General features: G+C 46.7%; 1 long non-coding RNA gene across 2 annotated transcripts; it reads right to left on the reverse strand.

Moving 5' to 3' along the window:
* Positions 1–26354: 26354 nt before the first annotated feature.
* LOC142574111 (uncharacterized) lies at positions 26355–111038 on the reverse strand. 2 transcript variants are annotated; one of them, XR_012826425.1, is made up of 6 exons: positions 110855–111038; positions 101627–101787; positions 90314–90407; positions 68748–68863; positions 31040–31105; positions 26355–26533 (listed from the first exon to the last, which is right to left on the reverse strand). It is a non-coding gene; the product is annotated as an uncharacterized LOC142574111 (long non-coding RNA). The 2 variants fall into 2 exon arrangements; XR_012826424.1 differs by lacking the exon at positions 101627–101787 and having other exon boundaries at positions 110855–111009.
* Positions 111039–144179: the final 33141 nt, after the last annotated feature.

Consider the following 144179-nt stretch of genomic DNA (forward strand, 5'->3'; position numbering starts at 1 on the left):
TTTGTGTCCTAGACTACGCTGATCATTTTTCTCCTTACTGACGTTGTCGCATCTACTATCTCACTGCAATGGACCCCTACCGCCAACGAGGCGTTCATAGCAGCCAAGAATGCTCTGGTCGACGCAGCGCTCCTCCTACAGCCTCCGTTTCAATCTCTGGGGTATCTCACAACCTGACGTTTCGCTCGTCAAACGCTCTCCCGCTTCAAGACATCACTGTAGCTACCGTGCCATCAGCATTTGTCAGCGGCTCGATTTCGCTGTTCTGGCTGACGAAGCATCGTCACCATTGACAGTGGAAGTTAATTCAAATTCGACTGGCTCCACCAGCTCGCACACCTGCTTCGTGTTCGGCAGATATACAGGACGGTCCATCACCTATCCGCCAATGGTATGGTGGAGCGCCTGTATTGTCTGTTCAAAGCTCCCCTCATAGCCCGCGATAGCTGTGGCCACTGAGCCGACGAGCTTCCACACGCCTTCCTCAGCATCGCCTTTGCATTTAAGGAGGACCTCGGGTGCAGGGCAGCTGAGATGGTTTACGGCACGAGTCTGCAGCTACCCGGTGCATTTTCCCCCCTACGGTTTTCGGCACCGCTTAGCCCTCAGGACAATGTGGAACAGCCGAGGCATCAAAGCAGAAGAAGCTGGTTTCCACGCCAGCAGGATTTGGCAGGCAAACTGTGTCGGAGAATGCTATTTTGTCCGCAATTCAACAGTGTACAGTAGCATCAATATCTGCAAGGGCTGCTCCGAATTACTTGAATATCACCCGACTAGACGCAGTGCTTTCAGGAAAGCATTCTGTTAGTCTATATGTGCATCCCTTGTTCCTGTCCTCATCATAGTATTTCATTACCCTTTTCAGTCTTGTTTCCTTTTTCTCTGTGCAGAGTAGAAGGCCACAGCATCCTAGGTCAGGTCAACCTTCCCTCCTTTCTAATAAAATATCTCTTTCTCTCTCTCCTTCTTAGGCTACTTTTTCAGCGACGGCGACGGACCTTTTTACGGGCGCCTTACACTCAAGGCGTCTTAGTGAGCTGGGACCTTGCCACGTCGACCAACGTTGTCGTCCGCCGGGAAGGAGTTCAACCATCCTTCGGGTCACGTTATGACACTCCACTCGTCGTTGTCTACCAGGATCAGAAGCCGCTGTACATCAGTGTTAATGATTGTGGTGGGGTTGTGGTACTCCATTGCGTTTACATCGAACGCAGCGCCACAAGAAGCTATGACCTTGACTGTGATGCCAAGTCAATCTTCGCAAAAATGGTTCAGCTGGGCACCCTCGGCCGATGTCAGTAGTGGTAGACCTCTGTTTTATTGCGGTGTCAATTACATGAAGACTCCGGGCGCATTCGTGCCGTCGACGTCGACATGAGATCCATAGAAAGTCTAAGATTCACAAAATCGTTGCCGCGCGCCATAACTCAGTGCGAGTAAAAGCACGCCGGTGATCGCGGCTCAATCTCGCCCACGCAACGAAGGAAAGCGGGCAGGAAGCACGCCGCCTGCGGTCGCCCGCAAGGATTGGGAAGGAGGGTAGGGAGTGGGAGCGCGTTCTACTCCAGGCGGCCGCACGTCCAGCCGACCCCCTGCTTCTTGAGAGCCATCTGAGATGGGTACATATTCCATGCTGCGCAGTGTTCTCGAGGCTTAGCTCGCGTTGATGCGAGCGGCAGCACATATGCCAATTCACTCGTAGCTGCTGTCGCGTTTCCTCACTGCCCCGTTTTGACAGCGAGTTTCCGCGGTCATCTAGTGACATGTGTTCATCTCTCTTTGTGCGCGCATGACAACAGGCTTGTTAATTTAGTGTGCCTATGTTTACGAGGTAATACGGGCGATCAAATTACTGTTGTTAGATTGTGCAGCTCCCACTAATTTTCAGTCACAACCGATGCTTTGCCTTTCGGGTTAAACTGCGACATTTAAAAGATACATGCGATGTGTATGAGAGGATGGCATCAAGCCTGAAGTCCGCTGTTTCTTCTCTGTTCGGCTGACCGTACTTTATAGAATTTTCTGGCTGAAGAAAAAGGGAATAGCAAGTTACAGTACGCAGCAAAGTTCGCCGGCCATGACGGAGACAGGGAAGATGAACGTTAGCGGGATAAAACATATATATATATATAGCGATGGCGTAGAAGTAGCGCATCCACCTCGCGTGCAAGAGGACAGTGGTTCGAATCCCGGTGCCACGCAACTATCCAACGGATTAAAGCAAATCCGCGTTATGATAAAATTGCATAAACTGGCCTGGAGTGCCGCCTCGTCCCGGTAACCAGAACCGCTAACGCACTCTCACCAGAGCAGGATTGGCCATCCTGGTGCAATACTTGGCCACAACCGCCTATGTGAATACAACAATGAAACACCGGCCCTCAGTCCCCAGCAGCTGCGAAGCAACTGACCACGGCGGTGGTCAGACCTTCGACGGAGCCGAGGGTGCAAAGAATACCTGTGTCCGAACAGGCCGCCATTGGAATCAGAACCTGGCAAAGTTTAACGTTAGAATGTTATGAAGTGAGGTGGGTCTAGCAGTTCTCATGGAAGAATTAGAGGGCAGTAAATGGGATATAATACGCCTCAGTCAAGTTAGCAGGACAAAAGAAGCATATACAGTGCTTAAGAGCGGGCACGTCCTGCGCCACCGAGGCTCAGCGCAGAAAGGAGAACTAGGAGTCGGATTCCTGATTAATAAGGATATAGCTGCTAACATACAGGAATCTTATAGCATTAACGAGAGGGTGGCAGGTCTGGTTGTGAAACGTAATGAGAGGTACAAATTGGAGGTCGTACAGGTCTAGGCCCCTACATCCAGACATGATGACCAGGAAGCCGAAAGCTTCTATGAAGACGTGGAATCGGCGATAGTTGAAGTCAAAACAATATACACTATACCTATGGGCGACTTCTATGCCAAGGTGGGCAAGAAGCAGGCTGTAGACAAGTCAGTGGGGGGGGGAGGGGGGAGTATGGCATGGACTCTAGGAATAGCAGGGAAGAGTTATTAGTAGAGTTTCCAGAACAGAATTATATGCGGATAATGAATGCCGTCTACCGTAAGGTGATAGCCGAAAGTGGAAGTAAAGGAGCACGAATGGCGAGGCAAGAAATGAAATAGACCTTATAATCTGCGCTAACCCTGGCATCATACAAGATGTGGACGAGCTCGGCAAGGTGAGCTGCAGTGACCATAACATGACAAAAACTCGAATTAGCGTAGACTTGAGGAGGGAACAGAAGAAACAGATACATAAGAAGCCAATCAGTGAGTTCGCAGTAAGAGGCAAAATAGAGGAATTCCGGATCAAGCTACAGAACAGATATTCGGCTTTAACTCAGGAAAAGGACCTTAGTGTCGAAGCAATGAAGGACAATCTTACGGGCATCATTAAGGGGTGTACAATAGAATTCGGTGTTAACTCGCTTAGACAGGATACCAGTAAGCTATCGCAGGAGACGAAAGATCTGATCAAGAAACGCCAATGTATGAAAGCACCTAACCCTACAGCTAGAATAGAACTTGCAGAACTTTCGAAGTTAATCAACAAGCGTAAGAAAGCTGCCATAAAGAAGTATAATATGGATAGAATTAAACATGCTCTCAGGAAAGGAGGAAGCCTAAAAGCAGTGAAGAAACTAGACATAGGCAAGAATCAGATGTATGCATTAAAAGACAAAGCCGGAAATATCATTACTAACACAGATGAAATAGTTCAAGAGACTGAGGAGTTCTATAGAGATTTATACAGTGGCAGTGGCACCCACAACGATAATTGGAAAGAAAATAGTCTAGAGGAATTCGAAATCCAAGAGGTAACGCCGGAAGAAGTAAAGAAAGCCTTGGGAGCTATGCAAAGGGAGAAGGCAGTTGGGGAGGATCAGGTAACAGCAGATTTGTTGAAGGATTGTGAGCAGATTGTTCTAGAAAAACTGGCCACCCTGTATACGCAATGCCTCATGGCCTCGAGCGTACCGGTATCTTGGAAGAACGCTAACATAATCCTAATCCATAAGAAAGGAGACGCCAAAGACTTGAAAAATTATAGACCGATCAGCTTACTGTCCGTTGCCTACAAAGTACTTACTAAGGTAATCGCAAACAGAATCAGGAACACCTTAAACTTCTGTCAAGCAAAGGACCAGGCAGGATTCCGTAAAGGCTACTCAACAATAAACCATATTCACACTATCAATCAAATGATAGAGAAATGTGTCGAATATAACCAACCCTAATATGCAGCTTTCATTGATTACGAGACAGCGTTTGATTCATTCGAAACCTCAGCAGTCATGGAGGCATTACGGAATCAGCGTGTAAGCGAGCTGTATGTAAAAATACTGAAAGATATCTATAGCGGCTCCACAGGCACCTCAGTCCTCCATAAAGAAAGCAACCAAGTCCCAATAAAGAAAGGCGTCAGGCAGGGAGATACGATCTCACCTATGCTATTCTCAGCGTGTTCAGAGGAGGCATTCAGAGACCTGGATTGGGAAGAATTGGGGATAAGAGTTAATGGAGAATACCTTAGAAACTTGAGATTCGCTGATTATATTGCCTTGCTTAGTAACTCTAGGGACATGTTGCAAGGCATGCTCACTCACCTGGAGAGGCAAAGCAGAAGGATGGGTCTAAAAATTATTCTGCAGAAAACTGAAGTAATGTTTAACAGTCTCGGAAGAGAACAGCAGCTTACGATAGGTAGCGAAGCACTGGAAGTGCTAAGGGAATACATCTACTTAGGGCAGCTATTGACCGCGGATCCGGATCATGAGACTGAAATAACCATTAGAATAAGAATGGGCTGGGGTGCGTTTGGGAGGCATTCTGAGATCATGAACAGCAAGTTGTCATTATCCCACACGAGAAAAGTGTATAACAGCTGTGTGTTACCAGTACTCACGTACAGGGCAGAAACCTGGAGGCTTACGAAGAGGGTTCTACTTAAATTGAGGGCGACGCAACGTGCTATGGAAAGAAGAATTATGGGTGTCACGTTAAGGGATAAGAAACGAGCAGATTGGGTGAGGGAACAAACGCGAGTGAATGACATCTTAGTTGAAATCAAGAAAAAGAAATGGGGTGGGGGGGCAGGACATGTAATGCGGAGGGAATATGGCTGACGGTCATTAAGGGTTACGGACTAAGGGTTAAGGATTACGGACTAAGGACTAAGGGTTACGGACTAAGGATGAGGGGTCCCAAGGGAAGGGAAGCGTAGCATGGGGTGGCAGAAAGTTTCGTGGACGGATGAGATTAAGAAGTATGCAGGGGCAACATGGCCACAATTAATAAATGACCTGTGTAGTTGGAGAAGTATTGGAGAGGCCTTTGCCCTGCAGTGGGCGTAACCAGGCTCATTATATATATATATATATATATATATATATATATATATATATATATATATATATATATATATATATATATATATATATATATATATATATATATATTGTGTGTTGATGTGTATGTTCCAAAGCGCGAATAAAGATGTCACATGAAGTTGCAACTGGCGCATGGTTGGTCACACCACAACATTTTTAAGCAAAGAGTTTTCTAATATGAATATACAACAGTTACTTGGAACTCGCTTGTGCGTCAAGCTAGCGCCATCTACCATACATTATATGCAAGCTTAGACAAGTTCGTAACGAAGTCAAGGTCACGGATACTTCCCCAAGCAATATTCTGCCACACTTTGCCGCAGAATATAAATACTACGGCTGAGTAAATATCTGCACTTCTTCTTATTTCCAAAAAAATTTCTAAAAGGCGCTAACTGTTCGCCTTGGCAGTGTAATTGTTCGGTATGGACCCAAAATTCTACCCAGTGAGTTTGGCATTTAGTAAGAGCACGAATTGATTCCTAATATTTTTCTAAGATGATCATAAATGCTTCAGCATGCCAAAGGTGTTCAATATCTTCTTCTCATTCCTAACAAAAGCACACTGCACAAAGCGTATGTAAACTGTTGCGTACATCGCTATATGAGAGAGGTAAGAGATGAGTTATCTTGCGGTATGAACCTCTGTGTTGCCTGGGACGCCCCGGTGACCAGAAATCACCTGATGTAATGTTTCATCTGGCAAGTCTACGGTCTTTGCATATATCTTTTGTAAGTCATATAGTCTAGCATGTTCCGAGGCCAGAATCTTAAGGAAACATTTCTTTATATTCGTGCAAGTGCGGCCTACAGCGACGCCGATAGCATCGCTTTCACGACAAAAAGGCAGCGGGTAGCACTTTTCTAGTTGAGAGCATCCCCTCTTCAAAACTCGTTTCACCCACTCCTCTAGTTCGATGCGCAAAATATTGGTCGGACAGGTATCCACAGGCAAGCCAATAAAATTACGTCACTTTCATTCTTGAAATCCGTTAACCCGTACTTTAATCCACAGTCGTTATATATTTTCATGACATTTGTTTGTTGGCTGCCATGCTAACAACTCTGAAGAATTCGTTATGCATAAAAGTGGTGACCTGCGCAGACAGGACACATGAGTACAGAAGTGGACAACACCAACGCCGTTCATGTTGTCCTGGTCGGCACGCCTCACCTCTTTTTTGCATTAGGAATCCTTATCAGCTAGCTCAGCTTTCTCTTGTTCTGAAGGTATTCTGAAGGTATGAATAACTTTGTGAAGTTTTATGACCTGTTGCGAGCAACTTGACCAATCGATTGGTTTAGAAATATAGGCCAGTTACCGCATGTCATATTGCAATGCATGTCAATACCTAATACGGAAGTATCAGCGGAACGTTTTTATATTTCCAGAAGCGACTAGAGCCTGACCAGTTTTATACACCACGAAGGAGGTGTATTACACGTCGGGCTGATATGACGGGTAGACTGCTTCGCTGAGCACCGTCTCTAAGCTCGAGCATCTGTGCCACTTGATGCTGTTGGCAATCCTCCTGCGAACGTTCAGGCGTTATACTTAATTACGATGGCGCAATCGGAAAAAGGAACCATCCTAGCGAATTGGTCTCAATGTGAGTCCGCCGAATCATAATAGTGCTTGAGCCGCTTGGCGTGGTCGACTTCGCGGTTACGACGACGCATGTCAGGTGGTGGTGCGATTGGCTCTATGAGGTAGTTGACGGGTAAGGTTCGCTGTAGAACTCGGTTTAGGTCCATCGTATTTAGGAAGCAGTTTTGAAGCTAGTCATTGTTTGCGGGTCCGTACGGACAAACAAATGAGCGTTCCCGGTTTAAAAGTTGGAGTCGAGTTGCAAGCATCGTCTTCTGATTTTTGGCGATTCTGATTATCCAAAGTGAAGTGGCGGGCCAACTGATCATATTCTTCAGCTTGTCTTGCGGCGTCCAAGAATGGCAGGGATTCTGATGGGTCTGAGTGGTAGGGCAGAATGGCATCGATTGTATGAGAAGGATGGTGGCCATAAAGATGACAGAAGGGGTAGAAACCGGTAGTGGCTTGTGTTGCGGTATTCTAGGCGTAGGCGACGAATGGAAGAACTAGGTCCCAAATGGAGTTGTTGGATGCGATGTACATAGTGACCATGTCACCAAGGCTGTGATTAAACCGTTCCTTGGCACCAACAGGCAGTCCATGCAAGCCGAACAATACGCATTGAATAAGCAATTTTTCAACTACTTCCGACAGGAAGGCACGGTATCGACCACTGAGGAGTTCACGAGGGCCTCCATGACGAAGCACAAAATGGCGCAGTATAAAATTGACGACTTGTTGCGCTTTAACAACTAGACTCCGCCGTAGAAACAGTAATCCACCGGTTTGCGGACGTAGACAAAGGAAGTGGACCATATAGATCAACACCGACACAATCAAAAGGATGAGATGGGCACGACAGGGTAGGTATGTTGCAGTTCACCGGCTGGGACGTGCCGCGGAGGTTTGCTTTGCTGACATTCATGGCAGGAGCTGACGAAGTTCCGAATGAAGGTGTACATCCCCCGTCTGTAGTATATATGCCGAAGTCGCTCATACGTCTTCAAAACACCGGCGTGGCCACACTGGGGTCCGAGTGGAAAGAGGAACATATCTCTGATCTGAAGCCTTTCGGGATGACGAGCAACCGCGTACGTCCCTCTGTTGCGTAGCTGCATCTGTACAGGAGCTGATCATTGATCGCAAAATGAGGAACTTGGGAGCCGAAATGTTTCAGAAGCCGGAACTGTTGAGGTATCCGAGAGAAAGTCCACAAGGGATGCAACTTAGAGATCATTGTATTGTTCGGCCGCTAGAGTGTCAACATAAAGAGAGAACAATGTGCGCTCGCAGGGGGACTCCGAGTGACCTCTAGCGAGAGTGGTGAGCTGGAAAGAGCGTCAGCGTCGGAATGCTTGCACCCGGAGCGATTCACCATGCGTATATCGCACTCCTGGATTCGCAGGGCCCAGCGAGCCAGGCGGCCAAGGTCTCTTAAATTTGAAAGCCAACAGAGCGCATGGTGGTCGCTCACTACGTCAAAAAAGCGACCATATGAATAAGGGCGAAACTTGCCAAGCACCAAGACGATGGGCAAGCCCTCCTTTTCCGTGACGATGTAATTGCGTTCCGCCTTGGTCAACGTGCGGCTCGCATAAGCCACAACGTATTCTGCCTTACCAGAATGACGCTGTGCTAAAGCAGCACCTAGGCCTACAGCACTTGCATCAGTATTGCCGCTAGGTGTCACAAGCCAGCGCTGAGAAAGAAGTTGTGACTGGAAGAGACGGGGGGGGGTGAAGAAAAAGAAATAGAGCCTCAGGACGCCGGTTTGAGTTTTTGGCACGCCATCTTGTACAACTGTCTGTCTCGCCAGCGGCAGGCACATCTTCAATTGTTTTTTGTGACAAAACTGTTGGAGGTGCGGGGTACGGTTCATCCGATGTCGCGAACCCCTCCTGGTAACAGGAGTACCTGTCTTATACTAGCGAACACACCAGTTCGCAAGGCCAGCAAGAGACTCCGAGGATTGCCTCTGGAGCTTGATCATCTCTCCGCAACAACATCGACGCCCCCACGGACCGGTGGGCTCGGTGGCTGTGCTTCAGCGCAGACCACTAATCCGCTGTATTTCGCCATGCAGGTGCACGGTTTTATCACCGGACTTCTTCTATTGCCCGCAATTCTGGCCTTTCCCCAAGCCACAGCCATCCCAGAAATCCGGCCCAGCACACCCGGCGCGGGCCCCTTGCCTGCTCCCGCCACGACCGATTCATCATGCAAAACAGCGCCATCGCTACCTTCTTTGGATCCTCATTCACCATGGAACGCACCATCGTCAGCAACATCGTCCCCTACGTCAGCTATAAAGCCGGCCCTGTCATCCCCCGCGCTCTGTCGGCTCGGTGGCTGTGCTTCAGCGCAGACCACTAATCCGCTGTATTTCGCCATGCAGGTGCACGGTTTCATCACGGGACTTCTTCTATCGCCCGCAATTCTGGCCTTTCCCCAAGCCACAGCCATCCCAGAAATCCGGCCCAGCACACCCGGCGCGGGCCCCTTGCCTGCTCCTGCCACGACCGATTCATCATGCAAAACAGCGCCATCGCTACCTTCTTTGGATCCTCATTCACCATGGAACGCACCATCGTCAGCAACATCGTCCCCTACGTCAGCTATAAAGCCGGCCCTGTCATCCCCCGCGCTCTGTCGGCTCGGTGGCTGTGCTTCAGCGCAGACCACTAATCCGCTGTATTTCGCCATGCAGGTCAGTAGGACGTATCATTCTTTCGGGAAAAAATCCAGTAACTACTTCCTAATACAGCTACCGAGCCCATGGTGCTGCGCTACAATTGTTATTGAATGTGTTCATGTTATACGGTCTTTGTTGCTTTTGTCGGGTGATGTTGAAACTAACCCTGGCCCTCCCGGTATTGAAGACGTAATGTCTGAATTAGGAAAGCTAGCTTCTGGCCAGTCAAAACTTATTACCGAAGTACTAGACCTAAAAACAAGTTACTAACAACAAACAAAACCCTATCGGATTTAAGTAAACGCATGACTGACTTAGAAAGGCATTACAAAGCCATTTCAACACTACGAAGTGACCTTGATACCATAAGAATAGATGCCACCCAAATGGCAGGTCAGATCGCACGCCTTGCTACCCAGATGGATGATAACGAAAACAGGTCACGCCGTAATAATCTAATATTTTATAACATCTCCGATCCTAACCCGAAAGAAACATTTGCAGAATCTGAAAAAATCGTCATCCGCCTCTGCACTGAACACTTGAACTTCGTCATTGATCCCAACCAAATTGACCGTGCGCATCGCCTTGGACGCCATACAGAAGGCCGCGCTCGGCCACTTATCGTAAAATTTAATCATTTCAAAACTAAAGAGTCTCTACTTTCTAATGGCCCTAAATTTAAGGGAAGCAATTTCAGCGTCGGAGAAGATTTCCCTCAACCCATCAGAATTGCTCGTAAAAACCTTATTGCTTTCGCTAAATCGAAATCCACGTCCTACTATCTCCGCTTCAAAACATTACATATAGGTACCAAACGATACGTGTTTGACCATTCCACAGAATCTGTTAAGGAAATACCGTAGCAATTGCCCAGTCATCAACACCCATCCTGGGCCCGCCCCGCGATCAAACTTGTTCCTTTCCGCTATTTTCACTAACATACGGAGCTTCATGCCAAAACGTGACATTATTTCTAATCTGGTTTCGTCATCTTGCAGTAACCTTCTAATATTAACGGAAACATGGCTTACAGGAGACGTAACGGACAGCGAAGTGCTCGCTGAACTACCGAATTTTCAACACTTCCGAAACGATCGCAAGGGCACGAGGGGGGAGGGGTACTCGTCGCCGTAGACCAAAATATATCATGTACATCTGTTAACACTATGTCCGATCTTGAAATCCTATGGCTTAAATGCCATGCCGCACCCTATTCAATTTTACTTGGCGTTTGCTATAGGCCCCCTCATAGTACTCCAGACTTCTCTTTCAAACTGAATAACATCTTAAGTGAAATAACCACCAAACACCCCAACATGCATGTAATTCTATTTGGAGACTTTAATTTTCCTAATATCGATTGGTCAAGCCGGCCTGCACCAACGGCTACATCAAGGGAATCGAACGAGTTCCTTGAGGTATGCCTCAATTTTAACTTATCGCAAGTGCTCACAGAACCAACCCGTGTCACCAATAACTGCCAAAATATTCTAGACCTTGTCTTAACAAGTAATCCTGAGAGCGTGTCATCCATCGCGTATCTTCCCGAAATCAGTGACCATAATGTCATTCATGTCGACTTCGTAATTAAATCCGTTTTCACCCCGACTGTTAAAAAGACTATTCGCTTGTATGAAAAGGGCAATTATGAAGCAATTAATCATGAACTAACGCAATTTTACCCCAGTTTTGCAAGTGCCTTTCCTTGTCATACCATGGGTGAAAATTGGCAAATTTTCAAAGAAAAACCAAACAATTTAGTTGCCAAATACATTCCCCAAATTAGCATTCATTCCAATTCAGCACAACCCTGGTTCAATAAAGCACTGAAGCGATTAGAAAACAAGAAAAAACGTCTCTTCCGAGCAGCTAAGTCCCGTAACACCCCTGACGCATGGAAAAAATACAAAGCCGCTGAAACTGCCTATCTGGAAGCCATACTTCATGCCAAACGCTCATTCTTCTATTCTGATGTGCCAAACATGCTTAAGAACGACCCAAAAAAATTCTGGCAAGTCTTAAGCCCACACGACACGCGAACTATTACCTTATCAAATGAATCAGGTGATTCCCTAACCGACGCTGAATGCGTTCACTTGTTTAACACAACCTTTGCATCAGTGTTTACACAAGAAACTGAAATGTCATTTTCTATTCATCATGTGAACTTTCAATGTACCATGCCACCTATTACATTTTTTCCATCAGGCATTACATCCCTCATAGACAATATCAAACTTTCATCGGCAGCTGGTGTGGACGACATTACGTCTAAACTTCTAAAAAACACTAAACATATTTGTGCAGCATATCTCTGTCTTCTATTTTCACAGTCAGTTTCAACAGGCGTGCTGCCTCCAGACTGGAAGCACGGAAAGGTCGTTCCAGTTCACAAATCGGGCAACAAACACTCTCCATTAAATTATCGCCCCATCTCATTAACCAGTGTACCCTGCAAAATCCTTGAACATATCATCTACACACATATCATGGACTTCCTTGATGCCAACCATTTTTTTCATCCTGCGCAGCATGGCGTCAGGAAAGGTTTTTCCTGCGAAACGCAACTAGCTATGTTCGTTCACGACCTGCATGTAAACCTTGACTCTAACTTCCAGACTGACGCCATCTTCCTAGATTTCGCCAAAGCTTTTGACAAAGTTCCTCATGAGCGTCTACTACTAAAACTTGCCGCATTACATCTGAATACCAATATCTTAGCATGGATTAAAGAATTCTTAAGTAACCGTTCACAATCAGTCTTTGTCAACAATCAAGCATCTAACTCTACCCCTGTAACCTCAGGCGTACCCCAAGGGTCAGTCCTTGGTCCACTACTATTTCTAATTTACATTAATGACCTACCAATGCATGTATCTTCTAACATCCGCATGTTTGCAGACGATTGTGTAATTCATCATAAAATTAGCAGCGTTTCCGATAACACGTCCCTTCAAAACGACCTGCGAAGTGTACAGGAATGGTGTAACCTTTGGCTAATGGAACTAAACCCTAACAAATGTAAGACTGTCTCCTTCCACCGCAGCAGAAATCCACTTGTTTTCTCGTACCAAATTGCTGACGTCAACCTTGAATTAGTTCCTTCCTGCAGATATCTCGGAGTAACCCTGTGTAGTGATTTAACCTGGGAAACGCACATTAGGAACAACATTTCATCTGCTAACAAAACACTCGGGTTTTTAAAACGCCACTTGCGTTACGCCCCCCAACATGTAAAATTACTAGCCTATCAGTCTCTCGTCAGGGCGAAATTAGAATATGCATCCCCCATTTGGAACCCTCATCAAGTATATCTCATCAATCAACTGGAATCGCTTCAAAATCGAGCTGCAAGATTTATTCATTCTAAGTACTCCTACAACATCAGTATATCCGCACTAAAAACAGAATCTGGCTTATCATTGCTTGCATCTCGCCGCCGCATTGCTAGTCTTTGTCTTTTTCACAAGTTCTTTTACAGCTCACTTGGCAAAGCACCATACATTCTCCCCCCAGCACGCATATCCAGCCGCACCGGTCACCCGCAACAAGTCGCGCGCCCACGTACACGCACTGTCACTTTTTCGTCTTCTTTCTTTTTTCGTGCAGCAACTGACTGGAACGGCCTTTCCAACGACATCACAGTCATAACCTGTCCTAGCACATTTTTAAACACCGTAACAAATTACCTTACCCTGTAATAAAAATATGGCCTTCAATTTTTTTATGTATGTATGTACCCACCCCTTATGTAATACCCCTTCAATGGGGCCTTTAAGGAAATAAAATGAAATGAAATGAAATGGAAGGAACGCCGACGTTTCTACAAACAATTCTGCAAGGTAAAGCCACAACCGCAACTCAGTACCTGCTGCAGAATCTCCGAGTACCGAAAGTGTTCCACGAGGATATCTTCGAGGATGTAGAAGACTCGTTAGCTCAGTTTCAGCGCGTTGCCGAGATAAACTAACGGAGCGGCGCGGCAAAGTTGAGAAACGTCTACTTCAGCTTGGAGGACTGGGCTCGCACTTGGTACGAGTGAAGAGGAAGGGCAGACACATAATGATGATAATAAACAGATGATGAAGAAGTGCACAATAAATGCCCACACTAATTTCCCCCACGCGAGAGTGGCCATACGGCCGCAGCCTAAAGGAACAGGAAATGCCGCGTGAAGGGCTTTAACGAGAAACGTGGACAACTTCTGTAGAGCAGCAACGGCGGTGAGTTCATCGAACAGGGGCCATACGATAATTGACGGGAGAAGTCATTTCCAGGACCGTGTATTTGCCAATAGGGAGGGACTGAAAAAAATACAGATTAGAATTTATTGATAGGAAAGACAGAGAGGTCGAGCTGAGCTAGTGCGCTCTAGTCTGCTACTCTACACTGGGGAAGAGGGAAGGGGAGTGAAAGTAATGGGATGGATGATGATGATAAGAGAAGTGGTGAGTGCTTATTTACATGAGACAGTTGCCTCGCTAGAGCCGCTCGTCGAGCTTGGTGTCCTGCAGGAACTTTAACAATACTTTTGTTGCACGCATTGAAATTGCAGTCAGGCCATGGGCCGAGGATAGCTTCCTCCGACAGTAGTTGTCTGCCAACGCTGGCTAGGAAACTGTCTAACGTTTGCGTCAAACTTGTCACACAAACCAGTAGTGTGAACTGGTGTCCAGAGCAGCACTTCATCGCTGGGCTGGCAGAAAACTACTCGATGAAATGCGTCATAATGATCCTTGCGATCCTGTTGTCCGGCTTCGGTGTCTAAGCGGGCACGCTGGCGACAATGGACAAGGCGGTAAACATATTCTCCGCAGGAAGATGGAGATAGACTGACAGGAGCAGAGAAGAAAGAAACGTCAAGAAAGGAACTGGCCGAACGGCCATAAACGAAATAGAATGGCGAGTAACCGGCTGTGCGCTCAAAGGCGGTGTTATACGCAAAGCTGAGGAATGACAAAATTGTGTCCCAATTTAGGTGGTCTGGTTGAATATAGGCAGCTATCATGTCAGACAGCGTACGTTGAAACCGCTCAGTCAGGCCGTTGGTCAGAGGATGGTAACTAGAAGTAGTCTTGTGAATTACGCTACAAGCTCTGAGCACTTCGCCTACCAGTTCTCAAAGAAATGTCTTTCCGCGGTCACTCAAAAGGACACTAGGGGCGTCGTGACGCAGGACTATGGCTTGAAGAATGAAGGTGGCAACTTCGGAAGCTTATGCACAACGGACGCAAGTTGTTTCGCCATAGCGCGTGAGGTGGTCGGCTGCTGTAACTATCCATCGACTACCGGCGAGAGTCATGGGAAGTGGCTCATAGAGATCAATGCCAACATTCTAGAACGGTTCCGCAGGCCGCGATACCGTTAGTAGCTGCCCAGCAGGAGCTGACGTTGGCAGCTTTCGACACTGACAAATGTCGCCAGACGAGACGTATCTCACCACACTGGTTGACAGGCCGGGCCAGTAGAAGCGTTTTCTTATGCGGTCGTAAATCTTCCGGATACCAAGGCGGCCAGCATTCAAATTGCCGTGAAAGAAATGAAGGACACGAGCACGAAGGCAGCGAGGTAGTACGGACACCCAACGTTGTCAGTCAAGATGATGGATATGCCGCTACAGTACAGAGTTTTGTAGCTTGAATTTTGTGAGCTCCTGACAGAGCCTGGCGGGTGGCGGGCGCGAAGCTCTACCAAGTCGGTCGATAATAGTTGACTACGAATCGGCGACTTGTTTAGACGAAAATATATGGTCATCCGAAGTGCGATGGTCAAGAGCGGCAAAGGACAAAATCGCCGTTGAAGAGACGTCAGTGATTGCGCCCCTGGAGGTGGTTGCGGAGTCATTGTTCAGTGCGGCTGTAGGAAGCGGGAAGCGAGAATGAGCGTCTGCGTCTTGGTGCTTTTGCCAGACTTGTACATGATGTCAAAGTCATATTCTTGGGGACGACGAATCCATCAACCAAGACGTCTTGTCAAGTTGTTGAGCGTGGAGAGCAAACATAAGGTGTGAGGGTCCGTAACGATGGTAAAATGGCGGCCATGCAGATAGGGGCCAAACGGACGGACGGACCAAATGACAGCTGGGTATTCCTGTTCGGTGATGGTATAGTTCATCTTGGCAGGTGTGAGTACGTGGCTTGCATATGGAACAACTCTCACGCGCAAAGACGTGCATCGCTGGAGGAGGAAAGCACCAATTCCATGGCCGCCAGCGTCCGTGTGCAAGATTGTGGGTGCAGTCTCATCGAAATGACACAGGAAAACTTCAGATGTGAGGGCGCCCTTCAACTAGTCAAAGGCTGATTCACATTCCGCTGACCACACGAAGGGAGCAACAGAACGAAGATGTGTAAAGTAGCAGCTAGAGAGGCAAAGTCGCGTATAAATCGTGGAAAATACGAAGCGATGCCAAGGAAACGGCGTAGTTATTTGGTCTTTTCTAGTCGAGGAAAGCAAAGCGCCGCCGAAATTGTCAGGATCAGGTCAAATACTATCCATGCTCACAATGTGACCGAACAGAATGTTACCTAGCACAAGCATGTTTTCCACTTCAAGCCGCGCAGAACAGTGTCAATCATGAGGTCAAAAGTTGCGGGAGCACTGCAGACGCCGAAGGGCATGACGTTGAACTTGTAAAGTGCATCTGAGGTTGCAAACACTGTCATTTCTTTTTCATCTTCGTGCATCTGTATTTGCCAGTAATTTGAACGCAGATCAAGGCTGGAAAAGTACTGGGCACGTTGCAGAGAATCGAGGGCATTGTCGATGCGAGGCATAGGGTGTACATTCTTGCGCGTAATCTTGTTGAGCACTCGGTAATCGACACAAAATCGCACAGAGCCATCCTTCTTTCGGACCAAAACTATGGGAGACGACCAAGGGCTAGAAGAGAGGCGGAATATCTCATGTTGCAGCATGTCGGGGCCGTTTTCCTCACTAATGTTGCGCTCGGCTAGATACGCGCGATCTGTCTGAATGCGATGTGTTGTGACGCAAGACTGACCTAATGTCGAAGAATGGGCGTCCAATGAAGTTTGATGCTTTCTCAACAAACTAAGTATCTGTTGCCCCTGCGAAGGGTTAAAGTGAGCAGTTGCTTACGGCTGCAAGAGCCGAGGCAGAGGGAGAATGTCCAGCATAAGTGGTTTCAGGGGGAGCCGCCTTAAGGGGAATGACACAGAGGTGCTGGGAATCAACAACGCAAGCCAAAGTGGCGCTATTATAAAGGAGAATTCTCTCGAGTGTTGTGTTCTTTTCGGCGAGAAGCGCCGACCCATTGCCAAATCTAACTAGGCCTGGTACAATGGCTATCGCCTCTGTGAAACAACGCGCAGACAGTAACACGAACGCCCCTCCATGGTTGATTACATCGGACATGATGGTCAGAATTTGCTGACAGCGTGGAGGTAGCTCGGTATTTTCCGCAGCGAGCAGACTAAATGGCTTGTGCTTTTCATGACTAAGCGAATAATCGGTGTCGGTCACATGTACGATACGCTGCCCACAACATATAGCAGCAGAAGCCGAGTGAAGGAAATCCCATCCCGAAGTGAGCTGGTGGGAGTATGACGACAATACAGCACACTGGATGTGGTGGATAATGCCGTTGATCATTACGCGCACAGTAGAAAACGCGGAAGGACGGACAGAGCCCCTTGAGCTGCAACAAGCAGTGGTCCATCGTAAGGCGTTGCAACTTTCCTCAGACGCTTACACAAATCAGCATAGATAACAGATAAAGTGGCACCAGTGTCCGCCAAAGCTTCAACTTGCACACCGTCAACGAACACAGACATCATATTACAAGGGCACGCTGGAGAAATTGTAGTCCTGTCGGTAAATGCAGTTTTTCTGCGAAAACTGCATTACTTAGGTTTCCGGGCGACAGTCAGAGGTGAACGTGGCAGGTCAGAGCGGTGACGAGCAGCGGCGCAAATGCGAAAGTGAATGGCGTCTGGCGCAGCGGTAACCGTTCAATGCCTCAGTCATTGCTGACGGAATTGTGAAACGGCGCGGAGGGGACGCGTAACGCCGGTTTTGAAAAGTGGCCCCACCAGAATGCGCCATCGCGTTCATTCATGTCGTACCCGCGACGCTCATCTTGTTGGCGCTTGCGGCGAAACGTGATATGTGGCAGCGATAACCGCAGAAATTGCATATAGGACGAGATGGTCGCCAAGGCCGATAGTAGGGGCCGCTCGTTACGATAGGAGATAGTGCGATCAGATGGGGCGATGAAGGCTCAAGTGGTAATGAGGGTACATTGACCGGAGGAGGGACACCAACCTGCGCTTATGTGGGCAGAGGCAACATTTAATGGACGCCAGGTGGAGACGCGGTAGCAACCTGGGCGTATGTTGGTAGGGGGCGAGGAGCAGGAGAGTCACCATGCACAGAGCAAGTCATGGACACGAGCTCCTCCTTCATGGCGTCGAGCAATGCTGCACCAGAAGGCTGACGAGGAAGAACCAACAGATATGAAAAGCCAAGTGATTGATGTTCGTCGCGGATAATCGCCCGCATCATTACACTCCGGTCAGGGTCCACCGTAGAGCGGTGTTCGCAGTTCGGCTGCAAGCGTATGGTCTAGAGCTCGTCGAGGCGCTGGCACGTCCAGACGACGTCAGCGACGGTAGCCGGGTTCTTCAAGGCGAGCGAGTTGAAGGCCACAGTCCCAATAACTTTAAGAATATGACGTACCCTGTCTGACTCAGCCGTAGCATCATTGACACGGCGAAAGTGTGCAAGCACATCCTTGATGTACGATGTGTAGGACTCACCGGTGGGTTGCTTGCGAGCATCAACAGTTTTCTTCCAAAGGGCAGAGCGAACCACCGGCGTTCCAAATACTTGTCCAAGCTGCCGCTTGAAGGTGGTCCAATCGGATAAATCAATCTCATGGTTGAAAAACCAGGTCTTCGCCATATCCGTTAGATAGAACGAGACATGGCGGAGCTTGACTATAGGTCATCCCACCGATTAGCAGAGCTGACGAGCTCGTAATCGCCAAGCCAGTCCTCAACATCACCCCGAACGCCAGCGAACAGAAGGGGATCCCGCTGGTGACCACTGATGATTAGAGACTGTGCTGCTTGCGGTGTCGACAGGGTTACGGTAGAAGCGCGGATTGCTCGTACTGCGACATGCTGGCGGACAGTCGGCACAAGTGGCAACTCGAAGGAAGCTCCAGGGAGTAGGCCAGGCGTGCAGAGGACGGGGGACCAAAAAGCTCCTTCACCATTACTGACGTCCCAGTAAGGGCCGACTTTTATCGAGCCGCATGGACACGGCGTAGGACACTCGGCACAGTCCACTATGATGATCCGACTACCCGCAGGATGAAGAAGGGCACACACATAATGATTATATTATACATATAATGAAGAAGTGCACAATAAATGCCTACATTATATATATATATATATATATATATATATATATATATATATATATATATATATATATATATAGCCATAACATAAGAAACAAACAAGGACACCAGGGACAGCATACAGGAAATTACGTGAACCTATTATCTGAATTAAACAAATGATAAGTTATTTGAAATGAAATTGGAAGAAAAACCACTCGCCGCCGTTGGGAGGACATGGACCTGCGTCTTCGCATTACGTGTACGAAGATCATACAAATTGGGCTACAGCGGCGCTGTTTCCCCATCCACGTTCTGGGGTATCTAGATTTATCTAGCAGAACTAAACGTGAGAATGGACCCGCCATGGTTGCTCAGTGGCTATGGTATTGGGCTGCTGAGCACGAGGTCGCGGGGATAGAATCACGGCCACGGCGGCCGCATTTCAATGTGGGCGAAATCCGAAAACACCCGTGTACTTTGATTAAGGTGCACGTAAAGAACCCCAGGTGGTCGAAATTTCCGGAGTCCTCCACTACGGTGTGCCTCATATTCAGAAATTGGTTTTCGCACGTCAAACCCCATAATTTATTATAACGTTAGAATGTTAGCCAGTGTCGGACCTCATGGCTTTGACAGGGGAAGAGAACCTCCGGACGAGCTCCTCTTTTTAAGAAGAAACGTATAATAACAATAGAAAATTTTATAAAGAGACTGCGATTGTAATACTTCAAGATATCAGGTCTAAACAAAATGTGATTTTGATGAAATACCTCCCTAAAGAACACAAATATAACATGAGGCACATAAGGTACAACAACAGCGAGGTACAACCGCATTACTACATGCAAAAGGAAACATTGATAGTTGCCGATTTTCTCAATCATCTTACCCTACACACTTATGTAAGCGAACCGCTAGTTTTAGGAATATTTAAACGACAGATGGAATGTGTATTTTTTGTCGAATCAAAAATGATTGTTTCCTTTAGAACTGCAAATAGCATTCAACATTTCTGTCATATATTGCACGTACCCTAAGTATACAATATATGCATTCACTTTATGTAGTTTTTTTATCGTGTGCGCTTGGGAGTTTTGTATGATGTGAAAGGAACTGTCACTTAGCAGGTATTCATGATATTCTTCTTCAGCCACATAGACAGAGCTTCTTTTGTATTTTCTGTCGAATAAACATTCATTCAAACATTATTTCATGACACGATATATGTGACATTATATGAGTTCTGTGGTCCGCGCGCCTACATTATGCCTACAATTGTTATGGCTGCAGTACACAACATGCTGTTTGTCAAGCGCAAGGGCAGAAGGCGAGAACTACGTTGGCAAGATAGTCTGAGGACCGTTCCCACGCAGTGCTGGGCGCTGCTAATTTTCCTGTAGCGAGCTCCCCTCGTCAGAAAATAAGCGCCACAAAAGGAAGAGAGGGTTGCCGCGGCGGGAGATGCAGAGACGGCGCGAAGGGCTCAGGACGTTTGGCGGAAGAAAGTCGCCACCAACTGGCGCCCGCGCTCTACTGAGAAGCAGTGGAGAAGACCAGTTGCAAGTAAAAAATGTCTCTCGTTCCCACGACGAGACCCTCTCTCCGCCTTTGTGACAGCTGGAACTGGGTGGCGTCGCCGAACCAATATTCCGTTTTCGACAGTGTTTGTAGTTCTTGATTGGCTGTCTTCCTCGTGGGTCATGACCTGTGTGCGATTGGCTAACGCCAGGAGGTAGGGTTTGAAAAGACGTGTTATTATGAGGTTGCGGAAGAGGAAAAAATTACCTCACCTTCCAGCCAGTGAAGATGGTTGAACAGCGAAACTGTGTTATTACACCGAGTGTTACTCTATGCAAGTAAAACTTCGGAAGTATTCGATATTGTAAATCTTCTGTGTCACCATTCTTTCACCTCATTTTCTTTTTGGCGACCTTAGCGTGGTGAGCACGCTTTAGGAGTGTTTCATTTGGGATTCTCCCTGTGGTGTTATTTCTTTGCGTGTGAGGCATGCCTACGATGACGAGCCCGTTCACGGGCCAACTCTCGCTGATGCTCGCGGTAGTCAGCTTCTTCCTCAGGAATACGCACTAGGTGGTGGTGGTGGGGTTGCAGCAGGCGGAGTTAGCCTGGCATGTATAGCCGGCCATTCTTGAGTGCCCACTACTAGTCGTTTTCCCGTAGTTGTAGCTGGGAAGAAATGTGTGGATCCACTAATCCAAAGCTACTTATATTGTGCGGATGGCCCCACCACTGGAGATGCCAGCGCTGCAGTTGTTTTGGCAATTTGTTCGATGGCTTTGACGATTGGCGTCTCTTTGTTTCTTATTAGGGTTACACACACGTTCGGCTGTGCCGGAGAGAACGACCTCACTGGTGGTATACCTGCAGTCCATCGTTGTCGCTTGGGATCGATGTCTCGAGTTTGCTCGGTGGCGTGGTTAGTACAGCCGCCCACCATAGCCGCTTGAGATTCTGACAAGTTAGTCAAACGGTTGGTTTGCAATCTTGTTCCTTCAGCACAGTAGCCCGATGCTGTGCCCATTAGACCACGGCCTACCCATCGACCCACGTCCATGGAAAGGTGATTAGGTAGCCAAATACTCCCCTTAAAGTTCCTGAAGTTCTCAAAGGTGCTAATTGAATGAAAAACAAGTATAATCAAGCTTGTGTTTCACGCTTGTGCACTCGCTCTTTGTTCGACGATTTGCAATGCGTAGCTTACGCAAGTCGGGACGGCGCCCGCAACAATTCGACCATTGAACGGGGACACGGAGCACAGTTGAAAGTAGGTTTTAGAAGTTCATATACATGCCACATGCAAGATGCGCACGTGCATCATACAAGATGTGGACGTGCTCGGCAAGGTGCGCTGCAGTGACCATAGGATGTTAAGAACTCGAATTAGCCTAAACTTGAGGAGGGAACGGAAGCAACTGGTACATAAGAAGCCAATCAATGAGTTAGCGGTAAGAGGCAAACTAGAGGAATTCCGGATGAAGCTGCAGAACAGCTATTCGGCATTAACTCAGGAAGAGGTCCTTAGTGTTGAAGCAAAGAACGACAATCTTATGGGCATCATTAAGGAGTGTGCAATAGAAGTCGGTGGTTACTCCGTTAGACAGGATTCCAGTTAGCTATCGCAGAAGACGAAAGATCTGATCAAGAAACGCCAATCTATGAAAGCATCTATACCTACAGCTAGAATAGAACTCGCACAACTTTCTAAGTTATTCAACAAGTGTAAGACAGCTGACATAAGGAACTATAATATGGATAGAGTTGAACATGTTCTCAGGAACGAAGGAAGCCTAAAAGCAGTGAAGAAGAAAATAGCAATAGGCATAAATCAGATGTGCGCGTTCAGAGACAAAGCCGGCAATATCATTACTAATATGGATGAGATAGTTCAAGTGGCTAAGGAGTTCTGTAGGGATTTGTACAGTACCAGTAGCACCCACGACGATAATGTGAGACTAGTCCAGAGGAATTTGAAATCCCACAAATAGCGCCGGAAGAAGTAAAGAATGCCTTGGGAGCTATGCAAAGGGCGAAGGAAGTGAGGGAGCATCAGGTAACAGCATATTTATTGAAGGATGGTGGGCACATTGTTCTAGAAAAACTGGCCATCCTGTATACACATGCCTCATGACCTCGAGCGTACCGGAATCTTGGAAGAACGCTAACATAATCCTAATCCATAAGAAAGGGGACGCCAAAGACTCGAAAATTTATAGACCGATCAGCTTACTGGCTGTTGCCTACAAACTATTTACTAGGGTAATCGCAAATAGAATCTGGAACACCTTAGACTTCTGTCAACCAAATGACCAGGCAGGATTCTGTAAAGGCTACTTAACAATAGACCACATTCACACTGTCAATCGGGTGATAGAGAAATGTGCGGATATAACCAACTCATATATATATAGCTTTCATCGAATACGAGAAAGCGCTTGATTCAGTCGAAACCTCAGCAGTCATGGAGGCATTACGGAATCTGGGTGTAGACGAGCTGTATGTAAATATACTGAACGATATCTATAGCGGCTCCACACCTACCGTAGGCCTCTGTAAAGAAAGCACCGAATCCCAATAGAGAAGGGAGTCGGGCAGGGAGATACGATCTCTCCAATACTATTCACAGGGTGTTTGCAAGAGGTATTCAGAGACCTGGAGCGGGAAGAATTGGGGATAAGAGCTAATGGAGAATACCTTAGTAAGTTTAGATTCGCTGATGATATCGCCTTGCTTAGTAACTCAGGGGACCAATTGCAATGCATGCTCACTGACCTGGAGAGGCAAAGCAGAAGGGTGGGTCTAAAGATTAATCTGCGGAAAACTAAAGTAATGTTTAACAGTCTCGGAAGAGAACAGCAGTTCACGATAGGTAGCGAAGCACTGGAAGTGGTAAGCGAATACATCTGTTTAGGGCAGGTAGTGACCACGGAACCGGATGATGAGGCTGAAATAATCAGAAGAATAAGAATGGGCTGGGGTGCGTTTGGCAGGCATTCTCGAATCATGAACAGCAGGTTGCCACTATCCCTCAAGACAAAAGTATATAATAGCTATGTCTTACCAGTACTCACATATGGGGCAGAAACCTGGAGGATTACGAAAAGGGTTCTGCCTAAATTGAGGACGGCGCAACGAGCTATGGAAAGAAGAATGATGGGTGTAACGTTAAGGGATAAGAAAAGAGCAGATTGGGTGAGGGAACAAACGCGAGTTAATGACATCGTAGTTGAAATCAAGAAAAAGAAATGGGGTGGGGGGGAGGGGCATGGGCAGGAGGGAGGAGGGAGGATAACCGATGGTCATAAGGGTTACGGACTGGATTACAAGGGAAGGGAAGCGTAGCAGGGGGCGACAGAAACTTAGGTGGGTGGATGAGATTAAGAAGTTTGCAGGGACAACATGGCCACAATTAGTACATGACCGGGGTAGTTGTAGAAGTATGGGAGAGGCCTTTGCCCTGCAGTGGGCGTAACCAGGCTGATGATGATGATGATGATGATGATACTTGCCACTACTTATGAGTTTTTACCTACAAAACGCTCAACTCACAGACTTTCTCCTAACCAGGATCGCCAGCGTTGATCGTCTTGTCGTAACTAGAGGATTGCAATTTTACCACGCTCGGCACCTTTACAGCCACCAACTTTGCACCGACGTCGCAGTTTCATGCTCATATAGAGCAAACGGGTAGTGAAGCGTGTCTCAGACAAATTAAAGAATTACGATGAAGGCTGATGTCACTTTCTCGCTACATGTCTACTTCCGGTTAAGTTAGGCTGTGTGTAGGCAACTTGTATACAAAGAGCGAAAAGCACCCTGGAACACACCAATGCGTACTGTAATTGTATTATGCTTTGAAACTTCGAGGTAGAACTCGGAGAAAACTCAGAGACAACAGCAAACATAGAACGGAAAGCATGCCGAAAATTTCTTGCCAGAGACATCATGTGGTGCAGCGCGATTGTAGCGCGACTCGTAGAGATTACGACAAACACTGAAATAAAATACGCCTCAGCAGAAAAAAAATTGAAGATGTTTGAGGTGAGAACTGCCAAGTATAACAACCAATCGCTTCGAATTATTGTTGGTGTCATAACAAAAGGAAGCGAATATTTTTTTTCATTTTAGAATATGAAAGGCAGGTCTCCGCTACACCCAAAGAATGGTGCTTCTGGCACAAAATTTATTCTGCCTGTGCAAGCCTCTGCATAGCTTTCCTGTCGTACGGAATGGCGCTGCTCAAATGAGTGGCGGCTGCTTGGTATGAAACGTCTTTTTTTTTATTTCTTTATGCGTTTGTGCATGTCATGCCACACTCTTTACTTCACATTAACCGGAACTAGCACATGGAATTTACTGGCATAGGACGATGTCACTGCAGGATCTGCAGTATCGTGCGTCTTCACGTTGCTGCATCCGACCTGTTTTCTCCCACCGTAATGAAGATAGCGGAGGGCTACGCGAGGAGATGGATTGGAGTTTCTCTTAGCTCTTCCCAATACAAGATCTGAGTGCACTACAGGCAGCAGTACTGGCAAGTCGAAATGGTTTTTAAGTGATAATATGCGGAGACGCTGTCATGTCTGGTAGCTGTCTTATATTTACGCTGCAACGGCGTTTTCACTCCACGATATGTCACTGTTGTAGAGGGGTGCAGCACAATGTCGATCATGCGACAGCCGCCGCATACCAGAAGTAAAAATCTGAATTTTTATGCCGACGCCTGGAACGCAGTGGCATTTTTCTTTATTTTATAGCGAAACTTTATATGGGCTAAGATCCGGGGTTTCCTAGCTTCTGTGCGCAGAAACTGTCATCGTATGGGCCGATACTGGTGGCAGTGCATTAATGGTGAAAGCTCAATCTCACGTAGCTCTGTGGGCTCGGCGACCTGTAAAGCACCGCCAAGCGCGCGAATGCGCTGCTGCCATTGCTAGTGCGTTCGTGGTCGTCGTCGTCTTTTCCCACAGCTGCCTCGCTGGCGCCCCTCGGCGCGAACGCTCGAACAGGCTCGTACCATTGCTCACGCGTTCGTCGTCGCCGTCTTTTTCTTCCACAGCTGGCTACATTGTGCTCATCATTCCAGCGTGGAATTTTACTGCTTTCGTGATATGAATGCGGAGTTCACGGGGGTATGAGTCATTGCTTAAGGGGCTATGAGCTATTCATTGTCCTACGTTACGGACACATTTAAGAACATAGGTGGTACGGGAATGTATGTAGGTACCTACATCGTCACGGTGACCACAGATCAGGACAACAAATATGTCCGTACCTTTAATCAAAATTCTGTGCCACGTCTGTGTCACTATCTAAACAGCTTCACGGTTCATCCATCTTCACAGAGTGGAATGGCTCATGAATTTTTATTCCGCATAGTATAATGATCTTTGTTACGACATCAAGCGTTTTGTGACCCTTGGTGAAGTTTAACTTGTTTGTGACGTTTTCACAACTCTATACAATAGTAGTATTAAGGCGCAATGGCATCATGATCTGCTTTTAGGTGGAGGACAATTGAAGTGCTATAGGAAAACGTAACCGATGTTTATAGGGCCAAGGTGCGTTGCTAACTGCATAGGAGTTATAAATCTTTCAGCTGTTCACAGAAGCATTCCTTGGCACGTAGTATAAATTAGTAACAATGTTCAAAGTGTGTGCAAGGATCCCGTTAGGAATTACAGACCCTTTTGCAGTTCTTGCTTTTTGTCTCGGCCTACACTCTGTTTATACAGAACCTTAGATGTACATAGTGAAATGACATTTTAATAAATAGGCGACTGACAGACTTCGCACGACATCGTGCAATTATTTTTGCTTTATTTAATGATTTCATCTATCTGCAAAATTGGTTAGGCCCATGTCAACTGATTTCGCACTCCTGCAGGCTTTTCTCGGTACAGTACCCATTACGACATTTACCAACCATACAATTTTTTCCGTGTTTACTTGAAAAAACTCTGTCCTGCAAGAAAAAAAAATTGCGTGCTTACTGTATTGCATAGTCATAGGCCCACACAAAAGTTTATATGGGGGTTGTCATAGGTTGCCGTAGGTCTCAGGAAACTGTAGCAGGGTTACATTAACTATGTGGAGAGCAAAATTTTCAAAGTGTGGTTTTGTCATCACTTCAATACAAGCCGTCCTAGACGCATACGTCAATGAAAGAATAACCTGCAGTTGTTTATCTCTTTATGTGAAAATTTTTGAATAAATTTAAAGCGGACTGATATGGCCCACAAATAATCCTGCGTACCTGGAAAAAATATAAATAAAGATACCTTAACAAGTATTATACCGTGAAATTGAGCAACATTACTAGAAACGTATGTTCGCTAATCAAGGAATCGGTCACAGAATAAACCAAAATTCACGGAATATACATGTCTATATCCTAATTTTAGCTCACCCTTAAACCGGAGTGTCACAGAGAAGTATTACGCCACAAGCGCTACCTCATTCCGAATCTCCTAACATCGCGCATGTACCATGAACGCAATAATATTTTATGCTATGAAAGCTAGCGTGCATAAAAAGCAAACCGACGTCCTAACACAGCTGGCAGTGCTTGCTTGTGTTAGGACATCGTTTCATGTAGTACCGTCCTCCCCCTTGCTATTGGCTTTGCTAACAATATAACCTGCATCGCATTCGCTGTGTAATTACCTGAAGAAATAGATAACATTGGAGCTTGTAAAGTAAGTCGTATTTTACCAGTGAGAAATGTTTGTGCGTAAAATCTGGCACCAGGAGCATGTGTCTGGCATTCTACTCATCCACTGCCGTAAAGGAGTCAAGAAAAAGAGGAAACGGGGTGACGACGCGAAGCTACAGCGAGTGTTATTGGACTTTCTAACCTACTGTATACACATCGTGTCCAGCTCTTACAGCTTCGTGAGGTGGCAAATAAGCATGCACGAAACAAAGTGACGTGGCATGCGAATGTCTACGTGTCACTGTTACGACTTTTACAGTGCACAGATGAGTTGTATACGCCACTTTGTATTGAGCACAAGAATACTATGGTACGTCTATCAATTCTAATGTCCTAAAATGTTATATCCTAGAAGTAAAATCAAAATAGGAATTTATGGCAGGTCGCTAACGGTCAATAATCTTTCGAAGCGCACATTCATTGTTTCACAAGAGAAGAGTAATTCGTCCTTAAAGGATAATAAAATGTTCTGGCGTCTACATCTCTCAAATGAAAGAGCCTACATTTTCTTGTCTAACGCGGTACATGCAAGCACATTTCCGCTAAAACAAATGTTCTCACATACGACATCTGATCTTTGTTTCATTTCCTAATAAATATGCACAGACTCCACCAGCCCGATTTAATGATCACCCTAAGCTGCTCCAAAGGCAGCAATCAAATCAAATAAAATAGAAACCCTCACGGCTGGTGCATATTCACGCATAGACCTTATTCGTTGAGGTCTTTCATAGAAGAGGAAGCTAAGTGGACGTCGTATTTGCTAAACCAGTCAAACACGTTGGCGATGGTGTTGCACACGTTTTCAGAGACTCGTGGCTGCTCGATTTCCTTCGTTCTGCGTATCACTAATAGGCAAGACCATGGTTCAACACAGCTAGTCCACGAGACTTCGCTTTGTCTGCCTCCGTCAATTGGTGTCGCGTCCCATGCTGTTTGCCCAACTTAGGCTACAAATTTACAGCAGAACTCATCATTGATGGGAACGCGAATTAAACATTTTGCACTTGTTTTCCAGAATTCCATACCGTTATATTTCGATCTTGCCTTGTTAAATGTTTAAAGCATGTAACATGCTTCCAGCTGTCTGGTGCTTAAAATTTTATAAACATTTACACTATCTTTCATGGTAATGACGCAATAGTTCTGCGGAAAACCGAAAGGTGGAGAGAAGCAATTATCAAAGGGAAAATCAGACATCCATCAGTTCGCAGCAATTGCTACAAAGGAAACCCATACGGGTTCCTCAAAACAAAAGCTTCGCAGTTGAAGAAAAATTTGTCCTGGTCCGGGACTCGATCCCGGGACCACCGCCTTTCCGGGGCAGCCGCTCTACCACATGAGCTAACCCGGCGGCTAGCAGAAGGCAGGGCGAAGTCGAATTTGTCAACAACTCGAAGCAAAGGCAAGAGTTTGACGCAATAGTTCTGCGGCAACCCGCAAGGTGTAGAGAAGTATTTAATGACGGGAAAATCAGACACCCACCTTTCGTAGCAATTGCTAAAAAGGAAACCCATACGGATTCCTCGAAAGAAAAGCCTCGCAGTTAGCTCAGATGATAGAGCGGCTCCCCGGAAAGGCGGTGATCCCGGGTTCGAGTCCCGGACAAGGACGAATTTTTCTTCAACCGCGAGGCTTTTCTTTCGAGGAACCCGTATGGGTTTCCTTTGTAGCAATTGATACGAACGGCTGGATGTCTGATTTTTCCTTTATTGTTTACTTTCATTATAATGTTAGCGATAAATTATCCCAAGTTACACAATGCTGGGGCAGGTAACCTGCCACAAGTGGGAGGCTTTTCCAGGTTTATAATGTGTTTTGATCATGACTAGCTTTTTATTATACGTACATCTGTGATCTGCCGACTGCATTGATTCTAGTGTTCATGTTTATGTTGGGATATTTACCGCATGCTTCCGGCAAGTTCTCGTGTGCAAATGTTTCATTGCTTATCATGAATTGCAGTGTCTTTCCCCTTTAATAACTCATCCACCACATTCTTCATCGGTCTTTTGTGATAATTCAACTGTGTAACAACTGTGTAAGCCGATTGTTTTATGCCTTTTTCGTGTAATTTTTATAGTACTGAATTATTTTCGAACGGGTATGCGTAAACTCGGTAAATGGCAGATAGGTACTTGCGCATTTGAGCTACCTTATTTCCTGTCATAAGCGACCATATTTTATCGTCGCTGTTTCGTGTTTCTTTTTTCCACAGCCGACGTGCAAATTTATTTGCATGTGGTGCACTAATGTCTCGGTCCATTTTTATTACCCACTTTTTTATTATAGGGGCATGCGCGTGAATGCCACTTAGAGCCTCGTCTCTTTTACTTTTGGTATTTGTTCCTTGTTGACTAGTCATTGTCTATGAAATTTGAGATCGACATGTGCTAGGCGTTTGCAATATTGCAATTCAATAAAATTTACTCATTCTGAAAAGCAGTGTAATGATTTGTTTGATAGGTGTTTTTATTAAGGTAACTTGCTTTTTTTTGCATGCAGTTAAAGGCCAGAACAGGGTCCGGGAGGTTACGCCAAAGTTTCCACTGTGCCGGTCCAGGTACCTCAACTCTACTTTTATATAAAACTGTTCTCTAATAGGCAACTGTTGGGAACGGTCAGGCACCACACCCCTGCTGACATTTCTACTTTCCAATTTTTTGGTATCACCGCAGGTCACACGGCCAGGCTGTGTTGTCAAAATAATACCAGTGGCTTCTTTTTGACAGCAATGCATGAGCCAGTTTGGCATATGACATCAGTTTGTACTCACAGGTGAAAGCAAAAATATTGCAGAAGTGGGAACCGATAGAAAGCTTCCTAACTGCCTACTAGAACGTAGTTTTATATAAAAAACAGGTCTGAAAGTACCTGGAATGGCGCACCCGATATAGCCATGACTATTTTATGTGGATGAACGTTCCAGTAACTGAAACCTTTTATTTGCAAGAGGTTTCCATATACTCTTATGTGGAACGGCGATCCGCATAATTAATAAGCTAAAATAAGTGGTGCTCTGTTCCATGCATGTATGTATCCACAGTGTAAGTGGAACGCGGTTCCAAATATATAACTGAAACTTTTTTGCAAAAAAGTTCCAGGTACTAAGTGGGTCTTATGTGGATCTAGATTAAGTATGTAAGAGGGACAGAGCCTCACGCATTCGGTAAAAACATGGTTACTCAAGCACGAAAGCTTTTGTCTAGCAGTGATAAATGGGTAATGTTAGATTCAGTCCGCGCTAGATTCACTTTAATCTTGCTTGCTACTTGCTAATCTTTAATCTTTTTGCTTTAATCTTGCTATCCCTACTTGTAGAATAATCAAGTAGGGATATTAAATGAGCTAACAGTAATAACATATTTTATTGCATTGCGAATTGTTCATTTCATGATGAACACAAATACTTACGATGTAATATGACAAAAAATTATTTCTTTTTTGATGAAAATAAGGTTTTGCTGCGTATATGGCGATGAAAAAAAGAAGTGCACAAGCGACGATGGGTAATATAGTTCAGATGTTTATTATTGGTTATTATTGAATATATGATTGACTTTCCTCGCTCTACAGCTCTAGAAAGCAATGCGAATTTCAAGAATAGTTCGAGGCATTGTCCGGCTGCATGCAGTATTCCGAGCGATGAGACGAGATGGGCGAGAAGAATGACAGTAGGCACAGTGGTGAGCGCGCGTAACAGTGATGAACTGCGCATACAGCTTTCGCAATATCATAATGCACAGCAATGCTTACCATGCAGCCTTTTCCGTCTGCAAACGGCGTCCCATTAGGTTGTATGCAACCTTCATAGGTGCGCGGCTGCAAAATAATGATAAATGGTTCTTACGTGCTTGAGTTTATTAGCTATGACATAAAGTAAAAATTAATATGATAGGGTTAAAATTGTTATAAGAATGACTTGGGCTCATTCTGTTCTAAATCCCCTGAAACCACACACGGGAGTAACACCACCGCTTGCTAGAGTCACAGGTAGCGTAGAGATTCCTTACTCCTAACAGATCTCCGCACAACATTTCTCGCGCTCTTTTTTGCCGAAACCTTCTTCAACCTTTCCCACGCTGAATATAAAGGCCCTGAAACACAAATGTGAAGGCATGACTTACCTGCAGTCAATGTTACTAACTGATCCCTATCTTCTGCGGAGATGTATCCACAGATGCGATTCTAGACACTGGGAGTGAAATAACTGTCATACGCGAGAGTCTGCTTCCGCAATGTATCCTGGAGCCGTCATGCACGATAACATTGGCCTCTGCATTTGGTAAAACTATCGAGGCAAAGCCAGCAACGTTGCTGGTGAAGTTAAATAGCCCTCAAATGGCAGCGGAACCTCAGAACGTTAACCTACTTTGCGCGCTGACTAATGAGGTCGACGAGGGCACAGACTGTTTGTTGACCAAGGAAGAATGGGAACATTTGTTGAAGGCCAGTAGCTCTCTGGCATGCATTGTAGCACCGGCCGGGCCTGTCCAGTGGATGGAGTGATCAAATGAGAAAGCTGGGATAGTAGCCTGCAACGTTACTTTGGAGGAGGAACGTGTTTCTTGGGAAGTTGAGCTAATTGATGAAGCAAGGGATGAGACATTAAGCCAGAGAGAAGAGTTCCGCAGAGTGCAGCTAGCCGACGCTACCTTAAAGAAAGGTGGGGAAAATGCTCGGAGTGAGAAACCCGGCATGTTCGTCTCTGATGTACTCTTATACCACTGGGACTCAATAGTAGGCACTCGAGTGAGACAACTAGTCGTTCCCAAACACACGCGCAGTGAGGTGCTGCGTTTAGCTCACGAGTCACTATGCGAAGCGCACTTAGGGCCAAAGAAAATTAAAGCGCGCGTTAGGTATATTTTTTCTCGCCTGGCATGGAGAAGGAGGTATTAGAGCATTGTCGTTCATGCCATCATTGTTAATTCGCTCTGACAGGCAACGCACGGACGGAGTACCTATAAGTCCCCTCACTAGCCAGAGCACCCTTTTCAAATTGAAACTTTCAGTCATTCTATCATTCCGGAAATGATCTGTTCCGACTAGGGCATTAATCTCGAATCACAGCTCAACAGTCGATGCTCGAGAAATTAGGTTGCGCACCAAGATTCTCAATCCCAGAACACCCAGACAAAATAGCTGCAATTGAGAATCTGGTGTCACCATGCACTAAAAAGGAGCTACGCAGCCTGCTAGGACTGTGTAGCTACTATAGTGATTGCGTCAGGCAATATGCAATGGTGGCGAACCCGCTCACGCGGTTAACAAAGAAAGCGGTACCCAATAGCATACCCTGGCCAGAGGAAGCTCAGACGGCATTTGAGACATTGAAACAGTCCCTGTGCGAGGCCGGGGCGCTCAGCACTCCGGAGCCATCTGAGCCCTACTGGCTTTTCACAGACCCATCAGCTATGGCGCCGGGCGCTTGTTTGGCCCAACAGCCGAGGGAAAGGAAAGGCATATGCCTTGGCAAGCCACCGCTTCAAGCCGACTCAGATGCGATGGTCGACAATCGAGATGCAAGCGTTTGCTATTCTATTGTCCATAAAGAAGTTTGATTACTGGCTTTTTGGTGCCATAATAAACGTTGTTTCCGACCACAATCCGCTGTCGTCCCTCACAACTTCGACTCCACACGGGACAGTATTGACAAGGTGGGCGCTGGCTTTACAGCGATATCACGTGTCAGTGCTACATCGAAAGGATGTCAGTAATGGTAACGCGGATGCGTTGTTCAGGCTTCACAACAGCTCATGGAAGCCATCGTAATACTACAGTGCCATGCCAGATGGGTAGGCGTGAATGTTCCTGCTCACCTGGCGCTGTATGTTGCGGACTTTGTGAGCGCCGATTAAACACACAGAGACACTAGAGTGCTCTTATAACATGGAAATGCAATCGTGTGCTTAATTCTTTGGGGACATGTATTGTGTATATTTTTCCTCTGGTCCTGCTTTGTTATTTTGCAGGTTGGTTTGTCGTTGTTGATATAATTAGGCCAGGGTGTGGTTAGAAAGTTTGATTACGTATACGCGGCACTGATTTATCGTATCACTGAGCGAAAATTAGCCCAGTATACTCTTTAGGGGGAACGTGTTAGGCCGTTCATCTCTCGAACATTCAGAATGGACGATGTAGGGCTGCATGACTGTTTTGTATATACTTTCGCTGTGCCGCGACTTGCCCATGTCTTAAATGAATAGGGAGGCGTTGTGAGGATTGGGGGCTCAATCCCATCGCTCGTAATCAGTTGTAAAGATTGGATGGGGCATGAATTAGAAGGTAGCTGGCCCATGCCGTCGTCCAACTTACCCACGCTGAGGACGTTGTTGAATGGAAGGACTGCTTCTCATCGAGAACGAGGAATATGGGTTTATTTACAGTGTCTACATAAGGACGTTGCAGTTCATCAGTCTAGCATGACTGCGAGAGAAAGTACACTGAGTGGCCGCACAACAGCGGTTTATAAACACTCGGTCCTCCCTCGATCCCAAGGTGACGGAAACGTTCGGCCAGTTATCGTAAACAAGTCGCCTCTCTGCGCGAGGGATTACACGCACACACTCACACACACACTTCTTTGCGAGGTTCACAGTCCTCAACCGACGTCAGACGGACTTCGTAGAACTCGGGGCTTACTTCAGGAAAGGAGCCTTTTATTCCCCGAGCTGACCCCCGCAGCGTTGCCCATTGTCTTGCGTCTTGAACGGCGCGTGGGAAGGGCCTCGACTACGTTCCCTCGGGGGCTCTCCCGCTCGCGGCAGACCGGGTAGGCGGTGTCGTGTTCCGGCACAAAGCCTGCTTCGTAAACTTATCTTGGCTCCAGCGACGGAGAGTCGAGCACGCGCACTTTGCTCTCCACAGACAGTCGACTTAGTGAAGCCGTGGCTAGAGGTTTGCGGTGGCGTTCCAGGAAAGTTGATGCCGCGTTCGCAACTGGCTGGCAAAACTTGCACCTCAGCTGGACCGTTCTTAACAGTGCCTCCATGGCGCGGAAAATCTCGACTGTCGAGCGCTGAGAACCGCTGGGCAGGAAGAGAACGGCTGGTGGTCAGGGGGTGATGCCTTGGCTTGCAGCTACCACTTGTGTAATGATGTCACCGCCCCAAAACATACAAGGACAGGCAACTGCAAAATTAACTCCATAACACGGCTCTGCGCCGAGATGACGTACCTTGGCTCTCACTTTAGACCCGCTAGGCTTCACAGAAAACATAAGTACAGAAACTAAAAATGCTGCATTTCGCTATGCCAATTTTTTAAACAATTTCGTGCTGATAAATTCAGCAATCATGGAGGGAATCCTGCTAAATTAGAGGGGATCTTCTTGCCTTAGCAAAATTAACAATTACAACCCTGAAGTTTACACTGGACCCTTAAACGCAGAATTCAAATTAGCCTGCTCAAACCATCCGCATTGCTATGCAACTTTCCCTTCTTATATCTAACGGAGAAGTTGTACTCTTGGAGAGTGAGACGACATCGGAGCAAGTGGCCATTTTTGTGTGATATTTGATTGAGCCACATCAGTGGACAGTGGTCGGTCTCGAAGATGAACTTCGCTCCGTAGAAGTAACACGACACCTTCTGTGTGGCCCAAACTAAACAAGCGCATTCCTTCTCTGAAGCGCTGTAGGCTTGCTCTCTTACATTTAGTTTACGGCTGGCATAGAGGATAGGATGCTCCTCGTTATCGTCGCCGACCTGACTAATTACCACGCCCATACCTCTGTCGCTTGCGTCGCACTGAACTATGAATTCCTTTGTGTAGTCTGGCGCGCGAAGCACAGGACGAGAAACCAATAGCGTTTTCAAACTTTGGGAAGCGTTCACTTTGTCCTTATCCCAGTGTAAGCTACTCGGTGCTCCCTTTCGGAGGGCGTCCGTTAATGGACTTGCCATATGCGAGTAATTCGGAATTTTCGTTCATTTTTGGGACTTGTGTTGACAAGTCGCAAAAATGAACGGAGGTCGGTTTTCGTGCATGGCTGAGAAAATCCTCCAATCGTAACTATTTTCAGTTCGGCCGGCCATCTCCTGCCCTGGCTGACAATATGGCCCAGATAAGTAACCTGTGAACAACCAAATCTACACTTTTCCGCTTTCATTGTTAAGCCGGCTTCTCTCAACCGTGAGAACACCTGTTTGAGGTGCGATACGTGTCGCTATCAGTAGTCCGAAAAAAATTGCTACATGATCAAGACATGGCAAGGCGAACTCCTGCAAGTATTTTAGGACAATATCCATTAACATAAAGAAGCTAAACGGCGCGTTCTTCAGCCGAAGCTGAGTGCGAGAGGGCGAAAAGTGCCTACAGATGAGATGAATGCGGCATAGCGGCTGGCACTTTCTGAAAGGGGAACTTGCCAGTAGCCCCGCACGACATCTATAGTTGAAATGTATTTAGCAGCGCTAACTCTTTCAATTCGTTCCTCAATGTTGGGTATCCGCTACAGCTGATCCCTAGTGATGGCATTTAACTTCCTGTAGTCAACACACGGACGCGGGTCCTTGTTAGGGGTTTCTACCAGTATTAGCAGTGACGTGTAGTCACCCTCAGCGGGCTCAATAACTCCCAACTCTAGCATGCGCTGTATCTCTGCCTCCATAATTTTTCTCTGTCTTGGAGACACCCTGTAAGGCTTTGATCTTACGGGTTCGGTTGATGTCAGCTCTATTTCATGCTTTATTAGTTCGGTTCTTCCTGGCCGACCGCTTAATCTGTAGAGAGATTCCCCTAACACCCTTTTTAGCTTATCTAGCTGCTCGGGTCCTAGAGCGTGCGAGCTTACCGAATGTTCTACTACTTCTAGGCCGATTTCAGAGTGTGAGGTCGCCCTATACTCCTTAAACTTGGTGCGAGTGCCACCCTGCTCTTTGGTGGTATAGTTAATGACTCCGCTCCGCTCTATATACGGCTTCATCAAATTGCAGTGATATATCCTCACCTCCTTCCTGCGACCGGGCATTTTCAGAGCATAGTTAGTATCTGAAAGCTTTTGCAGCCCTTTAACGGGCCCGTCGCAGTGAACTTCAAGCTTGTTCTTTCTTGAAGGGTTGAGGATCATTACCTGATTTCCGGGGTTAAACGTACGAATCCTCGCATTCTTGCAATAAAATTTGGCCTTCTTTTGAGCTACTCCCATGTTCCTTTCCACTAGTTCTTTGGTTGCGCTTAGCCGTTCCAGCAAATATAGCACGTATTCAACCACTGTTGGACTCTCTCCTCGTTCTTCCCACATCTCTCTTAGCATTCTCAGTGGAGAACGGAGTGTCCTCCCATACACTAGTTCCGCTGGCGCGAACCCTGTAGCCTCATGTGGAACCGTTTGCAAAGCAAGCAAAGTTGCCGGCAGACAGTTCTCCCAGTCCTCCTTCTGCTCGTAACAGAGCGCACGCAAAACTCGCTTAAGCACTGAATGCCACCTCTCTACACTGTTTTAGTGAGGGTGATGGACGGAACTGTGTATTACCTTTACCCCGCACGTTTGCAAGAATGTGGAAGTCAGTGCGCTGGTGAATAATGACCCTTGATTCGCCTGAATTTCAGCTGGAAACCCAACTCGTGCAAACACTGTCAAAAGCGCGTCTACTACTTCGGTGGAGCTGAGCTCTTTCAGAGGGATTGCTTCTGGAAACTTTGTAGCCTGACACAGCATGGTAAACAAGTACCTGTAACCCGATTTTGCTTTTGGTAGAGGCCCTACCGTGTCTATCACAAGTCGTCTGAAATGTTCTGTTATTAAGGGCACTACTTTTAGTGGAGCTTTCTATGTCTCTCTTGGTTTACCCGAGCGCTGGCAGGCGTCGCATGATCTTACATAGTTTTCTACGTCTTTGAAACAGCCAGGCCAGTAGTATTCCATAAGCAATCTTTCTTTTGATTTGTTTATGCCTAGGTGGCCGGGCCATCCATTTCGATGACAGAGACTCAAAAGGTCCTACCTGTACTTAGTAGGTACGACTAACTGATCTAAAATCCCACCGATACAACAATCCTCCTCTCTCATGTATCGTCACGTTGCGCCTAGGAATGCCTTGCTTAGCTTTGTGATGTAATTCAGCTAAGCTCTCATCATTCTTTTGCTCGGCTGCCAGTGACTCTCTATTCACACGTAAGAGATGATCAAAGTTCTTTTAGGCCGGTGATAGTAATGACCATTTCTCGCTTGCGAGTGCATCAGCGGGCTCTTTCTGCAGGGGTAAACCTTGACACCCTGGCGATGCGCTCTCATTGAGCTGGTCAGCGGGCAGGCTTTCCTCAACTGTTTTTTCACCACTCGAGCCTAGCTCGGATTCGGTTATTGAAGTTATCTATTTTGCTGCTTCCACTGGAGCAGCTTGTGCATTTTCAGCCGAAAGCGACGTGATTGTTCGAGCTTGGCCTCGCGTCAATGCCTGTATTACGCTCTCTCCCAGCTTAAGCCCCTTTTCACGCAGCAACCGATTTGAACGATTCGAAAAAATGTAAGTGTACTGCAGTGACAAAAATTTGGAAACTGCAGCCTCGGTCACAAGCTCTCCGAATGGTCCACTGATTTTGACTTTGACCATGGGCAGACACGCTGTGTTCTTCTAAAACCTGTTTGATCTATGCCACTTCTTCGCTGAAGTCATCTACCGTCACGTAAGACGGATGGACAATGTCCATCGTGGCAGCACTGTAAATTAGCACCCGGCATGGTTTGCCATTAACGTGCAGGTCATGAAGATATGGGCTTAAAAGTTCCATATTCTCGTCTTTTTCACCTACGTAGGAAAGAAACTACGCTAGGCTTCCCGCAGTTAACAGCTATATGTCCCAGTTTGGGGCATTTATAACATCGTATCGGCCTAAACGATTTGAATTTTCTTTTCTGCTCCTTTTGTGTGGTTTCCCCGTTAAGTTTCTCCTCGCTCTTTTCTGAGGGCTTTTCCTCCACGTCTACAGGCTCCGGTCGTCTAGTCTGCGAACCCTTCTTGAACGGAAATGGTTTCCGCGGTCCACTTCGACCTTCCCAATTTCCGTCCTCGGCGTTCAACTTTCTACGCATTGTGTACTCTTCGGCTAATTCAGCCGCCCTTTTCACAGCGTTTACATTCCCTCTGCCTTGCACCCACGGTTTCACAGCTTGAGGGATGCTTTTGTAAAGCTGCTCTAGACACATGCATTCAATGATCATGTTTCTGCTGTCGTACGCCTCCGCGCTTTTCAGCCACTCGACTAGGTTGGCCTTTAAGCCGTATGCAAACTCCGGATACCCCTCGCTATCTTTCTTGCCTGTGCTCCTTAACTTTTGCGGAATAGCTTCGGCTGAAAGGCGGTATTTCTTCAGGAGACTAGCCTTAACTTCTGCATAATCATATGCATCCTGTGCACTGAGTCTGGCGATTACTTCCGCCGCCTCACACGGCAACATAGACAGCAGCCGCTGTGGCCATGTACTCGGACCGAAGTTCATCTTCTCGCAAGTCCTTTCAAAATTGCTGAGGAACAAGCCAATGTCGGTCCCGACCTCAAATGGCTTTAATAGCCTGTCCATGCGGTATGATTCTGCCTCCCTTGAACGTCCCAGAGCCCCTTTACTTCCTTGAGACAAATGCAAACGTTTGCTTTCAAGTTCAAGTTGCATTTTTCTTTACTTGCGATCTTTATCGCGTTCCTCACTCTTTCGTTCTTCTCTCTTTTTCAGAAGTTCCAACCCCATTTCAATTTCTTTCTCACTGGCCTGTTGGGAAATTAGCTCCAATAATTCCGGTTTTAGCATTTCCTTGCGTACATCTAGGCCCAGTTCCTCACCAACAATCAACAACTCATCTCTCAGCAGTGTCCTTAACTCCATGATTGCTGCTTTACTTCCTTGGTCCAGCTCGCTAAATCTACCTAGGAAACCACAACCTAGCTAACAATCAACAATATAGCTTCCCTACGGTCCTAAGAAGAACAACCACAATATGAAGCCTAGACATTCAAAGCAAGAACCAAGGACTCACCGCAGACACAGCACTACGTCGCAAAGTCCATCTCATCACTGTCAGCCAGTTGTTAGGATTGGGGTGTCAATACCATCGCTCGTAATCAGTTGTCAAGATTGGAGTCGGGCATGAATTAGAAGGTAGCTGTAGTCCAACTTATCCACGCTGAAGACGTTGTTGAAGGGAAGGACTGCTTCTCATCGAGAACGAGGAATATTGGTTTATTTCCACTATCTACATAAGGACGTTGCAGTTCATCAATCTAGCATCACTGCGAGAGAAAGTACTCTGAGCGGCCGCACAACAGCGGTTTATAAACACTTGGTCCTCCCTCGATCCCAAGGTGAGGGAAACGTTCGACCGGTCATCGTAAACAACCTCTCTACACGAGAGATTACACACGCACACTCACGCACACACATCTTCGCGCGAGGTTCACGGTCTCAACCGACGTCAGACGGACTTCGTAGAACTCGAGGCTTACTTCAGGAAAGGCGCCTTTATTCCCCGAACTGACCCCCGCAGCGCAGCCGGTTGCCCATTGTCTTGTGCCTTGAACGGCGCGTGGGAAGGGCCTCGAACTACGTTCCCTCGGTGACTCCCCCGCTCGCGGCAGACCGGGTGGGCGGTGTCGTGTTCCGGCACAAAGCCTGCTTCCTCGAACTCATCTTGGCTCCAGCGACGGAGAGTCGAGGACGCGCGTATCGTTCACACACAGTCGACTTAGTGACGCCGTGGCTAGAGGTTCGCGGTGGCGTTCCAGGAAAGCTGACGCCGCTGTCGCAACGGGCTGGCAAAACTTGCTCCTAAGCCAGGCCGTTCTTAACAGCGTCCTTTCCCCAGCGCGTCCGGGCAGCAACCGTTTCTGTTTTTGAGAGGTCGGACGCCCGCGTGTGTCGAGTGACGAGCCGCGGCGCGCGCTGGAAGGCGGGGGAGGGGGGGGCGTGCGGATGAGGAGAACGGATTTGGAGAACGCGGTCTTACGTGCACTGGATTACCATTCAACCAATGACCACAATAGGTCCACGCAGACAAAGCTTGAGTGGGACGGATGTTGTGGCGCCGGCTCCCGAGTCACCTGCTGGTTGGAAGCGCCGCCGAGGTTTAGAGGGGCCTAGCAATGTTGATCACGTCTTGCGTGTACGGAGAGCGGCCCACTGCCCTACGCGGCCGGGCGACAACCACGTGTTTCTTGTTCTGAGCACTGAGAAGAGCCCGCGTGTTGTCGAGTGACAACTTGCACTGCGCGCCGTAGATAGAGGCGCGGTGCGCATGAGCAGATCGCGTTCGGATAAAATCGTCTTCAGAAGACCGAGTCCGGATGCCGCCAATGGTCATTATTTTTCCACGCGGAAAAACCTTGTGGGGGGACTGCGGTACGAGGTACTGTGACAGCAGTGGCCGAGCCACTGCTGGCTAGAAACGCCGCTAAGGTTGGAGATGGGCGCACTAAATCGTGCGTGCCTGACGTGTCTGCTAAGCCCGTCACTGAGCACGTGGAAATTAGAGAGGGAAACAAATTTGTCGGAAGAAGGAAAACAGGGTTGGTTTCGAATGCATTTACTTGTGAGAGTAAGGTCTTCCTTTTGGGTTGTGGCTTAAGCAAACTTTAAACTCTCATTGACAACTGCTTCGGTGGGATGGCCTAACGGTCCTACTGTCTTTTTCTTTGTTGCTTTCACCTATAACAATCGAGACGAAGTGCTTGTTCCTCTGTCCAGGTTGTAATCACTAAGCCTGATAGATCAGTAAGACTCCGTACGATGCAACGCTAGTCTGGGCCGTAAGCACTTAGTTTGAGAACAGTGAGACCCGGTTGGTCGTATGTAGTGACAGTTGTCCTAGGCTCTAACTTATGAAAAAGTAGTAGAGCAAGGCGCTGTATACTTGTGTCTTTTGCATCAGTGTTCTTTCGCTAACTCTACATTTGACTGTGTAAATATTTTCGTTGCTATGTATCTTCATGTTTTGTAACCTCCAACCTGCCTCCTGCTTTATCAACGCCTATAATCGCCTTGAAGACACTTTGGTCAACTTCAAGGAGAAAGGAACAAACTTTTCTCTGTGCCAACAAAAACTGGCTACACTTAAAGAACGGCGACAACGGCGTACACAGTCGGCGATCGTCAAAATCTGATCTGCGGGTCGAGCACGTCGCCTTCCATACATCAGCCGTCGAATGTTCCAGATACCCGCCGTGGTTGCTCAGTGGCTATGGTGTTGGGCTGCTGAGCACGAGGTCGCGGGATCGAATCCCGGCCATGGTGGCCGCATTTTGATGGGGGCGAAATGCGAGAACACCCGTGTGCTTAGATTTAGGTGCACGTTAAAGAACCCGAGGTGGTCAAAATTTCCGGAGTCCTCCACTACGGCGTGCCTCATAATCAGAAAGTGGTTTTGGCACGTAAAACCCCAAATATTATATTAATGTTCCAGACTAATCGCTGGGACCTGCATGCTTTTCATAAAGTTCTGCACCATTCGCGTTGCTCAATGAAATCAGATAACACAAGGTTTGGTAGAAATAGACAGCGGATAGAACCATCGATAGCTTTAGAGAAACGTCTGATAACAGCGCTGTGCGATAACATTTGTTAGGCGGTGAAAAGTGGTCGCCCGATAGAGATATATAAGTAGACGTGTCAAAATGCTTGTCTTCACAGTTTTATAAGAAAAGTACATAACTCAACTCAAGAAGACGGTAATTTACGGAAATGGGCGGGGGGGGGGGGGCTCATAAAGGCACTAAGCAGGCAAATTTTGACTGGTGTGTGTCTATTTTGGTAATTCAAAATCTATTAAATCCTCCATTTTGTCCCTTTAATAAGTGCTATATGAAAAGCTTCCCTCCTCCATAGAGGTCCATATACGGCAGAAATTTTCCCCTCAGAGACAGTGGGGGCTAACCTATATATGACGTGTACGGACTGTTTGACGTGCCAATGGTAATTAGATGCTTTGAATTTAATTACTGAACTCTTTTTATCTAGCAATTCTTTTACTTTATACACGCATGTAGATGGTGCTCACCAGTTTCTGTCTAGCTATGTGGCACAAAATGTTCCTATTTTAAAGAACTAGATTGCGTATCCTACGTGATGAACGACAAACGCCCTATCGCTGTAGCTTCACTATAGTCTTTGTCGAATGCCATTTATTCAAGCGTTCCAGAGAGCTAACCTGAAACTTCGCTATATTTTCTAGAGTACTAAGGCAACTGATCAAAACATCTACTTCAAGTTTTGTAAAATAAGTGGCAATGTATTGTGCAATTCGTGACAACACTTTCGTGTTTCTTGTTTAAATGCACGCGTTGTAAATAATTACATGTCCCTCGGTTTCTTATGATTTCATCTGTGATACCAGGTTTGCAGTTCGTTTCTACAATATCCTCTGTGAACCGTACAAGAAAGTATGATAATATTTCGTAAAAATAAGGGACAGGATGTGTCTAATGCGTGCGAAGAATTACAAAAGGTGTGCAATTGCGACATTGGCCATAAATTGCGCATGCAAGTAGTCGGGAGTGCTATGATTGGTAGTGAAGGTTACAAAAATTTTACATTTGACTAAAGTTCAAGCTTAAGGTTGTGTGAGGTCGTGTGTTTTTACGCAATAAACTCCATAAATGAGCGCTCCAGAGCGGCTATGATTCACTTTTACGGACTGAAGCGAAATTTTGCACCCAGCACTGAGTTAACTAGAAATATAACCAATATCAAAGTTAGCTACAACGCTCATATAAATATGCCAAATCTCTTGGCCAAGTTATGCACGCGCATTGTGGCATCGGCATCGCTCCCAGCTGCGTGCACGACGACTTAGTGGGCGACATGAAAAGGACCGCGTTAGAGCGAAATAAATTCATTCGTTAACTGGGATACGAATACTGAAGTGCGTATCGTCCCCGCGATGCACCATAGGTGACAAGACTGGGACTAATGACGACAACACCAAGCACTGTTCTCGATCTGAAGGACTGGCTGCCTGATACAAGCGGACGATTTGATCTGTTCGTACGGCAAAGTTTCAAGTGGATGAATGAGCTGGGCCTCACTTGCTTCAGCGAGGCCCACGTGTTGGCCTCTGCTGAATTTGTAGAGGCTTGCAGTCATCCTTGCCAGTTCAATGTTTGGCCTGCACCAGCATGGCGGTGCACCAGAATCCGTCAACGTGCAACGATGCAAGCTTGCGCCTTCTTTCGGGCCATACTGCAATGACCCTTCACCTTTCAAACAGCAAGAAGGCTCCGAAGCAGCAAGGCTTCATAGCAAAGGCTATTACGACTGGTACCGCCAAACTAGTTTTAAGGATATTTCATTATGGATATAATTCAATGATGAGTATGACACGGAGTCACGCCCGAAAAGGTAAGCACTACAACAATCAAGAAACGCATAGGGCGAAGTTTCTGCCACAACATATAGAGGGCAATTTGCTGACAAAGGAACCGGAAATCACATACGCTCCTCCCAAGCCTCAACCGGCAGAACCTCGACGTTAAAAAAAAGGTGCAGCCCTGCGTGGTACGCGCACCAAAGTCACAGCGTAAGCTGGAGAAGCGGATCAATATCAGTTCCAATTTCGGCACCACGTGCTGCAGGTTCTTCGTGTCGTTTTCACGACATGTTCACCTGTTGGTCCGACGTCGACGGCAAGCTGCGGCTTGCTCTGCGGCTTATCCTGCTCTATGCAGAGCGTTCTGCTTAGCTGCTCTGCTGCGTGGTAGCAGCCGCGCGCGTAGCTCTACGATTCGCTTTTCAGCAGCGGTTCTTGCCTAGCGAGGAGGCGCCATAATCTGAATAGAAGAGTTAACATAGGTACGCAGACCAGACAACGTGGATCCTGGGTTCCTGCGCAGGCACCGATGTGCAGGCATCGACGCTACGCGGCGCGCATGCGACATCGCGCGTCTCCTCGCGCGCAATTACGCGTTTATCGTGCATTTTTCCGAGGGATCCTAACAGCGCTGGCGTGGCTCAGTGGTAGAGTAGCTGACTCCACGCAGCGGGCCCGGGCTCAATTCCGCAGGAACGTGATATTTTTTTTGTCGCTCCCGGTGATAGCTGTTACGTATACCGGCGGTGGCGCGGACACCATCGCCAACCGAAAGGGCTACTTCAATAAGCCCACAACAGCTTACGCTGTAAAAAGTCACGAAACGTTGAAATTTCGATGCACACGTTGTTACGGCGCAAAACCAACACAACTGACAACTGCAGAGGTTAGTGACGGGAAACTCTATGCAACAAGTGTTGGCGGTGGCACTGCTACTGCTATCAAACAGGCTGGCATTCAAGTGCTGGATATTTCTACGCTTTCCGCGTCACAGCAATGCATGTCACGTGACGCCCCTCAATACACCACCCGCACCTCGTCTACATTGTAACGTGGACCTACTTGGACGCCATACTACACAGTGAGAAGCAGCACATTGTTGCGGGTGAAACTACGGTTAAAGTATGACACGAAGTGTCCGTGTCAAGCTCGTGTTTTTCCTTCAGGCTTTTCAATGCAATAGCTTCCGCTCCTGTGGAAGGTATTGCTGTTTTGCTGAGGTCTATGCCGATATGCTTCTTTATATCAATTCTCTACGTGAGGCCAAGAAAGTTTTCAAGCGTGCGTGATTATGGTCATCAACATGTCCTTTTTACTTCGAAAAAATTATACGTGCGCCCGGCATTGCACAAAAGCTGCTTGGAAGAGCAAGTACTTTTCCCACTTCGAATCCAGAGGAACGGATGGAAGTCATATCATCTGTGTATGCAACCACTCTAACATTTGTACTTTCCAGATCAATTCTATTGATCCCATCACCTACCAAGAGCTTTCGACAGATAAACTCCATATAAAGAATAATCAGGATAGGTAAACTTAACACCCTAATTTGGCAGAGTAGGGAACGCCAGGTGGCGCCGAGGAGTGCAGACGTGTAGGAGTTTTAGACATGTTCGCATCGGCTCCGTCAATTATTGTACCTAGCAGCGGTCAAAATCATCTGACCATCACGGAATTTGCAGGATTTGTGTAGGAAGACACCAGGAAGACGCTGATACCGTTTTTTGACAAGTGGACCCAGCTTCTTCTAAGGATACGACCACCGCCCGAGCATGCCGGCCCGCCACGCTAAGCCTAACGGCGTAGCGGAGCGCGGACCCCGTGCCGTCAGCTCTCGGCCAAAGCGTAGCGCCGCCACGGCCCAACTTCCAACGGACAACGACCCGGAACTAGCCCAGGACACCATGGACACAGATCACCCAGCCATCAAAACCCAAGCTACATCTGCAGCTAACGCTGAAGAGGACCTCCTCCCGCCTGACGAGGTGATGCAGGAGGAAACCACAAGCGCTGCCGACGAGAACGAGGAGAAAGACTCAGAAAGGGAAGAAGACGAAGCCATGGACGGTCAGTGGCAGCTTGCAATCTCTGTGACAACGAAAAGGTTTTAAAAAACAAGTACGAGCAGCCTCAGATGACAGCGGAGCTCGAGGCGGTGGTGCGGACAACAGCAGCTGCAAGAGAGAGAGAGGGAGAAACAACTTTATTTGCCACTGCAGGGTAGGAAGTTAGGGCAGGTAGGCCTAGTGTGGCTCCCAGGTCGGGGCGACGTCTTGGGCCCACGAGGCGAGTGCCAGTTGCGTTTTCTTGTCTGCTCTGATCAGCAGCTGGTTCCAACTCTCCTCGGAGGGAGCTGGCAGTAATGATTGTGGGGGAGGGTTACCCTCACATCCCCAGAGAATGTGTGCACGAGTGGCGAACACTGCATGGTCGCACTTAGTACAGACGGGGTCGGAATACCCTCCAGTGCAGGCACGTACCCAGGATTTTTTTTCGGGGGGGGGGGCTCACCACCTCCATCATCATCATCATCATCATCATCATCATGTTTTATGTCCACTGCAGGACGAAGGCCTCTCCTTGCGCCAACCGATTCCAACTAGCACCCGCGAATTTCATAATTTCATCGCTCCACCTAGTGTTTTGTCGTCCTCGATTGCGTTTCCCTTCTCTTGGTACCCATTCTGTAACCCTAATGGTCCAACGGTTATCTAACCGGCGCATTACATGAACTGCCCAGCTACATTTTTTCCTCTTGATGTCAATTAGAATATCGTCTATACCCGTTCGCTCTCTGATCCATACCACTCTCTTTCTCAACGCTATGCCTATCAATCTTCGTTCGATCGCTCTTTGCGTGGTCCTTAACTTGCTCTCAAATCTCTGCCCCATATGCACTGGCATAATGCTCTGGGAAATGCACTCGCAAATGAATTGGCACTGGACATATTGAACTGGAAAAATGCACTGATTGCACACCTTACTTTTCAATAATAATGGTAAGCTTCCAGTCAGGAGCTGGCAATGTCTGCCGTATGCGATCCAACCTATTTTTAGTCTTCTGTGAATTTCCTTCTCATGACTAGGGTTCCCTCTGATTAATTGACCTAGGTAAACGTACTCCTTCACAGTCTCTAGTGGCGGACTGGCCATCCTGATCTCTTGTTCCTTTGCCCGGCTATTTATTATGATCTTCATCTTCTGCATAATAATATTCAACCCCACTATTACACTCTCTCTGTTAAGGTCTCCAATCATTTGTTGTAACCCGTTTGCATTGTTGTTGAATAGAACAATGTCATCGGCAAACCGGAGGTTGCCGAGATATTTGCCGTCGATCTTTACTCCTAAGCCTTCCCAGTTTAATAGCTTGAATTCTTCTAAGCACGCAGAAAATAGCTTTGGAGAAATTGTGTCTCCCTGTCTGACCCCTTTCTCTATAGGTATCTCCCTGCTTTTCTTGTGTAGAATTAAGGTAGCTGTAGAACCTCTGTAGATATTCTAACGCGAAAGACGAGTCAGTAAGACGAGAAACTATTTACAGATTATATTTACAACAACGGTTGCAGCACTGACCGGTTAGATTCGCAGCGCGAGCCCAGTTTGTTCTTCCTCCTCTTTTCTGGAGTGATGGCGCCTACGCGCCTTATTCAAACAAACAAATACCTCAAGCATGTAGCAATATTTTCCAAGCTTTTTACGTAAGCGTTCTGTACTCCTTGATTACGTAGTGCCTCTACGATTGCTGGTATCTCTACAGAATCAAATGCCTTTTCGTAATCTATATAAGCCACATAGAGAGGCTTATTGTACTCTGCAGATTTCGCGATAACCTGATTGATGACATGGATGTGATCCATTGTAAAGTATCTCTTCCTGAAGCCAGCCTGTTCCCTTGGTTGACAAAATCCAGTGTTAACCTTATTCTAATGGAGATTATTTTGGTAAATATTTTATATAATACTGGGAGCAAGCTAATGGTCCCAAAATTGTTCAATTCCTTAACGTCTCCTTTTTTTGTAGATTAGTATAATGTCTGCATTCTTCCAGTTTTCTGGGACCCTTGCAGTCGATAGACACTTCGTATAAAGAGCCGCCAATTTTCCAAGCATTATGTCTCCTCCATCTTTGATTAAATCGACTGTTATTCCACGTTATCCTCCCGCTCTTCATCGTTTCATGTCTTGCAGGTCTCTTCTGACCTCATCGCTAGTTATAGGAGGGTTTCTGTATACTGTTCATTACTGTTTCTAAGTGAACTATCGTGACACCTCTGGGTATCGTATACAGGTCAGCTTAGAATTTTTCCGCTGCTTTTACTATATCTTCGAGATTGCTGATGATATTACATCCTTCTTATCTTTTAGTGCATACATCATGGTTTCTCCTATGCCAGGTTTCTTTTTTACTGATTTCAGGCTGCGTTCATTTTTTACGGCTTCTTCAGTCTTTCGCATGTTATAGTTTCGAATATCAGTTATTTTCGCCTTGTTGATCAGTTTTGACAGTTCCGCGAATTGCGTAACGCTGTGCGGCCGCCAGTCCCATACATCCGCGTAGAGCGCAGGACTCTGCGATTCTAGACGTACTGCGCTCACTGCGAAAGGTTAGAAAAACACCCACATAAGCACAGCAGAGAAGTGGCTACGTGAGGCGGTTCGACCGATAACTGTAGAAGCGTCATTCAAAACAAGTAATTGTTCTCCACTTCCGGCGGCGTTTTCTCTACTTCCCTTTTAAATAAAAAGATGTTAATCCATAAATATTCTCATAAACAACAGTTCACTTTTTTATTATTCGCTTTTGCTTGCAGTTTGGTTGTTGCCTTGGCTCTCTCCCTTAGTAGATCGCTTAATTTCTTAACTCCTTGCTATTTTTGTTTCCAGTTACCAATTTTGAACGAAAAGTGCTATACAGTTAGGGAAAACAGACGAAGTAACGGGCGACAGTCACCTTGCTTATGGGTTTAAGGGTTATTGCAGGGCTTCATGATGGGCGCTCTTTCACATTATTTTATTTCCCACCTTATCCAACTCATATTACGTGTATATGGTTCCAGGCATCTGCCAGCGTCGCGGCGAGCCGTTACTCAAGGAAACAATGAAGCAAAGGGATAAGTTAACCGCAATTGGCGTTTTCTCCGGCCGCAACTCGTTCCATGAGAGTACAGACCAGCTGAGTAACAGCCGCCTCCCTCTCCTGGTCCCAGGATCAGCCTAAACAAAGAAGATTGAACTAACAAAAGCAACAGCTATGCGCGTGACGGTTGAATAGATGGTGAAACCTGAACGTATCTCGAGTTAATCGTGCGGGTGCGGAATCTACGAGAAAACTGTCCTTCACATTACAAGAGATGCCGATAACTACCGCCATCTAAAAGGAGTGAAAAAGGCAGCATAATGCTGACCGATGAACAGCTGCGAAGTCTCAACATTGATCTGGCGGCGCTTTAGGAATGTGTGAGGAGTGGTGGCGCGGGTGGGGAGGGGGGGTATGCCACTTGATTTCGGGGGTGGCCCGGGCCCCCCCGGCCCCCCCCCCCCCTGGGTACGTGCCTGATCCAGTGAATAAATAAAGCCTAGAATGACTGAGAATTGAATCGGTCTGCAGTCTGCGAAGCATGTTGGCTTGCGCTCGTTCGAGGTCGGGGTGGGCAGGTGGGTACACGCGTCTCGTCTCCTTGTAGAAGTATGTAATTTCAGCATAGGATTTGGGGGCCTCTGCGAGCGCATCTGGGTTCGAGGGGCCGGCCTCCCGGTTAGTTAGGCTTCTGCTAAACGGTCGACCCCATCGTTCCCAGAGTCCCCCTCGTGAGCAGGTACCCACACTAAGCTTACAGTTTTGTCGAGAGCGCAACCGCGGAGGATGTGTGCGGCGGGGAGACAGAGTGAGTTTTTCGAGATATTTTGGATGGCTTGTTTAGAGTAACTGAGAACCGTGCTTGTGCGGGGATCCGCGATGGCTAGCGCGATCGCGACCTCTTCGAAAGCGGTGGAGGAGTGTGTGCGCACTGCAGCGGCACTGATTAGAATGGTGGTTGGCGTCGCTACGCAGGCTACGTATGTGTTAGAGTCGCATTTCGCCACGTCCACGTACATGGAATGTCTGTCGGTGGAGTAGGCGCCGTCTAAAGCATGTGCCTTCAGTTGGCGGCGCCTCTCCTGGCGGCCGGGCAGCATATTCTTGGCCATGGGTTTGATGACCAGCCGACTGAAGACTCCAGTCGGGAGGGGAGCAGTGGGGTGGATGTCACCTGTAGGGTTGATGTTAAGACGATTAAGAATGTAACGACCGTGTCCGGTGCGAGAAAGACGTAGTGTCTGTGCAGTCTTGTGTGCCTCTATCAGCTCTGTGAGGGTGTTGTATACTCCAAACTGGAGGATACGCTGTGTGCTGGCGGACTGGGGCAGTCCCATCGCCGCCTTGTACGCCGAGCGGATGATGCTATTTACCACCTCTTCATCTCTGCGGCGGAGGTGGTCATAGGGGATGTGTAGACAACCTTACTCATGAGGTAGGCATGTGTGAGGCGGCAGAGGTCGGTCTCCCGCATTCCCCTACGGCGAGTGGCAATGCGGCGGATTAGGCCGTTGATTTGGTATGCTGTGGTTCGGAGGCGTTTGATGGCTTCCGAGTTCTGCGTGTTCTGCACCAGCATGCCTGACACGCGGATGGTCTGTACGGGGGCTATGAAGGGGGTGGCAATGTGGAGCGTGATCGGCTCTTGAGGGCCGGGGAGGGGCCGGCGAACACGTCTGTCTCGTATAACTAACACTTCAGACATGGTGGGAGAACAAACGAGACCGTTTGCCTGCACGTAAGTGTGGACGGTGTCGATTCCCTTTTGAAATGAGTCTTGTATCTCACCGTCCGAGCCAGAGTTTGTCCAGTGTGTAATATCGTCGGCGCATTTTGAGTGCTTAATGTGGGGTATGGTGTCGAGAAGTGTGGGAAGGCCTCGTATAGTAATGTTGAATAGGAACGTGGACAAAACAGCTCCCTGTGGTGTTCCCCGGATGCCCATGGTGACTTTGTTCCTGCAGAGGTCTCCAATGTGGAGTTCAGCAGTGCGGTTGTGAAGAAAGTTGGCAATATAGTTGTAGGTGCGAGCGCCTACATTCATCTGCGGGAGGTTGGCCAGTATAGAAGCATGCGACACGTTGTCGAACGCTTTACTGACGTCGAGGCCGAGAATGGTGCGTGTCGCCAGGATGGGACCTGGGTCGAGTATGTCGTGCTGTATCTGCCACATGATGTCTTGGGTAGAGAGTCCAGCCCGGAACCCAAACGTGGTGGGGGGAGGAGATCCTCATTGTCTGCGTAAGTGTGAAGTCTGTTCAGAACTATGTGCTCCATAACCATCCCCAGGCAAGACGTGAGCGAGATGGGCCGGCGGTTGCCCAGATTGAGTCGTTTGCCTGGTTTGGGTATGAAGATTACCTTGGCATGCTTCCAGGAGTCTGGAAGGCGACCTTCGTGCCAGTGGTGGTTGAAAAGATCCGCAAGTGCTGCGACCGACTGGTCGTCGAGGTTGCGGAGCATTTTGTTGTTTATATTGTCATCGCCGGCTGCCGCGGTAGTCTTGATGCGGTTGAGAGCGGCGCGGACTTCCGACGCCATGATGTCTCTGTCCATGTCTGGGTTCTGGGAGCCTTTGTAATTTAAGGGGGTGGGAATGTCGGTGGAGGTGTTCATGTATTTGTCTTTCAAGGTAGCGAGGAGTTCCTGGCTCGTGCCTGGAAACGCATGTATGACGCGGTTGAGATTCTTGTGTGATGCAGACTTGGTGTGGGTCGGATCAAGCAAGTGCTTGAGCAGAAACCATGTGTTCTTGCATCCCAACTGCCCGTCCAGTCGGTCGCAAGTCTGATGCCATTGGTCCTGGCTAAGTTCGGTGGAGTAGGCTTCGATCTCTCGTTCGAGGCGAGCGAGGCGAAACTTGAGAGGGCGGTTGTGTTTGCGTCGGAGCCAGCGAGCGTGGAGGCTGCGCTGGGCCTCCCACATATGCATAAGTTTAGCATCTGGGGTGGGGCCACCCTCCTCCTGCGTGACTGTGGAGGTGGCGTTGGCTGCGTCGCAGAGCAGAGTATCTGTCCATGTGCCGAGGTCGTCTATGGGGCTTTGCGGACGCTGAGCTCGTACGTACCGGAAAGCGTCCCAGTTTGTGTGCTTGAATGGGCGACGGGGGCCCCTGCTGTGTGTGGCTGTGAAGTTAGTGCTGAGAACATAGTGATCGCTACCCATGTTTATACCGAGATTTTCCCAGCGCGCATCTGGGATGTTGCGGGCGAAAGTGAGGTCGGGGCACTTGTCTTTCGTGATGCTGTTACCGAAACAAGTGGGCCGTTCGGGGTCGAGGAGGAGCGTCAGAGCCAGTGTCTGGGCAGTGTCCCAAACCTTGGCTCCTTTACGACCGCAGGCTTTGCTGGGGTAGCCCCACTCGGCGTGTGGTGTGTTAAAGTCACCCACTATAAGCAGCATCTCGTTCCGCGCGGTCGCACACGCCTTGCGGAGGAGAGTGGCTACATTTGTGCTCTTAACACTTGGGGGACTGTACACGTTTAAGATGTTGAGTGGGGATTCGGTTCGGCTGTTTGGAAGGACCTGCACGAAAGTGTGTGGGACTTCGGAGTAGTCAAGATCGAGTTGATTGGCGGTGAGGTTGCGGTGTAAAAGGATGGCGGTGCTCGGGCGGAGATCCGGCGCCACCGATTGGTTGTAAGCGGTATAGCTGGCAAGTTTGGTGTCGGTGTATGTTTCCTGGAGCGCTATAATGTGGGATGTAAATGGCTGGGCCTGCAGGGTATACTCCAAGGCTCTCCGCTTTGCCTTGAAGCCCCTGCAGTTCCACTGCCATACTGTGATTCGCGCGCTAGCCATCGCGTTTCCTGTAGGGTTCGGGACGCTGCGGAAACGCTACGTCGGTTTTGATAGTACCGCAAGCAAACGCGTGCGCGGCTGCACTCTCGGTAGAGGAAGGCGCACCAGGCGACTGAGTGGGCTTTGGTGTAGTGAGGGCGTCAGTTTGCGGAGGGCCCGTGAGGCGGTCGAGGCATGTGGTTAGGGTGTGAATATTAGCTGCCATTTTGGTGCAGCCTTCAATGAGCTGGTCGATAGTGGGGGTCAGCCGTTTTACGACGTCCTCTATTTTAGATAAGCGGGCGTCCAAGGTTTCGAATTTTGCATCAAGGTCAGCGGTAGAGGAGGGGGGAGGTGCCTTGCGCTTATTGCACTTCGGCTGGTCGGTGTCCATGTTGGGGTCATTGGTGGAGTCAGAGGTGGGAGCGCGAGCCACCTGCTGCGGCGGCGGTTGTGGGTGCGCCTGTGTAGACTCAAGGCTACAAATTTTAGCATTTGCCTGTGCTAACTGTACCTGCAGTTGTTTAACCATGTCTGCCAGTTCCCTTACCTGGGGGTTGGGCTGTTGGCTTGTGGCTGGTGGAGGGGTCTTCCACGCGACCTGTTTGGTGGACATGGTATCCGGCCCGTCCTGGGAGGTTGCCCGGGCGTCCCGAGAGCGCGATGGGGAGCGGCTAGGGCTGTTGTGACTGGAGCCGTCGCTTCGCAGTGGTGGGAAGGCGTCACCTCCTGGGGGTCGTTGGTGGCGGCCGCGGCCCCGAGAGCGAGACTGATGGCCGCGTGACAAGGTTCCGGGGTCACTTTCAGTGTCCGCGGAGGATTTGGAAGATTTAGGTCGGTTGGTAGGCACGAAACGGTATTAACAGCTTCTGCTGCCAGTGGGATTTGGGCTTTTGCATACGATGCACGTGGTTTGACAAGTGGGTGGTTGGCCGACTGGTTGAGGTTCGTGGGCCACACCGCAGCGGCGGCAAGTGGGTTGATGCTGTTGTGGGCGCACATCTGTTCTGTGACCCAGCTTGCGACAGTTGAAACAAGCCTCCGGCGCCCCTTGTAAGGGAAAACCTCGAAAGCGAAGCCCAAGTACTGCATGTATCGGGGCAACTTGGTGTTGGCGAAAGTGACGACAAAGTGTCGTGTCTGGCCCATACGCCGCGCAGCAACGATAGCGATGTCGGGAGTGCGAGCCCGAAGCTCGGCGAAGATTTCGGCGTCGCTTTCATAGCTGTAAGCCCAGTACAGAATCCCCCGCACGGAGCTGTCTGGGGCTGGGGCGTAGGCGGCGACCGGGACATCTGTGGTTTCGATGGTGATGGCGTGGACCTTGGCGTAAGACACTGCACGAGCACTGTCAGGCGTGCTCACTGTAACTGTGTTAGTAGGGTGGATTCTAACCTGGTCGGTAGTAACTGCCCGGCATTGGTCGATGTTGGCGGCTGCGTAAATGGCAACAGCCAATCGGGCGGGGCCGACGGTGTGGAGGTTGAGTGTGCCCTGCGGGTTACGGACTATCTTGAGGTCGTCCGAGGGCAGGCGGGGAAGCGGGCGCTTCCTGATCGGCGGTGAAGTTGTAAGGAACTTAAAATCTATGAAGTTGCGCGAAAGATAGAACGTGCAATCGGCGATACGGAGACCTGCAAGAGCGTTGAATTTTCTGCTTCGCCTCACCAACGGGTCAAACATAATCATAGTAAGTACCACCTACGAACAACTGGCGGAGAAGATCGTGAAGATCAAAACACTGGAGCTCAACGGCACCAAACATCCGATCAACACCTACATAAACACCCCTGCATGGTACCCCAAAGAGTGGTACACGGACCGGAATGCGAAACCCCAAAAGTTGAACTTTAAGTCGTCTCCGAGGGCACATGCAAGGAGTGACAATCGTCCAAGCCCGGATGCTTGGCAAGTCTGAAGCCGCAATGATAACGTTCGATGAACCGATGGTGTCACGCTTTGTCTACTATTACGGTGGCGAAATGCCATGTGTGCCTTATCAGCCCACGACACAATACTGCAAACTGTGCAAAAGCAAGTAACATAGAATGGACGTTTGCCCAACGCCCGCGGCAAAGGCGTCCAGCTATTGTTGGCTAAGTAACCCTCCTGAGGACCACACCTGTGAACCAGAGCGTGCCCCGTGCGGGGGCGGGGGAGCGGCGGTTCATCCAACGGCGGCATCGGAGTGCACCAAGAAATTAAAACGGGCCCCTCAAAGGGGCAGGCCACAACTGTCGCAACGTCTACGCCGACCACAAGCCAACGGGATCCTCAAGCGACGCTGGTTCAGCACGGACCGTGAGGGCTCTGCATCGCGAGACGGGGCCCGTTCCAGGTCCCGATTCAGTTCCCGATCCAGACCCAGAGACCGCTCCAACTCCAGGGACAGTGGCCAAAAGAGGGGCCAGACAGCAAAACAGCCAAACAAGAACACGCTGAACAAGGAAGGCAAAAACAAGGTGAGATGGGCAGCAATCGCCCCGCAACCCCCCCACCAAACAACTCGCACGCCGAAAAGGCAAACTAGAGCTAACGCAAGTGCGAATAGGAGACCTAGAAAGAGAAAATAGGCAATTGAATAAGCAACAAACGCAGCAACCACAACAAGAACCTAAACTAGTCCAGACAGGATAGAAAGGAAAATAAACTACCGAATTTCGAAGGCGAGAGCGTAATTACCTTGTCGACATTGAAAGAAACCATAAAATCAGTTATACCCAAAATCATAGAGCGGGTGATGATACAGGTAGATCGAAAACTAGATGTTCTGGACAACAAAATCCAGGCACAACAAATAGAATTCATGAAAGCGTTGCGAAGGCATGCCACAGGCAGCAGCATAGGAGAAAAAGCAGAGAAAGTGCAACACAAGCCAGGCCTATCAACCATGACCCAGGTGACATACAATGCTTAAACATCAAAAGCACGCTTCCGAAGAGTGCGAAATATGGCAATGAACTGATTGACTGAAAAACTTTATTGTTCGAAGTATTTACAGGGAGCGTGTGGAGCAGTCCTTAAGGGGTCGTTCCTTATACAGACTAGGTGGGCACCTCATTACAGAAGCCCATTGGCTGTAGCCGCGGCTCGGACACGGCCGACCAGGGCCTTCTGGATCGCCAGGTCGGAGCCGCCGAGCAGGGCCACCTCCCAGTCCTCCCGGGTAGGGTTGGGATTGGTGTAAGGTGGGGGTGGATTGGCATGCCCACACCATGTGGAAAATGTCGGAAGATTTTTCCTCACAGTGCGGGCACTTCCCTGTGCACGCAGGGTATAAATTTTTTTGGACTACCGGGCGGCGAAGGAATAAACGCTCCTCCACCTTTGTGAGGCCCTTACAGGGCTTAGGAAAGATTGCATGGCCATATTGGTAGTGTTGGGTGATTTCCTTGAAGGTAAATGCCGGATTGCGGTCGGAGTTCGCAGCGACGGGAGGCGAGGGCGATGCCCGGAGGGTGAGCGTGCGGGCAGCGGCGTCGGCCGCTTCTTTGCCCTCGAGACCCTCGTGCGCGGGGGTCCATATTATCGTGCGGGACGCAGGGACGCCGAGATAATTGCTGCTTTGAAGTGAGCGGTACGCCAAATAGGGAATAAAGCCCTTTTCGATGTTTTTGCAGGCCCCTCGTGAGTCGCTAATAATGACCCGCGAGTCCTGATCTGAGGCGGCGAGCGCGATGGCCACCTCTTCCACATGTGTTATGTCTTGTGCTTTGAAAAGTAAGGCCGTTCACAGCGGTGTTTTGGTGGACGACTGCGGCCGTATACCTGCCCCCATGGTGTGGGCCGGAGGCGTCCACGTAGAATAAATACTCCGTGCTTGTTCCCATAGTGACGTGCCAATGCTTCCGCCCGCGTGAGGCGCCGGCCACTATGGTCATCTCGTGTCATATTGGCCGGAAGAGTGCGCACGTGCAGGGCGTATCTCTAGATTTCCGGGATGCGCACGCGCTCTTCCGTCAGTGTTTGATGGTGGATGAGTAGTCGGGCAAGAAGGCGGTGACCGACAGCGTCTTTGAGAGTCTTGTATAGTGGTTCGCCAAGTGTGCTTCTCGGAGTCCCGCGAAGGTTTTGACCATTCTCAGGCTGAGGAGGCGCTGGTTGGATGTGTTGATCGGGAGGTCGAGAGCAAAGCTTGTAAATTTTACGGAGAATCACCTCGAGGGTGGTCTCGTGAAATCTGCGAAGGTGGAGGTAAGGAGTTGCGTACAACACTTGACTGGTTACGAATACGTGCGCCAGCCGCAAAGCGTCTTTGCACCGTAACCCCCCACGTTTATTGGAAAACCGGCGAAACATGCGGCCCACCTGGTCCCCCACCTTGCGCAATTTGCCCAGTGTTGTGTCGACCCGGCGGTGCTTATCATTAAAGGGACCCAGTACTCTGATCTGATCGTGTTCTGTGATCGGTCCATTTGATAGGGACAGTTCGATTTTGGTAGTGCACTTCGGCGAGGCGCGAATGTGCACAAATTGCGATTTGGCCGGGGAGCATTGAAGGCCGCAGCGGCGGGCGTAAGCATCCACGATCTCCGTCGCTTGCTGCAGGTTCGCTTTAATGTCTCCTACCGATCCGTGTTTAGTCCAGATGGTGATGTCGTCAGCATAGAGCGCGTGCTGTATGCCTTCTATATTCTCCAGCTGAGCCGGGAGTTTCAGCATTGGCAAATTGATTAGTAGGGATGAGAGGACCGCGCCCTGCGGGGTACCTCTGGCGCCTAATTGGTAGGGGCCGTGTTCTTCATCTAGTATCCGGATGTAAGGGTACCGGACGGAGAGAAATTGTTTAACGTATTGGAAGGTGTTGTGTCCAGAGTTGGTTTGGGAGAGGTGTTTCAGCATTATGTCGTATGTGACATTATCGAAAGCCCCCTTCAAATCGAGGGCGAGTTCTGCCTTGTCATTGAGGGGGCATTCGACGGGATTTAGAATTTCGCGGCCTAGTTCAAGCCGAACATTTTGCGCAGACCGGTGCGGGCGGAACCCGAACATGGTGTCTGCAAAAACGTTTTGGTTTTCCAGAAACTCGGACAGCCTATCTCGCACCATAGTCTCCATCAGCTTCCCCGCACAAGACGTGATGGAGATGGGGCGGAGGTTGTCCGTGGTTATGGCTTTCCCGGCTTTCAGAATGAAAGTGACCAGGGCGGTCTTCCATTCGATTGGGAGGGTTGCCTCACCGAGCCAGACTGAGTTTATGTATGCGAGGAGCGCCTCTTAGGCCGGGTCGGGAAGGTTGGCAAGTAATTTCACTGTTATTTTGTCTCTTCCCAGTGCCGTTCCTCGCTTCATTTTAGTGAGGGCAGCCTTCAGGTCGTGGAGCTGGAACGGTTGGTCCAGCTCCGCGTTCTCGGAACCCGCATACAAGTACGCTGGCCCTCGGGGGTCCTGTTGTATACAAAGGTATTGATCGCGTAGTTTGCATGCTAATTTTGAGATGTCTCCGTCGAAGCTATGGATAGCCCGTTGGAGATGCTTTTGTGTCTCGGCTCTGGTTTGAGTCGGATCGATCAAGGCGCGAAAGAGATGCCAGGTGCTCCTGCTAGACATTTGTCTAGCGGCCGTGTTGCACCAGTCCACCCAATTCTAGTCGGCGAGCTGGGCCGCATACTCTGCTGCTCGTTGGGTGAGCTCGGCGATGCGAATTTTGAGCCTCCGATGGTGTTTTTTGGCGGCGCCACCTACGCACGAGGCTGCGCCGCGCCTCCCATAGGTGCAGGCGGTGGTTGTCCACCTCTGGCGTGGCCTCCGATAGTTCAACTTGAGCCTCCATGGAACGAAGGTGTGCAACCAATTCTTGTGACCACACCTTGTAACCTTGTTCGTAGATAGGGGCCGAATTAGTGTAGTTTTGCCGGAACTTGGTCCAGTCGGGTAGGTGGGCTTGGGCGTGGAATCTTGCCAATGGTTTGCTTCTGATGGTTGTGATGAGTACGCAGAGGTTGCTGCCGAGGGCTTCCTCGGTGTTGGACCATTCTGCGCGTCTAATTTTTTTTGGTGAAGGTAAGGTCCGCACACGTGTCCCGAGTCACGGAGTTACCCAGCCGCGTTGGATGTGCAGGGTCGGTGTGAAGAGTCAGGCCCTCATGGACGCAAGTTCCGCTAGCTTGCGCCTGCGCTTTTCTTCACGCACGTACCCCCAGAGTGTGCTGTGAGCGTTGAAATCGCCCACGATCACCAAGGGGCCCCTGCCCGCATCCTTCAGGGCGCGACCGAAGACGGCTGCGAAAGTTGCATTTTTGAGCTTGGGAGAACAATAGATGTTGAGTATATGTAATGATGCGTTTTGTTTGTTAACCGGAAGAAGGGTGACCATCACATAGGAATAATCAGTATTGAGTGTGAAATCAACCTGGTTGGCTGTATAATTTTTGTGCACGCATAATACAGGAAGAGGGGTCCTGCTGGAACGTGTTATAATTTGTAAGGGTGGCGCCACTCCTTGGCTCCTGGAGGGCAACCACCGCGGCGAGTGAGGCGGATGTTGACAGGAAAATCCGAAGGTCCGCCCGCTTGGCGCGGGAGCGGAATCCCCGGCAGTTCCATTGGGTAATTTGGATGGGGGTGGCCGAATTGGTGCGAGGATAGCGCCTAATTTGAGGGCTGTCTGCCATGGTCATTGAAGGGGAAGACCGATTGCAGGAACGCTGCTCCCGAGCCAGCACTCGCGGGGAGGGGAGCATCCTCCAGTCCGGAGAGCGAGCAGCTATCATTGTCTTCTACTTCAGTTTCAATGGTGCGGCACGACGCTTTCTGACAGCTGCCAGACACGTGTTTGATAAGACCACCGGTTCATCGGACGCCACGCGAGGATTGCGCGATTTTCTGTGCGACGATTGTGGGTATGTTTTCAGTTATTTTGGTGATGGCGGAGATGGTTGGGGGGGTGGGCCGCAGAAATTTGACTTTCTAGGGTGTTGAAACAGGCGTCTATGGGGGCCTCTAGACGGGCCTCAAGTGCAGCCTCCGCGCTCAGTGCGGCATTCGGTGCCGCGGGCTCACTCTCCATAGCCTCAGTTGGGGGGATAGAGGGGGAGTGGTAGGTTGTTTTGACTGCAATTCCAGGAGCGTAATTTTTTTGAGCAGCATCTCAATTTGGCCCTCGAGAGCTGCTATCTTGGCTTGCTCGGCACTGAGTGCCGCAGGGGGGGAGGAGCTAGGGAAATAGGAGACAGCCCTGCCCGTACCGCTCACTTGCGCTCCGTGTTGCACGGCGTTGGCCCAGGCCCTGGCCTCGCCTCGTGGTGGCGACGTCGACAGCTTTCCAGTGCCGCCGTGTGGCGGCGGCTGCGCCGGCTGCCGCTTGCCGGCTCCTCCGGTAGGTGGCGCCGGCTTCTTGGTGTTGCTGTTGTCCCGGCTCGGTGACTCACCGTAGAGGCCAAGATGGCGGCTCTTCTTTTTGGCCGCCATTTTCCTCTTTGTTCCTCCCTTCGGGGCGCCCATCTTGTGTTTGCGGAATTTCGCCGCACACTCACGTGAGTTTGTGGCGTGTCCAACGCCGCAAACAGAGCACCGTGGAACACACTCGTGAGAGGCCCGCACCCCATCCACAAGCGGGGCTTGTTGCCCGAAGAGTCCGCACGTGTTCTGCTGCGTGTTGGGACAAGCATCCGCTCGGAGGCCGACAGCCACACACAGGCCGCAGGCCGGGATTGTCCGGTAGTAGGTTTGCACTAGGATGATCATGTTCTCATAGTGCACAAAACGTGATTTCTCCCTCACGGCGAAGGTTACTCGAGCTTTGTTAGAGGAGCCGAATTTCCTCACCTCGACAATGGTGCCTGCTCTCCATTGCACCTGCTCTTGAAGCGATTCAGTGGTGTCAGAGTTGCTGACGACGATGACGCTATGGCAGATATCGCCTCCGTCTTGCCTAAGGTATCCGTTGAGCAGAATCGCCCTATGGTCGGTGTTGATTCACAAGTCCCTTAGAAGCCGATCTGCCGCAGCCGGGTTCGGGGTGTGGATCAATTTTAGGTTTTGTTCACGGGACGGCAGAACCGTAACAGACCTTGCCACCTCAGGCCCCAGGTAGGCCATAATGGCGGCACCGTAGCGGTTCTCCGAAAAGGTTTGGTGCAGTGACACATATTCGCATGGCTTGAGCACGACCACGAAGTCGTCAGGGCCCGGTTTCGGAAATGGCCGAGGCTTCCAATTGGTAAGGGTCCTGCGTTTGCTTCCCGCAGTCTCAGGCGGGAGGCTGCGTCTTGCCGGCCAGTGTGCGGGAGGCCGGGACGGCGATGGACGCCGCCGTCTTGGCTTGAACGAGCGAGCGACGCGCGACCACTTCATTGAGAGATTTGTGCCGAAATGTCGGAATAGAAGGGGAGTTTTGATCTTCTGAAGTTGAAACCATCGTCCAGGCCATGGCGTCGGGATTGTAACCCCTTAGGAATAGCGCAAGAGCCGCCATATTACCTCGGGAGGCCGGTTCCACACCGCTGGCCGTCGGCGTCGCCGTTTGGACTAACGACGTCGCCCACGTAGGCGGGTCTAATTGAGTCGTAAAATCTTCAAAAGTGGTCCCACCTTGTGAAGATTAGTATCCTCGTGGTCCAGACAGTTTTCTGCGTAGATTGACGTCAGTCTTGCTGGGATGCAGATGATTGAGCCGTGACTCCATCCGAATATCTTCGGAGCCGATACACCACACGTCTTACGCCGTCGCGCGCTAGCAGCGTCGCCTCTGGCAATAAAACTGCCGCGGGTTCCGGCGTAAAATGGGAGAACTTTCGCAGCTGGTAGTGACACGATAAGGGTCACCAGCTGTCATTGCATTACAAGAAACCGGAACAAACCCACAATTACAGGGATACAAAACCTTCAGTACCGAAGGTGAAAACTGGAAGGTAGGAACATTGGTGCACAAGTCACGACAATATGTCACAAATCCTTAGAAAAAACGGACATTCCTCATATAGTAACAGAAATCCCATATAAAGGCACCAGAGGAAAGAGTGCCTTCATAATTAATGTCTACAGCGCCCCGAGTCAGAAAAGAGCAACGTTCGACAAGTTATTTTTAGAGACAGCAAAAATGGCGTAGGGGTGACCTCCAGTGATGGGGATTTTAACGCAGGCACTCAACCGGAGGGTATCCAACTCACAACAACAAAGGCAAAAATATTACAGGACAAATAGAAGCACTCGGCATGACACTTCTAACAGACCCTGCAGCCCCGACAAGAACAGGAAATAGTATCTCTGAGGACACAAGTCCGGACCTAACAATAACCAAAAATTGTCCAAATGCGGAGTGGTGCAACACCCTCGAAAATCTAGGAAATGACTGTTGAATTACAAGCACCACAATCCGCGCGGCTCTTATCCGCAAACAAATAGGTACAGCTAAAATAACAGACTGGTGGGCGTACAGAGAATAGCTTAAGTAACAAATCACCGACATAAATGATTTAGATAATTGGTGCGAACGCATACGAAGGATCAAGCAGAAACATACCAAAACCATCGCCAGGGTGGACAAAACACTTGAAGTGGACCTTCACCTATTTATTCTGTGGGATGCAAAACGAAGCCTGACCAAAAGATGGAAGCGACAGAAATGCAACCGTAGACTGAAAATGAAAAGCAAAGAAATAACACAGCGGGCCGAGGAATACGCTAATCAACTTGCAACAGCCAACTGGGAACGCTTCTGCGGATCACTTAAAGGAACCCTAGGGACGGCAATAACGTGGAACATCCTCAGAGGAATGATTGACCCGCTCAAAACCAGACGGGAACGATAAAAGAACTTGGAAAGATTGCTACACTCGTATCCAGGCACAAAAGAAGAACTCTGTCATGCAATCCATAGCAAATGATTCGATGACAAAATCCCGATACCCCCATACCAAGCTAATTACACCGGACACCCACTCACAGAAATGGATGAGCTCTTCACGGTGGCAGAAGGTAGAGAAGCAATCGCCAGTACAAAACAGAACACAGCGACTGGGGAGGAACAAATAGCAAACGCCATGATTAGAAACATGAATGATGAAGCCATAACAGCCCTTACGAACTTTATAAATGACCATTGGGTCAAAGGAACAATACCACAGTAATGGAAAGACGCTGTGATAATTATGATTCCAAAGCTAGTGAATAAGTTAATTTTAGAAAACCTTAGGCCCATCTCTCTTACATCATGTCTAGGAAAGGTGTTCGAAAGATTAGTAAACACCAGACTCACATGTCATCTTGAAGAAAACAATTTAATGCCTCATACCATCAGAATCAGAAACAGAATTTATTATTAGAAGTTGGGTCAAATTACAAGTAATAAGTATGCAGAAGGAGGTCCCATATTCAAAGACTGTATCGGGACCTCCTGTACAAGAATAGTTATGATAATTGACATCTCAAAGCAACAGTAGCAAACAATAAGGTATTATACAAGCAACATGAAATCAACGTTACCAGTGCAAAATACAATTCATTACAAATAATAACAAAGTTTATCGTATCTCACGGTAACATAAAGAATTGTATGTGAAGAAACTACCAGTAGTTTATTTACTACAACAAAAACAAACAAACGTGCAAAAAAGAACGGACAAGAAAAATCGTTACAGTAAATTTTCTCATTAGTTTGCCAATAATAAATGAATTTTGAGTTCCCTTTTCAATTGTGTAAAGATCTTGTATTTTTCATAATGAGAGGAAGAGTGTTCCGTAACGATATGGAAGTGAATTCCACGGTTTGTTTACCATGTTCGGCTTCAGATCACAACTTTCAACACAGGACATACTTCTGCTTTTAAAAGAGGAAGTATTAACGAACGTCGCCAAGGCAGCAGAACACAGTTTCATGGCTGTCGACATAAAAGGGGCCTTTGACAACGTAAGTCACAAAGCGATACTGGATCGACTTGCAGAGACGAGCTGCGGTCAAAGGACGTACCAGTACATCCGAAGCTTCCTCAACCAGAGAACAGCAGTTATCAAACTAGGAAATGATGAATCTGAAGTCATCCATCCTCCTAACAAAGGAACGCCACAGGGTGCGATGATTTCGCCTACACTCTTCAACATAGTCATGATTGGACTAGCTAAAAACTCCAAGAAATTGCCTACATCCGTCATTCCCTATACGCGGATGATATAACGATATGGATAAGCAAGGGCAACTTGGGAAAGCAGTAGGAGAAGCTTCAACGGGCAGCCAATATAACAGAAAACTATACCCAACAAAGAGGGCTCCAGTGTTCTGCGGAGAAATCAGAACTCATTCGCCTTACAAAAAACATAAAACAAAGAACTGACCCGAGGCTCAAGCTCGAGATCAGGCTGGAAGGGAAAATTATTCCTGAGAGGTCAGTAGTAAGATTTCTGGGGATGTGGCTTCAATCGAATGTCAGATGTCTCCCCAATTTAAGCACGATCGGAAAAACAACGCAACAGATTAACCGCATGATAGCCCGTGTGGCTTATAATCCAACATGGATGGGGACACAAGGCACCCTCAGACTGGTGAAAAGCTTGGTCATTAGCAGACTAACGTACTCCCTACCTTACCATACCATGACTAGGGAGGAAGAGCAAAAGGCTGACCAAATAATAAGGATGGCATATAAGACAGCCATAAGGTTGCCACACGACACTTCAAATCAAAAGCTTCTGCCCTCAGCCTCCACAATACATTTCACCAGCTGGCTGAGGCTCCACTCATAGCACAGAGGAGTCGATTGGCGCAAACGACAGTCGGCAGAGCTCTTCTTCTTCTTCGGCCTTGGAGAATGCATACAAATGTACCAAAATGCCAAGGGTCTACCCTGCCAGATTAGAGCTTTGTATGAGTTATCACCAATGCCACAAAAACATAGATCCGCCATTACACGCAGGAAGGAGAAAAGCTAGAGCAGATTACATAGACAAAACAGCAAAACACTTGGACACTGCACAATTCATGGGTGCTTCACCGTATCAGGCCAACGCAAAGAATATGGTGGCAGTTGTAAACCGCAAAGGCAAAATCACGGTCTTTGTTTCGGTTTCCCGAGCAACCATTATAGAAGCCGAAGAGATAGCCATCGCCTTAACTATAAGAGAAGGCATAGAACGTAATGCTCCACTAACAATAATCACAGATTCTCAGGCCGCATGTAGGAACTAGCAGGGGGGACAAATCGGTGCGAGGGCACACCGGATACTTACCCAAATCAGCAGAGAACTTGACGTCAGGTATACTCATGCAATAACATGGGCCCCGGGACGCGAGGGTGTTACTGGTAACCTCCTTCCAGATGAGGCGGCTCGAGGTTTTACTAATTGCCGAGCTGCCCATGGCAACATCGTGGAGGACCCGACACCCATCAATCCAAGTTATAAAGCAATCTTGAAATACTACAGGGAATTGAGAAGGCTCTACCCAGCAGAGCATAGGAACCTTTCAGCCGTGGACTCAAGGACGTTACGCAAGCTTCAGGCGGACACATATACGAACCTCCATAAATTGCACATGTACCACCCAACAGCATACAAGCACATATGCCCGTTGTGTGGGAGCACGCCGACACTCTACAATATCACATGGGAGTGCACGACTCGCACCGAAGAGCAAGAAAAGAATAACACGAGAGCGAGGTGGGAGGCGTTGCTATGGAGCTCCGTCCTCGGGGACCAGCTCAGGCTAGTCCGGAGGGCAGGAAGGATGATGAGGGCCAGCGGTGCCTTGGAATAGGGGCCCGACCACACGGCGTTACCCCCGTTTTAGGAGGAAGTCCTTTATGCAAATAAAGTTTTGTTCTTCTTCTGGCAGATAAATGCACTGCTATCAACGATGATGCACAGCCACTAATGAGAATGCGAGCTAAAATGGCTATAACATAACGTAATTTATTTTCAGAGACGAGCTTCCATGCCGACAGCCTCTAATATGCAAACAAAAACGGGCGATGCACACGGTCGAAGGCTTTGCTCATGTTAACTTGTAGCACTGCAGCTACTCGCTGTTCTAACCCAGCTATTTAGCGTGGAACTCGCAGGAAAAAGAAAAAACGGAGCATGAACATGGTCCAAATCTGGCCTATCTACCATTGGTCTCTGACATCACAATGGAGCATATAGACAGCATTACGGCTGCCACAATTTAGATGTTCTTTAATTTCAAATGTGAAGCTAGGAGAAATGGTTTTAGCAAGGCAGATCGAAGTGATGTCCTTGTAGACCTCGCGAGCGTTATTTTCCACAAGGTTTAGAGCCTGATTCCATGTTTTAAACCTTGGTTGTACTAGCTCTAATGAGCTACCTCTTAGATTCCTTGGCCAGCTATCGGGGACAAACGTGTACTCTGCTCAATGATTAATAAATGGAAAATGAGACATACACCCGTTCGTAGTAATTGCTACAAAGGAAATCCATGCGGGTTAATCGAAAGAAAAGCCTCACGGTTGAAGTAAATTCGGCCTGGTCCGGGACCACAGCCATTACGGGGCAGCTGCTCTACCACCTGAGCTAAACAGGCGGCTATTTGGTGGCAGAGCAAAGTCGAATTTGCAAACAACTCTAAACAAAGGCAAGGGTTTGACGTAATAGTTCTGCGGAAAGCCGCAACTTGGAGAGAAGTAATAAATAAAGAGAAAATCAGACATCCATTCTTTCGTAGCAATTACTACAAAGGAAACCCATATGGGTTCCTCGAAAGGAAAGCCTCACAGTTGAAGGAAAATCCGTACTGGTCCGGGACTCGAACCCGGGAACGCCGCCTTTCCGGGGCAGCCGCTCTACCATCTGAGCTAACCAGGCGGCTAGCAGATTTCCGAGCGAAGTCGAATCGGTCAACAACCCGAAGCAAAGGCAAGAGTTTGACGTAATAGTTCTGCGGAAACCCGCAAGGTGGAGTAAGTAATTAACGAAGGAAAAATAAAGGAATCCATTCGCAGCAATTGCTACTTAATATATAATTAAATATATAAAGTTAAATAAATGCTATCCAAACACTTCAATATTATTAAAGTATTTTCATGGGATGTGTTGAGGTGTGGTAGTGTAAACGAGTAAGTCAGGAAAGGGCTAGCTTGATATTTAGGAGGGCGCGACTTTGAGACCGATAAGCTGTCGTTTCTGTCTAGGGATTGTGCTCGGCTAATAGCATCATGGACAATTTTTTTCCGGGTTGTCCTGCGCCACCACGGCCATTTTTACTTCCTTTGCGCGACTTTAGAAATCTGTTCTGTCAGAGTAGATGCGGCGGTATCGGTGAACTTGTGAGTACGGGATGGCTGTCTTGCAATATCCCGCATCACTAATATTTTAATGTAGGTATTCGTGGCAGTCTGTTGGATTTCATATAACTCATGAATATGCAATTATCTTTTTTTGTAAACTGATACCAAGAAAGCTCACAGCGGATTTAGAATAACTGTGTGAAATAAGTTATTGAATGGGCTAATAATCGGCTACAAATCTGAGGAGACTTTCTTCGCCATGGTGCCAAATGAATTATATGTCTTATAAGAAAATGATCAGCGCAGATGAGCGAGATGAGAGCAGATGAGTGGGTTCTAAGAGCTAGCTGCATGAAAGGGTTCCTTAAGCGATACCATAAAATGTCGCAGTTTTGCCGGAAAGGCGAAGCATCAATTCTGATAGCGAATTAGTAGAAAGCTATGCGAACTAAGGTTAGCAGTTCTATCAGCCGTGTTAATCTGTAAATATTCGATTACTAACTATGCCGAGATGCTCGATGAACGAGGAAACGCACTGTCACAAAGCGGAAGTAAGGAAGGGCGGTAGCAGCGGCGCACGACTTGACCTTCGTGCTGCCTTTCGCTTCAACGAGAATACAGCGCAGACGAAGCTACCAGCACAATCTGTGGTCTGTACATACGCACAGATCTCAGATTGCGGTCAAAATAGGGCCCGCACGGCCCCGCCATACGCAGCAGCTGCCGCAGTAAAACACCCCTCCCTTCTCTCCTACTGGTGCCTTGTGCGCGACGGACGACGGCACGCTGACTCCCGGCTTTCCACCCTTGCGTCCGCATGGTTCTTCCGCCATCCTTGCACGCTCTCGCTCGTACACACAGCATAAGGCGTGCGGCGGCTATTTGACATTTATGGAGCATCACAGTGACGGCAACGGCAGAAATGCGCCTGGAGTGTCCATATAAGCGTTATCGCATAATTAGGTGTCATCTGTGTGCCAATATTTGTGCCCATACCGGTGCGCTCCCCACAGGGAGGCCACCGACATGGATGGAGCCATTTGTCCTGTCCCTTCAAGCCGTAGGCACCCGTGCACTCTTGATCAGATCGAGCAGGCTCCAGTCGTAGCCGACAAACAGCAAAAGTTCCCATTCTTTTGCATTGGTCAACGGCGGGTGATGTGTTGATTGCACGGTATCGATTTTGATAGTTCGGATGAACATGGTGGCGCGGTAAAGCGTGACCGGTGCATTGTAATAGGGACAAGTGTATGGATATTGTGTGGGATACATCGGGTGAAACACCGTACGATATAGAAATCTGTTTGCCTAGAATTGCCTCCACGAGATCGCCTCGTCTGGAGTGAAGAATGCGTGAGGTTGGGGTAATTTCCGTTCTTTTGGACGGAAATGTTGGAGGATGCGGTGAAACTTTTTGGAGGTGGCTTTTAGTGCGTCCTAATACGCTGGTATGGTGCTTGAAATTCCCTGTTAACGATTCGTAAAGGGGTGGGGTCGGAGAGGGGTGCATATGATCGTGGCTGTTTTTGTTAGGGCAGACATGCCTAGAATAAAAAGCGCTAAATACCCGACTGCACAGCTTGTGTAACTTCTGCAAGCGGTATGTTAGTTAGTGAGCACAATGACCTGATCCCTGCCATGATTTTCTCCAATGGCTTACGAAATGGCGGCTTCGGAAAGGCGGGAGTATCTAATAGAACACTGTCGCCCCGGTGATCCCCCGCAGGTATCGGTTCAAGACGCTGACTGCCTGAGCTTTCCTGGCGGTATATATAGCCAGGTCTGTGAACCTTGCATCGGGCGAACTCGCATGCTTCTTCTGCAGCGCTTTGACTCATGCTTGTCGATTACCCCTACGCTAGCCGGGATGCATGTTTCTCAGGATGGGCGCCACGTAGACGGTTCGGGAAGGTACTCATTCGCGTGCTATTAATTGTCCGTCATTACCCCGCTTCGGTGCTAAAATTGCATTTCACATCTCTTTTCCTTTCAAAAAGAGAAGTGATAATATGCTTGTTTGCAAATTTAGACCTCGATGTCCTCATAAATTTCAGGCCTGTAATCGCGCCACCATTGTATTATGACGTTGGTTCACGGTACGAGATGTGTGTATAGAGAAAACAAATACTTACAGTATCTGGACGCACAGTCGGCTGTTTAGTAGTTGTCGTTGACGTCGTGTTAAAGCCAAAATACATATCATATATTTTATATGGTGACATGGAGGTGTTGTCCCGCCAATCGTATACTTTATTATGATCGTCGTAATACATTCAGAAAAAAATATCGAAGATATTGTTACGTTGCGGCAGCCGCATATAAAGATGTATTTACTATATTTACAAGGAAGTGAACGATACACAAACAAGATGACTGTTGAGAATGATTTCACTTCGACACGTCAAATTGTCTTCGCCCGACTTAAGCGCCACTATTGATTGCCCCGTAATAGTGGCGTTGGTTTCTCGGAACAGATGGAAAATCCACGCAGCTTCCACATGCGGTGGTTTCGCGTTAGCGCAGAGACGGAATAGCAAAGCCACAGAAGTAAACTTTTACATTCAGTGTAGTGTTTCGCCTTTTATGCGTGTTGCTAATAAGGTGTCTATGTTTTCTGTTCCCCAGCTCTCTCTCTCTCTCTCTCTCTCTCTCTCTCTCTCTCTCTCTTTATATATATATATATATATATATATATATATATATATATATATATATATATATATATATATATATATATAATATTTAGTTAGAGTAGGAAAAACAAAAGACGCTTGTGGTTAGCCGCACAGAATCCGTAAATTACGAGTTACTATATCACCATACGCCGGCCTATCCCCTATCTCTTGGCCAATTTCGCCCTACCAAAAACCTTATCAGTGCCTGAAAAATTGCCATGTGTGCTCTATCCCTCTGTCACGTTGCTGCTTTACCTCATTAGGCAAGGTATATATTGGATGGCTTCTATCGATCGACAAGAAAAATTTTTTCTTGTATATACCAGTTCTTAAATCTCTGTGCGCCGTTTTCCACGTACTTATAATCACCGTTTATGCGCAATGTACACTACTGGGCAGTTGGTATTCGGCGCGCAGACGTCTATGCGCACGCTGCTTTTTCTTATTTTGGAGCTAAAAGCTCCAAAATATTGAAATTGGTACCCGACTTCTAGTCATATAACTTATTTTAAGATTTTCGAGCCGCCGAAGAGCTTCATTGTAGTTATCGAGGTACAGACAATTTTCTTTGCATCTAAGAAATGTTTCTCATAATTCAGGGAGTCGCTTTTTCAGCAGACCTAACCTGGTGGCACGCGTTACCTTTAGCGCCTTGAGAAAGCAACAAAGAAAACACTAGCCCACTGTCATCGTGTCTTAGTGTAAAGTAAATATTCCAAAACTTGCACCGTGCGTCGTTTTCACTTTTTTCAGGTGTTAAATTCCAGGGTATTATCGTTGTTATGGGGCCACGAGCAGTGTCTGTTCTCTCACATGCAGGTGAAGACAACGAGCCATTAATCTAGACTGTACGGTGAGTATTGTGTACACCTATAAAGCAGACGCGCTTGTGGTGCTCGCTCAGATGTCGACTAATCTGGTCAGTGTTACCCTCCGTCGTTGTTATTTGAGTGTTGCTTGTTGTTACAGACAGAGCTCGTGCTATATTTTTTTTTAATTCCGAAAGCGTGGTTTTGGAAACGTTCTCGTCCTGATTATCACTACGCCTTTACAATATGCTATTGGTAGAACTGTTGTTTACCTAGGTGAGACGTTGGTCTAATGGGCAACAACGGAACACATGAAATTGTTTGTTGAATTTTATTATTTCCATCTATACTGTTCGTAGCAAGCTTTTCTAAATTCGAAAGTTTATGTGTTTTCTTTTGTGTCATTCGGACAAAAACTGCAACCTTTGTTAATCTTATTGTCCTTTTTAGCCCGTTTAAGGATTGGTGGTTTTACTACGTCTGCATAAGCTAACTTGCGTTTGTTGTACTTCAGTCTATTTATTTACACTTACTACCTTCGGTTATTTACGCTGCACAATAGCTTGTTTGGTTGTAGCATTGCTTACTTATGTGTTTGCATTACGAGGAGAGGGCTGTTGAAAGCTTTGTAGAAAAAAAAACGTTTTCAGCGCAGAGAAACCTCAAACTAGAATAATGTAGTCATTTTTTGCTGAAACATTTGCGATCTTCAGTGAACTGCATTGCAGAAGAGAAGTTGCGGCGCTACTGTCTATATTATTCCATGGCAGTGTTTGGCAGTATCGAAGATACATGTATCTTAGATACATACTTTGACACTCTTTGGTTATGTTTTATCTGTATCATGGTATGTCTGGTAAGACGTGTATCAGTATCGGCATTTCCGATAAATGAAAGAATATATCGTGTACCTTAAGAGACAAGATACTGGCTATCGCAACATCACCGTGCGACACTATAAACGTTGGCTAAACTCCGCTTCTCAATCTGATACTGCTGCCACGAAGCCACCTGAATAAAATTAAAGGTAGCGGAATTGTTTTACATTTTGACAAGCGAGAAGGTCAATGTGATATGAATAGAATATTGTCAGGAGAGGAAAAGGCAAGCTGTCAGTTCCAAGTAAACGGCCGTGTACTGTTCGTTTCTGCAGCAGCTGCCACGCACACTTCTTCATTTGCGCCTTCTAGCGTAACTAGCGCGTGCCATTACACCTTTCTCCAAAAAAAAAAGAACAAAGAGAAGAGAGACTACTTCACCATGCGACTGGACGAAAGCTAGCTCCCCCCCTCCAAAAAAAGAAGAAACAGTTGGGGAGATGTTAAATGCCACAAGGGGAAAATAAAAAAAATGAAAAAGACAACTGTTGTGACGACAGGGGCCGCACCACAAAGTTTGTGGGTGGGAGTCAGCGCGAGTGGTGCGACTTCATCCGGGTGACGTGAACAATGTCAGAGGAATGCGGTCTACGGGAGTGGTGCGAAGTTTTGGCTCGAATAACTTCATAGTTGACAGGATTTAGACTATGGAAAACTTTGTAGGGTCCAAAGTATCACAGAATATTTTTTCTGAGTGGCCTCGTTACGTATAAGGGTCTAAACCCATACGAGATCTCCCGTGACGTCTCGATGGCATACGTTGTATCTACGAGCATCTTGACTTTGTCGGGATAGAACTGATTGCCGTGCATGGTGCCGCGCTGCTTCGGCACGCTGAAAAAAGGCATCCCTATGTGGTGTGGTAGGTTGAGACGAAGTTTTTAGGAGCATCACGTCGAGCATAGCGGTGACGTCGCGTCCGTAGACCAGACGGAAAAGAGGAAACCCGGTGGTTTCTTGACGCGCAGTGTTATACGCGAATGTCACATACGGGAGCCGTTCGTCCCATTTTTTATGATCCGTAGCGAGATACATAGAAAGCATATCCGCAATCGTTTTTTTTTTTTTGAGACACTCAGTTAAACCATTATTAGGCGGGTGATACGCAGCTGCAGTACGCTGCGTTGTTCCACTCAGCTGCAGAAGATCTCGGACCAACTCGGCTGTGAAGGCCGTACCTCGCTCTGTGAGGACGACAGCGGGAGCACCATGTTGTAAGACGATATTCTTGACAAAGAAGTTGGCTACATCTGAAGCACTAGCGCGCTGAACGGCGTGTGTTTCGAAGTATCGAGTGAGGTAATCGGTGGCGACAATGATCCAGCGGTTATCAGCCGAATACATCAAAAATGAGCCGAGTAGATCCCTCTAGACTTGTTCAAAAGGTGACCAAGGAGGCCGTAAAGGCTGAAGCAGACCGGCTGGTTTCAGTGTTGCAACTTTGCGACCCTGGCAATCTCGACATCTTACGTACTGCTTCACGGCTTTTGTGAGTCTTCGCCAGTATGACTTCTGCTTCATCCTTGCCAGAGTAAGTGTGAAACCAAGATGGCCGGACGTCGGTTCGTCGTGGCATGCACGTAGAACGTCGTCGCGGAGAGGAGCGGGAACAACGAGCAGGAAAACGATTGCCGTAAGGTCAAAGTTGCGCTTGTATAGGATGTCGCCGCGTTGGCAGAAAGAGGACAAGTGACGCGCGAACTGCTGCGGGGGTTGTGGGCGGCTTCCTTCAAGGTAATCAATAAAGGGCCGGAGCTCGACATCTTGGCGTTGCTGTTAAGCTAAGTTTAAAGACGGAAGAGTACAAAGAAAACCAGAGTCATCAGTATCTATTGGTGCGGGTTTTACGGGGGCGCGGGAGAGACAGTCGGCGTCCGTGTGTTTCTGGCCAGACTTATAAACGATTGTCAGATCAAACTCCTGCAACCAGACTCCATCTTGCTAGACGGCCGGAAGGATCCTTGAGATTCGCCAGCCAGCACAGAGAGTGGTGGTCGCTGACGACGCGGAAGGGGCGTCCGTACAAGTATGGCCGGAGCCCATACGACTGCCAGACATTCCTTTTCAGTTGCTGAGTAGTTTTTTTTTTCAGCAGCAGAGAACGTTCGGCTGGCGTAAGCAATAACGCGTTCAACACTAGCTTGAAATTGTACGAGTGTCGCTCCGAGACCAACGTTACTAACATCAGTAAGGAACTCGGTGTCAAAGTGACCAAGAACTGGTGGTGCCTCTAGACGTCACTGAAGGTTGTGGAAGGCGTCGAATTGTGCCGGGGTCCAAACAAATGTGACGTCGTTCTTGATGAGTCGATGCAAAGGTCCGTCAATCTCACAAAAATTGGGCACAAAATGGCGGTAATAGGTACAAAGCCCTAAAAATTGCCGGACATTGTACTTTGTCTTCGGTATCGGGAAAAGAGCAACTGTCATGTCTTTGTCAGGGTCAGGGCGCACACCGGTGCTGCCGACAATGTGACCTAGAAATTTAAGCTCCTCGTAGCCAAAGTGGCATCTTTAGGGCTTCAGAGACAGACAGGCGGTGTGGATGGCTTGAAGAACCGCCTCAAGTCGCTGAATGTGTTGCTCAAACGTGGTGGAAAAAAGAACTGCATCGTTTAAATAGACTAAACACGAGTGCCACTTGAGGTCAGATAAAACTGTGTCCATCATGCCTTGAAATGTGGCCGGAACGGCAGACAATTCGAAAGGGAGGACCTTAAATTGATAGAGACCGTCGGATGTTATAAACGCCGTTTTTTTCCTGGTCCCGTTCGTCAACGTCAATCGGCCAGTACCCATTACGCAGGCTCATTGAAGAAAAGTAACGGGCATGTCGCAGGGGATCCAAAGCGTCGTCAGTCCGAGAAATAGGGTAAACGTCCTTTTTCGTGATCTTGTTCAGTTTGAGATATTCTATACAGAATCGTAGTGAACCGTCTTTCTTCTTAACTAATACAACAGGTGTATCCCAAGGACTTGTCGATGATTCAACGACATCATCGTCTAGCATTTGTTTAGCTTGATGACGAATAGCATCCTGTTCGCTCTGCGACACGCAATAAGCGTGTTGGCGAACAGGTTGCATGGTCGTTTCAGTGATGATTCTGTGTTTGGTTAAATATATAATAATATTTGGGGTTCTACGTGCCAAAACCACTTTCTTATTATGAGGCACGCCGTAGTGAAGGACTCCGGAAATTTTGACCACCTGGGGTTCTTTAACGCGCACCTAAATCTAAGCACACGGGTGTTTTCGCATTTCGCCCCCATGTTTGGTTAAAGGAGTCTGCTTGACCTTCGATGTCATGGCGAAACAGTCACTGAATGACGATAGCAAAGTGAGGAGCCTCTCCTGTTCGTGTTGGTGTAGCTATGGGTTGACGATGATGTTACTCGTCAAGTCCACATCACTTGGTTGCGGAATCCAGATTATCGTTAGAGAAGCACAGGCATTGGACTCGACCACTCTTTCAAAGTAGGCCACGGTGGTATGCCTCGCAAAGGGCTTGTATTCGCCACTGAAGTTGGTAACTAGGATCGTGGTTTGCCTATTTTGGAGCTCTAAGAGACCTCGTGCGACGCCGACTACTCGATCCCGCAAAATGGTGCGGTTACCTACGGCAATGCCTATTCCTAGTTGGTCTTGTGGCCATTCAACGAGGACGAAGATGCTACTTCGAGGCGATAACATTACGTACTCATCGACCACGCGTAAAGCCGCGCGGTGATGTTCATCCTCCACACTCGAATCCCCAGAAACACAGTTAGAAAAAGTCAGGGAGAAGTCACGCATGGTTAATGATCGCCCCATACTGCTAGAGAAAATCTGTGCACAGTATAACCAGCCGAGCACACTTGGACAGCACAAGCAAAGACGCTACGAAAGTCGAAGTACAAATTGCAAGTTTGGCGGTGCATCGTCTAATGGGTCACACGAGGTGTCATCCAGCCGTAATCAGATGTGGGCCGTCCCACGCTGTCAGTACCTTGCGTAGCCGAGAGGCCAGTGAGGCACTCATAAGCGAGTAATCTTCTCCCGTATCGACAAGTGCAGTTATCGGATAACTGTCGACGGAAACAATAATAGCAGCGGAAGTTCTTTTGGCAGTTTCGAATTGAGGCGTCAGCGGTACGTCGGGAAGGGGTGGCGTCGGCGGAGAATATTGGATAGTTCGCTGGACAGCGGCCTCATCCCCGGAGGTCGCCTTTTTCAGTTTCTCCGGCGCCGGCTTCCACCGTTGAATCCAGCGGAATGAAAGGCGGATCGAGCGCGGTTTGGTGATGCGTACCTATGAGGTGATGGCGACCGTGAGTGTCTTCGCTGCGGGGCAGGACGAAGCCGGTTACTTTCCAAGTATTCCTCCATAGCGTACGGGCGTCTGCCATAGCGCGGGCAACAGGCGTCTGGGTGGCATTCCCGCAGACCAATCCGTCGGTACTGGCAGTTGCTATACAAGTGACCAGCCTCCCCACAGTTGTAGCACAATGGACTGTTGTCGGGAGCCCACCATACTGTAGACTTGCGCGGACGAAGATGAAAGGCTGCTTGCAGATTCGCGCGGTGGATTGGACTTGGGATGCATCGAGGAATCCCAGCAGGCGGCTGCAAGAAAAGGCGCGTCGACAGCACTCAAATCCGAAGAGCATCCGCGTATGAGAAAGTAGGGGGGGGGTGTGGTTCGGTACGTATTGGTGGCGAGTGATGAACCACTTTGGCGATTTCCTCCCGAATGACGTCCGTAGGAGCCACCGCACTCGGAGGTGGCGGAGCCGATGCATAAGACTTCTGCGGTTCTCGAACAATATGTCGCATTAGTTCGGTAAGGGACTCCCTGTCATCATTTGCAGGTACAAGAGAGCATGCCGCAGTCATGGTGGTCTGGTGTTCATACTGCGAGAACCGCTGCCGAAGCATCTGTTTCATGACTATTCCCTCACGAACGAACTGAGCCATGGTGTAGGAGGATTGCGCACGAGGCCCGCGAAAAGCTGTTCTTTTATGCATCGCATTAACAGATGCACCTTCCTGTCTTGTGGCATTAGTGGGTCTGCCCGACGGAACAACCGCGTCTTGTCTTCGACGAACATAACAAAGGTTTCGTTCGGCATTTGGAACCTCGACGATAGTGCCTCTTCAGGGGCCCTATAACGTAAAACTATTCCAATATGTTTCTATTCCAATATCCTGACGTCAAATTTGCGTAACCACCAACGCAAGCACCGGGCGGTCACCCGCAGGGTTGTCTGAACAGACCAATCAAACGCTCTCCTGGTTCATAGGAGGTCACTTTTGTTTGCTTGAAAAACCAATAACATTGCCTACACTGAGCGTCTTGTCGTATCTGATTGGCTGACAAGAGGCGAGGAGAACGCTCAAGTGGAGAGGGATTCAATGGGGCCGAGCTCTGCACTGAAAGTTGATAACCGGATGAAGAGGGTGAAGCCCCCGTCTACGATTGGTCGGCTTTCCCTTACTTAGCTTGCGGTGGCTGGTTGAAAATCGCGGCGGCATGCAACGGAAGCTCAAGAATGAGGCTAAAACGGATCCTCAGCAAAGAAGAGTTGGCAGAATGAGGGGGTAAACGTGCCGAAAGTGCTCGAAAACGTTACACGGTCAAGCAAGAAGTTTTATTAGACGCAAATACACCCATGCTCTCCGGCAAGTGCGGGTAGCCAGCGTCTGAGCGATCGGCGGCAGCCGTCTTTTATTCCTTTCGGAACGGGGCAGCCTGCGGCTATTCCGTAGAAAATTCAGTTTTGTTCGGCATATTAATGCATCTTTACCGCGCACATGTCAGTTTGACGCGGTGAGTTCTTGCGGTTTTGTGACGTAGCATGACAGGCCGGTGAAGTGGGTGCAGCCCGAAAACTTTTTACCAATAGCCGAGGGCTAATGGCGAAAAGGGGTCGAATAAGAAATAACTGTTTGTTCTTTTTTCTGTCAAATCATGCATAATCAGTGTGTACACATCATATCAGATGGGGAGGAATCGCGGTTTTCGTGACGTCTCATGACTGACAGGTGAAGTGGGTTGGTCGAAAAAAGTTTTTGACCAATCGTGGAGGGCTGATAGCAGAATTGGAATAGAAAAGTTTGGAGTAGTTTTACGTTATAGCCCCCCAGCTCGTTCTTTCCTTTCCGGAGTGCTGAAGGCGTCGCGAAGTAGTCGGTAAAACTCCGGCCAGCTGGAGAATGAGGCTTCGTAGTTCTCGTACCATACTATTGCCGCGTCTAAAACCGCCCGTGCTGTTTATGTGTTCTCTCCCTCTGTCCCCGTCTTTTTTGCGATCAATATGATATGCAGTAAATACCAACTAGGCCAAAGTGAAGTTCTTCTAAAAGAGAAAAGTAGACGTTCTTCAACTTACGCCGATCATCTCAGTCGTTGAAGGCAGCGACAGGGTTAAAATGGTCCAACCAGTCTTCAACTTCCTCAAAGGCGTCGCCATAGAGCGGGTTAGGCATGCGAGGCGCGTTGACAATGCATGGTACAGCCGCATTTGGGATCCTCTAGGTTTGCCTTGTGGTTGTTGTTGATATTTTCCTCACGGCGCTTGCCAGGGACTGTATTGCGGCGGAAGACCTTGCAGGCGATGGCTGCTTCGATATATTTCTGCCATCACCGAGGTACTGGCTTCGGTAGCTTCTGGTTCACGACCAGTAGGCATAGGATGGATGCGTACCCGGCGCCTCCACCAGTTTGCCGCGAGAGGAAAAGGCAAGCAGTCAGTTCCAAGCGAACGGCCGTTCACTGTCCATTTCCGCAGCGGCTACCACGCACACTTCTTCATCTTCGGCTTCTAGCGTAACTAGCGCATGCCAGTACGAAAAGTAATTGCAGCTTTTTGTGCTCTGTACACACGATGCATCACAAAAAACGTCTCTACCAGCGTTGCTGCGGCTATGCACCTGTCCGGAGATCCGGTAGTGCGTAAGCGATTATACGCTTACGGACAAGGTAAAACTCCTCATCGGTATTGGTGGCATCGTGCAGACGCTTCTTATTGACGTTCTTGTATTAGATGTCGACCCTCTAGATGATGGGCAAGCAGAGCGACCTCCATCAATTACAAAAGCGACGTGCACAAACCACTGAGAGCACAGCGTACAGAGATTTCATGTGAACCAGCTAAAGCAACACAAGAAATTTTTTGGAATGAAAATATTGTACCTTAAGCATGTAAGACAAACGTTTTGAGTGTGCTTAAGCTTCGCCTTTAAGAGTGGAACGTGATAGCATTCAAAGATCTCTTCACTGCTTCCCACGCTTCCCTGCAACTGCACCTTATGGAACCGTAATGTTTTCCGGGAAACGCTGGCGGCGAACGCTACGTCCGAAGAGAAGGTTTCTAGTAGAAACGCCGCCACTTGCGTGGGCCGATCCCCCAGGTAGTTCCCAGCCACGACAAAACAATGACATAATTTTCAGGTTTCTATTATGGTCTCGCACTTTTATTATACAAGTCGGAGAAGGAAGGAAGGAAGGAAGGAAAAAGTGGAGAAGGAAGGCAGGGAGGTTAACCAGTTTTGCCTAACCGGTTTGCTACCCTACACATGGGAGCGGGATGGGGGGGATGAAAGAAGGGGAGAAGAGATAGAGGGCACATAGCACGGCACACACATCGTTGGTTACAGGCTGTCACTCTTGTGCGGTACGTGACATCACTGTCACAGCCGCTTGTCCAAGCCCGTATCCTTCATAAACCGAAGTAGTCCCTTCGTCGCCTTCAGCTGCGATGACTTCAGTCGGCGATATGTGAAAATGGTTGCAACTGACAATGGTCTATTGTCAAGGTGCGCTAGAACGGACGCCATGGACTGTCTCTGAACGTTATATTCAGGACAGTCGCACAGAATGTGTTCCAGCGTCTCCTCGCAAAGACAGGCATTGCAGAGAGCGTTGTCGGCCATTCCAATGCGAAACGAGTAAGATTTCGTGAAGGCCACCCCTAGCCATAAGCGATAAAGCAGGGTGGCCTCACTTCGGCGGAGTCCGGTTGGCATACATAGATGCATCAAGGAGGGCAGGTCGTGTTGATGATTGCTGCGGTTGGTCTGGCTGCTGGGTGTGCACCATAGAGAGAGCGTGATCTCCCGTGCAAGCACTTGAAGTCTGCTGGCTGCGTCGGACCGTGAAAGTGGTATGGCCTCTTCCTGTGTGTCTTCAAGAGCTGTCCGAGCGGCTTTATCGGCGTCTTCATTTCCGATGACGCCGCAGTGACTTGGCAGCCACTGAAACGTCACGTGATGTCCTTTCTCATGTGATTTATGAAGTAGGCATCTAATATCGAATACGAGCTGTTCGAATGGCCCGCGACGCAGAGCTGATAGTACAGTCAGTTAATACATAGAATGATCTTGCAGATAGGTAACTTGCAATCCATAAAAATACTCGGCCACCTAAGCCAACCGTCACAAGTCGGAGAAGATTTATCATTATAGGCATGCGCTGTCGGTGTTTTGCTTCATGACATTTGTTTGTGGACTCTCGTTCTCAAAATTTCTATGACTAACATTGTCAAGAATGTAAGACAATGGCTGGGCAACTTTAGTGATATAATGGAATGGCAATATAATCGCAAATACCGCATCTCATATAACATGGCGTGACATACATATGTACTTAAATATATCTGGAAATTCTCGCTCAGGGAAAACTCCTCCATCGCTCACACCGACACCATATTTTCTACGACTCGAGGCCATTAAAGCTATAGCGTTAACAAGTTTCACACACTAATAGACATTTCAGTCAAATAAAACAAATTTGGTTGGAGCTAAGAAATTTCAAAGCAAAAATTTTCGTGGATACGCGCTTGCTGAAACATATATAAGTGTAATATAAGAAATATGCGAATGCATCGTAGCATCTTAAGGTACAAATGGAAAGTATAGTATCGCATACAATAATGGGGGGGGGCAATATATTGTATCTGTATGTCAAATAGCTGTTGCCAGAGTACTTTGTATCGCATCATGATAGAACGCACAGTGGCTTTGGCCAGCCCTGCCCCATGGTAATGACGACGAGAAGACTTCTTGCCGCGTAGCCTCCTCTTAGTCTACTGCTGTGCTACAACAAATGACGCGCGTGAGTTCACGGCACAAGCAATAATTCTTTTATTTCTAGAGGTGTTGAGGAAGCTGGATATCTTCGCCGAGTGCCCACAACGTTATCGCCCGTATAGTCCACACATTGGACTATAACGCCTAATATAACGCCTAATAACGGGTCCAATCCACAGTGGAGTCACAGAAATTCCGCGATCGTGCTAGTGTCAAAGCTATTTATCTTTCGAAATATCCTGCTTGAACAAAAAAAACTTACGTTTGCTCTCCAATGTACTACATCACGGCTTGTGGCCATAACGAGATGCCTTTATCGCCTGAATACAGCGCACGTATTTAATTATGATGAACCATTTAGCCGTGTCTCTTCATTAAATCTTCGCTTACGCTGATTCCTATATTGCATAGGACATGCACAAATTGGTGTTATTTAGGTTCATATTGGATCGTTTATCTCACAGATTCAATGATCCAGGTGAATGAGGCGGCATAAATTGCTGGGAATTGTTGATGAAGGATAAAAAGTGTGGGCGATGTAGTGCAAGAACTTAATTGGATTTAATTTGTGTGAACGTGGACTTTGTAAAACCTTTTCAGGCTTTTGAATTTTATGTTAAAAAAGATCAAGCAAGAAGCAGCCTAAGAAGGCGAGATAGGCGCAGCTTACAAGCTTGGCAGCATCGAGAGAATTCAAAAAGGGGAAAAAAAGAGGAGAGGTGGGTGCAGAACGAGCAGGCGAGCCGCCCGTGATTTGGCAGACGCAGGACCAGTGCGCTGTTCCGGGAGCTCCTGCTGCGGTATATGAGGCGGCCCTCAGGACGCGCCTTCGTGCTGGTGCAGACGCAGAGTGGAGGCTTGTGCGAGGCTGTTCCGAGCAGGCCTGCCTGTTGCCTGCTCGTAGCCACCTGTCAGAGCAGCGTAAGGCCGAGTCTAGGACCACGCCTTATTGAGGCCTACCCGAGTGCTTTGCTTTGAGGCCGCCTCTTGCTTGAGGCGGTACATGGACTTGTGGTGATGGAGGCCACCCGCCTGACACCCTTTCGACTGCGCTTGCCACGGTAACGCAGCTGGGAGCCGTCGCTGGTCTCGTCTGATGACCAGTGCTGTCATCGTGTCTTGGCTCGCCTCCAAATGGAGTCGTCTTGACAGTTCTACCACCGATCGTCGTCACCATCGAAACGGAACCTGTGAGACGTTTTCACTGTTTGTTTAACGCTGCGCGCAGGACCTAATACAGACAGGCGTTTTAGTGACTTTCGTTCGGTACTACGTGTTCACTGCTTGTTTTATTTTACTTGTAGCATCTTCGATAAATGGTGGTTGACACCTGTCCGCGTGTTTCTGACGTTTATAACCGCTTGACTGCACACAGACGTACGTGCTGAACAAATGTTGCATTTTTGGCATCGGCGATAGGAAAAGCACTATCGTTAAATTTTAGAGCGGCACGTAGTTTTTGTGCTGTAGACTATAATGGGGGGGGACGAAAAGAGAATGCTATTTGAGTTGGGTAAGGAGATGCGACTGAGTGTAGAGGCTTTGGAGGCATGGGTGGGCGCCGAGATCAGCGAGCAAAGCAGCAAGAAGAATCAAGGATAGCAGCACAGGAAGAACATATGCGAAAGTTAGGCCGCATGGATGCTGAAGGAGCGCTCTTTGAAGAGCGACGACGGATAATAGAGGTAGAGCGTTCACTTGCTACCGGCGTAAGGGATGATACCGCTGGTGGTCATGGTTTTCCCAATCTCCATAAAGTGACTTTAACGAGGGTAGGATGAACCATACGCCTATACACAAACGTTTGAGAGAGTGGTTGTTTGACAAGGCGGGCCACTAGAGAAGTGGACCTTGTCATTAGTCTGCGTCTAACCGGTGAAGCATTAACCGTAGTAGGTCGGCTGTCTGCGGAAGGCGCCACGGATTAGGCGAAGTTAATACAGCGGTTCCGCTATGCTGAAGAAGGGTATCCCGTGAAGCTACGAGATGCGAAGCCCGAGAATGCCGAGAACGCAAGACAGTTTGCAGGCAATGCTTCTCGGCTACTTCGATCACTAGCTACAGTTAGCCAAGACACCGAAGACATATGAAGCACTACGAGACAAGATCGTGTCTGTACAGTTTTTATGACCCCCGCGAGGAAAAGCTAGCCATCTTTCTCAAGGAAAGAGGGGGTCGTGATCTTGACACAGCAAAGACAGCCGACGAGTACCTGGATACGCAAGGTATAAGAAATCTTCCTAGAGGAAAGGAAGAAAAGAAACGAGAGGTAGCTTCTAGTCCACAATAAAACAGTGGCTACAAATGAAAGCAAAAAAGCACTCTGCTTTCTCTGCAACATACAGGGACACATAGCTTCGGACTGGTGGACTGGGTCCAGAACTCCAAAGGCATCATTGTGCTGGATATGGAAGAAGACAGGCCATAGGGCAGATGCTTGCTTGCACTAGTGGGTCTAGAAGGCGTGGTGAAGAGTCATGCCCTCACTTAAGACCGGAACAAGTCGAAGGAGAACAGAAAAAAAACAACAGAAGCTTGTCCAACAAAGTGCAGAAGACAGTCACAACAATCGGAAGTGCTAACGGACTTGTGGTACCCCACTGTACGCCTATTAGACCAGTCTGCAAAAGGATTGCCAGAGGCAGGCATGTAATTGACTCGCCACTTTTCAAGTGGCACGTTCAAGAAGTTTGCATAGAGAACCCTTTGTACGAAGTTTTACTTGGCAACGTTGAAGGTTTCCGCCCGATGGACCATAGTGTGTGCAAGCAATCCAATTCACAATTGTCAAATTGCAGTACAACAAATTCACGTAAAGAATGAATGACCGCTGCTACAAGGAAAATGAAAGCGCAGCCCCTAAACTACCCGTGCCACATGTCAACCCGTTAAGCATCAGTCCACAGAAACTGTGAAAGTTGCAAAGCACATATTCCACACTAGAAGCTTGTTTCGCAGCATTAGACAAACGAAGCACGTCAAAGAAGCAAGCTGTAACAGTGTTTGTGTTGGTTCATGGCATCCTCTTCCGGCGCTACCAGACTGCAGAACGGCGGGCCTTTGAGCAACTTGTGGTTCCCAGAAAGCTTTGGGGCAGAATAATGACCATGGAACATGAAGGTTTACTCGTTGGTCATCAGCGACAGAAGAGGACAGTAAACCGGGTCCTTGAATTTTGTCGGCCGGGAGTACAAGCGTACGTTACACGTTTCGTAAAATCGTGTGACAAATGCGAAAGAACTGTAGCGAAGCGCCTTGTAGGCCGCGTACCGTTGGCAAATATGCCCATCATCGGTACACCACAACACCGAGATGCCGTCGACATTATTTGTCCTTTGCCGCCAACATTCGACAAAGGGAATAAATATCTACTGACCATGATCGACTTTGCTATACGCTGCCCTGATGCGGTAGCTTTACCAAATATTGAGACAGGACGGATATCGGGCCTACTAAAAATGTTCTCCCATGTTGTTGGTACACGCGAGACAGTGAGTGTTCGTGGCAAGTCTTTCACATCCATCCTAACGCAGGAACTGGGTCGACTACTGTCATTTCAACAACTGCCTACAATGCCATACTATCCAATTGCGTATGGCCTTGTGCAAAAGTTTAATGGAACGCTCAAACAAATGGTTCGATTCATGTCACAGGAATGCCCTAAAAATGGGATAGATACTTGGTCCCATTGCTTTGCACATACCGAGAAGTCCCACAAGCAAGCCTTTTCTTTTCACCATTTTACCTCCTGTACGAACGATTTGTGCGCGGACCGATGTCTATAACTAAGGAACACTGGGCAGGCGGTAATCTCGACAAAGAGACCAAGACGACGTACGGATGCATAATCGTGTTCACCCATGTCTGACAGCATTTGTATAACTTGTTGTGTATTTTTTTTTCATTTTCTTTCATCAGTGCTCTTTTTGTAAAAGTGTTCACTTGTGTTTATTTATGTATTTTCCTTTCATCAGTGCTCTTTAAAAATGTTCACTTTTGTCTACCGCTGTTTACTCCAATGTATTTTTTGTACCTTTTCTTAACCCACTCCTGCTATAGCGCAAATTGTGCTGCAGTATGCATAAATAAATAATAATATAAATAAATATGTCGTAGAGCTCCAGGAAAGATCACAGGACACCTGCGAGATGTCTCATGAAGAGGCACAGCAGGATAAAGCTTCCCAAAAGAAGTACTATGATAGAAAGTCAAGATCTAGACAGCTTTTTGCAGGTGATAAAGGGTTAACGCTCTTTCCTTCAGAGAAAAACAAGCTAATATTGAAATCGAAGGGCCCCTGCAATGTCGTTCAAGAACGCAACGAATAAGACTACCTTATAGACCTTGGTTCGCGAGTGAGGCTATTTCACATCAACCTCCTGAAAAGATATGAAGAAAGGGAAACGAAACTAGACCACCAGCAGCAAGCAGTAGTTACCGTCGAGTCGGATAATGCGGATTAATATGACGTACATTCTGTGGCTCTACAGGAGACAGAGAGAGACATAAAGATGTTGCCATAACGAAGGATAAGAGTTGTGAGCATAGTGACCAGACTAATAATCTTTTGGAAGAGTATCCAGACGTGTTTTCCATTATGCCAATCAACACGAATGCTGTTGAATGCAAGCTACGGTTCACAAGCGAAACATCTGTCAATGTGCATCCGTATCCCATACCTTTTGCCATTCAGGAAGCTGTTGTGCATGAGGCTCAAGACATGTTGAAATAGTGCACAATTTAACCCTCCTATTCTCCGTATCAAGCACCTATAGTGCTGGTGACGATGAATGACAGGACCATACGGATTTGCATTGATTTTCGACACTTCAATCGAGTTGTGATTAGGAACAATTAGCCGTGTCTCAACAAGGCCCTGTCTGGGACAAAGCCTGATTGAGGCCTACCCAAGGCTTTGGTTGATGCCGCCTCTTGCACGAGGTGGCACGTGGGGTTGTGGCGGTGGTAGCCATCCGCCCGACACCCGTTCGAGTGCGCAGGCCACGGTAATGCAGTCGGAGGCCATCGCACGGCTAATCTGATGACCAGTGCTATCATTCTGTCTTGGCTCACCTCCCACGAGTGTCATCATAACTCAAATCGTCGCAACAGTTCAACCGCCGATCGTCATAACCTACAGAACTCAACCTGTGAGACATTTTCACTTCTTTCTTGAACGCTGCGTGCAGGACTTAAAGTAGACAGGTGTTTTAGTGACTTCGTTCTGTATTGTTTTTCTGCTTGTTTTGTTTTACTTCTACATCTTCGATAAATGTTGATTTACGTCTGTCCGCGTGCCTGTGACGTTCATTACTGCTTGACTGCACTCAGACATACGTAACGAGCAACTGTTACAGATGGCATTCAATAGTTACATATAAAATCTGGAATCTTATGGCGAGAAACTAGAATCTCAATATGAGGCCCGCCATAGTTCGGGTCTCTGGAATAGTTTTGTCAAGCTGGGGTTCTTCACCGCGCACCAAAACTTAAGTACACGAGCGTTATTGCATTTCACCATCATCGAATTGCAGCGGCTGCGGCTGGCGTCAAACCAGTGCCCTCAAAATTAGTATAAGAACATCATAGTCACTATTCCACCACGAGGGGTGGGCGTTACGCACAACAGGGTTGTACGTAACGGAACCAGCTCCAGTTGAAGGTGGTCGAACATTTCACTTTGTATCAATGAATATATATATATATATATATATATATATATATATATATATATATATATATATATATATATAATGCGACGAGGTTTATTGTCGCGCAGAAGGTAGTGGAGTGCTAGGTATATAAAGGCACTGCAATGGCTGTCCGTAGGACGGGGCTCGCTCGCCATTACGGCACGGTCCTTCGTCTTACTCTTCAGCCGACACATACGATATATATGTAAATCTATATATATATATATATATATATATATATATATATATATATATATATATATATATATATAAAATCTGAACCGGCGACGAATAACGCTAGAACGTTATCTAGTGAGGCGAGTCTAGCAGTACATTTGGAGGAATTAGAGGGCAGCAAATGGTAAGTAATAGGGCTAAGTGATGTTAGGAGGTCGAATAAAGCATATGGAGTGCTAAAAAGCGGGCACGTACTGTGCTACTGGGGCTTAGCGGAGAGACGAGAACTAGGAGTCGGATTCCTGATTAATAAGAATATAGCTGGTAACATGCAGAAATTCTACAGCATTAACGAGATGGTGACAGTTCGTGTTGTGAAACTTAATAAGAGGTACAAATTAAAGGTCGTACAGGTCTACACCCCTACATCCAGTCATGATGAACAGGAAGTCGAAAGCTTCTATGAAGACGTGGAATCCGCAATGGGCAAAGTCAAAACAAAATACACTATACTGATTGGCGACTTCAATGCCTTGGTAGGCAACAAGCAGGCAGGAGACAAGTCAGTGGGGGAATGTGTCATAGGCACTAGGAATAGCAGGGGGGAGTTATTAGTACAGAAGAATATGCGCATAATGAGTACCTTCTTCCGGAAGCGGTAATGCCGGAAGTGGACGTGGAGGAGCCCCAATGGCGAGACTAGAAATGAAATAGACTTTATACTCTGCGCTAACCCTGGTATCATACAAGATGTGGACGTGCTCAGCGAGGTGCGCTGCAGTGACCATAGGATGGTAAGAACTCTAAGAAGCCTAGACCTGAGGCGGGAACGGAAGAAACTGGTACATAAGAAGCCGATCAATGAGTTAGCGTTACGACGGAAAATAGAGGAATTCCGAATCAAGCTACAGAACAGGTATTCGGCGTTAACAGAGGAAGAGGAAGTTAGTGTTGAAGCAATGAACGACAATCTTATGGGCATCATTAAGGAGTGTGCAATAGAAGTTGGTGGTAACTCCGTTAGGCAGGATGCCAGTAAGCTATCGCAGGAGGCGAAAGATCTAATCAAGAAACGCCAATGTATGAAAGCCTCTAACCCTACAGCTAGAACAGAACGGGAGAACTTTCCAAGGTTATCAACAACCGTGAGACAGCTGACATAAGGAAGTATATTATTGATACAATTGAGCATGCTCTCAGGAACGGAGGATGCCTGAAAGGGGTGAAGAAGAAACTAGGAATTGGCAAGAATCAGATGTATGCGTTAACAGACAAGGGCGGCAATATCATTACTAATATGGATGAGATAGTTCATGTGGCTGAGCAGTTCAATAGAGATTTATACAGCACCAGTGGCACCCAAGACGATAATGGAAGAGAGAATAGTCTAGAGGAATTCCAAATCCCACAGGTAACGCCGGAAGAAGCAATGAAAGCCTTGGGAGCTGTGCAAAGGGGGATGGCAGTTGGAGAGGATTAGGTAACAGCAGATTTGTTGAAGCATGGTGGGCAGATTGTTCTAGAAAATCTGGCCACCCTGCATGCGCAATGCATCATCAGTTCGAGCGTGCCGGTATATTGAAGTAGTCCTAATCCATAAGAAAGGGGACACGAAATACTTGAAAAATTATTAACCGATCAGCTTACTGTACTGTCCCTTGCCTACAAATTATTTACTAGGATAATCACAAATAGAATCAGGAACACCTTAGACTTCTGTCAACCAAAGGACCATGCAGGATTCCGTAAAGGCTACTCAACAAAAGACCACATTCACACTATCAATCACTATCAAATCTAATGTGCACTATCAAATGTGCAGAATGTAACCAACACTTATATATGGCTTTCATTGATTACGAGAAAGCGTTTGATTCAGTCGAAACCTCAGCAGTCATGGAGGCAATACGGAATCAGGGTGTAGACGAGCCTATGTAAAAGTACTGAAAGATCTATATAGCGGCTCCACAGCCACCGCGGTCTTCCATAAAGAAAGCAACAAAATCCCAATAAAGAAAGGAGTCAGGCAGGGAGATACGATCTCTCCGATGCTATTCACAGCGTGTTTACAAGAGGTATTCAGAGACATGGATTGGGAAGAATTGGGGATAGGAGTTAATGGAGAATACCTTAGTAACTTGCGATTCGCTGATGATATTGCCTTGCTTAGTAACTCAGGGGACCAATTGCAATGCATGCTCACTGATCTGGAGAGGCAAAGCATAAGGGTGGGTCTAAAAATTAATCTGCAGAAAACTAAGGTAATGTTTAACAGTCTCGGTAGAGAACAGCAGTTTACGGTAGATACCGAGGCACAGGAAGTGGTAAGGGAATACATCTACTTAGGGCAGGTAGTGACCACGGATCCGGATCAGGAGACTGAAATAATCAGAAGAATAAGAATCGGCTGGGGTGCGTTTGGAAGACATTCTCATATCATGAACAGCAGGTTGCCATTATCCCTCAAGAGAAAAGTGTACAACAGCTGTGTCTTACCAGTACTCACGTACGGGGCAGAAACGTGGAGGCTTACGAAAAGGGTTCTACTTAAATTGAGGACGACGCAACGAGCTATGGAAAGAAGAATGATGGGTGTAACGTTAAGGTATAAGAAAAGAGCAGATTGGGTGAGGGAACAAACGCGAGTTAATGGCGTCTTAGTTGAAATCAAGAAAAAGAAATGGGGCATGGGCAGGACAAGTAATGAGGAGTGTAGATAACCGACGGCCATTAAGGGTTACGGACTGGATTCCAAGGGAAGAGAAGCGAAGCAGGGGGCGGCAGAAAGTTAGGTGGGCGGATGAGATTAAGAAGTTTGCAGGTACGACATGGCCACATTTAGTACATGACCGGGGTAGTTGGAGAAGTATGGGAGAGGCCTTTGCCCTGCTGTGGGCGTCACAACGAGGCTGATAACATATATATATATATATATATATATATATATATATATATATATATATATATATATATATATACTGCGCATGTGCCGACTAACGAGAAAGACGAAGGACCGTGCCGTGATCGCGAGCGAGCCCCGTGCTACGGACAGCCGTAGCATTATATATATATATATATATATATATTAAAAGAACAGTGAGAGAACCCAGGGGCTATATTTAATAATCACATGATAAGAAGCCACCAAACAAGCAACCAATGACAACATACGACGAATTATACGTAATTACTTATTAAAATGATAATGGAAATGAAAGTGGCTGAAAAAATAACTGGCTGTAGATGGGATGCCAACCGACGTTTACGCAATACGCGCGCGATGCTCTTACCAACATAGCTATCTCCGACACAACTTCCCATCCACTTTTTGGGGTATATATATCTTACTACAAGAAATAAACCTGGGAGTGTTATCCAGCGCCACCACTCACAAACCCTGGCGGCGGATGTCGAACTTCCCTTTTGCCGCAGGCGTCACGAGTACGTGATCAATTTGGGCGATGACAATTGGTCCCTAAACCCACTAATGCTATTTGAAGGCATCGATGTTGGCGGAGTCGCCACCCTCGTAATGTTATGACTGTGTAAAAACGGAACCCAGGGGCCGAATTTTTATTGCTCATATCATAAGAAGCCAACAGAAAAAGAACCCTAGGACAGCATAGGGGATATTACTTGTACTTGCGATTTGCGCTAAAGAAATAGTCAATTACTGGAGAGGAAAGTGGATGAAAAAATAACTGACCGTAGCTGGGATAAGAACTCCCGTCCTGGCATTACCCGTGCAATGTACTTACCAATTAAGCTACCGCGGCGCCGTTCTGCCGTCCATTAAGAGCCCAGCTTCTTGTTATATACACAATAAAAATCGGGCCCCTCTGTTTCCTTTCTTCTCATTCATTACATTACGAGGGTCCCTAATCAGACAACATTGATGCCTTCAAGTGGTATGTGTGGGTTTATCGGCTAGTTGTCGTCACATAAATAGATCACGTACTCGTGATGCTTGCGGCGTGATGTTCCACATCCTTTGCCAGCGTTTGTTAATGGCTGCACTCACTAACACACCCAGGGTCATTTGTAGCTGTAAAACATAAATACTCCAGAAAGGGGATGAGAAAACGCCGCCGCGATTTCTCAATCCGCAAGAGCACCACACGCGTAATGCGAAGACGTGGGGTTGTATCCCACTTGCGACCAGTTGTTTTTCATACACTTATATTTCTATTACTTTACCCTTTCTTTCACTCAGTCAGTAAGTAAACTTGATCTCCCCTATGCTTCCCTTGGTGTCTTTGTTCATTTCTTATGTATGAACGCATGTGCGCATGTGTGCATGAGTAAACTTCTTGAACTGCAATCAATAAGCGTAATTTTACGTTTATTAATGTATATATTTTTATTTTTGCTCATGTTTTCATAATGAAGCCAATACTCACCCCGGCTATGAACACACAACCAAGATAAGACAATATGGAAAAATATCCCCATGAACCGCTCCATTACTGCTTTTAGAAAAGCAAATTTATTTTGCTGAAAAAAAGTGAAGGCATCGTTAACTTTGCAATGTGTGGATGCTAAGTTTTTGAAGCTTAAATTTGAAACTCTGAAGTTTACTTCTAATAATCATGTTACAGCAACTTTGCCGGTTATGCAAAGTTCATGCAAAGCTCTCTGAATTCTATATGGCCACTGTGAAATTGCAAAGTTGATATTGTTGACAGTGCTGTAAATAAATTCCACTTTTTACTAGACGCCTATATTACATTTCGCAAAGACCACTTAGCCAAAATATAAAGCATTCGTTCAGACTAAAACATTCAATTGAGAAATTTCGGAGCCTATAGAGAAGTCGCGAAAATATTTATTGCCAACAAGGTCCTATGGGTGGCTTTATTTTTTGAAGCTTCTAAGAAACTGCGCTAACTGTGAAAAAGTGCCATAATATCGTTTAATGAGGCACAATACCATTACTACTTTTACCCGCGCTTCCAGCTGACTGGATAATGCACGCACTTTGAATGTGTGGACAGAGCGCAAATAAAATTAAATAGGAGAGCCAAGTGGCACTTTCTGTCTCTCATGCATCACCATCAGCCGCCAAATATGTATGTCGTCCCCATTCTCACGTTCTGTGAACAACAAAAAACACTCACAGCGCTCCAATAGTAACGAAGAGCTATATATGGCTATGTCCTAAGGCTGCATTTGTATAATTACATGCACTGACAATATATGTTGGTAAGTCTGTGGGCAAAATGTCTGCAATCTGCGTTGATGCATGCAAATTCTGCATCCTGTCGGCACATAGCGTGATTCACTCGGTAAAGGCATGTTTGAGGGCTGAAATGTCGCTGCGTGAGACCTCTGGTCATTTGGTGCCTTTTTAGACTTTACGCACTTTAGCTAGAGCCAAGAAAAATTAAAACCGCTGAAGCTATCTTTGGCACCATTTGTGTGTAAACTAATAGATTAACAGTTCCTTAGTTGTTTAAGGCGATTAATGAAATAACCTCTTAGCAACGAATTGCGGTGATACCTGTCTCACGATGGATGGTAATGCGTTAGCATTGAATTATTATAGACACGCAACTTACTTTCACCGTCGAAACAATAATCTCCGAGGCGTGTACTGCGGCGGGACTCCTCTTTCGTACTTCCCTAATAACGCTCGGCGCCATCTAGCGGCGCCTGCACGAAGCCTGCGCATAGCCGCTGGAATGCATTGCGCGAGTGCGTACGAACGCTGAGAAACGTGTCGCGAGGCAACCGGGCACCTCTCTCGCGCTTCTTTCTGGACACGCGTCGTCACCTAGTGGCGTAGCCTCGAAGTCACCGTGTGACCTCTTAGGCATGGCGCCCGGCGCGCCGGTGCCTGCAAACGCTGAGAATGGTTTCCTCGCTTCTCCTATTGTTAGTGGCGCATAATCAGTGACGCAAGTTAATGAGGGGTTCATTGTAGAGTGGAACATCTCAGTGCATTAATGGCGCAGCTCACTAAAATGTTGGCGTCAAAGGGCTTCACTGAAAGGTACACGTCCCCAGTGCATTTCTATTCCTTAAAGGGGTGGACACATCAAAATTTTCGTTCGTGCGTTTGTTGATTCAAACGTTGCTTCATGCTTCAGGAAGCACGATAGACACAGCGGGATTCATATATATCCGATAAATAATTTAATAAAAGCATTATTATACCGAGCGATTTGGGTTTTGTTTTCTGGGCTCTGGGGGATGCTATGACGTCACAGAGGAGGAAACGCAACATGGCTTGGTCACGTGCGCCACAGAAAATAGTGACGTAAAACTATGCTGCGTCGTCTGCTCGCGCATGCGCGTGCTCTGCCAGCAGAGGCAAACAACTGGCGATTCGAAGTACATGTTGCGATTATTATAATTATTGGGACGAGCGACAACAACGGTAAGAAAATATTGCGGCTTGTGAGAGTCGGTGATTCATTCCGAAGCGCCGTAAACTTTAGCTTTGAAGTGAACCAGAAAAGGCCTAGTGACGATATCGGCGGCGCCGAACGATCAGAAACGGTGAAGCTGCCGTCGGTGCCAGAGGGACCACTCCTCGGTCGCTGATTGGCCGCTTCGCCGTACGGCTGCCGCACAAATGGGTCCCGGACCCGTCCTCTCTACGGCAAGGAAATCTCCCCGTTCGCGAGCAAAACGGCCGTCGCGCGGGGGCCCGCGAACGGCAAACGGCGGCGGCGAGTTTCCGTGCCGGTAACGTGGACAGGCCCTCACATTGAGAAACGCCAAGCGAACGAGAGACGCGCTCCGAGCTGCCGAACTATGCGACTATGCGAGTAGAGAAGCGGACAACACGATCGCCGCATATCCTGTCCCTTTCAGAGTCGGCCGGCTAGTGTTACACTCAAACGTGTAAAGGCCCGTCCGCACGGCAACTCGCCGCACGCAGTTTGCCGTTCGCGGGCCGCCGTGCGGGGTTCGTGTTGTCCACTTCTCTCCTCTTGTGTCCGTGTCGGCACGCCTTACCCCTTCTTTGCATTAAGAAATGATTTCTATATGCCTGTAGCTCGGTCATAGTGGAGGCTATGCTCGGTCGCTCGGCCCAGCAGGCTCCGTAATCGGCATTTCATCGCTACTCATCATACGTCACGTTTTTGTGCTAGTATGCTATGACGTCAACATTTTCGTTCCTCCTCTGTGACGTAGTAACTGCCGCGCTAGCGATGGGTCTAGACTACGAGAAGGAGTTTTTAATGACTTTTTGGAGCTGAATTAAAATTATTTTGAAATGTTTGCAGCGTCCAATACCTCGTTCTAGGTGTCCTTGCATACGGAAGCAGCCTACAACATGCTTTTTATAGCCTCAAAATTTGGTGTCCCAACCCCTTTAAGTACATCTTTGCTATGCTCCTACTCAGGAGCCTAAAAGAAGTTTAACGACAAGACATAATTAAGACAATTAATTTCTGGAATTTACGTATGACATGTTCTGAGGCACGCCGCAGTGTCCGACGCCGGAATATAGTTGACCACCTGACGTTTCTTAACGGACAACATATGCACTGTACAGAGGAATTTTTGCATTTCTCCTCCATCGATATACGGCTACCGTGGCCAAAATTTGTTCCCACGTCCTCGTGCGTAGCAGCGCAACGCCAAGGCTACTATGCAATCAAGGTGGGTGCGATAAGGCAAAATCGACTTACATGGTCTTGGTATTTAATAATGCCATCCCTTTGATCACTGGGTACGTGAATACCTTTAAATATTTATGAATACATTCACTGAATTTCACCTGTCGCCTTCATGGTTACACAATTTTTCGAAAAATTATCGAGCATGCCACGACATAAACTTGTATGCCAGCAAAAAAAAAAATATTTGATTTATACGACTTTGTCTAGCCCTTATTTAAGCTATTTGTTTTTAAGCCACGCTGGCAGGTACCTTTGAAGTGAGTTTGCTGATAACATTTGTTGATAATTAGGAGTTGTAAATGCTTTTTATTGCGATAGCAATTTTATAGACCGTCCAGGCGCCGTCATACCGTCACCGTCGTTGTCGCCGTCACGTTGCGTATGAAGCCCAAGGCCGATAAAATCGTCGTCGTGTGGCGTATGCTGTAATATACGAGTCAAAGCGTCCGAGGATGAGCCGGCGCACGCGGCTCAATGTCGCGAGAGCGAGCGAGGAAGGCTGGACGAAGCGCGCCCTCTTCTGTCGCGCTCGAGGCACGAGGGTGAGGCGAGGGAGGGGAAGCGTTCTTCCCCCGGCTGCTGCTTATGGAGCGGCCGTGCGGGTGCCGTATCTTGAAAGCGATCTGCGACGTGAGCAAAGTGCGCGCCCGCGGAGGTCGTATCGTCAAAGCGATCTGTGATGTTTGAAGAGTGCGCGTAGCGCCGGTGTCTTCGTGTGCGATGTGCTTTCAACGTTTCCCTCACGTTGTAACGAGAAAGGCACGAAGATCAATTCGCGTGCTGTTGCTGCCGCAATTCCTCATTCCACACTGTAAATACAAATTAGCCCATATGGGTGTTTCAACAGCTGACATGCCATTTTCCTCTCAGCCCAAAAAAGTACTCAGACGAGAAGTAAAACAAGCTAGAACCATTATTTTACCCCAGATCTCATTTCAAGGGGCATTGCGGTTGTAAAATGGGAGTGTTCAAGAAATAGCATTGTTGTGGGGATAGATAGGCAGTCTTGAAATACGCCCCTATCTGACAAGAGCGGAAGAGGGAAAAGAATAACTCATCCGTTACCAACATGGCTGTCAACCCCAGCTACAATTTCAGTAGAATTATTTCTGCACTCAGATTCAAAATATCCCGCGCAATGTGTATCCGCACTGCTTTTTTTTTTTTCGAATTAGCCGCGCTTTGGTGCTGCAGATGACGCCGAAAGTCGAAACTCTACGCGGAGGCGCATGACCGAAGCACGCACGCGTGCGTTCAAAGCCACCCAGCCGCAACCATTACAGCAATGGCGCATTCATCTACTGTTGTTGATGTCTCTCACAGTTTTGAATCCCTGAGGCTCTACGGTAAGCGATTTTCAACGGCCATTGATTGTTCTATGAATGTGTATAAGTTCTAAGTGTTCCATTGAAGGTACCAGTCCAACATGCTACAACAGTTTGCCGTACAAAACTATTTTGTACTACCACTGTGTTTCTTCGAGCTTTGTCCTATTCGAGGCGAACTGAGTTCTTGGAGTGAAGTGAAAGTTCTTAAAAGTCATGATTTTAAATGATGAAGCACTAGGCCACGTCCTTGAGGTCTCTTAATTGGAAGGCTGCGAGCGTTCTACATATTCTGCTAAGCGCGTGGAGTGCGAGATGAGTGACGTTACGTGCGAGCTGCAGTACGAGGTTACGTGAGTGCGAGGTGAGCCATACTTCGCCGCCAAACCGCGGACTTGAAATGTGCCTACTCGTTAATTAATGTTTTCTGCGATGCGCGTATGTGCTTGTTTGTACAGCAGTCGCTTGAGCGAGAACAATCAGCGCTTCTCTGTGCGCGGTATCTGCTAGCTGCCGCGTACGTGGCGTCAATCCCCTAGCTCGGACGGTCGTGTGCAGTATGTCGCTTTGCAGTATGTCGCTTACGAAGCGCACACTGCCAATTTTCCGGTAGGCTCCCTTCTATCGTATGTCTTTTCCCGCCCATGCCGTTTACTTCGCCGTCAGTGCGTGGCTATGGCGCCTAGCCGCAGAGCTTTGAGGGTCTGCGCCCATGGACTTTGTTCATGCCGGCGGCTGATATTGGCGGCCCGTTTGTGTTATTAAAAGCGTGCGCGTTGTGAACATCCAACGGCACTTCGAGTAAATGCCGCGCGAGCTGCTGTTTAGAGTAAGCGAGATGGTTGTGTTATGTCTTTAAGAAAGTCTTTATGTTTAGCGTACTACATGACGGCAACCGGTGTTCTGCTTAGGTTCAGATTACTGGATACTCCGTCACTTGACCATCGGCTGCCGGAGCAGGTAAGTATCAGTGGTGCCGGCACGTCCGCCGGTAGAAAACGATGCGGTTGCCCTGAAGAGACATATCAATTTACGCGATAGCGTTAGGGGCTATAGGTCATACGGGCTCGTCGCTCACGGGCTGTGTTCTTTGCTGAGGCCGCCACTACGCCTCACGTGCAACTACTATGCTATGTCTGTATAGTCGGTGCTTGAACAGTGTTGTTATTCAACAGCCGGCTCTGTGCACTGGACGCCTCGACTTGTTTAATCTTTATTCTTTTGCAACTTCCCCATTCTGTACAAGTATTCAGTTTTGATTTCTAGATGCCAAATTCACGCAAAGAATTCGCGCTTTCCACCTCAGGCTCATATGACAGTTCGCAGCGCCATCCTATATTGCACGAGTATTCATAATAAGGCAACTTCTGCTACTGGTAAACAATATGGCTGGCTAATCAAGCCATATGTGTAAGAAAAATGTGCTTTATCTCCGCCATTGTCTATTGTAGAAAGAGATAATAGCTTGGCATTCAATGTCAATAACACCAATAAATTCTGCATTCTTAGAAGCCATTTATTTGAGGTGATCAGTAAACATTTCATGGCTAAGTGCATAGGTGCATGAGTTAAGTAAAGGTTTTGTAAAGACCGAACCCATTATTATATAAAATTTTGGCAAGCTTACTGTAACAATAATGTAAGCTGAACAATATACACAACTCAATGTAGCAGCGGAAGTAATCCAATGTAAACTTGGGGCCAGCTGTTTTGTGCTCTATGTGATCATCGCAATCTCTAATTTTTCTGGTGCATTTCAGGACTGCGGCCACTTCATCGCCAGCTGTGAGGATGAAGCAGCTTCATAGCCGAACATCAGACGCCTTTCAGCAGATTCCCTTTCTAGCAACACGCGCCTTGGTATAGTCTTAGCTAGAGTTTATTTTTTACTATATATGTTTTATGTGCAATGGCTAGTTTACTGGCTTCCTTAGAGTGACTGCTGTGACACCTAAACCATGGGAGATAACATGTACAGGGTGTCCAATGTAGTATTAGCCAAACAGTAAAAATATGCGAATACACGTAGCGGGACAGAACCTAGGTAATTTTGTTTGCCTTCGCTTGGAGATACTTGGATTTTTCGCATTTCGCCTAATATATGCAATTCGTTTCATTTAATTTTTCAACTTCTGAAATATTATACTTCAATGAAAAATATCAATGACAAAAGTATAAAGCAACATGAAAAGCTCCTGTTACAGCTTTCTGGGGCTCATTATGTGACACATAATGTGTTTTTCCGAGCATAGAAGGAGTCCGCGAATACCTGCTAAATGCCTCCATCGGCAAGTCAGAGGGCAATTGCGCGTGTATTCGCGGGCTTTACATTTGTACATATGCCCTTTGTAGGCATCTGTGTTCCGGTCAGAAAATATGTGTAGCGTGTAAATTACTGTGACAATAAAATTAAAAACAGAAACTACAAGACTTGGGGCATAACCCGGGTGTGCAGGTGTGTGCATCAGCATAACGACGAAAACCTCGTGCAAGTTTATAAAAATAGTCATGAGGTTGCTTTCTGTCCCATTATTGTCACTGTTCTCTATCCCTATATTAATGTAAAAATGGGCTGTCTAGTATTGCACGGTTAAAAACACTTCAACTACATAAGTTACCTTTACCATCACATCTAAAGAAACATAGAAATTTTTAAAATTTGCTTTGGTTCTCGGACCTTCATTTTAGGTCCTTCTCAAGTTTGCCCAGCTTTTGAAAAAAAAACAATCATGGGTACCTTCCAGGCTTTATAAGCAGCTTTTGCACATTGTGCCAGTTTGTGCAGACGCCAAAGAGGTCGCAGGACAGTGTCTATAATGGTGTCCGGTAAATGCAAGTTTCTTGTGCGAGTCGTTATGCTTAGTACCGATTGGATTGAGATATCATTTTAACAAAACCTTTCTTTTTCAAGGTGTTTGCCATGTGGTGTGTGCGCGAAGAACCGTACTTTTTAAAAGGGTTGCTCATTCTCTAAGTGCCCTGTTGGGTGTTTTGAAAGGCATATGCGTTTGACAGCATTGTGTTTTGCCTTCAGCTGAAGATATTATTGATTTGTTTGCATGCACATAGAGTAGCATTAGACTGAAAAGACAAGCGATAACACGATCCAGCCATATAGCAAAATTCACACATAAGCAAAGTGTTTTATGCAATCCCTAGGCGAGTAAGTAAATATAAAGGAATATGCTTGTATTTTAAACAGTACCTATTCTTCAGAAACATGGCATTTTCTACCATGTACAATAACTGTTCATTATTTAAAATTATAAAAATATTGGCGTTATTTAAGGCCAACTGCGCTAAATTCGAAAATTCTCATTTATTTAACTAGGAAGTTTTGGGGAGTGTCTTTACCAACTGCCACAATGAAATTTATAGTTGTATTCGTATTATATGTGATAACAAAAAAGCGTTTTGGAACCAAGTGACTGTTATGCAGTATGCTAAGTGCGCCCATTAGAACACTCACATTTTCATTCTAGACATGTAGAAAGTATGTATGTACACATCTTGAAGTCAAATTGGGAAATCTTATTCGGAGGTGTCATTGTGTGAATATATAGGTTTTTCTCTAAAGCATTGTCTAGAATTAGCAGTACATTTAGGTGTACTTCAAAGCCCTGTGTAAGCAAATACTACTGCTATCAAAAATAAAGTAGTGTTAAAACCTAATGGTTAAAATATACCCTTGAGAGTCTTAAGCACACTTGCATGACTTTACAGCACGTAGTAAAACAAGAATGGGAACTGAGGTGATTGGTTTTTGTTCATCACTACCATATGGCTCGAACAAATAATGAAGATAAGAGAAAAGAGGAAGGGAAGTGAAGTAAACCAAAGGAAAACTCGCTGCTGATTGAAGCTGCATTGACATCTGGATGAGACATGCCATCTTGATTAATTGATTTACCGCAGCAGCTCTCCTCCTGTTCACTTTGTTGTGCATTTGTGTGTGTGTACTAATTCTGGCACTGGAAGCGTTAGGTATTCCCACTCGTGGCCTTGCTACTGGATGTAAGACGTCCTTCTAACTGCAAGTGTAATGTACTATTTAAACCTAATTTCTTTTGAATTCATGTGCCCCCCAAAAGTTGCACTTGAAACGATGCGCCATATTCGCCGCTATTGCCATGAGTACCAGTAGCCGACAGTCCCAGGATGAAACATTGATTAACCTTTTTCAACTACTGTGGAAAACTGTCTTGCATACAAATATGACGATTAGTATACATGCTAAAAGCCTCGTAGAATAAATTTTTTATTCGCATCTTACAATGCTTATTATTTTGACTTTAACATAGGATGGGGGGGGCCATTCTACCTGTGCTGCATTCTGTGACTGACCACTCCAACGACCACAGCAGAATCATTACAGACGTGTGTACTTTGGCTACTGATATTTTTGTAGTTTATGTTTGGTGTAATCGCACAGATTAAATGAAAAACAGGTTAAAAGATGGGCTGACTGGAGCTGCCTCCAAACGGTTGTTACAAAGGAAAATCTTTGTTAACAGTTGTCTTTATCGCAACACAAGAGAGCGTGCAGGTCAAAACACTAGTGCCTAACAAGCGAGAGCATTGTATTTATTTATTTATTCATTTATTTATTTAATATTTACTTACATACATACAGCACCCAATGTTGGGCATTAGAGTAGGGGGAAGTAATATACAAATGATGGAAATACAGATGATGCTGGTACAAAAGGACACCTCTAATACATAATACAACAAATTATTGATATTGAAAAATACAGTACTTAATACAACACCTAAGGTTATTTTGAAATACAACACAAATACAATTTAGTGCATAGTACAACGCAATGATACTAATAATAATAATATTTATAGTAATAATGATGTAATTACAAAAAGCCCTCCACTTCTCAGTAAGGTGCCTGGTGGTGGTCTCGTGCGGACGGTGCCCTCTCGGTGAGCGCATATTTCCCCTCATCTTTTAAAAGGTTCGATACTTACAAGCATTTGTCTCGCAAACCATACTTATTTCAAGGGAATTTTCCACGTCTCAATAATTTCTCTCGTCGTATTCCAGTGCTGATTGCCGTGTTACCGTTTGTTAACGAAGCTTTCCCTTAAGTCTAAATATTTTAAGGCAGTTTGTCGCGTGGGTATCATGGCCACGCACGCTTATATCGCCTTCCGTTTCTCTACCAAGGGTGCGCTTTAAAACCACGGCGCTGCAATTTTGCTTCAGAGACTTTCCTTTCCTTCGTTCTTCTCCTCCCTTAAACTAGCTTTCTTAACTACTACACGCAGAGACAAAGCAACAGCGCGCGCATGCGATCACGCGCTCGCCGAGCACGTGATCAAGCTTTTCGTAGTCTCTAAAGCCGCTCGAGTTCGCTCTTCTCCACGGGCAGCCATTTTTCCAAGAAAGGATGCCTTCCAACCAAATCGACTATCGCGGACAAGATCAGTCCCTTTCCACGTAAGTATGAGGCTCGGAGCAGGAGGTATGGCGCTTCAAAGTAACCTGGGGCCTGACGAACCAACCGACTGAGCTATCTTTGCGGGCAACATCCAAGGGTCACGAGTTCAAATCAACTGTTCTCTTCCTTTCTTTCCTATTTTTTTCCTTTTTTAATGTCTTTTCTTTTATTTTATCGCTGTACGGGAACCCTCCTAAAAAAATTGTATATATCCTCCATTATGTATGGCCACACATGTGCAGGTCATAAATACCAGGTTCTCTAGCCGAGTGCCATCCTTGCGGTGTAACCGAGCTCAGATTGGTCCACCTTGACTGATCAAATAAGGCACCACTGTAGGTTAAATGAGGCGTACAACTCCTGCGGGACCCGCCGTGGTTGCTCAGTGGCTATGGTGTTAGACTGCTGAGCACGAGGTCGCGGGATTGGATCCCGGCCACGGTGGCCGCATTTCGATGGGGGCGAAATGCGAAAACACCCGTGTACTTAGATTTAGGTGCACGTTAAAGAACCCCAGGTGGTCGAAATTTCCGGAGTCCTCCACTACGGCGTGCCTCATAATCAGAAAGTGGTTTTGTCACGTAAAACCCCATAATTTAATTTTTTAACTTAACTCCAGCGGGGACGGTAGTGTATCCGCCTCCCGTGCAAGAGGACCGTGGTTCAAATCCCGGTGCCGCGCAATTCTCCACCGGAAAATACAAAAAAAAACATCTGTTGAGAAAATTGCACAAACAGGCCTGGAGTGCGGCCTGATCCCGGCGACCAGAACCGGTAACGCACTCTCTCACCAGAGCAGGATTGGCCACCCTAGTGCAGTACTTGGCCACAACCTCCTATATGAATACAACAATCAAACCCCGGCCCTCAGTCCCCAGCAGCCGCGAAGCAACTGACCACGGCGGCGGTCAGATCTGTGACGCAGCAGAGGGTGCTAAGAATACCTGGCTCCGGACAGGCCGCCATTGGAATCTGAACCTGGCAACGTTTAACGTTAGAACGTTATCTAGTGAGGCAAATCTCGCAGTGTTATTGGAGGAACTAGAGGGTAGTAAATGGGATATAATAGGGCTCAGTGAGGTTAGGAGGACAAAAGAAGCATATACAGTGCTAAAAAGCGGGCACGTACTGTGCTACCGGGGATTAGCGGAGAGACGAGAACTAGGAGTCGGATTCCTGATTAATAAGGAAATAGCTGGTAAAATACAGGAATTCAATAGCATTAACGATAGGGTGGCAGGTCTTGTTGTGAAACTTAATAAGAGGTACAAATTGAAGGTAGTACAAGTCTATGCCCTTACCTGCAGTTATGATGACCAGGAAGTCGAAAGCTTTTATGAAGACGTGGAATCGGCGATGGGTGAAGTCAAAACAAAACACACTATACTGATGGGCGACTTCAATGCCAGGGTAGGCAAGAAGCAGGCTGGAGACAAGTCAGTGGGGGAATATGGCATAGGCTCTAGGAATAGCAGAGGAGAGTTATTAGTAGAGTTGCAGAACAGAATAATATGCGGATAATGAATACGTTTTTCCGCAAGCGGGTTAGACGAAAGTGGACGTGGAGGAGCCCGAATGGTGAGACTAGAAATGAAATCGACTTCGTACTCAACGCGAACCCTGGCGTCATACAAGATGTAGGCGTGCTCGGCAAGGTACGCTGCAGTGACCATAGGATGGTAAGAACTCGAATTAGCCTTGACTTGAGGAGCAAACGGAAGAAACTGGTACACAAGAAGCCAATCAATGAGTTAGCGGTAAGACGGAAACTAGAGGAATTCCGGATCAAGCTACAGAACAGGTATTCGGCTTTAACTCAGGAAGATGACCTTAGTGTTGAAGCAATGAACGACAACCTTATGGCCATCATTAAGGGGTGCGCAATAGAAGCCGGTGGTAACGCCGTTAGACAGGAAACCAGTAAGCTATCGCAGGAGACGAAAGATCTTGTCAAGAAACGCCAATGTATGAAAGCCTCTAACCCTGCAGCTAGAATAGAACTGGCAGAACTTTCCAAGTTAATCAACAAGCGTAAGACAGCTGACATAAGGAACTATAATATGGATAGAATTGAACAGGCTCTCAGGAACGGAGGAAGCCTAAAAGCAGTGAAGAAGAAACTAGGAATAGGCAAGGGTCAGATGTGTGCGTTAAGAGAGAAAGCCGGCAATATCGTTACTAATATGGATGAGATAGTTCAAGTGGCTGAGGAGTTCTATAGAGATTTATACAGTACCAGTGGCACCCACGACGATAGTCCAAGAGAGAATAGCCTAGAGGAATTCAATATCCCACAGGTAACGCCAGAAGAAGAAGAGAAAGCCTTAGGAGCTATGCGACTGGGGAAGGCAGCTGGGGAGGATCAGGTAACAGCAGATTTGTTGAAGCATGGTGGGCAGATTGTTCTAGAAAATCTGGCCACCCTGCATGCGCAATGCATCATCAGTTCGAGCGTGCCGGTATATTGAAGTAGTCCTAATCCATAAGAAAGGGGACACGAAATACTTGAAAAATTATTAACCGATCAGCTTACTGTACTGTCCCTTGCCTACAAATTATTTACTAGGATAATCACAAATAGAATCAGGAACACCTTAGACTTCTGTCAACCAAAGGACCATGCAGGATTCCGTAAAGGCTACTCAACAAAAGACCACATTCACACTATCAATCACTATCAAATCTAATGTGCACTATCAAATGTGCAGAATGTAACCAACACTTATATATGGCTTTCATTGATTACGAGAAAGCGTTTGATTCAGTCGAAACCTCAGCAGTCATGGAGGCAATACGGAATCAGGGTGTAGACGAGCCTATGTAAAAGTACTGAAAGATCTATATAGCGGCTCCACAGCCACCGCGGTCTTCCATAAAGAAAGCAACAAAATCCCAATAAAGAAAGGTGTCAGGCAGGGAGATACGATCTCTCCAATGCTATTCACTGCATGTTTACAGGAGGTATTCAGAGACCTGGAGCGGGAAGAATTGCGGATAAAAGTTGATGGAGAATACCTTAGCAACTTGCGATTCGCTGATGATATTGCCTTGCTTAGTAACTCAGGAGACCAATTGCAATGCATGCTTACTGACCCGGAGAGGCAAAGCAGAAGGATGGGTCTGAAAATTAATCTGCAGGAAACTAAAGTAATATTTAACAGTCTCGGAAGAGAACAGCAGTTTACGATAGGTAGCGATGCACTGGAAGTGGTAAGGGAATACATCTATATAGGGCAGGTAGTGACCACGGATCCGGATCATCAGACAGAAATAACCACATGAATAAGAATGGGCTGGGGTGCGTTTGGCAGGCATTCTCAAATCATGAACAGCAGGTTGCCACTTTCCCTGAAACGGAAAGTGTAGAAGAGCTGTGTGTTACCAGTACTCACATATGGGGCAGAAACGTGGCGACTTACGAAAAGGTTTCTGCTGAAATTGAGGACGACGCAACGAGCTATGGAAAGAAGAATGATGGGTGTAACGTTAAGGGATAAGAAAAGAGCCGATTGGGTGAGGGAACAAACGCTGTAAATGACATCTTAGTTGAAATCAAGAAAAAGAAATGGGCATGGGCTGGACATGTAATGAGGAGGTAAGATAACCGATGGTCATTAAGGGGGACAGACTGGATTCCGAAGGGAGGGAAGTGTAGCAGGGGGCGGCAGAAAGTTAGGTGGGCGGATGACATTAAGACGTTTGTAGGGTCACCATGGCGGCAGAAAGTTAGGTGGGCGGATGACATTAAGACGTTTGTAGGGTCACCATGGCCACAATTAGTACATGACCGGGGTAGTTGTAGAAGTATGGGAGAGGCCTTTGCCCTGCAGTGGGCGTAAATAGGCTGATGATGATGATGATGAATTACAAGAAACAGCGAATAAGGCAAAAAGCCTTGGACAGGAAAGGTTAATCTCCTATTCTGTCCGAAGAAAAACACATTTTCGAACTATATATTTCGACAACATATGTTCAAACACCGATGGCGTTGCTGTGACAATTTCAGGCGGCAGTTTATTCCAACAGTAGAAGCCAAAACATCATACGAAACCTCAACTAAACTAGGGACTGTAATTAAATGTTATGAGAAAGACCATTTCTTAAAAGGGACAATTTGTGTTTTGGAGGCTTAAACTATCCCACGGGTTACTCTGTCTCGTTGCTTGAACTCAACTGATATGTCCTGCAATACCATTTGCATTCGCATTTGATAGAATTTGCAGCAAAATGTGAACAAAGGGCTGTGATCCCCTAAGGGCCTACTATTAAGGTAGAAACCAGTCTGCCAAGTGAACTGCAGCCTTTGGAAAATGAAATCTGCTACACTACGCCACATACACACGCAATAAACTTGAATCCGCGGCAGTTGTACACAGTGCTTGTGCAGGACTGGGCAACTGTTTCATGACCGAAATAGCTACGTACATCTGGACTGTATTGGGCAGCCACTTTCTTTTTCAGTCAGTGTAATAGTGCATAAACCTATGCGATTCCCACGAACAGCAATTTATCTGCCATACTTTTCTTTGTCGTCTTTCCACGCTTGCCTTGATTGTTGCGAGACACTTCAGGCCAGCTGAAGTGACAGTGGTAGCATAGTAGTTGGCCTTTCAAAGTTATTATTTTGTTTTATTAGGCGGTAACTTGCCTTGGCCACTGCTAAACGGATGCATCAAAAGGCACAGGATTACTGACAAGGTTAGAATAACTTCGAAAAAGCTTATGAGGGTTCTTTTCTAACTGAAATGTCTGCTAAGACCAAGTCATATCATGTTTTAATAAAGCAATTCTCAGGTTGGAAAACTGCAAGGCTTTGTGGGTACTGAAACACCATCATTCCTTAAGCTAGCTGAAGTGCCTCTATGACATCAAGGCATAAGCGAAAGACATGGTAAAGGAAAGGTAGGTGGACAATGGGCTCCTTGCGATAATTACGTAGTTTCAAGGACTATTGCATTGAGTAAAAATTTGTTCCCGGTACTGTGCGGACACAGCATTAATGCTGAAGGACAAACTGGCATCTTCTGCCTTGTCCTACACAAGCACGTGTAAAGAAAAGGATTGCCTATGGGCTTCGAGGGCCACCGCTAGAGAGATCGACCGCAATCACTATGAAGTAGAATGTGACGTCACTTGACTCGAGTACATGCCCTTGCTACAGCGCGCTGGCTGGGCAATTGAAGCTTTGATTGCAACGTAATGAATACTGTTTCTTTCCCAAGACAGCAATTTAGTTGCCCACTCTTATAGGATGGTTTACTGTGCAGTGCCGCAGTGCCGGACGAATTCGACCGAGCCTGGTGTGAGTTCTGATGCGTACCCCAAATTCAAACCGCCGCTAGCTGTTTAGTTGATAAAGTCACTGAAAACGAAACAATATGATAATCCAAAGAGACATGCAAGTGATGCACATAGGGCTTGTTGTGTGCTCACTTCGTATGACATCAGTCAAAACACACTGTGCAGAGATGGCGGAACTGCGGCATAAGTATGGATTGGGAGACAAAAATATAAGCTGTTGAAGTTCCACATGCAATAGGCCAATAATAAATCATCGGTCAGCGATAATTCCGGCTAAAGGGGTAAGCCCCACAATGAATGCTGTGAAAACAGTACTGTTATTGTGCTAAAAGTGCCTATAGCTCCTTTTGTGATAGATCATACCAACTGCATACCCAATATATAAGCATCAGGCTGCTCCAATAAAAGCCTTTGTTGCCTCGCACATCAGACTCAGACCTAAAATCTGGGTTGTTTTGTAACCAAGAAGCCCACACGCAAGCTTAAAACATGCAAACACATGGAAGCAACCGTGATTAAACCGCTGGAGAGGTCAAACACTTCGCAGTTGGTATTAAACAACATTTTTTTTCTACGTCATGGAAAGATTCCAGCAGATAGCCGCCAGAATGTGTTCTCCAGCACAATACAGGCACGGGGTGCCGGATGTAGTCTACTGCATTTCATTTTCTTCGGGGCACAGTCATATTGATGTAACAATTTTCAGCCTGTATATTCATCGCAGGGAGCACTGCAGCCAGCTAAAGCGTGTTTCTTCTTCACATCTTGCCGCAAATGTAGACGTGACACATTTTTCTGGGCACATTTGTTGGGTTCAAGAAACAGCACAGTGTAATCTAAGAACTTCCTTTCTTTTAGATTTAAACCGTGGGGCCAGGTGTTAGCCAGCGTTCTAAGAATTTTCCAAAATTGGGCAAATTTTTTCTTGAAAAGTGGCATCATATAAGCTCGGCACACTAAGTGGCTAAGTATGGGTTAATGTGCTGTGCGCTTCTTTTAGTCTGTTTTTAAAAGACCATTTTCTTTTTCAGTTTGTTCCAGTCGCAAGGAAGTCGAGATTATCTTTTGCTCTTAGCAACCCTTTATGTGGCATGACAAAATTCGTTCACCTATTACAACCAAGCTTATTTTTTAAGCACATGCTTTTCTTCAGCGTGAAAAAGAAATCTTAGATGTAACAAAGCGAAAAATGCTGCTTATGCACTTGCACGATGTTCTGACTGAGAGAGATGAAAGATAATAAAATGTCCTAGGCTTTCATAATTTTTCTGCCTTGTGTGCAAAATTTCTTATTGGGAATGAAGCAAAATCACTTTTTGCACTAGCCTATGAGAGAAACAAACAGTGACAAAGTTCCCTTTTAAAGGGGACTTCAGAGGGGCCCAGTGGGGGGCAATAGCTATGCATATCTTTTTTCTAGCACAGCCGTCGCTGATTATGGCTGTCAGCAAAGCTGAGCACATACGCCTCCTGCACACCCTGTTCAAGAAGTAATCTGCTGCATACGCAAAGGGAGGACATGCTGACATGGCAGGGCATTATGTGCGTTGTCTTCCCGCGTGTTTAGTTCTAGAGGTTGCATAATCTATAGTTTCATGGATGCATTGTAGCGAGAGACGAAGCATTCGAACCCGTTGCAGGCCCTTTTCATGACAGCGCCGTCCCACTATGTGCGACAGTATCAGTGGTGGCAGAGTGGATCAGAAAGCCGGGCTAGTTTCGCTTTTTACTCTCTATGTGAAGGCATCGTTGACACATGAGACCATATCTAGAGTAGCTACCTCTCAAATTCACATTTTTTTTCTCATCAAAATGTGATTTTTCCAATTGTGGCCCCTTCCGCGTCAAAACAATACATTCGTAAATTTACTTAGTTGACTAAACGTAGAATTTCAGCGCGACAAAACAAACTGCTCATTTTGGAAACGTCGTTATGTCGAGGTTTAGGTGCACGCCATCATCATCAGCAGCAGCATGGCTACACCCACTGCAGGGCAAAAGCCTCTCCCATACTTCTCCAACTACCCGGTTATGTCCTACTTGTGGCCATGTTTTCCCTGCCAACTTCTTATCATATCCGCCCGCCTAACTTTCTGTCGCCCCCTGCTACGCGTCCCTTCTCTTAGAATCCAGTCCGTAACCCTTAATGACCATCGGTTATCTTCCCTCCTCATTACATGTCCTGCCCATGCCCATTTCTTTTTCTTGATTTCAAGGCAGATGTCATTAACTCGCGTTTGTTCCCTCAACCAATCTGCTCTCTTCTTATCCCTTAACGTTACACCCATCATCCTTCTTTCCATAGCCCGTTGCGTCGTCCTCAGTTGAAGTAGAACCCTTTCCTTAAGCCTCTAGGTTTCTGCCCTGTAGGTGAGTACTGGTAAGACACAGCTGTTATGCACTTTTTGTTGAGGGATAATGGCAACCTGCTGTTCATGATCTGAGAATGCCTGCCAAACTCATCCCAGCCCATTTTTATTCTTCCGGTTATTCAGTCGCATGATCCGGATCCGCGGTATCTATCTGCCCTAAATCGATGTATTCCCTTACCATTTCCAGTGCCTCGCTACATATCGCAAACTGCTGTTCTCTTCAGAGACTGTTAAACGTTACATTAGTTTTCGCTAGAATAATTTTTAGACCCACCCTTCTGCTTTGCCTCTCCAGGTCAGCGACCATGCATTGCAATTGGTCCCTTGAGTTACCAAGGAAGGCAATATTATCAGCAAGTCGCAAGTTACTAAGGTATTCTCCATTAACTCCTATCCTCAATTCTTCCCAATCCAGGTCTTCGAATACCTCCTGTAAACATGCTATGAGTAGCATTAGAGCGATCTTATCTCTCTGCCTGATGCCTTTCTTTATTGGGATTCTGTTGCTTCCTTTATGAAGGACCACGTTGGCTGTGGAGCCGCTATAGATATCTTTCACTATTTTTACATATGGCTCGTCTACCTGCTCATCACCTAGCTGTCATCACCTGCTCTTAAACAACTAACTCTGCTCCTTCTGACCGAGAGGTACGCGGACCACGTACATATTTTTACTTACTGAAGGGCAACTCTCCAGTGTTCCTCTGGAGGTGTGGTTTTCCCAGCGAAAGCCTCCACCATTAGTTTCAAGACGTGTCAGCCAACGACACCAACGGCTACTGAACTTGCAGCTCTACGCGCTGCACTTCGCCTTGTCAGGCAAGAACAACCTCGAAGATGGTCAATATTGAGTGACTCCAAAGCAGCACTGAAGTCTTTGCTATCAGCCCTGCGGCGTGTACCACACGAACAACTGGTATTCGAGATTAGAGAACTAATCCATACCTTGTCTGAGTAAGGACACAACATGACATTTCAGTGGCTTCCAAGTCACTGCGGTGTCATAGGGAACGAACACGCGGATAGCGCTGCTCGGTTGGCTCTTCACAGCGACGAAGAGAAGCCGATACCGTTATGAAGGACAAATGCCGCTAGAAAACTTCGAATGCACACCCGTGATATCACGTTCTCCTTGTGGAACGCAAGTAGCTTTCAGAAGAACCGTCTGCACAACCTAGACTCCTCTCTACGCCTTTGCATTCCAGCTGGCCTCTGCCGTGCGAACCTACCCTGCTTTGTTGAATATGGCTAAGGGTGGCCATCACTAACTCCTTTGCATTCCGAATCGGTTGGGACGACGACGCCTCGTGTGATGACTGTAGTAGCGAGGAGACTCTTGAACACCTTCTCTGTGAGTTTCCTCGCTACAATTTACAAAGACGGTTGCTGGAAATCGCGATAGCGCGATTCGACCAAAGACCTCCAACAGAAAAAAACTTATTTTAGAATGCCGAAATCGCAAACCATCGCAGCGGACGACGAGGCACTGTTGTAGTCTTTACAGGCTACAGAATTAGACAAGCGGCTGTCGTCTGAAAAGATGATTATGGTGCTGCAAGTGCTACTGTGCTGTGTGGTGACGATATATGGTGGCGGTATTTAACTGTGACCGTACGTATATGCTCCTTTTTTCTATATGTATACTTTGCTATCACTTCACCTCCCCTCTCTCTCCAGCGTAGGGTAGCAAACCGGATCTGCCCATCTGGTTAACCTCCATGCATTTCTCCTTTCTTTTCTCTCTCTCTCTCTCTCTGTTCTGATAACTGTATCAAACCAACTGACCCAAAAGTCTAAAATCCTAAGGGAACTTGCGGGCAGTCGCCACTTTTCTTTAGTGAAGAGTAATCCAAAGACTCTAACCGGCCCATTAGTTGAGACATGTTCCCAAGTGATGTATCGGTCAAGGCCGGAGTCACTTCTCTTTGCTGCTTGAACAAACTAAATAGTCGGAGGTCACCAACCACGGTGCGAGTGAAAAGGCAACAATACTAATTTTCGCTCAGATCATTTGGCATGAAAGCTTCTCAGGGTGCTTTGGGGCCAATTTAGAGTAATTGCTGTGCCAATGGGAAGGCTGTCATTTGTTATTATAGTTTCTAGAACTTATTATTCGGTTAAGTAAAACGACGAGCTTAGCCTCTACTATAGGTTAATATTGCCAGGGTATCTACATAGTGCACCCCAATTACTTGTACAAAATAATACAAGAAACAAATAAAAAGCCCGTGAGACGGTAATAATCAGGCGCTTACATAGCAATATACCAGTTTGGGAATATGTCAGTAGACACATAGGCTGTTCTTTTTTAGGTGTGCCTAGTTTTTTTAATTGCCTGTGGCAGATAGCACAGTTCTAACCCGTGATCTAAATTACAAGATGATGTGGCGAATTTTTATACCAGCAATATTATGCTTAAACAAATATTTGACATCCCTATTTCAATAAAATTTTAAATATTTATTTATGGCACGTATTTCAATCTACGAATTGTTGCCTGTGACTCGGCAACTCACACAGAATTAGAAAAAATTTACAGGACTCCACCAGTTTCAAGATACTAACTTTACAAGAGTCCGGCGAAATTAACTAGTGTTCCAGTTACTTTCGTGTTTGAATGAATAAAATAGTGTTTAAATGAGAAAGCAAGGGGATCAACAGTACATTCTTTAGCTTAAATTTGACAGCGCATATCTCTAAACCAGCGCCATCCATACGTATTTTGATTTCTCATAGCAGTAACGGCCACCTTGCCTTATCGAGTTAGATTAAAGCTCATAATTGTGCTAGTTGCCATAGGTAATTTTCGAAAACACGCTGTATGGCACCGTAGCTCTGAAGACAGTGCAAACTTACCAGACTGCTGTAGACCGTGAAGGAATGGAATGACTATACATATTCCTTTCAAGATGCTCGAATGTACTTCTGGTATATATCGACAACACAATGTCGGTACGCGGAGGGGACTGTTCGACATATATGATGAGTTCAGAGACACAAGCGTCATTCGTGTGACCTCCAGGTGATGGATATAAGATAGGCGAAAAACGTTGTAGTAGACGAGTAACAAATGAGTAACAAAAAACAGCGGAGCACGTTCCTTGTGACTGCGAAGCACTTTAGATATACTTGCTCTGCATGCCCTCGGTATGTGATATTTTCTTGAGCGAAATAAGGAGACCTTTTTCGAGAGTCACCTCGCCTTTCAAAGTTAATATATGTTTGTGCTATAGAGAACGGTCCGTTGATAAGATCAATAAGATTACTCAAAATAAAATACTTACGTTGCTTTTTTTTTCATATGCTCTGCCATCATTTTCATTTTCAATACTATTGAAACTCCAGTCTAACATGAACTGCCCATTGGGAGTAGAACCACCTTCATTTGTATAGCTGGTGGACTACAAGAACGCCCTGTGAAAGCTTCACCATGCTCCAATGTTTAAACAAAGCACACGTGCCCTTTGCTTGCAGAATTAGGTAAAACACGCGAAATGCCACAAAATGCTAAGGAATTTCGTAGCGACAATCGTTGTCTCTTGGCGGTGTCGTGCCCTTGCGACTTGAAATGGTGTAGACTCGTGCGTCTGTACTATAAGGCGGTTGCTTTTGCACTTTGGTCCAATATATTCCTCTTGTTCTCTGGAGACGTTGAACTTAATCCCAGCCCCGACAGAGACACTGTTTCTTCCCTTTCCCAGGCGATTGAATAACTAAAAGAAATAATTTCAGAAATACGTACCAAATAAGTGAGCTCAGAGAAGCCAACATACGCAAATACAACACAATAGCTGCGTTGACAAAGCGTATCTCTGTGCTAGAAAACGGTCATCAGGACGGAGTAATTGCAACTCGACGAAATGATGCCATCAAAGAAATATAGCTGCGAAAAGCTGAGAGCAGTGACAGAAAGAACAGAATGTGCCGTAATAACTTGCTTTTCCCCAGACTGGAAGACAATGAAAAAGAAACATCGAAAGAGTCAGGAAAAAATAATCAATTTCTGCTCTAGCAAGCTGGAAATGCATCTTAAAGCAAGCGCTATTGAACATGTTCATCGTATAGGTAAATACTGTCCTGAAAGAAAACGCCCGATAATTATCAAGTTGACTCATTTAAAGTCAGAGGAAAACATTTTGGCCTGTGGGGAAAAACTAAAGGCAACAAACTTCCCTATAAGTGATGATTTCGCTCCTGCTTCTCGACATCACACGTCTAAATTGTTAAATGCCATACGACCACTAAAATGCGCGTTCAAACCACACGTAGACAAGTTGCTTGTCATTAATAAGCGCTATCACTACGACCCTACTTCCGACACTGTGATTCAGGCGTTGAGGCCATTCATAAATGCGCATTAAAACAGCGCATCCCAAATCACAACACACGAAAACGTGCAATGACGGACAACGAAGCCTATCACTTCAACTTCATCCCGCAATCGTCCCTCATGTTTACCTGTCCTGAACATAGCTTTCAATAACATGCGCAGTTTGCTACCCTAACGATAACAACTTTGCAGCTTCACTCACGACATCGATGCCGACATCATAGATATAACTGAAACGTTGCTAAGCCGAGACGTAACAGATCGCGAAATTTTCCCTCCAAATTTCGGCTATGCTCTCTATCGCCATGATCGGAGCATCCGGAGACGAGGGTCGTTTCATTAGCTATCAGAAACACCTTGTCGTCTTCCCTTATGAGTCTTGATGATAATCTCGAGCTATGTGGACCTGCGCTTACAACGGTCCTGGAAAGACAATTTCTTGCGTGTGCTATAGGCTCCCGAACAGCCACCCGCCATTCTGCCATTTACTCCGTAAAGCACTAACCAATATCACAGGCACATTCCCTAACGCACCTATTCCCCTCTTTGGCGACTTCAGTTATCCTAACATTAACTGGCCTCTGCTTTCTGTGACCAACAGGTGACCGTTATCCGAAGCTAAACAATTTATTGATCTTAGTCTAGACTTCAACAGGTGATATGTCCTACGAGAAGGGATAACACCCTTGACCTTATGCTCACACGTTGTCCTGATAGCTTAAAAAGCGTTACGAACCTAACCGGTGCTAGCGATCATAACGTCATCCATATCTCCATAACAATGGCGCTTAAAAAAAGTTACCCGCGACAAAAATAATGAAAGACTGCAAAAGTTCAGACTTTGACGCCATTAATTACGAACTACAAATATCTTTAAAATATTTTCAGCAGTCTTAACATGAACTGTCGATAGCAACTGGGAACAGAATAAGAATGTGTTGCTCAACTTGGAAACTAAATACATACCAACAGTTCTCGTGAAATATGACTGTAACAATGAATGATTTAATATACGGATCAAAGCTCTCCTTACTAAAAAGAAAAGGCTTTACAGAAAAGCCGAACTTACAAATAACTCAGAGACATGGAGAAACTACGAACTGTGCCCTAACCAGTATATTCAGGAGCTGACAATAGCCAAAGATAACTTCTTTAATCATGACGTTCTGACGATTCTACGATCAAACCCCAATAAATTCTGGTTTCTTAAATTAACTAAACACACATACTAGACAGCTTGAACAAACAGATCCAGATGGTAATCTCATTAACTCTGAGAAATGCGCGTCAGCTCTTAACGAGTACTTCACCTCAGTTTCTGCAAATCTAATGACATTCCCATTGAACCAACACCAACACATTCAGTAAAATTATAGCGAGACATCGAGATCAGCCCTGATGGCATATGTATCCTCATTAATTCACTAAAACGAGCCTCCTCAGCTGGCTGGGATAGCATTACCGCCAAAACACTTGTTTACACCAGTAACATTTCTAGCCAGGTACTACACCTAATACTTACGCAATCCCTAAACACTGAAAGCTTGCTCGATGACTGGAAAAAGGCCCACGTCGTACCAATCTGTAAGACTGGTGACCGCTCCCGCGCTGTAAATTATCGCACAATTTCTCTGACCAGCATTCCTTCTAAACTGCTAGAACACATAATCGCATCCAACCTAATGGCTCACCCAGAATCCATCAACTTCGTTTACCCTCACCAGCACGGCTTCAGAAAACTATATTCATGCGAGACCCAACTCGCTGAGTTCACCCATGACATTCTGTAATTCATGGAGCTTCAATTGCAGATTGATGCCATTTTCTTGGATTACTCGAAAGCATTCGACCGCGTTTCCCACAATCGCCTACTTCAAAAAGTCGCATCTATCGGAATCCCAAATAGCTTGCGTTCCTGGCTTGAACACTTCTTAAAAGGGCGCACAGAGTTTACCTCTGCAAATAACCATTATTCATGCCTTAGCAGCGTAACATCGGGTATGCCACAAGGCGCTCGTTTATCGCCTCTTCTTGTCCTCATCTGCAGCAATAGCTTACCTGCCGACATTCAGAATAAATTACATCTTTGCGCAGATGACTGTGTCCTATATTCCCCTTTCGAAGGTTCGAATGACATCACCGCACTACAACAGGATCTCGATTCCACTGCAGTATAGTGCTAGAAATGTTTGAGGCCACTTAACCTTACTAAATGCAAAGCGCTGTCATTCACCCGCAACCACAGCTTAACCAGTGACAGCTACACTATAAACTCAGCTCCTATCAATCGTACCCCATCTTACAAATATCTCGGTGTTCCCATGACATCGACAATATCATGCAACTCATATTGACACCGTCTGTTCTAATGCTTCACGTACTTTTGGATTTTAAAACCTAATTTGAAACTCGCATCACCAGAAGTAAAAAAGCTAGCATGTCTAACATTCATACGTCCGCAGTTAGAGTCTGCGTCATCTATCTGGCACCCTCCCCAATCACAGCTTACCTATGACATAGAAGCAATAGAAAATCGCGCTGCTCGGTTCGTAACTTCCAATTACTCTCGTGCAACCAGCATACCCGCACTAAAACGTACACTTGAACTATCATCACTTGTTTCCCGCCAGATCATCTCTCGTCTCTGCTTTCTTCACAACTTTTATTACCGGCCACACTCCAGTCACTCCCTATTAAATCCACCTTTACGTACATTATCTCGCTTAAGCCACAGTCGTCCCATAGCATACATTACCACCCGATCATCTGCCTTGAACGCTTCATTCTTCCCTGAGGCAATAACCCTTTGGAACCATCTCCCAGAATATATCGTGTCATGCACTTACCGTAAAGCGTTCTGCAAAATGTTAAATAACCCCATTTCCTAATTACTGATCCCTCCTACCCTTGCTCTAACACGATGTCCTCCTTCTTTCACAATTTTTCCTGGCTTGTTTTTGTTTATTGTTGTTTCTTTACTGTTCTGTACATTTGTTCTAACATCGTCAAAAGGAATAAAGCCCTCCCTTATGTAATTCCTGCGGGCCTTTAAGGTGAGAATAAATGAAAAATAAATGACATGAAAGTGGCCGAGGTTAGAGGTGACGCTGGGCAGTTATCGCCATATCGGGGAGCCCAAGATCGCTTACCGGAGGGCACGCACCAGACTGTGAAAAGCCAAAACCAATGACTTCGGCACAGTCCGCAAGGAGGTCCACGCGAGCGCCGAAGACCTCGAAGGGTGGACTAATAGCATCGTTGAGAAAGTGGAAAACTGCACACAGACACTGCTAACCACGTAGAAATCGCAACTCGACCCGTACTTAGTACATCTCTAGATGAACCGCCACGTTTTCCTTAGGAGGTCGAAGAAAAAGAAAGTAAATTTGAGTACTGCTGCTGCTGATTCACTGGCAGACTCTTTGAAATGGGGCGTTGAGCACTGTCACCTAGCCTACTTCATTTATTCACACGCTATGCATAATGTTGTAGTGTTCAATATTGTTTTTCGTGTGAAACTTTCAGCTCGTCAAAGGCGGCGTGCGTTTTCACGTGCCAGACGCTTCCCCAGCTCTTTAGGGTCAAAATGAAACGCTTAGGGTCAATGAGACTTTCCGAAATGGAATCCCAAGCAGGACGGCATGGAATTTTATGTGTGTAAGACGTACCCAATATCCTGCTTTTTCATCTCTTCTCAAGGGATGACACAACGCGAACTCAACAATGTCGCCGGTGGGTGACGTGGTCGCTGCGAGCAGGGACCCTCGAGCGATCGCTTTCGGGAATACAATCACTTACGCGTGATTTCGCGTCTTGGCATCGGACGCATTAGAGGCCATCTGCTGCGCTGTGCAAAGTGACGTTGGCCCAGTGCGCGTCCTGTGCCGAGTCGCGCAAAATCTTGCGATAGTGGTCGCATACCTCAATGCATACATTTTCAAGCAGGCTGACTACGCCAAATGCGCGCCGACCTCGCCGGGCGCTGCAATGCTGGTAGCATGTTTACGTTTGACCAGCCATCCCGGCATTCGATTTTGCAAACTTCGGTCAACTTCGGGTTGCCTTGGGATCCCAGCCCACGTGACATCCTATCGGGACCGAAACTATCTGGCTGCCGTCTGGAAGCCAGTGGGCTGCCAGAACTCTGAAAATTGAAGAGGCCAGGTGGCAATACGTTGCGTCGACATATTGATTCACTGCTAATGCATGGCCGTTGTAAGAACAAAAGCGTAGCGTCGAGCAAGATGGGCTGTGCGACGACGATGGCTACGATACGGCGCCGAAGTAGCGCACGCCGTCTTTACGGAAACAAAGCTCTGCATCAGCGCAGGTCTCTCTGCGGCGGCTGCTGTAATATCATCCACGCGTCACCTATGCGCTGCCCCTCGCTGTCGATTAGGGAGGCAGATACGCCACACTTCGATAGTTTTGGAACGTGCCACGAAATAGATTGTCCACACCAGTCAATATATCACGAAATTAAAGGATGTATTGGGCTGCTCTAAAATTTCGCATTATGGAGTATCGTAATCGTCAAAGAATATTTTTTCTTCTAGAATTTTGTAGACGTTTCTTCAGCCCTTTTGGCCTTCCTCAAATTTCGATCCAGTCATAAAAATCTCTGTCTAGCCAATTTTACTCTCATAGACTACATGCGTCTTAGTTATCTCGACTGCTGATTGGCTGATGCATTCATCTACTTTAAATCCAAGTGCTTCTGGAAGGTTTGCGTTAACTGGGTGAATACCTTCCCATTTCATTTTGGTTTGCTAAGTGGTCCCCGGATTTGTATCTCCAGCAGGCACGTGCCCCATCTTGTTGCGAATATTTGTTCATGTAGGCCTTCGGTTTAGAACACCCAACTCAATCTTCAAATGCTAAGGCACGGCCATTTGTGTTATTATAGAGATATCCCTTGTAATATTTTTCTTGCCAGTCTTGTAAATCTTAACTCTCTTTTCGTTTCCATTCTTTGCATCTAATATACTGTCTCAGTAGCACCTCACATTATTTTGACGACTCCTGATTGTCTATTTAAGCATTCAATTACCTTGCAGTTAACAAGTACCCTGTATTGCCCTATGCGCTTAAGAAGCGCATAGTCGTCATCATTGAGTAGGCGAACGACTACGCGGAACGACTTGCCAGGCGCAATTAGAACCAAGCCTCCTATCGCCTTGTTGCACGATGGGGCAATGGGGTTCGTACTCGAACTGATCAGCCGGATCTGCGAGTCGGGAATCATCTCGTTGTCGTCGAAGCACACGGACGTCGTCATGATCCGCAAGCCGAAGAAACTGATCACTTCGCAAAATTTTAGTCATCGCGATTAATTTCGTGCATCAGAAAGCGAAGTCAATATCTCTTCTCCAAAACGTATCCAAACATCTCCGAACAACTACAAAAGCCTACAGACATCTTTGTCCGCGAGAATACTGGAAACAGGTGTTCTTATAAACAGAACCTAGCTGCCTGGAATGTGAATCTATTTATCTGCGGAAACAACCCCTTACCACGGCGGAAAGAACGATATGTTGTCTGATCGAGGCTACCACGCCGATATTTTTGGTCGGGCTTTACGTCTCTCAGGGCAGATGGTGCGTATCCTTGGGGGGTCAACCACAGCAGCTGGCACGGCGTGCGGTGCTCGTCAAATATGGAGTTCCTCCTCAATAATGGAAATAATGCCCTTGTCAAGGGCAGAATGGTTCCCAGAGAGCAATAATTGCTTTCCTAAATTTAGCATAGATTCAGAAGAAACCGTTCTTCCATTGACGGTGTTGTCGACTTGGTGTCCACTGATGAACAGGAAAGAAATCGCTGACGGTTAGTTGGAGCTATTTTTCTTGATATTAAGGGTGCATGCGACAATGTATTCCAATATGCAATTATTGATGAAGTGGAAGATTTACACTTAGGTGACGGCTATATATGCATGCGTTATTAGCTACGTCAGTGGCCGCACCGTGTATATGTCGACAAGTGATGGCGGCACCGGCCAGTACAATATCCATCGCGGTGTTCCACGAGGGAGACTTCCAGTCCCACTCTCTTCAATGTTACATTGATTGACCTTGCATCTGAACTTCATAACACATTGAAAATTAGCATATATGCGGAAGACAAATGCATACTAGTATCTGGAGCCACGCACCTCATATGCGTGCTAGGCTTCAACATGCAGTTACAGTCCCAGCTAAGTGTTTGTGGCGTCAAGGCCTCCAGTTAACAGAATACTAAACCTTCAGTAACACGCTACAGATTGCATGATTCATAGACCGGGGACTATCTTGGTGAAGACACGCCGCTGCACTCCCACGAAGCAGTTCAACCATTGGAACAATAGTGGAAGCTAGTGCTTGTCCTATTGGTGTATACTTGCTCTGCGAGCCTCTTCGAAGGTACATTCGCGTGTTCACCCGACACAGGCACCATCCTTTGTCATCGCTCCCTGCCACCCACCCAAGTTCCAGCTTTCAAGGACTCTATCGCGTCATCAGAACACCTAAACGTCGAGATTTTCTCCCGCCTGTATTCCGACAATACCCCCGTGGGTCCTGCCTAAACCTTTCATTACACTGCAGATCCCTGGAATTACAAACAAAAGCATCCGTTGCATCCAGTGGCCTAAGGCAACTCACCCTGGTTCACATTTCAACAGAGTACGGAGATACAGCACGCGTGTATACCGATGGCTCTGTCACACCATATGCCTCCACTGCAGCCTTCGTCATCCCAGGTATGATCATGGCTCGCCAATTTAAACTAGACCATCGGTCAACATCAACTACCCCAGAACTTGTTGCTATCCGGGAGGCACTTCGATTTCTTTCCAAGGAGCCTACTCACACATAGACAATATTCAGCGAGTCGAAGCCGGAACTCCAAACGATTTACTGTGTTCTCAGACGGAGCCACTGTTATTCAATGGCTATAGAAACTGTACAGCATCTCGACCATGCAAATAGAAATGACCACAATGTCACCTATCATTCGATACTCACACTGTGACGTGATAGGGAACGAATAGGCAGACGCTAAACAGAAAACTGCTCTAGAAATAGCGTCTGAAGTATGCACTGTATTCTCACGAGCAAACACAAACGCCCTACTTCGCATAATACGCAACCGTATGTTTGAACACTGGACCCAACCAGACCGACGACACAAGCGAGTACGTAAAATAGGAACAAAAAAAATAAATATCATTCTGCCTGACAAGCTCAAAAGAATCCAGACAAGCACGGTGCACCGGATTCGCCTTGGTGTCGCATTCGCGAACTGTAAGGAACTGTAAGGTAGCAGAAACACTGCATCATAAATTTTGGGTTTGCCCTGCGTAGGCGCAAGAACGAGAGCATCTGGTCTCTTCCATTGTAAACGACGTCGACAAGAAGCCGCTGCCATACGTGATTCTTTTAGGTCATTTGCCTAATGCAAAGAGCGCAGTCCTGATAACAAGGGCCGCTACAGCCTTTCTCCAAGCCACTGGGCTGGAAGCACGGCTTAACAGATGCCACAACGCTGTGATATTGTAAATACGCACCTTTTACTTATATCAACATCGTCATTCATCAGCCCTTTTTCTCCCCGTCCATTTCCCCCGTGTGGAGTAGCAGGACAGAGCAAGTTATACCGCAGGCCGACCTCTCTGCCTTCCTGTTAAATAAATCTCTCTTTCTCTCTCTTTTCAATAAAATCGCTGGTAAATTGACTCATGTATGCTTGTCTGCAAGTCTTAGTATCTGGACCACGTGCTCGCGGTGGGCCCTGAGTATGCGCGCGAAAGACTGAAAATGGCAGGTACCTTGAGGCATTTATACAATAGACCTCTGTCGGAGGACTTCTTGCTAGGCGCATGGCCACAGAGTTGACAGACAACAGTGACAATACGTGCTCTTTCACGTTTCTTAGGCGGCACGGGCCTGGACTCACGCTTGTTATATTTATGCACTGTGTCCTTCACCTCGTTCCTCCCATTATCATCCCCCATTTTGACGCTTTTCTTCCCCTCTTCCCCTTCCCTTACGTAGAGTAGCAGACCAGATCCTCCATTTTCCGGCCGACCTCCCTACATTTTCCAATGATTAAACTTCCTCTTCTTCATAGTATCTGGCATGCCTTTCGGAAGCAAGCTAAGGTATGTTCTCGAAAATATTAAAGCTTAGTACTGCTATGCAGGCCTTATTGTGATTTACATTTGCAGCACTATAAACATCCGTTCAGGCTACAGCTACCCTACACAGTGTAGGGTAGAAAACCGGATCTTCCACTCTGGTTAACCTCCCGGCCTTTCCTCTTTCCTCTATCTCTCTCTGTCTCTGTTATTGTGCTTCGCAATTCGTGAAAGTCCCCTATAGAGACAGCGTGTTTACTAGTGACCAGCTTTGGTATAAATGCCAAATCACCCGGCTATTGTGCAATGTTTTTCAATTTGTGCACATCAGGTGAGAAACAACTGTTTGCCAATTGCAGCGCTCTTCGTGGTTAGCAAGCATTGAAAGAAATCACATTGCTGATAAGTGCGCACGTTACCTTTAATATTTGTTATTTTATTGTAGAGCGTCTGGCAAGTCTCTCTATTCTAGCCTTCTATTTACGCCGAGTAGTGTCCACTAGTCTATTCCAATTAACACGGCACGCTGGGGCCAAAACTCAAGAAACGCAAATGCACGACTTTACAGACATTTCCCAAAGGGATATATATTGGCTGAATTTCGCACACGATAGCTAGAATAATGGGATAACGATTGTTCGTGACCACAACATTGTTTAAAAGTATGCAGAAACTCCACTGCGGTTGTAGTATGCGCAACCATAGACCCAAACTTCAAGTTGGCCAGCCCCCAAATTTCAACTTTGTTCAACGCAAAATTTCAAGTTGGCCCATGCCGAAATTTTTAATTGGCACACCCCCAATTTCAAGTTAGCGTGCCTCCAAATTTAAACAGGCCCACCCCTACCATAAGCTTCCCCATGCATTTTCTATGGAGCCCTAGCATCCCCTTGGGTAATATATGTGACCAGTTTTATAGTTCTTTTTTAAATCAACTGTTCCTTATAACTATAAAGCTGCCAATTATATACATTTGCACTATTATAACGAATAAATGCGTTAACTTCGCATATTACACATTGTCGTGTACATACTAGACGTCGAACTTATCGCGAGACAGGCTGGCATAGCAGACCACAGGAAACGATAACCCCCCAACACTGCAGCATTCCTGCCGGCACACGGATTCAGCCCAAACAGAGTTGTAGATGGTTGTAGTCAGCTGGCGCTGCAGACAGACAGTGCTGTTGAGATACCTTATCTGTTGTTTCACCGTACCCCCTACTAGAGTCACAAGCTTCCATTTGCGCAACCGTATTCATCACGTTTAACTGAGGAGCTTTTTGAGATCGTGTGTCTAAAACTGCGTTAAACTCCTAACAGCGTGCTAAAATTGCGGTGACCGTATAGTGGTATTGAATAAAGGACGGCACGGATAAAAAGACCTCATCAGGTGTAATCTAAGAAGGTGGATACAGCGGTACCCAATTCTATTAATAATCAGCGGTATGTTATCGTTTTCAGTGGGGGGTACGCCCAGAGCACCTAGGAACCGTCGTTCGATGTTTGCCTGCAGCAGGGTCTCGCAACAGAAGCGAACACACGCCATTGTCGCTCAGTGGCTATGGTGTAGGGCTGCTGAGCACGAGGTCGCGGGATTGAATCGCGGCCACGGCCCCCGCGTTTCTATGGGGGCGATATGCGAAAGCTCCCGTGTACATAGATTTAGGTGCACGTTAAAGAACCCCAGGTGGTCGAAATTTCCGGAGTTCTCCACTACGGCGTGCCTCATAATCAGATAGTGGTTTTGGCACGTAAAACACCATAATTAAATTAAAATAACAGAAGCGAAACGCTAGTGACGCATTGCTTCAGACGCTGCGATTAGGTTTTGCGGTGCGCTCTTAAAAATGGTTGCACCCTTTGGGGCTCATCTTCTACTACAACAATAATAATTTGCCTTCGTTTCCTTTTTTGAAAACTCTAAACTCGCAACTTTCCTGTTGACAACACTATGTCACGCCGTTCGCGACTTGGAAGTTCCTTCAAAGAATGTTAAAGAAAGGAAATGCGTGCAAGATAGATGACGATTATTAAATAGCTTTAGGATAGCGTTTGTCAGCTTGCGTACGTTAAACGTAAGCACCCTTCTGGAACGTTACGGCGCGCGTCCTAGGCAAACGTAATAAAGGCGTTATAAAACAGGGCCCTGTCTGGTGCCTCGTGCCAAACGTATCCAAGTCAAGACGATCTATAAGCAACCATCCTGCTGTTACTATGCGGACGCGTGTCGTTAAAGGCGGAACCGCATGGCGCGATTTCAGGCGCGATTGACGCGCGGATGGTGGGACGCGCGCGTCATTTTGACGCGTGCCCAGCATGATCCGTCACGAAATCGCGCCGTCGCGTGCAGCTGCTCGGAGTAGAAAAAAACGCGTCGCGCGGCGCGTCCACCAATCAGAGTTCAGGTAAGTCACGTGGCGTTTGGTCACGTGGCATTTTGGTTCTTTTTTTGCCACCAGATGGCCCTGCTCTCTGCGCATCTCGACGGAAACTCCTTGGCGGAATTTTTTTTCTCTCGGCAGAACTGGCGCGCGCGTCAAGGAAAACGTGTGCTACCGTGATTTCGTTCGCGCATTGCGTTCACCTAAAATGAACAAAGCAACCTTCAACGAGGCCCTAATAACTAAAGTGGAGAAGCGTCGCGTCTCATCGCTAATACTGGCAAGACAATTTGCTAATAATATTACCAGTGTGTGGTGTTCGCTCTCTTCTCAACCAGGCAGGCCGCACGCACATGTACCTCCTGACCCGCCTTTTTTCTTGCTTCAGTATCAGCATCCCCCTTAATAGTAGCAATCGCCTCTTCTGCTCGGTAGTAAGCGGCCGGCCCTCCTTTTTATATGTGAAGTTGTAAACAAGCAGTGGCTTCTCAGCATGCGGACGGTACATAGTCGCAGTTTCGCACACAATGTTGCTGCTTGAAATTAAGCTTGATAAATACACTTCGGAAAGAAATGTCGCTGTCTAATTACACTCAGATTATTTTTATTGCAGTGTTCTGTAAGTTTAAGGGCATATTATATATGCGGTAACAGAGACAATACAGGTCTTTGGGAGTTATGTTGTCTGGCAACCCGGAAAACGCGGCGCTTTCGCGCCGCTCCTTTTTTTCGTACGGGTGCGCGCGCGTCGGCGGCAACGCGGGCGTTTGCCGCCCGTCGCGTTTTTCGCTCGCGAAAAACGCGCCATGCGGTTCCAGCTCGCAAGGCGCGATTTCAGGCGCGATTGACGCGCGGATGGTGGGACGCGCGCGTCATTTTGACGCGTGCCCAGCATGATCCGTCACGAAATTGCGCCGCCGCGTGCTGCTGCTCGGAGTAGTAAAAAACGCGTCGCGCGGCGCGTCCACCAATCAGAGTTCAGGTAAGTCACGTGGCATTTGGTCACGTGGCATTTTGGTTCTTTTTTTTGCCACCAGATGGCCCTGCTCTCTGCGCATCTCGACGGAACCTCCTTGGCGGAATTTTTTTTTCTCGGCATAAAGCCGGAACCGCATGGCGCGTTTTTCGCGAGCGAAAAACGTGACGGGCGGCAAACGCCCGCGTTGCCGTCGACGCGCGAGCACCCGTACGAAAAGAAGGAGCGGCGCTTTCGCGCCGCGTTTTCCGGGTTGCCAGACAACCTAGCTCCCAACAACATGAGTTGTCTTTTTTACTGCATATATTATATGCCCTTAAACTTGCAGAATATTACGAGAAAAACAGTCCTCGGGTAATTAGACAGCGACATCTTTTTCTGAAGTGTATTTACGAAGCTTAATTTCAAGCAGCAAGGTTGTGTGCGAAACTGCGACTATGTACCTTCCGCATGCTGAGAGGCCGCCGCTTGTTTACAACTTCGCCTGGAAAATGGAGTGTCGGCCGCTTACTACCGAACAGAAGAGACGACTGCTGCTAATAAGGGGGATGCTTATACTGAAGCAAGAACAAATGCGGGTCAGGAGGTCTATGTGGGTGCGGCCTGCATGGTTGAGAAGAAAGCAAGAGAGCGAGTACCATACACTGGTAATATTTCAAATTGTCTTGCCAGCATTAGCGATAAGAAATGAGGCCGTGAAGCTTATGTCTTTGTTATATGCAGTTTCAGGTTATGAGGGAACAGGATCCGGAGCTCTTCTTCAAATATTATCGAATGACCCCCGAACTCTTTGATGTAATTCATGGCCGTGTGCGGGAAAGGCTCACAAAGATGCACGTCGTACAGGAGCCCATCTCATCTGGCGAACGTCTGGCTATGACATTAAGGTAACTAACTGTACTGTTCACTTTGTATGTGTGCTTGATTATTTGACACTCACACATTTCTCACAGGCAAGTTGGCCAGCCAAATGCAGATGTATGTAATATGCAGATATAACTCAGATATGCGCAACACCTTGGTGGTGTGATATCGATTGATGGTCTTTCGTTTTTAAAAATGAATTAACACCGTCCTGCTGATACTGAACCTGATTAAAAGTACGGCTCAAGAATTGCATTTAAAATAATGCTTAAATTACCTATAAAGCATGTGCTGCATGGTTTTGGGTGTTATTGTTGTTCTGAAAAGACATCTGTGGAAGAATGGACGTATGTTTATACTTTCTACATACAATGCTTGGCACGCGTCAGGTATCTATGTTCAGGTAATGCCATTGTTGACATCGCCAAGGACTTCCGTGTCGGGCTGGAGACTGCACGAGAAGCGATCCACTTGACTCTCCAAGTGCTGTGGGATGATCTCGCTCCTCAGTATATGAAGGTGCGTCATTTAGAATGAATACATGATTTGTGCAGTGAGAGTCCACCTCTTGCAAGACCCGGGCTATTTTTTTAAGATTCTGTAATGTTATCTAGACTCACTTAAAGCCAGTGGTGGCTTTTACCTGAGGCACAACTTTTGTCAGAATTGTGTATTAACTATTTCATGTAATGGGCATCACTGCTGTGGCTTGTATCCTTGCAGCCTCCAAATGAGCAAATGTGGCGGAACATTGCTGATGGCTTCTGGAAGCGGTGGCAGTTTCCGAACTGCCTCGGATCAGTGGATGGCAAACACGTTCAGATTGTGGCACCTGCAAACTCTGGCAGCCTATACTACAATTATAAGGTAAACGACACATAAGTAATGAATATTCGAATGTTTTTATTTAGATTGGGGTGTTCAACATTGTACATATAGGTGTATGATTGCACGCGCTCAACCACTGAGATTCACTTACTTGAACATGAACTGTTTTTAGGCCTTGAAATTTTCTGCGTATCAATGCTGCCTCCTATCCAATTTGTTTTTTACTTTTTCCTGTGGCCATGTCTATTGCTCAAAAGTGCCTTTTTGTGCCTATTTGTTACAGGGCACATTTTCAATCGTGCTTATGGCTGTAGCAGACAGCGGATATCTGTTTCGTCTCGTAGACGTTGGGGCTCCTGGCCGCATAAGTGATGGAGGCGTCTTCAAACGCTCTCCAATTGGCCGACAACTGCATGCTGGTCTGCTGCAGCTGCCTTCGCATTCACAGCTGCCTGGCTCCCACAAAGCACTCCCGTTTGCCTTTATAGGGGACGAGGCTTTTCAGCTGCGAGAAGACTTCATGAGACCATTCCCTGGATATAGGGAAGACCCTGCTGAGCGAATATTCAATTACCGTCTGAGCCGTGCACGGTGTGTGTATTTTCCATATCCTCTTGAAAGGAAAAGTACATCATTTTCAACTAGTGTTTATTTTGACACCATAATTATGCTCTCATGCAAAGCAAGTTCCTTGGTATTATTGTAACAAAATTAAAACTTAGGTAGATTAGATAAATGGGCTAGTTGTGTATTCATCCACACTAAATAAAAGGGGAGCAGTGGGTATAAAGCTTCTACAGGAAAATAGATCACACAGATGGAATGTTTGTGTTGTCTGCTCTCTTCTTGTGCGTTTCCCCTTTTGTTCAGCATGAGAACACAGAATAGCTAAGCGGGATTATAAAATATGAAGACGCCAAATAAACACACAAACACAAGAGAAGAGAACAGGACAGGGCGTTTATTTGGCATCTTCATATATTATAATGAACAGCTACCAACTAGCCCAACAAGAAGTGCTTTTAAGCTAAGCAGCAACTTGAGAAGGGAAGTATTACTGCAAAAGCTGAGACAGAAAACAGCTGTGGTTTCAACATTATGCTACACCCCTGAATACTTGGTACAACGAATTACCTGCTATTCTTCTTTGCTTCTAATTAACAGTTAAAGACACTGTTTCCTGCTTTGTTATTGCCGCCACAAACTTCTACTCTGATTCTGAGCTTGTTTTTTTCCCTGCTGTGCAACTTCAAATTTATTTACTTTGTTGTATACTTAGCACAACTAAAATTATTTGCACATGAAAGCCGAATTTTGTCGTTTGTACGAATCGCCTTGCTGTGAATGCATTTTCCTTTATTGTTGCAGGAGATGTGTGGAGAATGCCTTTGGCATTCTGCGGGCGCGGTTCAGAATCTTTCGTGGCCCCATCAACCTGAGTCCCGAAAACGCCAAACGGGCTGTGAAGGCAGCGTGTGTGTTGCACAATTTTTTGTGCATGGAGTCCAACGGTCGCTCTTCATATAGCCCAGTTGGATTTGCCGACCATGAAGATGTATATGGCAATATGATTGACGGTGCGTGGAGAGCAACAACCGACACAGATTCGGCAACATTTGGCCTGCAGCCAACGCATGCGCGGAAGTGTGCTCACTCGGCATTGCAGGTTCGCAAGCAGTATGCAGCATACTTTGCGAATGAAGGAAAAGTTCCCTGGCAGTGGAAATTGCTGGAAATTGATGAACCCGCTGATGAAGAAGTGCAAGAATAGTGACTCAATATTGTGTAACTATTCGTCTGGAAAAAGATGTCAGGCGCCAGAAGAAAATTTGTATTGTAATAAATGTTTCTTTAACTAATTTATTTTTCACTGTTTGCCAAACTTCCTTTTTCAAAAGAGACTGACAATTTCCCGTTCTTCACTGACAGCTTTACTGATTGTCCACATAACGAGCAGCAACTTGCAGTAGTTCCAACTCAAATTGTCCTCGCAGATGTTGGGGGACTCGTCTGTGCTTTTCCCCTATAAAAAGCCCGAATAGTTCAGAAGCGTCGGCTCGTTTAGAAGCCAATTCTCCCAGGATTCCTATTTCTTTTTCAAAGACCTTGTCATGGCCCCGTTTCCTTTTCTGTGGACCAGATGATACACTGCTGGCTGGTGATGGCGCTGACGTGGGGCTGGAGCATCCACTCCCATCTTCTTGCCCAGGGGTGGTAGGAAAGTTGCTAGCAACCAGATTGGCTTCAATGTCTATGATGCTAGTTCTTTCAGTCTGAAGATATGCGGTGCTTGTTTCGTCGAATGAGTCGATGTCTTGAATATCCACGAGGTTCCCGCTTGTCCTGCATAGATAATACACATTGCAAATTCACGCTATACTTCAACATTTGTGTAAAGCTACCATGACTTGTGGCCTGAACATTTTGCAACTTGTGATAAGCTGATTATGAATAAAATCAAACATGCAGATAAATCAAACATGCAAGCTATTCCCAACACTTCGACACTATTATAAGCAGGATTAATTTAAATATACACAGTAAATTTGAAAAGTATACCTTATGCACATATGACTTAATGTGCCCGATTTATATATTGAAAATACCTTATAGGCACCTTGACAGTACATTGAGTAAGGGGTTAATAAAAGTGCAAAGTAAGTCGACGGAGTACATACGGCTCAAATTTGCAATTTAGCTCAAATAAATGGATGAATTGATAATAAAGTGGTATGACGGCAATATAAGGTTGGGCAGGAAAGAGGACAGCACAAAAAAAATATATTGGCTGGCATTATACATATGGCAAAACTGCAAACAATAACTATAGAGTGTACCAATCACAATGATGACAGTAAGAAGAAAAACTACAACCAAAGATTGCCTGAAAAGGCGGTATAAAATGTTAGCAGGAACGGAGATAATGTTTTTAAGAATTTTAGAGTTCATATAAGTATTATGCCCTCGGCAGGTATTTCGATCGGTTCCATATAGGGGAAGTCAAGATCGGGTACATATGGAACGTCAAAGTGGTCTTCCCGGGTGAAAACAGATGAAAAGAATGTGTTAAATGCTGAGGTTGAAGGGAAGGTAAATCTCTAGAAAATTATTTTTGTTTAGCAGATCCTACTGTGGAACAACAAGTTATCATAAAATAGATGCCCTAGAAATTCGAAAGAAATACTCACTCAGGATATTCCATTGTGTCAAGGAGAAACAGTAGTTGGTTGTAATGGGGCCACCGCACACTGAAAACACTGTCCGCGCCGGCGCCACTTTTCGTTGTTGTCACTTCTTTGCGTTTTTTCATGAAAGTGTCGCGTAGGGATTTCCACCGCTTCATTACTTGCGTCACTGTAAAGCAGTAACAAAGTGTTAGTGTGAGCAACATATATGCGCTCGCAGGAAGGTGATGCAACTAATGAAATGTGCTGCATAAATTTATTTTCTGCAGGAAAGAAAAAACAAAATCGAGAAGCCTGCATCAGTCCACGCTAGCTTCCTTCTGCTAGCATTTTCTTACAGGCATATTCATGCCAATCAGATGTCAAGAAACAACACAGCTTATGATCAAACTTTTTCTCTCGCAAATAAAGAAAGCGCGGCGGCACGCTCTGTGCCTGCGAGATAAGTACGCAAACGGCGGGTAAACATGCCAAGTTCACACGCTTGTCGAGGCGAATGTACATAGAACAAGCAGGGCACCCACACCACGTGTGCACAGATTTGGTACATACCGTCTATGCTGAGGGCGTCTGCTATTGCTCGCCAAGCCTGGTCCCGTTTCATATTATTCTTGTAGTTCCTGTCGCGTACGTCCCACAGGACGCGACGCTTCTCAACTTCCGTTATGAGGGCCTCGTTGAAGGTTGCCTTGTCCATAGTTGCCTTGTCCATGTCACGATACGCGAACGAAATCACGAAAGCACGTGTTTTTGTTTGACGCACGCGCCAGTTCTGCGGAGAAAAAAAAAAATGCTCCACGGAGGTTCCGTCGAGATGCGCAGAGACCAGGGCCATCTGGTGGCAAAAAAAGAACCAAAATGTCATGTGACCAAATGCCACGTGACTTACCTGAACTCTGATTGGTGGACGCGCGCGCGCGACGCGTTTTTTTCTACTCCGAGCAGCAACACGCGGCGGCGCGATTTCGTGATGGATCCTGCTGGGCACGCGTCAAAATGACGCGCGCGTCCCACCATCCGCGCGTCAATCGCGCCTGAAATCGCGCCATGCGGTTCCGCCTTAACTGGCGCGCGCGTCAAGGAAAACATGTGCTACCGTGATTTCGTTCGCACATCGTGTTGGTTCGCGCATCGTGTTCACCTAAAATGAACAAAGCAACCTTCAACGAGGCCCTAATAACTAAAGTGGAGAAGCGTCGCGTCTCATCGCTAATACTGGCAAGACAATTTGCTAATAATATTACCAGTGTATGGTGCTCGCTCTCTTCTCAACCAGGCAGGCCGCACCCACATGTACCTCCTGACGCGCATTTTTTCTTGCTTCAGTATCAGCATCCCCCTTAATACTAGTAGCAATCGCCTCTTCTGCTCGGTAGTAAGCGGCCGACCCTCCTTTTTATATGTGAAGTTGTAAACAAGCAGCGGCTTCTCAGCATGCGGAAGGTACATAGTCGCAGTTTCGCACACAATGTTGCTGCTTGAAATTAAGCTTGATAAATACACTTCGGAAAGAAATGTCGCTGTCTAATTTCACTCAGATTATTTTTATTGCAGTGTTCTGTAAGTTTAAGGGCATATTATATATGCGGTAACAGAGACAATACATATCGTTGAGAGTTATGTTGTCTGGCAACCCGGAAAACGCGGCGCGAAAGCTCCACTCCTTTTTTTTAGTACGGGTGCCCGCGCGTCGGCGGCAACGCGGGCGTTTGCCGCCCGTCGCGTATTTCGCTCGCGAAAAACGCGCCATGTGGTTCCAGCTTTACAGGTGCCAGAATCGCCGAACGATGTCAGAAAATGAACGCGCCGTGCGCTCACAACTAACCTTTCAGGTGAGGTTAGAGAAAGCGAAAGCTCACTACAATAGTTACTGGCGAACAACGCGAGTGGGGGCGTAGCCATCACAGCAACCCATGCTGAAGCGGAAGTCATGCGTGCTGCCACGTTCGACAACGCTATTTCTTAGCGTCCGCAAGCATTACGAACATTAAACTCGCAAAATAACGTACGTTATCATAGCGCACGTAAACCACAGAAATCAAATAACGTTATGAGCATGCGCAGTGAGGACGACATTATGTCTTTACGTACATATGCGTTTGTGTTTGGTTGCAAACGCTATTCTAAAAGTGTCTATTGTCCTGGGACAAGATAAGCCCAAAGGCTGCAAACCTTTTTAAGAGTGTAGTCAAGTAGACAGACTCGAAATTTGTGAGGCACCTCATTCTGTGCTGGCGACATTGGTGGCAGGAATTATGGGATCAGACGGGTGCTGACGTATGCAAAATCTATCTGTGTGCCGTTCCCCGCTGTTGTGTGCCTTTATTGGGTAATAATTGGTGCTATCCCACAATGGTGGGATCTGCGCTGCTGCTGCTGGTGGGGTTGCAGCAGGCGGAGTTAGCCTGGCATACATAACCGGCAATTGTTCCGCCTCAGCCTCCTGTGAGCGTCACTATGTGGGTCATGAGATGTCGAGGAGCCCCATGACTCGCATAAAGGCAATCAGCAATTGTTACAATCTATTCCTGAAATCCGCGGGCCCTCCTGGAAAAACTTCTTCAAAAGTCGTGTGCGAAACACTATTCTTTTTGCAGGCTGTCGACCTCGCTTTTCTTTCTATGTTGAACTCTGGGCATAGCCGAATGTAATGTTTCATGTCCCTGATATCCCCACTGAAGGCACAGGACGGGGAATCGCATCGTTGAGTCTAGAATACCCAAGCCGGGGTGTACGCGGAGTCGGTTGGGATGCTGTACAACAGCTTTGCTTATTCCTGAGTAAGCCCATGGGCCACACAGGCCTTGTGGATCGCCTTAAAGTGAATGCAGATTGCATCCTCAGGGTTGCAAACAATCTTTGGCGCTCTTGCTTTTGGGGCACATCACGTGCTAGGCGTGCAAGAGCTTCAGCTTTTTCACTTCCTTCAATTCCTACATAGAATGGGATTCATTGAAATATAACATTAAATCCCTTGCTCATTTGAACTTTAATCAGTGCCAGCCATCGCCTTGTCTCGAAGTAGGCCACGGTGTAATTGTTGGAACGATGACTTTTGAGTCCATTAGCACCACAATGTGACGTGCGGAATAAGCGCGTAGTTTTTGCAAGGCCGTGGTAAGTGCGCACTTTCTACTGTTGTAAACAAAACTACGCGATGCAGGCGGCCAGACCATGACAGATCACGGGAGGGTAGGCAGAATGTCGCTGAGCAGCTATCTGTAGTTGCACACACCGACCCGTCCGCGTACACTTGTAAGTGGCTTTGAAACACTGTGCTCAAGTGGTCTAGCACAAGCAACTTTTCTCCGGCAGTTGAAATGCTGCATTTCGCTAATAGGTTGTGTACATTGAGACTGCAGGTAACGTCCGTAAAAGACCATGGCAGATCCAGGTGACTCCGTTTAGGGCATTCCCATCCTAAAAATTGAAAGGTGTTGAGCGCCGCATCGAAATGGGAGCGAGTTCTCTCTTTAGCCGCCGGAGAAGCGGCGCGCCTGCGGGGGACTCGAGACGCCTAAATAATGTTTAAAAACAGCGCTAAAGTAATACTAACATAATAGAGCATGCGACACACGCAGCGCTAGAAATAAGCCATGGCAAAAAGCCCGTGTCTTGTAAGATTTCTGTTGTCTACCAAATCCCTCTGTCCCGCGGCCTTATATACGTACAGGCGCCCAAATCTTTAACTGGCGTGCGCGAGCGGCGACTTTTTCGTGCGTCAGAGCCGTATGACGGGGCGAGGCTGGAAACAGCTTAGCAGACGATGGGCCCAGCTGAGCGCGCTTTGTCCGTATGCACTTAGCCTCAGACTCTTTGCAGCCGCGCCCCGTCATACGGCGCTGACGCACGGAAAAGTCGCCGCTCGCGCGCGCCAGTTAAAGATTTGGGCGCCTGTACATAGGGCAGACAGGCCGATCCATTAATGTGAGGCAATTGGAGCACCAGAATTCTTTAGACAAGAAATCTACAAACCTGGTAAAACACTGTTTTGAATTCGAGTGTGCACCGCTGTTTGATGACACAAAAATCCTTTTTGTGCTCACTGATAGCATTACAAGAGAAGTGGCAGAAGCATTTCCCATGAGAAAAGGTAGTGCGTGTGTTAGTCAGCCTTCCATAGCCTTATCTTCGAAGGAAATGGGCCTGTTGAACAGGGGTGAACAACGGTGTTAATCTTAATCTCACCCGTGTCCACGAGGCAATATTTTCGGGAGGACAAGTGCTTTTATTCATATCGAACATGAGCGCACGCTTCATGTAAGACTTCAAAAAGTCATCGTGTTTTTCCGACAAACGCAGTTGTAAGTTCAAAAAAAAAAATCAGTGCCATGTGCGTCTGATTCTCTATTCTGTTGTCCGGTGTACTTCTTAAGCGCTGTTTTTAAACATTATGGAAAACCACCAACTCGCCCAATCTGCCGTCCTTCGTCAGCCTTAATAGCTGCGTCCGCAAGGCCTGAAATGCCAAAAGGCAGAGTGGGAGAGACTCCACTTCATTACTAACCTTCTTGTCTGAAGCCGCCTGAGGAACTCACATCGCCAATCGAAGTCCCCTTTTGTGTACTGCCTCCAAGCGCTCGAATTGGCTCAGTGATGATGATATCAGCGGCAGCCGATAGGGAACACGGTGTGTTGTCAGTGCAGCATTCAGTTCAAGCATAGACATAGGATTGTTTTTCCAACGTACAGCTGCCATACGACGACGTGCGTTGACTCTGCGCTGATGCAGCCACAGTACCGTCAACTGTACGTCGCCATAGTAGCTTGCAGTGTTGCGTAGTTACCGCTCCGGAATCGGAATGACTCCCCAATCATGCGACATTTTCGCGACCCTGGAATTGAATGGGACTGGAAGGTCGACAAGGCTTGGACGAATGGAATGGGAACGGAATCAAGCGCCTTTTGTCCGAAATCGTCTCGGAATGGAATTAGGTCTTTTTCCGTAAATAGAGCACTTTGTCGTGTACGCGTTGCTTTTTGACAAAATAGGCCGAAGAACCAACCAGCCCACGTTCAAACATTAGCAAGTGAGAGCCTCAAATTTATCAATATAGCAGTATCTTTAAAATCGATTGGCTAATTGCAAGCAAGGTATATTTCTAAACAACGCGCCTAATACAATTTTGTCCTTTTAGAACGAGTTGTTGCAAAGTTTGTCCTGATTTCTCGCGTAACCTTGGCTCAATCCCGTTCGTATCCGTCGTGCGGAACTACGGCGCCGGCTTTCATTCTTCTTCCTACCATTACGCCTTGTGATTTTTTTTTCCTCTGCGGCGCCTTCGCCCCGGCCGCCTGCTGTCTCGCCACCTTTCACCTATTTGTTTTTGCTTCTGTCGCCGTCGGCAACTCGGACGCATATTCAAAAAGCACTTCAAAACGTTCAAATGTCGACGATGAGATATAGAGCTCGTTCGAAGCCTTGGAATAACTTAACTATAATCGTGACGTCAATGAAATACCTTTGCAGGAGCTGCGATGACATAGGTTGACGACCCACACATCTACATATCATTGACACTAGTTCGTGGCAAGCGCGAATCTTTCTAGTATAGCGATGTTCTCCGAAATAGGGTGGAATCACTCAAAGAAAAGGAAGTCGGAGGACGAGAGATATTGTGCACAAGTGGTCTTTGTCAACCAATACATGGCACACGTTTTCGTTGCTAAAGCTAAGAAAGAAATTAAAGCAATAATAAAGCCACATTCCATAACATGGGCTCAATCGACAATAGTACAGAGGCCATAGAAAATATTTGTCGATGAAGAGTAATAGTTTCAGCAGACCGCAGAAATCCATTGAACACAATTACGAGCGCTTCGAAGGTGTACTCCTAATCTTTATAATGGTATTAAATGATTGCAGTAAATTTATTGTCGACATTTTCTAACAGATGACATCGCAGCGCAACGGCGGTGGTGCGAAGACGTTCAAAAGCAAAACGGTGAATATGATGATCCCAGGACAATGACAGCCCTTCTAGCAGAAGGGCTGTCATTCCCGGTAGCAGAAGGGTTGGTCAGAAATGACCAACCCTTCTGCTACCGGGAAAAAGGGGTAATTGACGCTTGTCCTACGTGCGGATGACCTTTGTCACGGTTAAGTAACCTATAGGCAACGGTCCCGGATTGCTTCTGCCTCCCGCTCACTCAGCTCGGTATCTTCTCGTTGCTGTCAGATTACCTGAGCTCAGGCGACTCTATCGGCTGGATAGGCGTGACGACGGCAAGCTCCTTCACGGGCGAGTTCTCGCCGCGGCTCATGGAATGCTGCCCTTTTCTCAGGGCAATGCATAATGCGTGGCCGTCCCATCCGTGTCCCGAGACTTAATTGAACGAAAACGATGCCGGCGGCAGCGCGCGCGAACGGCACTGATTGGTTTCGCGCGTGGGGAGTGCGCGCGCCTGTGCAGCTGGAATCCTTGGTAATGACTCACGCGCCGGCGCCGGCACAGTAGTCAACTGCGCTGCTATGCTCTGTGAGCAACTGAGTTTTTTGAGTGACCGCGACAACGCAACTTGTTAGCCAATACAAGCTTACAATACAAAGGGGATGAAAAGGAAAGTGGAGTGGCGGGGCATGAAGCCACAACGTGAAAGGCATCGGCGAGGACCTGACAAGTCGCGCACGTGCCTGAGATTTCCGGCATAAAATGCCGGGTGACCGCCGAACTAAGGAAAGTATTGGGCTGAAGGCGGCGTAGTAGTCGTTCGCCCGCTTTCGCCAAGCCGCGTGCAGGGTTAGGGTAGAGTCAGCGCGAAGTGCGATAATAATCCAGAACGTACGCAGCAGATCATTGTGTTTTCTGGCTGGAGAGGAATAACTCAGGCTTGGGTACGCAGCTACGCCGTAGCTGCAAATGCAAATGAAAAATTCCGGATGCCACCACAGTTATTTCTTTCTTATAGGGCCGTTCTGCAGTAGACCTGACCCACCTCCTCTTGGTTCCGCTTATCTTGATTAGCTTAGGTTTTGCGAAAACTGCAGTTTTCTGTGAAAATAAAATGCCCAACGTGCTACAATGAACGCGATGATGCAAGTTCTCCTTTCTTTATCATAATGATATCGATTATGAATATTAACCAATAAGGCTACGCAAGCCAGAAAACATAATTCAAAAGGAGTGGAACGTATGAAAATCAAGGAAGTTACCAGAAATAAATGTGTTTTGATAGCCGGCCGGGGGTAACGGCGGTATATATCTACTTGTACTTATCTCCACTGCCAAATAAGTTTTCCTCCAAACGTAGCACTTTAAGCCACAAATTGCGACTGGCTGATGATAATTGTGTGAACATTACTTAGTTTTGTGGCAAGGTGTTGAAGACTTTATTGACACAATGCAAAGATGGTAGAATGATTATTTGAGAATTTCTTTATTAGTCATCATAATTACACAGTAATTAAACGTTTCATTATTGAACAGTCACTAAGCCTGCGTTTCTTCTTAAAAAATTAATTGTCCGCTCGAATTACGCGCGCAAAGTAATTATCAGTGCAGCCATTACTAGTGAGGCACGCAACTTTTTTCGCAATACCTACGAAAACGCCTCACGTCAAACGTCGCTTCAAACACGGTAGTGCTTCACTAAAGCGTTCGTCTAAAATAATTGATATGACTAAGAAGTAAACTGAAGCTACTTCAGTTCATCGGTCAGTTCAGTTTGCCCTAAGGCTAATATTTTTGGTCAGTGCGTTGCAACCATTGTACACAAATCTCAAATACAAGTCGCGCACAGAAATATGTTCGCCGTGTTCGAATGAGATGTCAGCTAATTTTTTGTGAAATATTTTCTTCAATATGGGCCGCCGATCACGCGACACTTCATTGCTACGAAATGAGGTCAACCGTTTCGCATTGAGAAGATGACACCACCTGTGCAATTGTACTTTGTGCTCTTACGTAGACATAAAAAACTATAATGGTATATTTTATTTCCATACCCGTTGGCGAACATCTTTATTCTGTATCTCTAAATATTACAAGCAACAACTTGCATCGCTTCCTTTAAGAGCGTTGAGCCCTTATGTTCTTTTGTCAGCCTCAAAACTCGGCAAACACTAGCAAAATACAGCTGTTATAATTTATCTTCATAAAGAACTTAGTAATTTAACACAAGGATAGGAGAGGATGTAGGGACTTAACCCTCTAGTGCCTGAATTTTGAAATGGGTCACGGAAATATTGTTTTTGTCGTCTTCCAAATTTGAAAAGCCACCATTTTGATATTCCACCGTTATATTTTCTAGAATGCAAATAGGAGTGCCTACTTCTCGGTTTGTCGCGAATTTGCATAAATCGTCGCTTAAACGGACACTAAAGCCAAACATTAAGTGAAGCTCAGGTGATAGATTAGCGCTCAAAAATCTCTAAGGCGTCAATATTATCGCGAACTTAGCCTTAATAATCGAAAAATTCACGTAAACGCAGGACATGAATAGAGACCCCCCGGGACATTCAAGCACTTTCACGATGACGAATTAAATTCTGTCATTAGTGCTCAACCACTCGTTGCAAAAGACATCCTTGTGTAGTATTATAAGACGAAATAAAATGCTACTGATCTAGTTCTGCGTTATTTTTAGAAAAAAAAAGAAGTTATTGAAGTTACCTTTGGCAACGACGCGGGTGGTACAAAGCTTTGGCATTCGTTCGGCTACGCGCCACCCTCGCTATCGCGTTTCAGTGATTCCGTTATCGAGTGGTGCTGCGTTGGTTTTGCTGGCTCGCGACACTCGCACAAACTGCGAGTAGCGGGGAATTCAACTTCCATGTGATGTCGCGAGATGCACGAACGGTCTACACCACTTGACCAAAAAGCAGCTGCGGCGGTGAGTCCGCCGCTCTGTCTTGGATCAGTGCAGCCGACTGTCGGGGGTCGTTTTACTCACCGACGGCAGCATAGGGTGGTGATTGCGCATGCAACGTCACCACTCCCCCGGTTGTGTGGCCGAAGATTTGAATTGCGAGAAAGGTATTCAGATCCTTCAGATGCAATTTTCTCGTAGACTAAGTCTTTTCTTGGCACGAAACTAGCCTTGCCAGGTTTCTGTAATGATATTTAAACAGTACACGTCCACTTAGTATTTGCCTTTAGTGTCTATTTAAGCCATTAGAGGAAGTTTCACTGCATCAATGAAGGAGATGTATCCAGGGCGACTAAGGACTGGCGTTTCTGACAAACATTTATTTCACAATTTCACAACCCTGAAATCTGCAATCTCCTGCAAAACATCCTCGGCGCAGGAATTGGTGAGAGCATGCCACCTTACGGCTGGTGAAATTCCTAAAATCAATTCGAACTCCCGTTGAGGGACAAGTGAATGGTGCACTCTCTGCACTTGAAAACAGTTTGCCCATTGCATCCAGGCTGTTTCCAACCCTGGCCTATGTTTCCCACAGCTGGCCAGTCACCTTTACCCGTCGCTGCGTTTCGTAGCGACTGCCACGAGTGTCGTAGCCCCCTCCCCCCGCCCTTTTTTTGTCTTCAAGCTGGGCTTCCGCAGATGATAAAACTCTTTCAATTTGTTTTGCGTTCATATCTTTGCCCTGCTTAAACAGACATGCATCTAAATGTCAAATTTGAATTTCAGAAGAAAAATCCCCTGATCGGCAAGGAACACCCAGTGAATCAAAGTAATGTATATAATGTAGCCAGGTGACAACGGAGACCCCATGTCTACAAAGTAGAAAAATTAATACTAGTAAATTTTCTTGGCTTATGTGAATTCTGTAAATTCAGGGAGAGCCTCAAGCTTGCATACACCGCTCATAAGCTCGCTGAAGATGCTCATACCGCTTGGATAGTCAACCTTTACATTCTTCTTTGGTAAGCGTTCCAACCTGTCTGCCGAATTCACTGGTGAAGCTCCAGTGAAGGAGCTCACTTATCACCGCCTGGTTGCCATACCACTCGACTACAGTGCTTCACCATTCAATCAGCATTGGAATGAACGACCGTGTCAAATTCCTAAAAAGATCCTCGGCCCTTCTTTTACAGAGTCGCATCGGTGGGCCTTGTGTGTGGATGGTTGGTGGCGGTCCCACCAAAAACGCAGTTGCTGACAGAGCATAGCAGCTGCGATAAAGGGCGGTTTGATGAGTTGACAGCTTCGCCGGCACCCGAGCGTCAGTCATTAGCAAGATTCCAGCTGCACCAGCACGCGCGCAACCAATCATAGCCGTTTTTCTTCCACCGGGGAGGCAAAGGGCAAGAAATGGTATCGCGCCTGCTGCCGCCAGCTTGGTTTCCCTTCCATTCACTCTTGGAATACGGATGGGCCGGCCACATGTTGTGCGTTCCCCCGAAGAACGGGCAGCACTCGATGAGTGGTAGCGAGAACTCGCCCCTGAACGGGCTCGCCGTCGTCGCGCCGATCCAGCCATTATAACCACAATAAGAAGATCCCGAGCTGAACGACCGGGAGGCCGAAGCGATCCGGGACCGTTACCTGTCGGTTACTTAACCATGACGAATGTCATGTGCACAAAGAACAAGCTTGGATTACCCCCATTTTTCGGTAGCAGAAGGGTTGGTCATTTTTTTTGTTTGTGTCGTCATTGTCCTCAAATCATCATACTCGCCGTTTTTCATTTCATCATCCTCATACCGCCGCCATCGCTCTGTGATGTCATCTGTTCAAAAATGTTGACTATCTATTTTCCTGCAATGGTTTAGTACCGTTATCACACTGGAGTATACTTCGGAAGCACTTCAAATCGTGTTCAATTGATTTCTGCGGTCCCTGAAACTATTACTCTTCTTTGACAAGTATTTTCTATGATCTCTGTACTGTTTTCGATTAAACCCATATTAATAAACATGACTTTATTATTGCTTTAATTGGTTGATTTGCTTTAGCAACGGAAAAGTTGGCTTTGTACTGGTTGCTAAAGACCATTCCCCAATATCCTCCGCCGACCGACATGAGTGATGCCATTCTATTTCTGAGAACGCTTGCTATACTAGACAAAATCGCGATTCCCACCATGCCCTTTCAAAGATATGTAGATACGTGGGTCATTAACCTATGTATTCGCTGCTCCTGCAAAGGTATCGCATTGACGTCATGGTAATAGGTATGTTCTTCCAAGGCTTTCAAGAAGCTTTATAACTCATCGTCGACATTTGAACGTCAACGATGACATTTTCTTTTGATTCGTTCGTGCGGGTTCGTCTGCTATGTTAACCTATACGTTATTACGCTTCAAAAGAAGAAAAATTACCATGGTCTCATGTTATCCCTGACACGACTTCAAGGAGAAAGCCGAAATGCCGATGCATCAAAGACAGACACATGGCGTACATAACCCCCTTACATCGCTTAGTCATTTCTCTTAATTTGCTTGCTCATCCTCTTAATTCGCTTCATCATCATCATCAGCAGCAGCAGCAGCCTAGTTACGCCCACTGCCGGGCAAAGGCCTCTCCCGTACTTCTACAGCTGCCCCGGTCATGTACTAATTGTGGCCATGTTGTCCCTGCAAACTTCTTAACCTCATCCGCCCACCTAACTTTCTACCTAACTTAATTCGCTTACTCATCTTCTTAATCGGCTTACTTGTCCTCTTCGCTCAGTCGTATGCCTTAATTTACTTAGCGTACTTCACTTAGTCATTCCTTTTAATCTCAAAGGTCATGGGTTCGCCTCCCACCAAAGGTAGTAGGTTCGAGTGCCCTAATTAACTCTATCCTTATCACCTGTGCCTTAATGGCGTTCCACTTAATTAGCACTGAAGGTGGTTGGTTTGACTCCCATCACAGACCCATGGGTTGAATCCGACCAAAGGTCGTACGTTCGACTCCCACCAAAGGACGCGCATTCAAGTGACTAAACTCAATCTTCATTAGCTGTACCTGAATGAACTTCCCCTTCATTAACACCAAATGTCGTGGTTTCTCCATCCATAAATTGTCATGTGTTTGACTCCCAGCAAAAGGCCGGGGTTCGCAACCTTTTTGTAGATTTCGTAGCGTGGACGCGTTTTCGCTCAAGGACCTTGAAGGCCGACTTACTGACGATACATACGAGGCTTTCGCCTTAAAGGGACGCTAAAGGCAAATATTCCGTCACCTCAAAGTGATCGATTAGCGCTCGTTAATATCTAAGGCGCAATATTATCGCGAACAGAGCCTTAACTATCGAGCAATTGAAGTAATTGAAGAACATGATTGGAGACTCCCCCGGGACATTCAAGTACTTACCCGATGACAAAGGCACTCCCCAGTTAAGTTCTCTCACTAGTACTTAGTCACTCGTTGAAAAAAGACACATCCTTTTATTATAAGACGAAGCAAAATACTACTTGTAGAGTTCTATTTCATTTTTAGAAAATAGAACTCATGGAAATTACCCTTGACAATGACGCGGGCTGTCGAAAGATTTCATTTCGCTCGACTCCCGCCGGCTTTTACATTTCAGTAGTTTCATTATCACGTAGTGCTGCGCTGGTTTTGCTGGCTCGCGAAACTCCCACAAACTGCAAGTAGCAGAGAATTCAACTTCCATGTGAGGTCGCAGGATGCCCGAACGGACTGCTCAAATTGACCAAGAAGCAGCTGCCGTGCCGAATCCACCGCTCTGTCTTGGCTCGGTACCGCCGCCTGTCTGGTTCCGTTTTACTCACCGACGACATTAAAGGGTCGTGATGGCGTATGCAACCTCCCCACTTCTCTGGTTGGGTAGCCGGCAATTTGATTTACGCAAAAGGCATTAGGACCCTTCAAATGCAATTTTCCCCTTAACGAAGTCTTTTCTTGGCACGAAACAAGCATTGCGAGATTTCTGTAATGGTATTTCAACAGCCCATGTCGACTGAGTGTTTGCCTTTAGCGCCCCTTTAATAACGGCTCTTTGGATCACATACTTTACATTCTTCTGGCCACCCATATTAAGGAGTAATTTTGTATTGTCGGCGGTACTACGTTGTTCTACTCTCCTGGTAATGATATCGAGCAAAAGCTTTCTACCTGCTCGGTTGTGTGGAGATGTGTCCCGTTAATCACATTGAGTTATCACTTTTACGTCGAATAAAAGAATAAACGAATTGTATCAATGTGCAAGTTTATGTCACTTACACAATTTAACACGGCGTTTTGTAAGGATGCCACACAATGTTTTCTAATACTGCAACAAATCTCTGATCTACCGTCAGGATCTTAGATGAATCAGGCTCGATGCTCGATGGATCATTTGTTGTAGTTTTGTTTCGCTCGTAATCTCGGCTATATTACCGACGGCATCGGTTAACGATGCACGCTTCTATTCTATTTTGCATCTTCCTGTGGACACCTCGTGCATGCGGTAGTTAACTAGCCACGAGCTGTAGCTGTATTCTGTTGTACTCTCGATTAACAATTAACATTTTGTTTGCTATGCATATTAGCTAATTATGCCCCTTTTAGGTTTCTATATTGTTTATCGAGCACTTTCAAAAGGGCACCACATAAAATACCTGTGTAATTGGGTTAGAAAAGCCTAATCTATCTAAGTGGTAACCGCAAGAGTTTCGTGTTTTTTCGCAGTCTCCTAAGTCACTGCCTTCATTAAAACTTGGGTTCTACTACACAGACAACTGCTACAGAGTATCACCACTTGGCGTCTGTGTTATCTTTCCTGGTGTTTTAGCGCTTCATATACACATCACATCGGTTTTCCTTTAGCGCAAAACATCTTGCTCTGTTTATGTTTAAAGGGGCTCAAGGTCTGAATCAGAATAAAAAGGTCAGGACCTTCGCTGAGCTTGAGTTTCGTTCTGTTAATTAGTTTCAGCGGTATATTTTAGTCATCGAGGCTTTCGTGCGTAGGTCTAGAGTTGTGACGTCATTTGCATTAATGAGGTCTTCGTCTAGAAATTGAGTCATAAAATTCTTCATGCACCTTAATCATAGTTCACTTCTGCTGAAGGCCACGTGTACAAAAAATGCTCGACAGCAACTAGTTGGATAAGAGCTAAATTTCTTAGTTTTTTGATGAAAATGAGAATGTAGAGGTTTATTTAAAATGTGTTTATTATTTGTCATCCTTCGCCCACCTGGAGTGGGCTTGGTGACACCGCCGGCAGACGGACGCTGATCCCAATTATTTTTGTCCAGATTGCGTGGCGGGCGTATTTTACCGTAGGATCGAATGACCCTGCCTCGGAGTGCCTCGGAGTCCTCTGACGAGCATACGCCAGCTGCCATGATCATCGCAGCATCGTCAATAAACCTTAATGATCGGATGCCCCATGTGCACTAAGCGTGTCCTCATCAGCTCGGTGACGTCATCAGATACTGACGAATTCAAGTATAGATACCGGATGCTGTTAGAATAATCTTTCAGTGGGCTTGGTGACGCCGCTGGTAGACGGATGCTGATCCCAATTCTTTTTGTCCAAGTTCGTGAAAAATATTTAATTTCTTCTGTGAGAGACGATTCAGTCACATTGGCAGTGTTGCCAAACCCACAGTGTTTGTTCGGTTCGTTGTTTGATTGCGTGCATGATCAGGTTGTTGCCACTAACCACCGTAGATAGAGAGCTAAACCCTGGTCCTTCTGATTCGGAGGCCGAGAGACACATAAACATTGAATTACTCAGAAAATTTGGACAGAACAAACGAAGATAAATAACACGCTTGACGCGCCGACTACAAACTTGAAACAGGTTGAATAAACGGTCGAAGATATTCCAGCTAAGATTTGAGCAAGAACCATTGAGCAATAACATTATCGCATCGAGAAACGCGAGCAAAGATTGCATAAGTGTGATGAAGCTTGAAGAAAGACTAACAAACTAGTTGTTCAGGTAACTGCAAAGGTCGAAGACCTCGAACATAGATGTCGGCGCAACAAAATTGCACTTTATGGTGTAAAAGAAAAACAGGGAGAAGACTGAAAAGAACTAACGTGGAAAGTAAACAAGAAGTTTTCAAAATTGTCCTTGGTGTTGAAATCAGTTACATGGAGCGCATTAACATAATTGGCACCAAAAACGCAAAGCGCCCTCGTCCTATTGTTTTGAGGTTTTATAACTATATGGACAAAACTAAGGTTCTGTCATCCTGCTTCAAATTAAAAAGTACAAAATTAGCGATTTCGGAGGACTTCTCTAAAAAAAATTTCCTATATTCGTACGAAATTATGACGGTTTGCGGCTGAAAGAAAGGACTGATTCTAAAGTTTCCCTCGCTTTTCATAAGCTGAAAGTCGATGGGTAGCTGTATGTATGGGTCACACTTAGACATTGCAGAGCATAGTTGTCCCAATCCACTGCGTCTGCGCAATCCGAACGGTTGCCTTCTCAGTCCACTCGTGTGGCTACGCATAAGTGCGCTAAGAGATGACATCTACCAAGACACCCTCCGGCTTGTTTCGCTCAATGCACGCAGTGTTAGGTAACATGAGGTAAAAATTAAGTAAAAATGCTGAACTGAGTGATCTGTTGTGCGTTCATGGTTTATCAGTGCTTTGTTACTGATTTGCTAATTACAACTATTGTTCCTACTTTCTATTTAT

The sequence above is a fragment of the Dermacentor variabilis genome, chromosome 3 (assembly GCF_050947875.1).
Source record: "Dermacentor variabilis isolate Ectoservices chromosome 3, ASM5094787v1, whole genome shotgun sequence".
In the NCBI taxonomy this organism is placed as follows: Eukaryota; Metazoa; Arthropoda; class Arachnida; order Ixodida; family Ixodidae; genus Dermacentor; species Dermacentor variabilis.